The sequence below is a fragment of the Cimex lectularius genome, unplaced genomic scaffold (genome assembly GCF_000648675.2).
Source record: "Cimex lectularius strain Harlan isolate CLEC.00 unplaced genomic scaffold, Clec_2.1 scaffold220, whole genome shotgun sequence".
In the NCBI taxonomy this organism is placed as follows: domain Eukaryota; kingdom Metazoa; phylum Arthropoda; class Insecta; order Hemiptera; family Cimicidae; genus Cimex; species Cimex lectularius.
The window spans coordinates 619,942-764,120 of NW_019392830.1; the positions used below are offsets into that span (position 1 = coordinate 619,942).

At 36.2% G+C, this 144,179-nt stretch overlaps 6 protein-coding genes across 6 annotated transcripts in view; 3 read left to right on the plus strand and 3 right to left on the minus strand.

The window, feature by feature from the left end:
- LOC112127461 overlaps positions 1-881 on the minus strand; it is a 1,113-nt gene extending 232 nt beyond the window's left edge. Inside the window, exon 1 of the mRNA XM_024228502.1 lies at positions 1-881. This exon is cut by the window's left edge and continues 232 nt beyond it. Coding sequence (XP_024084270.1) covers positions 1-467 — 467 coding nt within the window. The 5' untranslated portion in view covers positions 468-881.
- A 1,956-nt stretch (positions 882-2,837) lies between these two features.
- On the minus strand, positions 2,838-3,943 carry LOC106664575. Its single transcript, XM_014390424.2, has 2 exons — positions 3,723-3,943; positions 2,838-3,616 (listed from the first exon to the last, which is right to left on the minus strand). The coding sequence occupies exons 1-2, from the start codon at positions 3,806-3,808 to the stop codon at positions 2,917-2,919; spliced, it is 786 nt and encodes a 261-aa protein (XP_014245910.1). The 5' UTR covers positions 3,809-3,943; the 3' UTR covers positions 2,838-2,916.
- Positions 3,944-7,628: 3,685 nt separating this feature from the next.
- LOC112127462 (kallikrein 1-related peptidase b9-like) lies at positions 7,629-8,489 on the plus strand. Its single transcript, XM_024228503.1, has one exon. The coding sequence runs from the start codon at positions 7,629-7,631 to the stop codon at positions 8,487-8,489; it is 861 nt and encodes a 286-aa protein (XP_024084271.1).
- A 6,585-nt stretch (positions 8,490-15,074) lies between these two features.
- On the plus strand, positions 15,075-16,743 carry LOC112127464 (granzyme M-like). Its single transcript, XM_024228512.1, has one exon. It carries the CDS (start codon positions 15,612-15,614, stop codon positions 16,593-16,595), a length of 984 nt encoding a protein of 327 aa, XP_024084280.1. The 5' UTR covers positions 15,075-15,611; the 3' UTR covers positions 16,596-16,743.
- Positions 16,744-18,503: 1,760 nt separating this feature from the next.
- On the minus strand, positions 18,504-19,553 carry LOC106664429 (serine protease SP24D-like). Its single transcript, XM_014390131.1, has one exon. The coding sequence runs from the start codon at positions 19,444-19,446 to the stop codon at positions 18,517-18,519; it is 930 nt and encodes a 309-aa protein (XP_014245617.1). The 5' UTR covers positions 19,447-19,553; the 3' UTR covers positions 18,504-18,516.
- Positions 19,554-50,010: 30,457 nt separating this feature from the next.
- On the plus strand, positions 50,011-51,019 carry LOC106664445 (tonin-like). Its single transcript, XM_014390147.2, has one exon. The coding sequence runs from the start codon at positions 50,044-50,046 to the stop codon at positions 50,980-50,982; it is 939 nt and encodes a 312-aa protein (XP_014245633.1). The 5' UTR covers positions 50,011-50,043; the 3' UTR covers positions 50,983-51,019.
- Positions 51,020-144,179: the final 93,160 nt, after the last annotated feature.

Genomic DNA, 144,179 nt, shown 5'->3' on the forward strand with positions numbered 1-144,179 from the left:
CAAACCGCCGTATAAGTGTATGCAACGATTTCTTTTCCGTCAAGCGTGTAGTTGTAATAATCTTTAAATAAACCGAAGACCGTTCCTTCGCATATCAAAGGGCTTCCAGAATGACCGAATTGTACGGCATAGCTTTCGGGTTTGCAGCAGATGACGGACTCTTTCACCTCTGTTATGACATTACAACCTTCCTGAGGCAACACGAACAAATTCAGGGCCATCATTCTTTTGATATATTTCTTTGAGAACGTTCCGTAACCCAACGTCACGCATTTATTTTTCGATTCGACCACTTTAAGAAAAGCCTCATGCAAAGATTTAGGAGTGAACGCGCCATACCCCGCGATTTTCACCGTGGAGCTTTCTTCAAAAAAGCCCAGTACCGTTATGATTGCTATGTCGTAGTCACTCACTAAATCGTTGCCTTCACCTTTGTGAGTAAATTTTAAATGCGGTCTGAAGGCCATTGTTCCGATCTCTTGACCCGTGCTATCGTCGAGCTGCACCACGCCCGCGATCGCCCGAACTTTCTTTAACGTGACAACTTCCGAACCGATATAGAAGCAATGGGCAGGCGCTAGTACATCTTCCGCCGTTATCAGTACGCCTGCACAATGTGTTTCTCCGCGGAAATAAACGAAGTGCGGATATTCACCTTTTGCAGCAATTTTCGCGCCGGTTTTCCGTCGACCTTCGCCTTTTCCAATTACGATAGTGACTATGAACGTTATAAGAAGCCATTTAATTCCTCCAATATAAAAAGCCAGCGTTTTTTTAATTGAGATTAACAAAAAAATTTGGAACAAGAATTTGACTGAAATTTATGATAGTAATGATCAGATGTTAGAAAACCAATATCATGTGGAAGCTGAATACCGTAATTTTTATTAGAAATCTGATAAATATACATGAATAATAATGATAGTACTGTTTATTTAGTAACAAATGTATATGGCTGATGACTCGCCAATACTCGGTGTTGATTCCTGGGTTTTGGGACTCACATCAATCAGAGAATGGTCGTTATGTCCTATGTGACTATGTGAGTGCCCAGATGGTCAGGATCCGGCACTCACATAGTCAAGGGGGTTTTATTATATCTCAGTCCTATTTGAAAGTTTGCCCCCTTCCCAAGGGTTGGTATTAAGTACTTTCTTCATGAGCATTCTTTGGCGCTCTGGTTTTCATAAGTCCCTTTCTTCATCTAGGATAACCCGTCGTTAGTTCCTGGTTTCGATAGTCTTTCAACACCAAGGCCATAGTTACCTCTTTGAGGGTTTTCCCTGCTTTCCCACCAACTAGAATCACCGTCCTGGTGAAACATTATGGTAACAAGTCAATTATTGGTTCAGATATTGATTTATATAACCTGAAATCTGCACTTGTAACCTCGAGTACATAGCGCCTATCACTGCTGGCCGGCAATTGTGCACGATTTGATATTTCTCTATAACCCTCTACTAATCAATTTGAGGGTAGATGGAATACTCGATATTTAGCCATCGGCCCTCTCACAGCACGCCAAAAAATCCATTCACTCTCATTCACAATAAAGCAACACTGTTCCTTCTAAAATCGGAAAAGGAAATTGTCAGACTCGCTGCGGTAGTCAAGCTTAATTCTAATATCAGGTTCCAACGCGCTCTCTACATGGAGCAACATTTCTCTACACAGCGGACATACTGTCATTCATCATTTATTTTGAAACGTTTTATTTTACGTTTGAAATCCAGAAACTTCACAAAATCTTGTTTGCGCACATTTTGGTTAGTTTTTCTAATGCTGTGATGAAATGATCGTTCCCAGATTTTTACACAAGATAAAACTTTAGTTTTTGAAAGTCGCTGGTTTTAAAAAACAAATATGTACATCTGAAAAACAAGTAGAATGGTGTTATTAAAAATAACTAAAAAATACACAAAAAAAAGCGTTTACAATTTTTCTACAATAAAAGGAAAAAAGAAATCTCTACTTACGAGGCTTACTAAGTTAAAAAATTCTGCTACGTTAAGAGAAAGTTTAGGGAAAGAGCCACATAGTATGAGTGTACAGGACGTTAAATTATTATGAGATTTTTGTTTTTTTGTACATGTATAGGTTTAGAAACGGCAAGCAATTATAAGAAAATCGAAAATAACAACGAATAAATATGTGCGTTTAAACAGGAGTCATAGGGATTTAAAGCAAAAATGATTTTTTTCTTGAAATAGACGACAATAAATCCAAATATAAATCCTAATATTTTGCTTTTTTCCATAGTAACATACTGTTAGCTGTCAATGTGTTGCCTCATATGTTGGAATTTATTAAATATGAAGGCCGGAAATCTATTTCCGTTTTAAAGTACATGATAACATTACAGTGCAAGAAATTCGGTTCACTAGTTATACATAGCATACAAAGCCAGAAGGTGACGAAATTTCCTTAAAAAATCAATAAAACGAACGTACTACTTTGAAGTTAGCGTTCTAACTTAAGACAGAATTTTAGATATGGTTCTGGTAAAATATAATCTGAAGAATGTATGTTGTTACATTCCTGGTTCTTAATGAAGAAAATGCGATTTTTGTTTCATCAGTTGAAATTTATGTTGGCAACGTGGGAATTAAAATTAATCTGAAGACTTTGTGCCTGTGTTTAGCTACCGGTTGAAACTAGACAATTTGAGTGACAGCATTATAACGGCAGGTGTGCGTCGAAATGTACGAGTAGAATAGTGTTAATAAAACAATGTAAAATCAGTCAAGATTGCTGATTTTTTAAATTTATCATTTCAAGCTGTATCTCGTATGTAATTCGAGTTGATGTTTCGATCCTTCTAAAGACAAAGCAACACATTAGTTTAGGCAATTTTGTATTGCAAGTTCAAAAGCGTGTCTTGAATATTCGAGAAGATAACACTGCAGCATGGCATTTCTACATTAATCTGTTGAAGGTCAAGTTAGTACAGTTCATAAATCCAGCGAAGGCTATGGCAAGTAATTGACAAATAAAAACGGGCGATATCTTCATGGCGCTACTTTCTTTTTGTTGCCTGCGTATTCTCACCTCGAGGTAGTCAAGAAACGGCCAAACCGCCGTATAAGTGTATGCAACGATTTCTTTTCCGTCAAGCGTGTAGTTGTAATAAACTTTAAATAAACCGAAGACCATTCCTCCGCATACCAAAGGGCTTCCAGAATGACCGAATTTTATGGCATTGCTTTCGGGTTTGCAGCAGATGACGGACCCTTTCTCCTCTGTTGGGATTTTACATCCTTCCTGAGGCAACACGATCATATTCAGGACCATCAGTTGCTTGATTCTTTTCCCCGAGGACGTTCCGTAACCGATCGTCACGCATTTATTCGATTTGACCGTCGAAAAAAAATACGACTGCAAAGATTGAATGGTAAACATTACATACGGCACCGTTTTCATCATGGAGCTTTCTTCGAAATAGTATACTAACGTTACGAGTGCTATGTCGTAGTCACTCACTAAACTTTTGCCTTTACCACTGTAAGTAAAATTTATATGCGGTCTGAAGGCCCGTACTCCGACCTGTTGACCCGTGGTATCGTCCATTGTCACCACCCCCACGATCGCCTTAACTCTATTTAACGGGGCGACATACCTATTGACATAGAAACAATGTGCAGATACTAGGATTTCGTTCAACGATACCAGCGCGCCTCCACAACTTATTGCGCCATCGAAAATAACGAAGAACGGATATTCACCTTGTGTAGCCAATCGCCCGCCGGCTATCTTCATACGTGCGCCTTCTCCAGTGGTCGTGCAAACTATGTACGTTATAAGAAGCCATTTAAATAGACCAGTATAAAAAGCCAGCGTTAGTTATTAAGATTAACACTTATATTTTAGAACAAGAATTTGAAGTTAAAAATAATAATTTGCAGGTGTTAAACTAAATACAATCTCATGTGGAAGCGTTATTTTTAAACCTGATAAATACGTGGAATCATAGATACATATGAATAATTAATCTTTATGTAAGGTATTGGTTCAGATAAAAAAGACAGTGTCACTAGCGGTATTGTATAGCAACCAATACCTTACATAAAGAATAATTAGTTGAAAGACGTTATTTAATCACAATCAGACCACGAACTCTAATGTATTTAATAAGTTAAAATGAAGTATACCTTCACTAAAGCTCTCCTTGGCCATTTCATTTGTCGCTGAGAATCAAATAGATTACACGTCATTTGAAAATGGCAAAAAGGAGGGAAAATTCTAAAAGGTGGGGTTGAGATGGGAAGCTAGTGCCCGAGTGGATCGAAGTCAAGATAGCTCAAGTGGTAGAGGAGCGGCGTATCTAGCCGAAGGTCGTGGGTTCGAATCCCGCTCGTGACACTGGCTTTTTTATCTAATATATAACGGCCGGTGTCTGAAATGGCCCTACTCACCCAAAAAGTAAATAATGAACCGTGTAAATGGAAACTAAAAGATAGAAGTATATCTACTTGGCCTGGAAGTAATATCAACAGTGAAGCCTAAATAAGTTTTTTATTTTAGAATAACATACTGATCATAATTAAATCTCTTGATTTTTAATTAAAATATATTTTAGTACAGCCTGTAATTTGCTAAAAAATATTAAGTAAGGGTTAAAAAAAAAGAAAAGATAATTCTGTTTAAGAAATACTCAGCAGGTTACCTAAAAGGACACCACCTTTAAAGACGCACAGTCATACACATACATAGTTGTAATTTAAAACAAACAAAAGTCATTAGATCATTAAATTAGTTAACTGAACTTTCAGGTTTAATTTGTGAACAGCGATAGTTTACCATCTGTACCCCACCTATATTATTTTTGTGGGGTCGCTTTTTGGAAAAGCATCGAGAGAAGTTTTAGTTTTTGCCTAGATTCTCATGAACCAAAACGTTAATATCTAATCCTCCAGGACAACATTTTACGGCCCATTTTTGTGCCCGACATGTAGCGATAGGTTGCCCAAAGTGTCCCACATAATTGAAGTGTGTCCTCCTTTGGCTCCACATGGTGAGCGAGTAGGAATGCCTAAAAAGGATACCACCTTTAAACCCGCACAGTCACACACATGTAAGTGTGTATGTGTCGGTGCGTGGGTGTAATTCAAAACAAACAAAAGCCCTTAAATCATTAAATTCATTGACTGAAATTTCAGGTTTAATTTATGTACAGCGTTAGTTTAACATCTGTACCCCACATATTTTTTTTTGGGTCGCTTTTCAGAAAAGCGCCGAGAGAAGTTTTAGTTTTTGCCTAGTTTCTGAAGAGCCAAAACGTTTATATCTAATTGTCCAGGACAACATTAGATGTCGTCCCCATTTTTATGCCCCGCATGTAGACATAGGTTGCTCAAAATGTCCCACATAATTGAATAGTATCCTCCTTTGGCTCCATATGGGGAGCGAATAGGAATGCCGCCCGATCTAAGAATTAACCCAGCGAATCTTCGGAGTCCCCTATCCCAATTTATGGAGGAAAGTGGGTAATTCTGTATGTATAAATCTTTGTTTATTGCAGGTAATTCTATTGGTTTTAACTGTTGTGTAAAAATGTATATATATGCGCGTGAACGTGTGTGTGTAGTCAAGAGTGTCGATGACTAATATCAAGTACCGTCTATGTTAGTTACCTATATGCCTGATAAAGGGTGATCGAAGAATATCTCTCCAACTCCTTGCATGAAAGGTAAGTAAAAAAGAGGAAATCGAATAAAAGTAAGCGTGTTCAGGTTAAAACTGCTTGAGTTGGAAGCTTAAATGACTTTGTCGTTGTTCGTCACTTGTGCCTAACTCCGATAGTGGTGGCATAAGACAAAGTCCGCCTAAAACATCTAAATGGGTGATTCTCGCGGCTTGTTTGGCTCGGTATGTACAAACATGTCGCATGTATGTATATGCTTGGTATGTCAGTGTATGTACACAAGTCAGAATTGAACCATATATAAAAAAGGAATAAGCTTAACTATTTCAACTGGCAAGATACTACAATACCATTATATTTAGTGGTCCGATTTAGCAAATGCTTTTTTTTAATTAACATTTTTCTGGTTTTGGTTGAAATGAAAAAGTTAGTGTCACGAGCTTCGAACCCACGAACTTCGGCTGACATTAACTTTTTTATTTCAACCAAAACCATACACAAAAGTGTTAATTAATTGAAAGAAGTAATTTGGTCAATCAGACTACTAAATATTATGGATGTAGTAAACAAAACGAAAGTGGCCACTTCACATGTTTCCGAGAATCGAATCATGAATACTCGACATTTGAAAAATGGTAAAAGGAGTGAAAATTCGAAATTTTGTACGTTAAAATGGGTAGTTGGTGTCCGAATCTTGATAGCTCAAGTGGTTACAGCATCGGCGTATTGAGCGTCGTGGGTTCGAATTCCGCTCGTGACAATAACTTTTTTCATTTCAACCGAAACTTTACATAAAAATTTTGATACTACAATACGTTTTACACAATATGATCAATTAAAATGTCACGGCCGGGATTCGAAACCAGAACCGCTATCATGGCAAAAACTAGTCGAATGCCCTAGCAACTCAACCACAGTAGTCCCTTTATTTTAAATATTGATGTTTTTTTGTTTTTGCACTAGTATTTATTTTTTAATGTCAGATCGGATTGTGCGCCAAGGGACAGATGAAGTCGATAATAAAGTTTTACTTATACACAGCGAATAGGAATGCCGCCCGATGTAAGAATTAACCGAGCGAATCTTCGGAGTCCCCTATCCCAATTTCTGGAGGAAAGTGGGTAATTCTGTGTGTATAAATCTTTGTTTATTACAGGTAATTCTATTGGTTTTAACTGTTGTGTGAGAATGTATATATAGGCTTAAATGACGTTGTCGTTGATCGTCACTTGTGCCTAACTTCGATAGTGGTGGCATAGGAGCAAGTTCTGACGTAAAACATCTAATCGGGTGATTCTCGCGGCTTGTTTGGCTCCGTATGTACAAACATGCCGCATGTACATGAACGGTATGTGATGTATGTACACAAGGGCATATATGGTCAGAATTGAACCATATATACAAAAAGAATATGCCTTAACTTTTTCAACTGGCATGATTGAGTTAAGCGTATATTTGGAGTCCCGCTATTTTGGAGAGTCAGATAACTTTTCGCCTCATGAAAAACTAGGCAAAAATAAAAGTTTGTGCTTTGGGTCGTTTGCCGAAAACACCAATAAAAATATATAGGGAGAACAGAAGTTAAACTCACCTTGTATAATTCTTTCATAAAGAGCTGTCCTGTTTTTTTTGTTTACAAAAGACGTTATGCTCCAAATTTTTCCACAGAGTCGGCGTTTAGAGTTTGTGGCATCAGGTGTGCTGGTTTCATATGCTTATTTGCTTAATTAGCACACCGGTTGATATGGAACTTTCTCAGATACTCTTTGAGTCTGGAAGTTGGTATCTAATTAGATTTTTTTTCATTTTGAAAATTTGTTTCTTTGAAGAAATAAAGTGGCAAAATTAGTAGAACGCACTACGCTAATGTATCACATATGAACAATACAAATAAACCATTATCATATGCTTTTTATTTCTGAGTATTGCTAAATTTAGAAAGCTGGAGTTTAAAACGATTTCGTTAACATGGTTGATTTTTTCGGGGATGTTTTGCAGTGGCCTTGTCAAAAGTGCAGAATATGAAAAAAAAATTATAAGGCGGAGAGCTCATCAAGGAGAATTTCCGTACATTGTTTGCATCCGGAGCAAGTACTACAAGTGCGGCGGTGTCCTCGTCAAGTTGAACAATGCGCTGACTGCGGCCAGTTGCTTCCAACTAAAGAATGAGAGGGACAGGAAGACATTGGTAGCGATAGGGGGCACTGTCCACCTTCAGGATAGAACCGGACAAGAGATTGTAATTTCGTCCTTCATTAAGCATGAAAAGTTTCTTTACATAGAGAATAATAATATCGTCGAGACTCATTACGATATCGGACTGGCAACGTTACTATACTCGTTCGAAGAGAACCCCAACTTGCAACCTTATGGGTCTTTTCCGTTTGAGACTGCAGAGGAGATGAAGACCTATTTACTTGATATCGCCAACCAGGGTAGAAGGTGTGTGACTGTGGGTTATGGATTTTTAACGAAAAAATTGGCCGAGGCACCATATTTACACGTTGTCGAGGTAAATATTTTGCTGAACGATAGTTGTAATAAGGTAGAAAACAAAACGGATCCAGTTATATGTACGAAAGCCGTTCGAAAAGAGACGAACACGACTGGCAATTATGCCAATAATGGCAAAGGCAATCCGCTCATTTGCAATGGTAAAATCCTTGGTATCGATCGTGGCTTCTCCATCGAAGAGGATCGTGTTATAATCATATTTACGCCGATTTGGCCGTACCTGAATTACTTTAAATTACCTCTGGCAATTTCGTCCGGAAATGTTTCAGTGCAAAGTGTCGTTCTTCAAGCCTCTCTTTTAACCCTAGCCGTAATTTATGTAGTCAGACAATAAAATATTATTTTCCCATTTTCTTCATTCTTCGTCCTAAAGTTTATGAAAGTGCGCACGTTTAGAGATGTTTCAGACATGACCAACTGCTTGATTCATGATTCACTGCTGTTCACGGAAAACCTAAAGTTCAACTGATCACATTTTTTTAATTTTCAATAAACTTATTTTCTCAAATGGCGTTTTCCGATCTATTCATCAGCTTTGAATCATTTGTTTTAATTTTTAAAACTTTATTATCGACTTCATCTGTCCCTTGGCGCACAATCCGATCTGACATTGGAAAATAAATACTAGTGCAAAAACAAAAAAACATCAATATTTAAAATAAAGGGACTACTGTGGTCGAGTTGCTAGGGCATTCGACTAGTTTTTGCCATGATAGCGGTTCTGGTTTCGAATCCCGGCCGTGACATTTTAATTGATCATATTGTGTAAAACGTATTGCAGTATCAACATTTTTATGTAAAGTTTCGGTTGAAATGAAAAAAGTTATTGTCACGAGCGGAATTCAAACCCACGACGCTCAATACGCCGCTGCTCTATTCACTTGAGCTATCATGACTCGGACACCAACTCCCCATCTCAATCTACAACTTTTCGAATTTTCACTCCTTTTATTATTTTTCAAATGTCGAGTATTCAGGATTCGATTCTCGGCAACATATGAAGTGGCCACGGGGTTAGTGAAGTTATATTTCGTTTTATTTACTAAATCCGTAATATTTAGTAGTCTGATTGACCAAATTACTTCTTCCAATTAATTAACACTTTTGTGTACGGCTTTAGTTGAAATGATAAAGTTAATGTCAGCTGAAGTTCGTGGGTTCGAAGCTCGTGACACTAACTTTTTCATTTCAACCAAAACCAGAAAAATGTTAATTAAAAAAAAAGCAATTTGCTAAATCGGACCACTAAATATAATGGTATTGTAGTATCTTGCCAGTAGAAATAGTTAAGCTTATTACTTTTTATATATGGTTCAATTCTGACTTGTGTACATACACTGACATACCAAGCATATACATACATGCGACATGTTTGTACATACCGAGCCAAACAACCCGCGAGAATCATCCAATTAGATGTTTTAGGCGGACTTTGTCTTATGCCACCACTATCGGAGTTAGGCACAAGTGACGAACAACGACAAAGTCATTTAAGCTTCCAACTCAAGCAGTTTTAACCTGAACACGCTTACTTTTATTCGATTTCCTCTTTTTTACTTACCTTTCATGCAAGGAGTTGGAGAGATATTCTTCGATCACCCTTTATCAGGCATATAGGTAACTAACATAGACGGTACTTGATATTACGTCATCGACACTCTTGACTACACGCACACGTTCACGCGCATATATATACATTCTCACACAACAGTTAAAACCAATAGAATTACCTGCAATAAACAAAGATTTATACATACAGAATTACCCACTTTCCTCCAGAAATTGGGATAGGGGACTCCGAAGATTCGCTGGGTTAATTCTTAGATCGGGCGGCATTCCTATTCGCTCCCCATATGGAGCCAAAGGAGGATACTATTCAATTATGTGGGACACTTTGAGCAACCTATGTCTACATGCGGGGCATAAAAATGGGCCATAAAACGTTGTCCTGGACAATTAGATTTAAACGTTTTGGTTCATGAGAAACTAGGCAAAAAATAAAAATTTACCTCTTTCGGCGGTTTTCCCAAAAGCGCCTGTTTACGCCAGAGAGAATTTTATATATTTAATTTTGTTTATTTTATCTAATTTCTATGGAGACGAAAAACAAAAAATGGTGTAGGGGTCCAGCTATAGCCGCGTGGTTAGCGTGAGAGACTCTCGGCTTGTAGACCCCGCGGACGTGGGTTCGATTCCCGCCGTCGTCTCTGGCCTTTTATTGACGATACCCTTCCCCCCCAAAACGAATACGCATAACATATTGTCTGGCAGTGGCTAATATGCAGAGTACATAAAGCTATTAAAAAAAAAAAATACTGCTACGGCTGTTGTGAGTCGCTGTGTCTGCGATATAATGCTCTGCGAAATTTTTGACTTTCCTGATACCCCCTGAATTTACCCATGTGGAGAAGTGTATCTGAGAATGAATAGCTTTAATGTGGATCTGTGCCGGTCACATAATCTCGGATTCGTCCCTCAAGATGACTGGTCGGGATGGTGTCGACTCGTTCGGCGCTTGCTTGGTCTTTTCTATCCACCCAGGGAGCCATAGCCCACTTAATGTGGGACTATGGTGACAATGCGTGGTACAGTGTGGCCAAAGTGGGGGGGGGGGTGCAACCTGAAAAGGTGAGCCTCCTGTCCTCGGTCACTTCCCTTTCTTAATCCAGGTCCTTCGTACTTCTTTGAGACATCTCCCAACCCTTGGATTCAAGGGGGGTATCCTGGCACAACATTATGTTGTAGTCTTGGGAGCGTGGCAACCTCTCTAAAGCACAAGCTGGATTCGTGCCGGCCTCCGGGTCGGCAGCGGACGGCGGGTGCTTTATTCGAGCCCCACGAGGGTTAAAGTACCAATCCTGTATGCATAGACGGGGAAGGGTGCATAACCATCTGAACTACTGGGTAGCATAAAATGTTCCAAGTCCAGCCCTGCTGCATGGGAATGGACTCGTAGTGGCTTAGTGGCGATGCTCCTGGCGAGAACTTAGTGTGAACCTGTTGCTTGGAGGTACCGTTCGTGGTTTCCTTCCGAGTGCAGTATTCTTCTAGTGGGCGGTTAGAAATTCCATTTTAAACAAAATCGCGGCCGGAGCGGATCCGGAAGTTTCTTATGCTGGAGGAGCCCCAATACTCTGGGAGATAGAGTCGCCTTCTCTATCTAGGGAGCCGGCGGGACGACCCAGCCTGATGCATTTCAGCCATCCGAGGTTACCCTTTGCCGTGCAGCACACGGTCTGGTGCTTAATGCAGGCCCATCCACTCGGAATGAACAAGCGGAGGGTGAGGTCCGTCTTGGCCTTCTACACCAACGCTTGCGGCTGTAACCACCCGGTCGTGAGCTCAGGTGTGTCATCCCTCATCTTGAGAATTAAAACGTCCGGTAGGGCCAAAAAGGCTAGGTACGGACGTTAAAGCTCCTCATGTCCTTTTAAGGGCCCTGAGTAAATACGGGAAGCAATGTCCTGATACAAAGTTCAGGACATGGCTAGAACAGTTTGTGAATGGAATCAAACAAATCACTGAGGTTCTTATGCTCCCGCCGAAAATTTGTTAATATTGCACACTTCCTGGCTAGTTGGACTGAAATGATTCGAAAAAAAATACATAGAACAAATAGCACTTGGATGTTTACAGTTAGATTCGTAAAAAACCCTTATCTTTTTGAAGACAAACTGCAGCAAGCATCCGACATTACTTGAAAACGCAATTATCGAGTTAATGGGGTTTAAATTCAAAAGGATGAGACTCCTGTGAAGCACACACAGCCGTTGAGCCAGTTCCCCCCACGCCTTGTATAATCTCATCTAATCCACCTCTGGAGAGAGATTATCACGGTTTGACGCTTTCACCCGGGCCAATGAGCCAGCCATGGCGACTTCAAAGAAATCGTCGGATGGCGTCTTCGATCGAAACAGAATCACGATTCAGGTCATTTGGATAACTTCAAAGAGTAGTTTTATGATAGGTGAAGGTTCCCTCTTTGAAACTGATGAAATACAATTTCGAAAACAAATGAACAGTGGCACTGAATGGATTAGAAAAGCTGAGAATTGCTGTATTTCATGTTAACCGCTTCTAATATATTCTTCTGAACCTATTGCAACCGCATTAGTCTTTTGAACGTAATAAACGGTACCTGTTTTTAGTTTTTAATTTATAGGTTGAGAAGTTTTTGAAAAACTAACTACGAAGAAGTTACACTACTAAGATAACACATCGCAACATTAACACCCGATAATTATAAAAAAAGAATTAGAAACTATTAAAACTTTAGTAAAAAACAATGGACATCAAGAAATATTTATTGATAGGTTGCTAGATAAAAGAATAAAAAAGTTAACTATAAAAGAAGCAACAATAGGGCTCAACCACCCCACCATAAATGAATCCATTAGTTTTCCGATGTTTGCCATATATTGGTGAATTAAAAAAGTAGCTAAAATTCTTAGACGAGAAGGTTTTAAAATGGCTTTTAGAAGTACGGGTTTTCTTAAAAACACCCTCTCAAAACCTAGAGATAAAGTAGACAACTTGGCAAAAAGCGAGGTTTACAAACTTAATTATAACGATTGCGACATTAAATATATAGGTCAAAGAGGTGGAGAAATAAAAACGAAACTTCAGGAGCCTAAATCGAACAAATTTTCGGAATTTAAGGACCATCTAAAACAAACAAAACACGATTTCAATTTAAATTTAAATACAAGAGTGTTGCATAGTTTCAACAAAGGGAGGGAACTAAATTGGTTGGAGAAATTTGAAATTAAAAAATGTAAAATTGAACATTGAGTTAAATGCATTAATATTAAGGCGGATTTTGATCTACCTCCTATTTTAAATATGTACATAAATAATATTAGACGTACATAAATATAAAAAAATAAAAAATAAAATAAAATAATAAAATAAAAATAAAACAATAATAAAACAAAAATAAATTTTTTTACGAGGGTTCGTAACAGCAGAGGTTATATTAACCATCGGGGTGCCGGTGATTTTGAAAAAAAGCCCATTTGTAAGTACGTCGGGTTCGAATGCAGGGCCGCTGGAATTGAACCCGGGACCTTTACCATGAGCGCCGTGTCAACGCCTAAACCGTTGCGGCCGCCGTTGCACGTGCTTTCTTATTTCACAATGGAATGATCAAAATTTGGTTATACTTTATAGAATTTTTTTTAAAAAATAGGTTATTCAAAACCTCCTTTACTGAGGCTTAAGAATCTATATTTTATGAGGTTTATTGAAAAATTTGAAGAAATGTGGGTTCTTATAAAATTAATAATCGTTTCGGATCTCTTTATTTTGGTAGGGCATTTTCTCTCAATAAACGAAACTGAAAATGCAATAATCGTTTATAATACACTAGAAAGTCAAGTGTCTTAAAGTCAGCGTCTTAAAAATGAACAGTATTGATTCCATCCTATGTATCATAATTTATACTGTCGACTTTCTTTGGGGGACTTGATAGAGCAATTTTGTCTTCCAACCCGATAGGGATAAAAGAGGCGGCCACAAGGCCTACTGCACCTTGACCTAAATAGATCTATTGTGCTCCTCTGTTAATTATAACTCACTGGCCAGCTTCAGGCTATTAACCAGCCTCCACAGCTTTGCCTTGGTGTAGGATCTTGCTTGTGGTTTTTTGTCCTAGTTGCAAGAACCTGCACCTACACATACCTTCACAGAAACATAAATTGTGTTCTGCGGTCCTCTCCTTTTCCTGGCAGAATCTGCACAGTCAGGAGTTATACACCGTTATACACCCGGTCTCACGGGATACGGCGGATGCTATGATTATGCTGAAAAGTCCCTCGAATGCGTGAGTAGAGGCGGATGGGAACGGGTAGTGAATCGGTTGCTCCTACTCGAGTATGCTTTGCACGTAGGTGTATGCGGAGCTCGATTGGAGGCTTTTACCGTAGGCGGTGGTTAGCAATTACACTTTAAACGAAACCGCGGCCGGAGAGGATCCGGTAGTTTCTACGTTAAAGAAGCCCCGATACTCTGGGAGATAGAGTGGCCTTCTCTATCTAGGGAGTGCGCGGGAGACCGAGCTGATGTATTTCGGCTTAGGTAGCCCTTTGCGCGGGCATACGGTCTGATGCTCAATGCAGACCCGACCACTCGGAATGGGCAAGCGGGGAGCGAGGTTGCCTTGGCCCTTCGTGGCTGAGCTGCCTCTACACCAATGCAGTAACACTATTCTGTCGTATGCGGAGGTGCGTCAGCTCTCATCTTGAGAATCGAAACGTCCGATAAGGAATAGGGTAGGTGCGGTTAAAGATCCTCACTGTCCTTTTTACGACGACCGAGTATGCGGGAATGTATTGCCCCGTCAGGAGTCCAACCAGAATTCTAGCCTGAAGAAATCCTTAAGGAGAACAGCCCTCTGTATATGACCTAGATGACCTAGTTATCTACACTTTGAAACCTTCCTCTGAAAGTTATAGTATTTTTGACAATATATAATACCATCCTACACTATACTCTTTTATGGAGGTATTCCGTAGTCTCGTCCCTACAGCTCACTGACCTCCCAACTGCGTCCTTCCTATAGGCCCAGCTGTGTTCAGAACCCTAACCCAATGATTGGATGGGTGCCTGGATGTTATAGACTTATAGAGAATGGCACCTAAGCATTCTTTATGAAATTACCCGGTTTTAATCCATTGCTTATTCCCTGTAATAATATTTAATTCGACTTCAGCAAATACAAGCCACGCCCCACAAAGGAACATTCTTGGTCCCAACCTGTATTTGTTCCTGATTTTTCTACACATTCCAACGCCACAATTAACGATATGACACGCAATACACCGTCTAAGAACATAGTAAACTTATCAAAGAGTGGTGTAATAAGTAGAGGGCAAGAATGAAAGAAGAAAAATACAAACAGTGTACATCTACATTGAAAAAACGTGTTTGCCTTACATGGTACATCAACAAATAGGAACTATCGTCGAGTTAAGTCTTATACTTAGACTAGGTCTTGCATGTCATACCTAGATAACGGGTTGAATCCAAGATTTTTAAGTTCGAAATCTGAGTCGACCTTCAAAACTCCACCAAGTTATCCAGTATCCAGCCCATCGTATTGTCGTGAACTGTCAAAGCTCGTTACCACGTCGTCAGCGTCAGAACTGATCCGTTCCTGATGCCAAAAGTTTCACAGTAGTATTTCGATCCATCCTAACCCTACCGCCTAAGCTCTCTATACTTTTTGCCATCTTGAGAAAATGGTCTCGAAAGACACACTGGTCTCTTAATCCTTCGGGTCGTGCAATGCTCGCCATACCGTCAGTGTTATGACCGAGAGAAACAGATATTATGCAATAGTTGTATTATGTATGAGTATGTACACCCTCAAAATAAAATAGTTTAAAAATTAAGAAAAACACAACTATTCACTTAGCACAGAAATGAACCTATACGGTATAATTATTTAATCCAACACATGAATCCAAGGCACGATATAACAGTTAACATATGCTTTTATCTGAATGTTCCCATGTTTATGAATTCTTTTTCAAGTCAATTATCATGTTCATCAAGAAAACATGCGTTATTATTATGCGCTATTCTTTTTCTGTTGTCGGTTTGCAGTGTGATCGGAGTGAATGAGCTAGAATCCAAGATAATCGGTGGACGCAGAGCTCACCAGGAAGAATTTCCGTATGTAGTATGCGTTCGAGGTCAATTCCTATGCAGCGGTGTACTTGTGGATTTGAAGACGGTGCTGACTGCGACCCGTTGCTTTTATCGTGCGAATAGGTTGGTATCTTTGAGCAAAGTGCAAGTAATCGCCGGTGCAGTCAATCTGGCTGACTCGACTGCACAGACAATCGGCGTATCGACCTTAATCAGACATGAAAAATATCTCTTCATAAGAACCAACAGTTCCTACCGGACCGAGTACGACATAGGCATGGCACGCTTACTGTTTTCCTTCGAAGAGAGTCCGACGCTGAAACCTTATTCCGTATTTCCCTTTCATTCGGCAGAAGAGATGGAAGATTCTTTTCATGAAACTCAAAAAGCGGGCTCTAGATGTTGGATGATAGGTTTCGGATTGATTGGAACCAAGAAATTAGTTTATTCCATGCAAGTTATCGAGATATATATTTTGCCTGATTCGGGTTGTCAAAATATATCCGGGAATGTAAATGAACCTGTCATTTGCGCCCAGTCCGCTGAACCAGAAAAGGTTAGGGCGATCGGTGGCGATTTCGGCAACCCGCTCGTCTGCGGAAGAAGATACTTTGGTGTGGATCGAGACGCCATCACAATAAACAACATATCTACAATTATCTTCACACCGATTTGGCCATACTTGGAGTACTTTAATTTAAACCTGAAATCGTCGGGAACAGTTCCATCGCTTCGTATCTTTTGGTGTTTGACAGGTTTTCTAATCCTTGCCATAATATATCAATTGTAGTTCTAAATAAATATGTATGCATTTTCCACGCGTTAAACTATCACAGTCATCTAAAGTTTCTAATAAATTTTTTTTTAGCGTCCAGGGCTAATCCTTAACTACCAACATATGATACTGTACTTTAAATGTTGGTAAGAACAAAACACAGACAAATTGAGCACTTGATTTCACTGAGGTCGGTGTAAATTATAAATTTGAAAATAATATTTACATCTGGAGTGGGGGGCAAATAATACATGAATTCGTCCAATTGGCCTTTCTGCAATAATTTTTGAAGAATAATCTTATAAAAAATTATACACACGTAATAGTTTTGAGGATTCCCCATAGGATTTGCGGGGTGTTGAGACCCCTCGACTAAGTCAAATGCATAGAAAAAGTGGGAAACAATAGAAAAAGCGAGTGTGTGACGGAGAAATAGAAAGGGAGATAGGGAAAACTGAGGGATTAAGAAAGATAATGATATAGAATTTAAAAGAGAGAGAGAGAGAGAGAGAGAGAGAGAGAGAGAGAGAGAGAGAGAGAGAGAGAAAGAGAGAGAGAGAAAGAGAGAGAAGAGAGAGAAGTAGAGTCCAGAGAGAGAGAGAGAGAGAGAGAGAGAGAGAGAATGAGACAGAAAAGCTGAGTCAGTGTGTGAGAGCGAGGGAAGGAGAGTCAGAGAGGGAGCGAGGGAGTAAGGGAGAGAGAGAGAGAGAAAATGAGAGAGAAAAGCTGAGTGAGTGTGTGAGAGAGATAGAGTGAGAGAATGAGACAGAAAAGCTGAGTCAGTGTGTGAGAGCGAGGGAAGGAGGTCAGAGAGGGAGCGAGGGAGTAAGGGAGAGAGAGAGAGAGAAAATGAGAGAGAAAAGCTGAGTGAGTGTGTGAGAGAGATAGAGTGAGAAGGAGTGTCAGAGAGGTAGAGAGGGAGAGTGAGAGAGAGCGAGAGCGAGAGAGAAAGGGAGAAAGAAGATGGAAATGGAGGGATGAAGAGTGAATTAGAGAAATTGCGTACATTCACGGCGCCAAGTTCATCAGTTTCGCACGAACGGCATGTCGTGATGGTTTAGTCTAATGTCTGAGCCGTGATAGTATTCTCTTCGTTTTTAAACCAAATNAAGAGAGAGAAAGAAGTGAGAGAGTGGGATAGGAGAGATAAAGAAAGAGAGAGGAGTGAGAGAAAGCGAGATAGATAGAGAGAGAGGAGAAAAAAGACTTTTAAAGGTTAAGTGCCATTTTTCTTTGGTATGAAGTACTATGAAATGCAGGCTATGTATAATTTGTCTTTTTGGTTTTAAAAGAAGGAAAATCACACTATAAGAACACTTACAAATAACGGTAATAATAAAAATAAATAAATAAAATAGAGAGAGAGAGAGAGAGAGAGAGAGAGAGAGAGAGAGAGAGAGAGAGAGAGAGAGAGAGAGAGAGAGAGAGAAAGAAAGCGAGAAACCACAAACCCACCGCTGATGATAGCGAGAAAAACCTAAGAGGACCTACACACACACATTCGCACACACACGTACACAAACAAACACACACACTCTTTCTCACTCTCTCTTTGTATTATTCTTTCACTCACTCTCTCAAACTCCCTCTCTTTGTCGCTCTATGTTTTTCTTTCTGTCTACCATTCTCGTCCTCCCTTCTTTACATCTTTTCACCCACAAGAAACGAGTAGGGATGCGGCCAATTAGAATGAAAGACCCTTCGTTGAGCTTCATGTCAGGAGTTGGTTAACCCATGCAATAGGGATTTGATTTCAGAATGATAAAATCGATATCATCACTGATCGAACCAGACCGAACATGACAAATGGACTCCATATGTTTCATTCAGTGCGTTTCAGTATATAATTGATTCATTCACACTTCCAGGGCCAAACCGCGTCTAGGTTCAGAGGTGTTGTTGCTTGTATGAAAAAAAGAGATATAAAGCATTTATGTTAGTGTATTACCCGATTGATTGTAGTGACGAAAATAAATGAAAACAGGACGAGATTAAATGTGTGTTCGTGTAAGTAAGAAGTGGCGACATTTAATTCCAAGCCGAAATAATTGACGTACGGCCAGATCACCGTGACGATGGCACCTTCGTACTCTTTCTGGTCGATCTTGTATTTGGAAGGCCCTTTGTTCAAGCCGAAGAATTTGCCCTGGCATGCAAATGTAGTGCCAGCATCGCCATCAGTTATGCCCTTGTCCGCAGATCTTCTTGTCGCGATGCAAACCTCGTTAGCTTCCATGCCCGGGGCAGTACGACATTCGCGTTGAGGAAGTACTCTCATTTCGACCATTTTCAAGCTTTCTGCACCCCCTGACACTTCATCTGAGACGAAAGCGCCTGTGTTGCCCCAGCCCAATCCGACGCAAGAAGTGTCTTCCTCGATGATAGTGTACAAGGCGTCTTTTAGGCCTTCCGGTTTACTCGAAGCATAGACCGCAGTTTTCACATTTGCGCTTTGAACGAACGCTTTTTCGAGAGCGCCTATCGCTATGTCGTGTCCACTGCCTTTCCCCGTGTATTTTTCGTGCGTTTTGAAACGGGCTAATTTCGACTCCTGATAGCCCGTCTCTTTTGGATCCGCGATGCTCAAAGCACCCGCTATTACCGTTACAGTCGACGCTTCGACTTTTTGATCTCCGTTATAAAAACAACTTGCGGCCGTTATGATCGCATCCAGCTTCACCAGCGTCCCTCCGCATCTCGCATGACTCTTCAGGGCGACGGTGTATGGAAATTCACCTTTGCTCGCATACTGACCCCCTATTATTTTTAAGTCGCCATCCCCTAAGTCTTTTCCAGCGTCATCCTGCGATACGACATTGTCAAACAGAAAAGCCAAACAAAAGATTGTGTTAGCGACAAGCCTCATATTATACAGCAATTTGAGAAAAACTGCTCTAATTTCAATTTCACAACTTAATCCTTCCTACATAAGAAGAATGTGCTCCATTTTTTCTAAATTAACAATCACATGTTAAATTTACCGTATTGGACTAAACTGCAATACGAATGTGTAAACATTTCAAAAAGATACTTTAATATTAGTAATGTTCATTATGATATAATTTTTACATCCATTACAGTTCGTGGTCCGACTGACCAATTAAAATTTTTCAATTAATGTTTATGAAAGGTCTTGGTCGACATAAAAAAGTCAGTGTCACGAGCGGGATTCGACCCCACTCGGATACCAACTTGTCATCTCAACTTCACCTCTCGAATTTTCCATCCTTTTTGCCATTTATTTGACACCAACTTTTTTATCTCGAACAATATCTTTCATAAATATTAATTAATAGAAAAATGTTAATTGGTCAATCGGACCACCAACTGTAATGTATTTAATAATTAAACTGAAGGATATCTTCACGAGAGCAAGAGGCATTTCATTTGTCGCCGAGAATCGAGTAGGTTACACAGCATTTGAAAAATGTCAAAAAGGAGGGAAAATTCAAAAAGTTCGAATCCCGCTCGTGACACTGACTTTTTATCTCGACCAATACCTTTCATAAATATTAATTAATTGAAAAAAATTATGTAATTTATATACAGGGCGTCAACTTACTTGTGTCACCTCTGTATTTCTGAAAAACTGCTTAACCTTTTTTATTTTTTTAATTACCTTTGTTCAAATATATACATTATGTAATGAGAGAGAAATATTCATGATATTCATCTCTATTGTTGCTCTCCTATCCTTCTGAATAGTTATTTATGAACCATTCATAAGGAGCTACTCGTGTCATCTCCGCTTCAATCGCCTTACTGGGTTCTGGAGATGGGTAATATTGTACATAGATCGAGCTAATGTGTCTCGATGTGAGGATAGTTTTTCATGGAATTTGGAAAATTTAGTGAGAATGAATTTATTAACGAAGGGGATTTTGAGGCCGTTGCGAACTTGTGTAGAAGTACAAAGTAGAGAGCGTAGACTAAGATGTGACTATGTGTTTGGAAGGACGCACTTTAGTTTGTTCAGAAGACTCACATACATCACACGGAAAAAACTGCTCAACCTAGAACAAAAAGTCAAAAAACATTAACTATTAAAAAAAATAAAAAAAAAAATTTAAATTAAACGTTCATTACAAACATCTTGAGGAGTAAAACTCATAGGTGTGTAGACCGCAGACAAAACATACAAGTAATTATCTTCTATTACTAATTAGAACGGATATATTTATATAGATCTATGATGATGTTTTATTAGGTCACTGCGTAATGTAGATTGTGGTAGATAAAAAAATGGATAGATGAATATATCGAGAGTGTGCACATATATGGTAAATAGAGTTAGTTCATTCGTTTATGGCCATTCGTAAGAGTTATTTATTGAATCCTAAACAATTTCCTGCAATAAAGTGATAATTATTAATAAATTTTACCAAGATATAGATAAAGAGAAATATTGTTAGATGGCTTATAAAACAAGATAAATAGAAATAAAGAAAGAGTTAAAGAAAATGAGAAAGGTAATGAAAGTGAAAAAAAGAATGAGAGAGAGAGAGAGAGAGGAGAGGGAGAGAGAGGGAGGGAGACAGAGAGAGGGTGAGAGGAGAGGGAGATAAGAGGTAACATAGAAATGGAGGGATAAAGAGTGAAAAGGATAGTGCGGAAATTCACGGCGCGGAGTTCAGCAGGTTCGCAAGACAGGCACGTCGTGATGGTTTAGTCTATTGTCTGAGCCGTGATTGTGTCTTTTCATTTTTAACCGAAATTTTTAAGTAAATGTGTATAAATAGAACGCGAAAGAGGGGGCGAGCGAGAGAGAGAGGGAGAGAGAGAGAGAGAGAGAGAGTGAAAGAGAGAGGGGAAGAGGGAGCTAGAGAGAACATAGAAATAGAGGGATAAAGAGTTAAATATAAAGCGCGGACATTCACGGCGCGAAGTTCATCATGTTCGCACGAACGGCACGTCGTGATGGTTTAGTCTAACGTCTGAGCCGTGAGTGTATCTTAATTTTTAATCCAAATTTTGAAGTAAATGTGTATAAATAGAAGGCGAAAGATAGATAGATTGATAGATAGATAGATAGAGATATCGGGTTGTCCGGAAAATAATGCAGGATTTTAAGTTTTCATTAAAAAAAATCTATATAAAATATTCTGTTTACGTTTACAGGATTACTCATTNAGATTTTTTTGTTTAATACCAAAATCCTGCATTATTTTCCGGACAACCCAATAGATAGATAGATAGATAGATAGATAGATAGATAGATAGATAGATAGATAGATACATAGATAGATAGATAGATAGATAGATAGATAGATAGAGATAGAGATAGAGAGAGAGAGAGAGAAAGAGAGAGAGAGAGAGTGAAAGAGAGAGAGAGTGAGAGAGAGTGAGAGAGAGTGAGAGAAAGAAGAGATTGATTGATTAATTAATCATCGCTTTATTTAACAATCGCTCAAGGTTTGATCTCTAGGACCACTCTTACACCTAAAGTGTAATTCGATTTTATAAACTTTACTCAATCTTCTATACAGAAAAACGTGAACAAATTAATTATCTCTTACAAACGGTATACTTGTTTACAGTGGATTAGCACATTAAAAAAAATTATCTTTAAATTATAACAAACGTATCTTCTGTCAGAAAATAAAACAAACAATAGACATTTGTAAGGGTTTAACATTATAAACGTAAGTGTCCGTTGTAAAGATACATCATCAACATCTTAACATGACAATGTTTGTACTTCATTGAGGAAAAAAAAATTAATATTACAGTTTAATACTTTTGTACGTATTTTGATATAAAATAATTATTTTAGTTTTTTCTAAACATACTTATTTTGTTACAATGCAGAATTTCAATTGGTAATTTTGAATACACTCTTGCACTTTTAATTGCACAAGAATCATTAAATATTGTGATTGTATGTTTTATAATTTGTAATTGCTTCGTTTTATATTTAATGTTTATATTATGTATATCAAATCTTTATTTTATATATTTATACATACGTATGTAGGTTTTTCATTTTTAACAGTTGAGGATGATACAAGCTAACTTAAAATCAATTAAATCATTAATTTTTTAAATATATATCTTACACACATATTTACACATTTAGAGAGAGAGAGAGAGAGAGAGAGAGAGAGAGAGAGAGAGAGAGAGAGAGAGTGTTTGAAATGTTCCAAATGCTTTCTTTTAAAACGAAATATTTTTTTAAATATACAAAGTATAAACCATTTTTTGTGAGTCTTATGTTGAGCTGCAATTATATTTTTAAATGAAGTTTATTTGTCGACCGTTTCGCCCTCGATTCTTTTTAAACATAATATATGACAAACTCGTTCATGTTCATTTTTTCAATGTTTCTTTAATTTACTGACTCCCGTTTAAAGTGTTTTTAAAAAAACATATATATTCATAGTTAAGTCATTCTTTACTTTTTGTCTTAGCCAACTAATGTCTATGCCTAATTTTACCATGAAAACTGAACATATGATATTGCATCGAATTGAATGAAAAATTCTAAAACAATGTACGGTGTTTTTTAAAAATTACTCTCAATTGATTTTTTTTTCTTTTTTTTGGGTTATGAACTATGCCTATTAGCCATGTGACAATTCGTATATGTGTGTTCAAATTTGGGGGGGGGTTATTGTGAAAAAAGGGCCATAGGCGACGGTGGGAATCGAACCCACGACCGCGGCGTGAGAGTCTCTCATGCTAACCACTCGGCTACCGCGGTCCCCCTACTCTCAATTGATGCTGATGAAGAATATCTCTATTTATTAACGTACTAATTGATCTATATTAATTGTGACCTAGGGTAATCTCTTTTTAACATGAATATGCTTTTGGACAGAATATACATTTTTTCATTAGATTAGGAAGGATTAGTGTTTGGTTGGGAAGACGGGGCTATGGAAAGGTTAGGAAAGCCAATGAAGGTTCACGATTTAATGATTACCACTAAAACGGACAAGCCAAGGGAAGGCAAGCGCGAGCTTTTTTAAGCATCAAGGTATGTTATATACTAGACGTATATTTTGTACAATAAGGCGATAAATTTAAAACGTTATACAGATGAATTTTACACTGATATCTTACGGATGTACAAAATTTGATTTGCAAATCAATAAATAAGTGAAAACGTCATTAAATAAATTAGTGATAGTATTTATTGCCGTAACTAAAAGTAATCCTTCCCAAAATATTAGTTTTTTTAGTTCTACAGACAAAACGTAAATGTTATTGTGTATTTAAATTTAAATAAATAGTACGTCGTTGTATGAACTACTGTGGTTAATAGATCTGTTTACATGATCAGAAAAAAATGCATTACTGATGATTTTAACATCAGCTATTGTTAAAAACAATCCCAGCGAGACTTTTGTTTTATTCTTGAAATTTTCGTCGAGCATAAAGCATAATGTTCGGGTTTGGAAAGGGGGAAATTTCTCACTCGAACCGATATCGGTTAAGAATTAGGAAGGGTGCAATTGAAAAGTCAGCGATCCCCCGGCCGAACACCATTTACAACACACGTGTGCCACGAGGATAAAAAACACGTGTCGGCTCCGGTTTTCTCTTTTCCACCAAGATATCTTACACAACAATTCCAACTAATTTACGATCCCTTGAATATTTTACGTTATTGAACCAATCTAATATTAAGATTGTAGGCGCTACTATATTTACTTAATCTATGTGTTTTTAGTTTGCCCTAAATTGTAACCAAAGGGATTATTTAAATTGAATAATAATTTTTATGTAAAGTGTGGTTGAGTTGACAAATTAGTTTTACGTGCGGGACTCGAACCCACGACCTCCCAATCTATACTCCGGTGTAGGGGCGTCGGTGGCCGCAAGGTTTAGTCTTTGACACGGCGCTCATCACTGTAAGGTAAAGGTCCCGGGTTCGAATCCAGCGGCCCTGCATTCGAACCCGACATACTTACAAATGGGCTTTTTTTCAAAAACACCGGTACCCTGAGGGTTTATATGACCTCTGCTGTTGCGAACCCTCGTTAAAAAAAAAAAAAAAAAAAAAAAAAAAAAAAAAAAAAAAAAAATAAATAAATAAATAAATAAATAAATATACTCCGGTGTAGAGAGTTCGTGCGTTCGAGACCCGCTCGTGACACTTTTTTTCGTTTCAGTCACACTTTACCTAAAAATCATAAATCAATTAGTGGCATGTTGGGACAATAGCCTCATTCTAAAGTCAGAATCATGATTTATGAACGAGAGAGAACGACGAACTACAAGAAAGTAGTAGAGCAGCGGCGTATCTAGCCGAAGATGGTGGATTCGAATCCCGCTCGTGCCATTGACTTTTTATCTCAACTAAAAACCTTAATTAATTGTAATTATTTTTAAGGTGGTACTGATCGCCCACCCGGGAGTTCATACGAACCCCTTACTGATGCACCCGTTGCCGGAGGTGTGCGGGTTCAGTAAACCTCTGCCAAAGCAGAGGGGAGAAGGGAAAGAAAAAGGTAAGGATAAGGAAGGGGAAAGAAGGCAGGGAAATTTTACCTCCATCATTGGTTACCCCAGGCACCGAAGCTGACGGTAGTACTTGCCTAGGCCCATAGGGAAGGTTACCTACCCTATGGGATGTGTGGAGTAGTAGACAGTAGGAGAAACAGTATCAGCCTGTGGATTGCGGCTCTACCCTCGGTCTGACGAAGATGTAGTGTTTTCACCACTTCCAGGGCAGTCTCATTTCTCCTGTAATGCTCAAGCACGCTAGTCTCTATCTATCGATCATCGATTAGTACTTGAAGTTCAATTTTTCCAATTGATAAAAATGTATGGCTGGACTTAACTTTGCGAATGGCACATTTCTGGAAAATATCAACTCCCGTGATCATTCTTAAATTATGTTGTACTGATCGACACTGATCACGTGACTGGGTGTTTAACCTACATCAGTCTATATCAGTATTGACTTAATATTCCATTTTCGTTAAGTTCTAATATCCAGAACTTTTAATTTTATTTTACCGTTAGAACTTAGAACAGTAAAAACAGGCCATATAAAATTTTCAAATTTACGTAGCTGTATTTATATCGTTAAATGGATTAATCGGATTGATTTAATAAAACGTAGTTGTTATTTGTTGAAAAGACCAAATTGGTACTCATGTGTAAAGAACTTCGTTAAAACTGTGGTTTTATACACCGTTCCCAGCCGGATTAGGCAGTCGAACAACGGGGCAAATCGCCTGTTACGAGTTTAAATCCATTCGGAAACAGTTCTAATCCGTTTCTAACTCCGAAAACAATAAAAGATACGACGTGAGAGGCAGTTAAAAAGCAAGTCTGGACTACACTAACGCCGGAACATGCAATAAACAAAAAGATAGGAAAGTACCAAGAGTTCTCCGCTTTTTTTGCATAGTTGAACGTCTGTTTGCGAAAGCAATCTCCATTTCGGGTCGTATTCACTGGTTTTTACGGGGAAAACGATGGCCGAACCTACCTGATATATTGTTATTGGGCTTTGAGGAAATAAGGGAAATAACACTGGCATTACAGGGAACTGTTTTGCTTTTCCTGTTATAAAAGAATAATGGTTATTGTCATTATGAATTAATTAAAATCCTTCCAACCAGATAGGGCCAAATTGTCCAACAATGGTTTTATTATTCATTGCATTAAAACTCTTCTGAAAATGGACATAAATTTTCCAACTCCATGAAATAACGTGGAACCAGGAAAACGTCATCTTATAAAACAGGGATTAATTTATCAAATGTTTTAATATTAATTAATAATTATAATCATTATCTTGTTAGATACTATATTTTTTCTTCAAATGGTCTCTCTATCTTCCTCTCTCTCTCTCTCTCTCTCTCTCTCTCTCTCTCTCTCTCGCCCTCTCTCTCTTTCTGCCCTTAACGCCGCTAATCTTTCCATTGCAATATAACTCTTCTGAAAATTGTCATAAAGTTTCCAATTCCATGAAATAACGTGAGGCAGAAAAAACATCTTATAAAACAGGGATTAATTTATCAATTATTACATATTAATTAATAATTTATAATCATTATCTTGTTAGGTAATATATTTTTCTTCAAATGGTCTCCTCTCTCTTCCGCTCATTCTCTCTCTCTCTCTCTCTCTCTCTCTCTTTCTCTTTCTCTTTGTCTCTCTCCCTCTCTCTCTTTCTGCCCCTAACGGCGGTAATCATTCCTTTGCAATATAACTCTTCTGAAAATTGTCATAAAGTTTCCAACTCCATGAAATAACGTGAGGCAGAAAAACAACAAAAAGTGAGATAGAAAAGGAGAATGACAAATAGAGAAATTAAAAAAATAGAAATATGAAGAGAGAAAGAAACTAAGTGTGTGAGAGGGAGAGAGTGAAAGAGAAAGAGGGAAAATAGATACATAAGAAACTAAAGTGAGACAGAAAGGGAAAGTGACTAGTAGGTGAGAGAGAGAGAAAGAGAGAGAGAGAGAGCGAGAGAGAGAGATAGAGTGAGGGGGAGAGAGAGAACCGAAGAGCGAGGAGACCATTTGAAGAAAAACAATATTATCTAACAAGATTATGATTATGAATTATTAATTAATATAAAAAAATTGATAAATTAATCCCTGTGTTATCAGATGATGTTTTTTTTGCCTCACGTTATTTCATGGAGTTGGAAACTTTATGACAATTTTCAGAAGAGTTATATTGCAAAGGAAAGATTACCGCCGTTAGGGACAGAAAGAGAGAGATGGAGTGAGAAAGAGAGAGAAGTTTCCAACTCCATGAAATAACGTGATGCATAAAAACATCATCTTATAAATAGGGATTAATTTATCTATTTTTTTTAAATTAATAATTTATAATAATTAGCTTGCTAGATATTAATACTATATTTTTTTTTCAAATGGTCTCTTTCTCTCTTTTTCTCTCTGCCCCTAATAATTCCTTTTACTTGAAATGATAAAGATGGCGAGTTTATCATTAGATTTTTATTTTTGCACTTTTCAAATTTTCATGAGAATTAGTTTCACATATGAAGTTTTCCCTTCGCAAACATGTTAATTGAGAAAACAAAGCGAGATAAATAATTTATGGTAATAATTTTTTAAAATATTTTTAACTGTACCGCTTATCTCTCTTACTTCTTTACAAACAGACAAAAAAAAAGTCAAGCACCGCTGTTTTTACACTTGATAAAGTAACCCTCGAATATACTGTAAACCGGCGTAAAACAAATGGCGTCATTTAATAAACAATTCCGGTAACGCCCTTCGTTTAAACAGATTTATCTTGAAGATGAGTTGAATGGGCGGCGGTCGAGTTTGCCTGGCACTCGCCAGAGTCCAATTTCCGCGTCCATTGTCCCAAGTGGTCGACAAAACAATGGGGAGGGTTTATATATACGTACATACATATATATAGAGAAGTGAAATGAATTTGCAAATTGAATGTATAATGAGAGGAGTCGTGTTGGTCGGTGATTAGGACGGCCCTGACTGACCGCAGGCCATGCCGAACCTACACTTTCACCTCCAGGACTGCGGGGATGGCCCAGTGGATAACACATTTTGATGTTTTCCCCTATAAAGTGTGCCTTCGTCCGATTAAATTAACCATTTGTCAAAACGCTCTGCGAAAATAGATTTTATCAAAACACACTTTCATCCTAAATATAACTAGATACAATACATCTTTTAATAGGAGAAAAGAAATAATTTATAACTTAGCCTATTTTGTCATTATATTATTTAAAATGTAACAAAACATGGACTTCAGCTCACAATTTGACTCTCTTGACATCATGTTTTAACATTTCTATCTATTTTTGACCGTCCATTCAACAACAGGTAAGTTTATAAACGGCAAGTCCATTGGCCAAATAACCAATGAAAGTTTTTAAACTACAAACATAAACATATTCAGATAACATACCTTTTTATAGGACCCTTTGGAAAAAAATGACCAGCCATCAAAAGAAAACAAGATAAAGAGACCAAAGAAACGAAAGATAGGAAGAGAGAAGAAAGAAAAAGAGACAATAGAGAAATAATAAAATAAAGTGAGAGAAAAGGGGACAATTAGAAACAATTTTCAAAAAAGATAGATAGATGAAAGAGAATAAACTAACTGAAGAGGAGAGACATGAACACAGAAAAATATACAGATGTAATAGAATAGTACACCACAAATAAAGAAAAAGTGTTAAAAGAAACCAATTAAAGAAAGGAAAGAGGCTTTTAGTTGCCTCAGTGAGAGAAAGACAGAGAGAGAGAGAGAGTGAGAGAGAGAAGAAATTGAGAGAGTAAGATAGGAGATAGATAAAGAAAAAAGAGGAAAGAGAAAAGGAGCAAACATAGAAATAATAAAATAATGCGAGAGAGAAAGGTAGTGACAATTAGCGAAAGTATTAAAAAGAGATAAATAGATTAAAAGAGATAAAGAGAGAAAGAACGAGATGGGAGAGAGAGAAAAGAGTGCGAAAAGGGATAGAGAAAGTAAAAAAAAATAGAGAAATGAAGAGAGAAAGAAACTAGGTGTGAGAGAGAGAATGAAAGAGAAAGAGAGAAAATAGATAAATAATAAAATAAATTAAAAAAAAAGAAAGTGACACCTATAGAAAGTTTTAAAAATAGATAGATTGATGAAGAGAGAAAGAAACTAGATGCGAGAGAGAGAAAGAATAAAATAGAAAGAGAATAAAGAAAAAAGAAAGAGAGAAACAAAGACTGAAAAAAAGTGTATATTGTAAAAAGAGATTAATAGACGAAGAAAGATGAAGAGAGAAAGAAACTAGGTGAGGGATGGGGAAAGACAGAAAGAGAGAGAGAGAGAGAGAGAGAGAGAAAGTGAGTGAAGGAGACAGAGAAAAAGATAGAAAGAGAAAGAGAGAGAACGTGAGGAAATAAAGAAATAATAAAATAAAGTGAGAGAGAAAGGGAAAGTGACAACTAGAGAAAGTTTTCAAAATAGATATATAGAGGAAGAGGGATGAAGAGAGAAAGAAGCTAGAACTAGATGAGAGAGAGAGAGAGAGAGAGTGAGAGAGAGAAACAAAGATAAAAGAGATCGATTAAAAAAGGAAGTGTGCGTCTCTGTGAGAGAGGACCAGAGAAAGTACGAGAGTGAAATAGGAGAGAAATAACAAAAGTGAGAAGAGAAAGTGATGGGGGAGGAGAGAGAAAGGAGAGAGTGAGAGAGAGAGAGAGAGAGAGCAGATTGAGATAATTGTAAGAGGTGTGTAATTGATCATTAACTTATTGGATCAGAAACTTATTACGTTAACCAAAAATGTTTCCTTTTCGGATATCAACATTCTTTCTGACTGAACGCTATTAAGTGCTAATTTCTAGTTCTAAATAATGCGCAGTTATGATTTTCATCCATTTTATCCTTGAATCAACTGTATAGGAACCATGTAGTATCTCGCTATTAAGATTTTATCTCATTTTTGGTGCATCTTCGTAAATCATACTTTTTAAATGATAGTCGTAAATTTCTACTCTAATTGTCGGGGCGTAAGTTCATTCACCAGCCTACTGGACTTTTATCACTTTCTTCTTGTCATGTAGGGCGACAATGAACAATCTTCGGCAAATTACCTTGTCCTTAGTCTTTATTCCTTTCCAGGGGAAGACATTTTTTACCACCTCTTTAGACATCAATGCCAAACGATGCGCTAATTAAAGGCAAATACCTATTCAGCTTTAATAATTTCCAGTACTTCTTGATCCGCTGTAAATTTTTTAATGAAGTCTTTAATAAGACGGATTCAATTTGTTATTTAATATGTCGCAACAGAAAGCCAATTGTTTATAAATGGTCATGAATTTTTAGTTTCGGTTCCATCGAAAGTATGGCTCTGAGTTCTTCGGGCAGGAATCGTTACCGGGAGTCATTAAGCTTCACCTCCTGAAATTCCACCTTTTCACTCCCGGGCGAGAAGTAAGTCGGCAACAAAATTAATTTCCCTTTTAATTGCATTTCCAAGGATCGTGCGAATTTTCACGTCGTGCTCTCGGAGCCGTGAGTTAATTTTTTCGTCTCGAAGTGAAGAAAAAAACAGCTTTTATCAATTTTTTCCCTTCCAAGAGTCATGACCGTGAAAATGGCGATGTTGAAACAAAACCACTCTAATTTATCGCATTGATTTTAAGGAAGGAGGTGGGCAGGCGCATTAGTTTTCCAGAGTTCATAAACTTGTTAGCTAATAACTGGCCCGAGAGATGAGGCTGTGGTGTTCGGCCAGGTAGACAAAAAGCAATTACAATAATTTTCAATTAACTTAACGTTCTTCTTTACTCCCTTGTTAGACGTAATTTCAATCCACAATCATTCTTCAATAAAATATGCAAGGGATGGAAAATAAAAATTTTAAATATAAAAAAATTAGTGATAGAAGGAATCCTACTGAAATACTAACTGAGAGAATTTCCCACTCTAGACATTTTTTAATTTGGTTTACGCAACCTTGGGCAATAAAATGTACTAAGTTATGCTTAATTTAAAGACCTCTCGTATTTTAAAAACTAACAGACTTTCAATCCGTCTCTGTTAAGGTATTCTCTGACTTTATACTTAAAGTCTAATATCCTATACAACGAATAGTTTTCATCTTCATTGAGACTTTTCATAAACTTACTTTTGTAGGGTGTCTGCTGTGTTTTTATTTATACTACCTTCCTAGAGGGGAAAACATTGTTCAGCTCGTAGATTAGAGAACGATGAAGCCAGTTTCTTTGACTAATTGCTTTATATTTAAATATTTGGCTAGCTGTTTGCAGTTATTTCGTTTAAAATTTCAAGCCGTTGTTATTTAGGGAGGCATTTCCTCCGAGGAAAAAATCGCGTAACAGCTCTCAACCGTTCAAAAAACACGTACAAAAATGAAAGGTATAAGGAGAAAAAGTTTTAAACAGGCCAATTTCCTGTGCGTGGATGCCTTGTTCGGGAGGGGCCGAGTGACGTAAAGTGGCCCATAAACCGGCAAAACGTTTACTTTGTCCCTCTTTCATTCCTTTACCGTATAATTGAGTTCAACCTGACTTCTCCAGTGGTGGAGATTTTCCACCTTGGGAGGATGAAATTCCCAAATATAAATCCCAAAATAAGCTATAAAAACGCAAAAAGCATTAACATTTCTTTTTTTGGCGTATTTGTACTTGTTTCTTATAAATTTCGACACTACAGAGTTGTTTGGCGCAAGAAATAAATTCCAACCACCACCACCGACACAAAATGGCAACGATAAAAAACATCAAGTCAAACTCTAAATATATATACTAACCTATCTGACAGATTTAAAGACAGGCGAAGAGAGAAAGATAGAAAGACAAAGAGTGTGTGTGTGTGAGAGCGAGAGAGAGATACAAAAAGACCAAATATACCTATGGAAAGGAAACGATTAAGTAGTAAGTTAAGGTAAGAGTAAGAGTTAAAAGAGAGAGAGAGAAAAAAAGAGAAATTTTTAAAAAGAGATTTACAGTCGAAGAAAGACGAAGAGAGAAAGAAACTAGGTGAGAGAAAGTGAAAGAAAATGAGAAAAAGAAAGAGAGAGAGAGAGAGAGAAAGAGAGAGAGAGAGAGAGAGAGAGAGAGAGAGAGAGAGAGAGAGAGAGAGAGAGAGAGAGATTGTGTGTATATTCACGGCGCGAAGTTCAGCAAGTTCGCGAAAACGGCATGTCGTGATGGTTTAGTCTAATGTTTGAGCCGTGAAAAACCACAAAATACATAATTTATATACCTTTTTATACAAAGTTTGGACAAAAAGAACGAGTGGCCATCATAAGAAAACAAGATCAAGAGACCGAAGAAATAAAAGAGTGATAGAGAGAGAGAGAGTGTGTGAGAGAGAGAGAGGGTTTGAGGAGAAGGAGATAAGAGAGAACATAGAAATGGAGGGATAAAGAGTGAAAAAGAGTGCGGAGATTCACGGCGCGGAGTTCAGCAGGTTCGCAAGACCGGTACGTCGTGGTGGTTTAGTCTATTGTCTGAGCCGTGATTGTGTGTGTGTGGGTCTTCTTCATTTTTAACCGAAATTTTTAAGTAAATGTGTATAAATAGAAGGCGAAAGGGGGGGGCGAGAGAGAGAGAGAGAGAGAGAGAGAGAGAGAGAGAGAGAGAGAGAGAGAGAGAGAGAGAGAGCGAGAGAGAGAGAGAGAGAGAGTGTTTGAAATGTTCCAAATGCTTTCTTTTTTTCCTTTTCCCCTAAACTTGCATCCCATTTGAATTGGTTTAGTGGTCATGGTCCGCCGGTATGGGGTCTCCCTTAGGTACGGCGGGGAGGTGGATGGAAAAAAAAAGATAGATAGGTAGATAGAGAGAGAAAGAAAGCGAGGGAGAGAGAGAGAGAGAGAGAGAGAGAGAGAGAGAGAGAGAGAGCGAGAAAGAGAGAGAGAGAGAGAGAGGAGAGGGAGATAAGAGAGAACAGAAATGGAGGGATAAAGAGTGAAAAAGAGAGTGCGGAGATTCACGGCGCGGAGTTCAGCAGGTTCGCACGAACGGCACGTCGTGATGGTTTAGTCTAACGTCTGAGCCGTGATTGTATCTTAATTTTGAATCCAAATTTTGAGGTAAATGTGTATAAATAAAAGGCGAAAGATATATATATANTATATAGAGAGAGAGAGATTTATGAAATATACCTAGCTTTAATCAGTTTTAGTACATTTATCATGTAGTGTGTAATACACAATATAACGGACCTAACTTAATTGTATTATATACAATGCAAGATTTCAACTTATATTTTATAAACACAAAATCAGAAGTAGATAAATAAAAGAAAAAAAACTTAAAACGTGAAATATATATAGTTATATATTAATCATATAACCAATAAATTAGTGAACGTATATATCAAGGAATATTTGGTATAAATAAAAAAAAAAACAATTATTAAAATTAAATTAGAAGCCACAACCAACATAGCACATAATAAAACTAAGATTTTTGTAAATATAACGTAAAATTTATATGCATACATTATATAAAACTTACATGTAGATTGATAAACACAGGAGATGATTATACATATTTTGAAATTAGTATTTTAATATATTTATTTTCAAATACTTTTTCATGGCATATTGTTCATGATCATAATGGTTTTTAGTAAGAGAGAGCTGCTAAGTGTTTTATTTTGTGTTGTGGAATTAACAACTGATTTGAAAATTTGTGCCGTTTTACATTTAAACATTTTACAATTTTTAACAAATTAAGGTATAATTGCTAAAGTTAGTAGTACAGAGAGAGAGAGAGAGTGTGTGAGAGAGAGAGAGTGTGTGAGAGAGAGAAAGAAAGAAAGAAAGAAAGAAAGAAAGAGAGAGAGAGAGAGAGAGAGAGAGAGAGAGAGAGATCGGTACAACGACCACAGGCAGATTCTTTATTCTTCAGATTTTTTATTTAATTAAAATTGTACAACCATACAATTAGATAAATGGATACGAAACATGAAGAGCGAAATTTAGGAATCCAGGTAAGTGATAATTCTATGTGTAGTCTGCCATTCCTATTTTGGCTGGCAGTCGTTTTTTATATTTATACCATAAATATAACTTTCATATAATCCTGCTGGTTATAAACAGGCCTAAGGCTGACCAAGAAGTTAATAACACACAAAAGCAATACACCACAACAGGAGACCTTAAATAGAACACACGTACGTAGACATTTAGAAACTAATTAATCTATTTTACAAATCAGGCATAAAAATAACGCCAAAAAACCATGAATACAATAGTGAAGTCTCTAAGAAAACTGAAAAAAAATTGACAGAACAAACCCATTTGTCAAAAATTGCATTTGCAGGACTAAAAGTCCAACAGGCGAAAAAAATGGAATGACCTTCAGTAATATACAAACGTAACACATTCAGCACTAAAAATCTCATAAAAAATGTTAGATGTTTTACAGTATAAAAAGAACTATTTGAATTTGATTAATTCGGAATTTAGTTTGTTCCGGCTCAAATCTGGAGTCGAGTAGCCCGTGGAAAATTACGAAAGAAGGGAAAAGACGGTCAGCCGCCTTTTAGTTATTATTCCACACATGATGGTGCCCTGAGTCCCTCGTATATCCAATTTAACTCTGGCTTTATTGGGTTGACGTGGGCTCACAATAATTCAATTAAAATGTGTCCCACCTGGTAGCAAATAAACTTCCGACTACGCCGCCCAAGCACGGACTTTTCATTCGATCGAGACCCTAACTGTTTTATCTATTTTTGAGGCACTCACTGGCATATTGGATTAAAATTTCCGATGGTGAACACGGTGGTGCAAAGGAAAAACAATTTGGGCCGTTGGTTAACCTACCTTTGATGTCAAAATCAAAAAGTTAGACAATTCTTTTAAGGTAAACCATTTATATCCTATCTGTAAATTTCCATATGGAACTTTGATTTATAACATTTTTCTATAGTTTCGTGATTTCCGTATTTTGGCTTGCTTATCTGCTTTGGTCGGTGAGATGCGTTTTATGCTAACTTTGCTATCCTTAGTTGAGGATTTTGTATAAGAAGATAGGAAAAATTAATCATTAAATTAAATGAAAAAAATAATCCAAAAAAGCATGACTGATCAATAGTGACAATAAAACTCTCCTAATGACAAATGACAATGACAAAAAATGGAAACGTGACTTTAAACGGAAAAGTTATTGAATGAGTAGACAAACCAACTTAGCACAAATGATCAACTTTGAGAATAGAATAGAAGAGGAAATAAAGAAAATAGAAGCACTCGCTTGGAAGAAGTACTTGGGTTGAAAGACAAAGTAAAGAAAAAAATAAGTGATTAACACAATAAATAAACCCCTGATTAACGTGGTTCAGAAACATGGTCGCTAAAAATAAGTGGCAATCAAATTTTAAAAACTTCTCAACACGCAATGGAGAGAAAGCCATTAAAAAATAATAATAAAATAAAAGACGAAGAAACGCTGCGTGCGCGAAAGCTTATTGTTTGCGCCCAAGACAGTTTCCTGGTTGATCCTGTCAATGATGATATCCATGTCTCAAAGCTTAAGCCATATAAGTTTCAGTTCAGACTGACTGTGTTTCTACTATTTTTACTGAAATGTTAGAGGCTGTGATAAAATTTAAGATTTTTCGCTATTCTTAGGGAGAAGGACGCCTGGATGTTTAAGAAGAAACTACCTTGGGTGATGGTGACTGCGGAATGGTGTTTGTTGAACTCTTTATTGTCTCTGATCGCCAGCTGAAGGTGTCAAGGGATGATCCACGAATTCTTGATGTCACAGGCGGCGGTCTGCCATCTCAAGAACTTTAGCAATTTGATATAGACAAATATACTAGAGGTGCCTTTCCTTAGGAGATGGTGAATCCTCCCTTTCAGGAATTAAAGTCTTGCACGGAACGACTTGGTCATCGCCTTTCCCTTGTTTGTCCTCCGTTGCCACGTCTGGAAATAAAACAATATGAAAAATTACAGAGCTTTGTAATTGTAAGTGGAATATATAGTAAAGAAAAAGAAATGGAATGGAGTTGGATATTTAGGCGGAAGAAGTGACATCAGATGAGTCAATAAACCACAAAAGGGATATAAATTTAATAGGATGGAGAAGAAACGTTAAATTAGCGTTAAACAGAAAGTCGAAGGTTGGCGTAATATTAAATATCAGTGGCTGATTAATGTATGCCCAATTCTAAGCCCCACGGATCACCACTATTTTTTTCTTGATGACCTAGTAATTGGTACCTTGCGACGATTTTGATGCTCATATCAAACAAGAAATAAAAGAGATGTAGAAACACGAGTGGATTACATTACTAGGTCAAGAGCGTCAAAATTGTCGTAAGGTACCTCATTTATTACCATCTTCTATATTTCGGGATATCTAGCAAATGTCTTGCTATCGACATGAAAGTCACTTGTACATATTTATATGATGGATTCAATTTACAGATATGTAAAGCCGATGTTGAATCAGTAGAAAGGACAAATTTTACACCAGAGAAAAACCATTTTCCCTACTGCTTACTCTACTTTCTTATCTCCAACTGGACTCTTAGCTAATGGGTAAAACCAAGACGGCAGTTTTCATTTTTGAAAATTCTTGCTAGAAAATATGCAAAGAGGTATTTTATTTTCAAAAGTTAGTGGTGTTTCTCAGGGTGGCGTTCTGACTCCCACACTTTATCAGGTTGACACAACTGATATTTCACTTTAATCTTAGCGATTCTCTCAAGCAAATTCACACATTCCACTTGAAATCTTCAACAAAATCTCACACTATTGGAGGTCTTGGTGTGAAAAGAAGATAATAAAATTCAAATAGTAAAACTCCACCAACATAACTTTATCCATCCCTTAGCCCTATTGCGGGCAAGGTGTGGTACCTAGGAATGATTCTTCATCGACAAACCTCTGACTTTTGTCAGCAATTTCACGATTTATTGACACAAACTCTCTAACTTACTAGTAAATAAAGGTCTTATGAGACCATAGTGCAACCGATATGATCTTGCGGACTGGAAGTGTAGGGTTTAGCTAAATATTCCAATAGCCTCGTATCCAAACAGCCCAATTCATAATATTCTGAAAAATCCTTGGTGCTCCATTTTTTGTGCCCAACGAAACTACCCATACAGACCTAAATATTCCTTTTGTCCAAGAAAAAGATAATCCTATTACCGAAAATATCCAAAAATCTCCCAACCACCGGAAATCCTCAAATCTAAAAATTTGCATTGAGAGGAAATCGTCTTCGCCAACTGAAGAGCCGATGACCGCGATATTTTCTATTCAGAGACGGTGATAGTGACACAGGTCATCATAAAATGGAGTACATAGTAGTCTCATTGGAATACTCTGCCAATGGGTAGAATTCAAGTAGATTTAGTTGGATGTTAAACATGTTTGTAAAGAATTACTTTACTTGTTAGTACTTGTACTGAAATGAGGAAAAAATTGGGAGGCAGTAAAGTCCTAGATGAGAGATACGGGACACAGAATTCCTGTATAATCGGGATACTAATTTTAGAAGAACGTAAAGGTACGAAACTCTAAAAATGTTTTTTGCCTTTTTTATGAGTTAAAGAACCATTGGAAAAAATATATTCCTTGGGAAAAAGTTCTCTAAGTGGGAGTTTTCAGAAAGGATTTCCCTGCTTCTTCAATTAATCTAACAGGTAAACTGGATCAAAAGGCATTAGTAGCTACGCATGTGACATTATTTATTTTTTGAATGGCCCTGTTTTTTTTTTCATATTAGAAGGAGTATATTATAAATTAAAAATATTTTAGTGTAGGGGAAGAGACAGAAATTTCATGGGAGCCGGTGAGAATCGAACCCACGCCCTCTGGGCACTTAACCACTTGGTTATTGCAATTGCCAAGTTTATCTTGTTATCGGTTAATTGTGCAAAAATCATATAATGTAAATTCATTGAACGAAAAATACGTACCAAAACTTTTAATGTATTATCATCCATCTTGGAAAACAAGGATCTTCGATGAGGACCCAACAGAACGACAATTCTTTAAGTTTTTGCCTAGCTTTTGACGATCATATCGTCATCATCAGAGCTATAACTGGATGAGTATAGGAATATATCCTGAGAACAAGAAACTGCATTTATGATGAGATTATTTAAAATTAGGTGAAGCTCAGTATCTCGGTTAAAATATAACTCAACAAATATAATGTTTATTTAACTAAACTGAATAATATCCATTTGAATGTATTTTCCATCATAAATAGGATTGGAAAGTGGTGGATATTGGCGTTGAAACTGCTTAAACCTAGACGGTTGACCTTATGAACTATAATGTTAATCAATACGAAAGGATATCCAGGTGCCGAAGTTCACCCCTTTAAACCGAGGGTCGATTTGCAATTTCTAATTCCAAACTTTCCAATTTCACAGGCTTATCTCATTTTTATGCTTCTTTTATATGATCAAAGTAGAATACGCAGTATTGAAAGGGCGGAAAAGAAAAAAAATTTAGATTTAGTCCGTTCACAAAGAACGGTAATTTTTTTATTGATTAACTCAGCTTATCAATTTTTTTAAAAATAATGAAAATAATAGATTATGAATATTCAAAGGAAACTATGTCACGCTTTTTGGGCTTCAGGCACTTCGTTGGCAGGTAGAAAGTCATGCATGTAAGTCGCCGGCGGGAAATTCGTATTTACGTAATCAAAATCACAAAGGAAATGCGTCGACCATTGTTTCATACAAAATACAGATTAAAACGTTTTCAACCCTCCGAGAGTTCGTTACGCTGTTATGCACCCCGATGGAACATTTCTCAGAAGTTTCCGAGAAGATTTCTCCGTTTGATGAGAAAAGATCGTTTCAGTTTTACCTTCAGCCGGCGTTGTACATACTGATATTGTAGTCTGACATAGTAGCATAGCTGATTTCCCTCTTTTAAGGTTCCTCGTTTCAAGTATAACAGATCTCTTCAACTTCTTTCAATTATTCCAGGTTATTTGAATCTTTTAAAAATAAATTACAGTCTTAAAGGGTTAACAAATCATAATCCCATCATCATAAATCCTTTATATACATTTTTTTTTACTTTTACCATTGAGAATAAAAATCGAATATCGTACAAATCTACTACGCGTATCGAACTAGCGCGTTTCATCAAAAGTAGAACAATTTCTGCCTCCTCAACAAAATATTTGGAATTTTGGCTAATTCAATTAATTAACGTTTTTAGTTGAGATAAAAAAGTCAGTGTCACGAGCGGGATTCGAACCCACGATCTTCGGCTCAATACGCCGCTGCTCTACCACTTGAGCTATCATGACCTCGATCCACTCGGGCACCCAATTCCCTTTTCCAGTTTAACTTTTTTATCTCAACTAAAAACCTTAATTAATTGAAAGATATTAATTGGTCAAGCGGACCACGAAAACTAGTGAATTTAATAAGTTAAAATGAAGTATACTTTACTAAAGCTCTCCGTGGCCGTTTCATTTGTCGCCGAAAATCAAATAAATTACACGACATTTGAAAAATGGCAAAAAAGAGGGAAAATTCGAGAGGTGAGGTTGAGATGGGAAGTTGGTGCCCGAGTGGATCGAGGTCCGCCATAGCTCAAGTGGTAGAGTGGCAGCGTATCAAGCCGTTGGTCGCGGGTTCCAATCCCACTCGTGACACTGACTTTTTTATCTCAACGAAAAACCTCAATTAATTGAAAGATATTAATTGGTCAAGCGGACCACGAAACCTAGTGAATTTTTGTTAATAGAAGCCTTTCTCTTGGAAGTTGCGTTCAATTTGGCATCATTTGGATAAATATTTGATTGCATTTACCTTGCATTTAATCATGAAGCTGTTTATAAGCAGGGAATGTTGTTTGGCTGGCGAATTAATTAAATAAATATCGAACTCGCCTTTCAAACTAACAGGGCGAGGATAGACAGGCCAAAATGATCGGTGACAATTAAATTAAAACGTTAACGTTGATGTGTTGTTTACATCTTTTGATATTTTTACAGGTTTATCGAAAACAAACATAATTATGTAGTATCATAAAAAATAAATTTATAAAAAAGGAAAAACAATTATAAGGGAGAAAACATGCAAAAAAGCATTAAAATTTTAAGGGAAAGAAGGACTTGGTTCAGCCCTGCTGAAAATGGGAAGGCCATGAAATTTTAACAATCTCTAAATATGAAGGGGTAGTGTTTTATTTAACTCGAACCTTCTTTTCTTTTCCTGTAGCGCCTTTCACTTTTCCAGGAACGCGTATAGAAAAGAAATAATACGATCGCAAATTGCGAATCTCATAATGGAAAATTCCTTTTTCTCTCAGATCTCCCGAAGAGTGAGCGGCGATGGGGGAGGACGAGGGAAAAGCAGCAAGTTCGGAGGTTTCAGGAGATGAATTCGACAGGTAGTGGGGAAGCAATTAAGGGCATCAATCACTGGGGGGAACCTTTCCAAAAATAAAAAGCTACGAAATTCACCCGCTTGATTATCCAAGCAGGGAGTTTGTCCGCCTTTGAGGTGGATATTCATTAGGAATCTCCTTTCATCCCGAAGCCCATTACAGAACTTCAAATTGGAATCATAATATTTTCAATTAACGACTGCGTATTAAAACAAGAAATAAAACGATATTTACTTTACATTCAATCACAGTTTAAACGTGTAATTTTTGGTTTACTGGGCGTGGCATGATCAATTAAGGATATCCTGGCACGTCTATCATTAATGTTTTATACTAATAAATAACTAATAATGCTAACAACAACTAATAACTAATAATGCTTCATTCTTTGCTTTTAGGCTTCTTTTCGGAAAGAGAGAGAGAGAGAGAGAGAGAGAGAGAGAGAGAGAGAGAGAGAGAGAGAGAGAGAGCGAGTGAGGTACTTGGTATAAAGATTACAGCCATTTAGATTTTCTTATCGGTTTACTTAATTAATAAAACCATACAATTAGATATATGAATACAAAAACATGTAGAGCGAAATGAAGAAAAATAAATGTGTGTGATATGAAAAATAAACCTGTAATCTGCCTATTCTATCTGTTTTGTTTGTCAGACAACCAGGTCGAAGCTGACCAAACTCCAGTAGGCTAAATACCACAACGCTTCTGACAGACCAAACGAGAATAGGCAGAAAATGGTTGGTAACAACCAAATTTAAGAGAAACATTTTCATTCCAAATGAAAACACGTTTTCTCATTGACAAAAGTCTAACTTTTTGTTTTTAGTTTATTTTTACTGAAATTAAAATTAAGTCTTATCTAATTTTCTTTGACCGGTCTTGAACACAGTCTGATTTTGATTCAAAGACTTTAACGTCTTTGGAAATAGTTACCCCACTGCAAAGCCCTCTTACTTCTTTGTTTATATTCCCTGAATCATGGCGAAGCTTAATCCACAGGTCTAAATAATTCTTTAGACTAAAATTAAATTAAATAGGCCTATTCATTTGAGCCGGTTTGCGTCATAATTAAGGAAAAGTAATTTGATTAATGAACCGGCTTTAACAGAATTATGTGGACGTTCTCTGCCAAATTATCAACGCAGAACAATGCTCACGCGTCATCCATCAGCACTAACAATTTTATAACGATCAAATATTTTTTTTCTACCGTGTTAAACCTTTCCTGTCTGTCGACTCGACTGTAAAAAATTAGCATCCTCGTGACTTTAGAATTATTATGGTGGTTAAACTATGGAAACTATTTTCATTCGAAAATTCAAAGTGTAAAATCATAGATAACGTACATACTATTGATAAAGTAAAAATATTTATAAAAATAGAAAAAATAAATATTTTTATTTGGTATAGAGCGTAAATGTTTTGTTTATATGAAGGAAATTCGGCATGGTAAGAATAGAATTGAAATTGGACAATTTAAGTTGATTAAATAATAGATGATGCATTTTTTCTACACATTATATTATTTTGCTTTCTCTCTCTCTCTCTCTCTCTTTCTTTATCTCTGTTCCTTCCTTTCTGAATTATCCACACCCTCCTTTTTTACTCGATCTTTGTGTTACGGTTTATCTATCTGCCCTTGTGCTTTATCCCAAATTTTCTCTTTACTTTTCTGTCACACTCTTTCTCTATATCTTTGTTTATTGTTACCTGTTCTGTCTATCTCTATATGTTTCTGTCTTATCTTCCCTCACATAGGTACATTCTCTATTTCTCTCTCTCTCTCTCTCTCTCTCTCTCTCTCTCTCTCTCTCTCTCTCCAACTTTTCTCCCTATAACTGACTGTCTGTCTCGTTATATATTTTATCTATTTTTATCTATCTCTATTTTTGTTTATGTGTTTATAACTCGTTTTATCCCTACTTTACTGCTACACTATTTCTTGCTATATATTTATCTCTCCCACTCTCTCCCCCCTCACTCTCTCTCTGTCCAACTCCTTTCACTATCACTGAATATCTGTCTCGTTATCTATCTTATCTCTTTTTAAATTTCTCTCTCTCTCTCTCTCTCTCTCTCTCTCTCTTTAATTTAATGGATTACAATCTATCATGTAAGTTTTTAAAATTCTATAAGTTCAAAAACCAAAATGTGTATATGTAAAATTTAAATACATGTCTCAGATCCATGATAGATATACTGGGTTTGTAACCTACCGTCTGCGAGTCTTTAAGCACAAAACTAAAACATTTAATAGGTCATTCACAGTAAAAGGTGCAATAATATTTTCGAGAAACCTTACACACATAAAACGATGTAAAAATATCAAAGATTTCCAGAATAGTCTTAAAAATCATCTGTTATCATGATTGATGTATTAAATTTAACTTCTTTTGTTGTTTCGTCTTGTTTTAGTTTTTTATATTACTATTTGGTGAGTAGAAGTTTTATTTCTAGATTTATATTGGTAAATTATAATTTGTGATTTGTACTGAATTGTATTGAAAAGTATTTTTGTTCACTTATTTTATTTTATTATCAATTTGCTTTTTAATTGCTCAATTATTATGTAAGTTAGAATATTTATTTCAATAAGCAATTTTAAGTAAAGTTCAATGTAAAACGAATAGATGGAACATATTGACCACAAAAATAAGGTTATTTGATGCAATAATAGTTTAATAAATTAGAAGTAGGTTAAACGTAGTAACCATTGTATTTCACATTAGATGTAAGATGGTCCTTGAGACCAAATCTTGTGTGATTGATAAATAAAGCGTTCATCATCATCATCAGCATCTTCATCATTATCATCTCTCTTTCTCTCTCTCACTCTCTTTTTTCTCTTTCTGTTTCCATATCTTATTTAAGCACACTTTCTTCCTTTCTTTTACACTATTTTTGTTTATCGGTTTATTAGGTTAACACTCGTTTTATCCCTATGTTACTGATACTCTATTTCTTGCTATCTATTTATTTTTGTACCTTGGTCTATGTCTTTCTCCTTCACATAGTGTATCTCTCCCACTCTCTTTCCTTCTTCATATCTCTATCTTTTTATCTATCCATCTTTGTATCTATGCAGGGTGTCCCAGTTCCTTCTGACGAAACTCAGGGAATCGATTCTACTCTTCGTTTGGAGCAAAAAATGCTCAGGAGAAAATTTTCGGAAAGTTCTCTATTTTGAAGATATTCGTCAATTTAGGTTTTTTCAACTTTTTACTACCTTACCATATATAAACGCTTACAACTTCCAAAATGTTGAGACTACAATAAATCCAATTACACCATTTGAAAGAATTCTAAATTTTCTGTAAGATACTTCTCTTTGCAATAATCTGAATGACATAAAATGTTAGCCAATATCAGTAGGAACATGTCAAAATTACAAAATTTAAAATTTTGGTCATGATTGCACGTTCTACTGAGGTTATAAAAAATACCTACAACTTGTAACATTTCACAAAAACTTCTTAATCTAAAATGCTTTACGTTGATATATCCAGGTTTTTAAATAACGTTCTAGTAGAGTTGAAAAATCAACGTCAAAAATCAATTTAGCGTTCTTTCAAATGGTGTAATTGGATTTATTGTAGTCTCAACATTTTGGAAGTTGTAAGCGTTTTTATGTGGTAAGGTAGTGAAAATTTGAAAAAAAACCTAAATTTCAGAATATCTTCAAAATAGAGAACTTTCCGAAAATTTTCTCCTGAGCATTTTGCTCCAAACGAAGAGTAGAATCGATTCCCTGAGTTTCGTCAGAAGGAACTCGGACACCCTGTATATTCTTTTAAATAATTCTCCAGATATTTGATCAATTATTGTGTAAATTTTTTTAAAACAGGCTGTTCTTTTCATGGTAGAAAAAAACACGAAAAATGTGAAGAAATTAATTCTCCTTTTCTTTTTCAATGTTCCAAGATGAAAAACCTCCTTCCGAAACAATTTATAAAGAAAGTTTTAAAGAACTTCTAAATGACTTCGCTACAGCTAATCATACTAGTAAAGGCTAAGTGCATATAAATGCTTGAATTATGTCGGACGCCGTCGGCGTGGGTGGTGGGAATTAATCATAAGTGGCACGGCAGGCCGTCATTTTCGCGAAACTGTCAAATCTTTGACGATGTTAAGTAGTCGTGGGCGGGAGAAAAAAGCTACCTTAATCGTCCACTTAGTGAGCTTTGAGCTAAAACGATGGTTATTAAATAGGTGGGCCATTATAGGTATTAAATTATCAAGCGCCCTTTGTGGATTCGGGAGGAGATTAATGTTCCCTGTCGGGGCGAACTTCTCCCCGTAACAAATGGCCGCCGTTTCTTGTTTACCCAATTCTTTGTAATGTTTTCGAGCCAGGGGATTAAATTATTATTAGATGCTTTTGATAGAAGTATAATGAAAAATTTCAAAACAATTTGACTTGACATTTGTCCATTTACCAAGGGACACACATGGGCTGTAAACTCACCGCACAACAAGGTTAAAATTGGAGATAACAGTAAATTATAACAATTTTATCAAAATGTATAACTGTCTGGCTCTCATTTCATTGATTTGTTTTTATGTGTATAATTATTTGTTTTCGGGTCACTCTGCGTATTTCTTTCCTTCCCTGTCTCTTCTTCTTCGTTCTCTCGCTTTTTTACTCTCTCTCTCTCTCTCTCTCTCTCTCTCTCTCTCTCTCTCAATTCTCCACTTTTTTCAATAAAACCCGCGCAAACACACACACACATTTACTCTCTCTTTATTTCTCTCATCCACCATCCACTTTCTTTCTCCTCTTCCACTTTTTAAATATTTTTCTTTCGCTCTTCATTTTCTTTCTTATTTTTCATTGCCTCAATTTGAAATCTGTTTTCATTCTATAATGATATGTAATAAAATCGTTATTATCCATTGACCCATGAATTTCCGGGCAGGACCAAATTCACGTTCATTTGTATGTTTTTCCCTTTCACTCTTTTCTTGTTTCTTTCTTACCCCGTCTTAGCTTCTGTTTCTCTCACTTTTCCCTTTTTCTTTCTTAATACCCGCGGAAAAAAATTCTTTATTTATTTCTCTCATCCACCATCCACTTACTTTCCCGTCTTTCACTTTTTTAAATGTTTTTCTTTCGCTCTTCACTTTCTTTCTTATTATGATTATTATCCATTGACCAATGGATTTCCGGGCAGGCCCAAATTCAGGTTCATTCTGTTTCTTTTTCTCTTTCACTCTTTTTCTTGCTTTCTTTCTTATGCTGTCTTCGCTTCTCCTTTCCTCACCTCTCCCTTTTTTTTTATAATACCCGTGCAAATACACACACTGTCTCTCTTTCTTTATTTCTGTCATCTACTTTCTTACCTCTCTTTGTCCTTATCTATGTATATGTATATCTATATGTATCTTCCTTTTTTCTTTGTCTCAATTTATAATCTCTCTTCATTTTATAATGGTACATAATGTAATAACTATTGACCCATGGAATTCCTGGCTGGCCCAAATTCACATTCATTCTGTCTTTCTCTTTCACACGTTTTTCTGTTTTCCCTACCCTGTCTTCTACTCTCTCTCTCATTTCTTTCTCTCCCTAATTCTCTTTCTTTTGCTGTGCTTGTTTCTCTTTTATTTTATTTTACCATGTCGAGTTTCTTTCCCTTTTTGCCTCTTCTGTCTCTCGCCTCTCTCTTTCTTTCTCTTTCAGTTTCTCTCTACTTCAATCTCTTCTTCTCTATCGTTTTGTTTGTTATCTGATCTCTCTCTCTCACTCTCTCTCCCTCTCGCTCTTACTTTCTTACTTCTATAGCTTTTTATATTTTCCTGACTCTCTTCCTTTTTCTCTGCCTTTCCTTTTATCTCTGTCTCTGTCTGTCTGTTTCTGTTTCTCACTCTTTCTTTTTTCTTGCATTTCTTTCTCTGTGAGTGTACGCATGTATCTCTCTATCTCGCACTTTCTCTCTCTCTATCTCTCTCTCTCTCTCCTCTCCCCCTCCCCCTCTCTCGCTCTCCCTCTCGCTCTTACTTCTATAGCTTTTTATATTTTCCTGACTCTCTTCCCTTTTCTCTGCCTTTCCGTTTATCTCTGTCTCTGTCTGTCTGTTTCTGTTTCCAACTCTTTCTTTTTTTTTACATTTCTTTCTCTGTGAGTGTACGCATGTATCTCTCTATCTCGCACTTTCTCTCTCTCTCCCCTCTCTCCCCCTCCCCCTCTCAGGCTCACTCTCTCTCTCTCTCTCTCTCTCTCTTCCCCCTCCCCTCACCACCAAACTCTCTCTCTCACTCCCTCTCCCTCTCTCTCTCTCAATAATAAAATGGTTCGTGAAATTTTCTATCCTTTCTATTTCATATAAAATTTACAACAGTAATATAATAAGCGACAGGGCTAGTGAACTACAAAGATGACAGGTTATAACACAGATGAAATAACCAAAATTACTCGACCTCCGCCAACCAGTATAAATGAAAAGTAGTTTTATGAATATATGATCGCACGAGATAGCAAGTTCACTTAACCTCTTTTACAAACATACGAGCTCATATTTCTGTAAGATGACTTTGGTTTTGATTAAATTGAGCTTTAATAAGATGGAAACAATGTGGATTTTCTCAGACTAGAGAGGTGGAGTATTCGTTTCGTTTACCTCAATTTTAAAGCGGCATGCTGTTTCATGCCTCTAAGCTTTGAAATTTAAGTCTTGCAGGGAGAAAGCGTCAATATTGGCCCTTAACCCAATTACCGTGCTCTTTTCTACCTTCCGCTGTAACAATTTCCAACGATAGACCGAGGCTTCTCGTAGACGGCGGGTATTTCGAATCCGGGAGCCAGTGATGATGATATTAGATCGGGGAGAAAAGCTTTTACCAAGTGGGCCGAAGGACTGATCGGCGGTCTAACAAGATTGCAGAGGTTGGCAAGAAACCGACGGCTGGGGGTGGGCTAATATTATGTTCCTAAGTGCTCCCTACACGGGCTTTTAGTGCCCGCCTGTCTTCCCTAATCAAACGGTAAACTCTCTCCGATATTCACTTAGTCACTGCCTCTTCAAGGGGGTAACGTTGTTTCGCCGCTCATGGGCTCTAACTTGATCAAGCCCTCTCCACGACACTTTCTACATACAAGCATACGGTTCTTTATGTGATAATTAGAGACAATTCCAAGGTTAATTAAACGTTATAGACGTCAAGCAATATCGCAACAAAGGAATGGAAAACAAGCGTCTTTAAACAGGAGTTGATAATCATTAGTATCACTGTTATATTCAGCATGATGACCTCCAAACTAGAAAAACGATATGAATATAAATTAACACGATTAATAAATTTTGGGCGAATCCTCTCGGACGACTGTGCGCTTTTAGGCTTTTTTATGAGAAAAAAGGGAGAAGGGAGAAAAAGATAGAGAGAGAAGAGAGAGAGAAGAGAAAGAGAAAAGAGAAGTGAGAGAAGAGAGAGAGAAAGAGAGAGAGAGAGAGTGAGAGGGGTTGAGAGAGAGAAGAGAGAGGGGGACTCAAAGAAAGAAAAACTTTAATTGAACAGGTTCCCTTAAGGACAAATACAAAAATATAAAATAGCTCCCTGAGCTATAGAACAATAATTCAAAATGGAATGGTAGAACAATGTATTACTTAGAATGCGATTATNTGAGTGATTTGCTTGTATGTATATATATATTACTATTATAAATAATATTTTTTACACATATATGGGCGTCGCTGGCCGCAACGGTTTAGGCGGCGTTGACAAGGCGCTCATCAATGTAAGGTAAAGATCCCGGGTTCGAATCCAGCGGCATACTTACAAATGGGAATTTAAAAAAAACAAAAAAAACACCGGCACCGTGAGGGTTACATGACCTCTGCTGTTGCGAACCCTCATAAAAATTCATAAACCCCAACTACAGCGACGACGGGTGGTATAATGTGGTTAAGGCTCGGGGCCCTGAAAAGGAGCACCTCGTGTCCTCATCCACGTCCCTCTCTCAATCCAGGTTCCTTCACTCTTTCCTGTGACCTCTCCCAACCCCTGGTTACAAGGGGGTTGTCTGGGCGCAAAATAATGGTGCAGCCCTGAGGGCGTGGCAACCTCTCCAAAGAACAAGCTGTACTCGTGACGGCCTCGGGTCGGCATGGGCGGCGGGTGCCTTATCGAAGGCACACGAGGGTTAGGGTACCAGTTCCTGTCTGCATAGACGGAGGAGGGTGTATAACCATCTGTACTATGGGGTAACAGTTCCAAATCTAGCCTCTATTACAATGGGAATGGATTCGTAGTGGTACGTGGTGACGCCCCTGGCGGGAACTTAGAAAAGAGGCTGTCTTCTACCTGTGACCTTCGCACAAAGCTTGCGTATGACCACGGTTATACACCCGGCCTCACGGGAAACGGCGGATCGGACGGCATCATATAGGCGTTGAGGACGAGATGATTATGCTGGATAGTCCCTCGAATACGTGAGTACTGGCGGATGGGAATGGGTAGTGAATCGGTTGCTCCTACTCAAGTATGCTTTGCCTAATATATTAAGGTCATTAACAGAGCAAAACAATTTTAAATATATCTACCAATTGACATATCTAAGTTTTTTTTTACAAGCAATCTCAAATTTCCTTGAAGACTGATCCTGTATATCACTTACACTCCCGTTAACGATATGACACCGCAATTCTGTCTTTTTACCCGAATTCTTTCCAAGCTACCTACATCGTCCAAGAAACCTTGAACTTGTCAAAAACTGGTGCCAAAAGTTCAAGACAAGAGTGAATGAAAAAAAGTCACACGGTGAACATTAAATTATGGTTAAAAATGGTCTTGCCCTACATTGTACACCAATAACTAGGAACTAACGACGTCGATTTAAGTCGTATACTTAAGACTATGCCTTGCCTCATACCTACATAAGAGACATTGTATCCAAGATTTTTAGGATAGACATATGATTCGACTGTCAAAACTCAACTACTTTATACTGCGGCGATTTTGGACATGACATTGTAAGGCACCGCCGTGCAATCCAATATCCAGCCCATTGCATCCTTACAATCAAAAGCACTCAGACAAATTGTCAAAGCTCCTTACCATGTTGCCACCCTCACTATCCACGATTTCCATATTCCTTCTCTCAACGAACTGTTCCGTACCCGATTCCAAAAGTTTCACACTAGTCACTCGATCTATCCTAACCCTACCACCTAAGCTGTCTATACACATTGCCATCCTGAGAACCCTGCACGAGGTATTCGATGATGGTCTCGAGAGAAACACAGGTCACTTCATCCTTCAAGTCGTGCAAGATATTTTATTTTTTTTTTTTTTTACGAGGGTTCGCAACAGCAGAGGTTATATCAACCGTCGGGGGTGCCAGTGTGTTTGAAAAAAAGCCCATTTCTACGTATGTCGGGTTTGAAAGCTGGGCCGCTGGATTCGAACCCGGGACCTTTACCTTACAGCGATGAGCGCCGTGACAACACCTAAACCGTTGCGGCCACACAGCCTCAATAGTTGTATTATGTATGAGTATGTACCGCCTCAAAATAAAATAGTTTAAAAATTAAGAAAAATACACTCATTCACTTAGCACCGAAATGAACCAATACGGTATAATCATTTAATCCAACACATGGATAAAAAGCATGATATAATAGTAAACATATGTTTATAATGTTTATTTCCAAATGTTCTCATGTTTACGAATTTTTTTCCACGTCAATTATCATGTTCATCAAGAAAACTTGCGGTTTTCTTTAGACTGTGCTCGTGGATTCTTTTTCTGTTGTTGGTTTGCAGTGTGATCGGAGAGAAAAAGCAAGAATCCAAGATAATCGGTGGACGCAGAGCTCAGGAGGGAGAATTTCCGTATGTGGTATGCATACGAGGTCAGTTCCTATGCGGCGGTGTACTTTTGGATTTGAAGTCGGTGCTGACTGCGACCCGTTGCTTTTATCGTGCGAATGCGGTGGTGACTTTGAGCAAAGTGCAAGTAGTCGCCGGTACCATCAATCTACGTGATTCGATTGCACAGACAATCGGAGTGTCGTCCTTCTTTCCACATGTTAATTTTACGGCAGAAAAAACCAACACTTCCTACCACACCGTGCACGACATCGGTATTGCACGGTTACTGTATTCGTTCGAAGAGAATCCGAATCTGAAACCTTATTCGATATTTCCCTTTCATTCGGCAGAAGAGATGGAAGCTTCGTTTCGTGAAACTCAAAAAGCCGGCTCAAGATGTTGGACGATGGGCTTCGGATTGAAAGGAACCAGGAAATTAGCATATTTCTTGCAAGTTATCGAGATAACTATGTTGCCTGATGAGGAGTGTGAAGGTTTTTCCACGAATTCAAGTGATTCTGTGATTTGCGCCAAGTCCGCTGAACCAGGCAAAGCTAGGCCGGCCGGTGGTGATTTCGGCAATCCGCTCGTATGCGGGAGAAGATACTTCGGTGTCACTCGAGAAGTTGTCTTAGTAACCGACACAACTACAATTGTCTTCACGCCGATTTGGCCATACCTGAGTTTTTTTAATTTAAACCTGATATCGTCGGGAACGGTACCATCCCTTACTGTCTTTTGGTGTTTGACAGGTTTTCTAATCTTAGACATAATTTCTCAACTATAGGTACATAAATTAAATAAAGAAATATGTATGATTTTTCCACTGGTTAATCTATCACAGTCATGTAAAGTTTTTAATAAAACATTTTCTTGCGTCTAAGGTCCCCTTAGTTTTCTTGTAGGTAAGTACAAAGCACAATCGTATGATTTCATGCCAAATTAAAAATGATTGTGGGTAGTTTAAATTTAAACTTGAAATATGAAAATAATATTTAAATTTGCGGTTGTAATCAGTTGGCCTTTCTGCAATCATTCCTTGTTTTTAAAAATGTTCTTTCATGGAGTAATAATACAATTTATAAATATTATACAAACATAATTGTTGTGAGAATTCCTCATTGGAACTGCGGGGTGTCGACCTCTCAACTAATTTAGTCAAGTACGTAGAAAAAGTAGGACAGAAACGAATGCAAAAAAGAGTGTGAGAGTATGGGCGAGAAAGAGAGGATGAAAGAGAGAGAGAGAGAGAGAGAGAGAGAGAGAGAGAGAGAGAGAGAGAGAGAGAGAGAGAGAGAGAGAGAGAGAGAGAGAGAGAGAGAGAGAGAGATAGAGAGAGAGAAAGAGATAGAGAGAGATAGATAGAAAGAGTGACATACAATGAAAAATATACCGATGGAAAGGAATCGATTACCAGAAATAAAGAGAAAGAGTTAAAAAAGATCGATTAAAAATGGAGAGTGGCGCGTTAAAGAGAGAGGGAGAGAGAGAGAGAGAAAGGGAGAAAGAGGGGAGAGTGACGTACAAAGACAAATATACCGATGGATACATTGATAGATGAAAACAAAGTTGGAGAGAAAAAGACATCGATTTACATAAAAAAAGGACACAACACCCTTCATGTTTGACTATACAAAATCATCATCCGCCACGTCCAGACCATAACGGAGAGGGTACATGAGGTACCATTGATAGCAGCATGATTAGATGTGAAATTACCTCCAATGCTCTGCGGGATGATTAACTTACATTCTTATATACCCTCGCTGATTTTGTCATGTCACGCGTTTCGAGAATCACCACTTCTACACTGAAGATGCCGAAGCGCGACTGACAGACAAAATCAGCAGACCATAATTATAATCGAATGTATAGTATGAGTAGTATAAGCCAAAAAGGAAAGCTAAATTAATTTTTAAAACTAACTTTTTACTAAAAACAAGAGCCGAATTTAGCATGTATTTATAACCATTGTTGTATGACTGTACTAGTTAGGCAGATTCTCCTTGTAATGTACTTTATAATAAAAATAGCAGTAATGATAAGAAGAAGAACGTCTGCAAGTAGGACTTATGCTGAATTCTGTTATAGTTCTATGTAGGTTTAGTAGTTTTTGAGAAAACCAGGGGTAACTAGGAATTCGACACTCTGTATTACTAACTGTTGTGTAGTTATTGACTTTCAAACGATTTGTCACAAAACGAGGATATTTCTTCATACCGGCGGTGGGAAAAAATGACAATCGGGTCGAAACCGTTGCTTCTCCGGTTGCTGCTCCAATCGAAATTCCCGTCCATAGTCGATAGACATTCCTCGGATATCGCAAAGCCGTTCGGCAGAAATGGAAGAACAGTTGATATAGGCGACGGGTTTATATCGCTGTGCGAAGAAGGCATTGCTCACTGAGTGAAAGGGTACAGATCTCCTCTTACGCCCCGATTCCCAAATTTGATAACGGACCCATTCCACCGAAACACTCCTACACTGAATATCGTATCGTATATCACCTTAGATTACCCCCCCTCGGTTTGTCCTGGCGAAATCCAATTTAATCGCGACACCCGTGCACTGTAATTCATCCCTACGTGCCGACTGCGCGTTATGAAATCGTAAATTCTTCTGAGTGGATATTCAGACTAACCCGGACAGTCTTGTTTCGCTGTGCTCATTGACTCCACATTCAATTGTGTTAGTGCTTTCCCGGTCGATATTCCACCGGGCTGTTTCCTTCCTCTGCGAGGAAACTGGATTTCCCGCTAGGAAAAACCAATTTAAACCTTGGCTTGAAAGTCATGTACAGCTTTTTCCACATTTAATCGGGACACGATTGGACACTAATTGATTCCTCGGAGTGGAATTTATACGGGACGTAACCAGTCGCTAACACAGTTTAGAGAAAGAACTACGATAAATTATCTCGGTGTTACATTTCCGATTCCGTTCAGTTGAGTTTGAGTTACAACGAATTACGATTGAATTATTTCCACTGTTTGAATTTACTGGAAAAATTTACAGGTCTTTTGGGTGATCATACCTGATTTATAGCCTAATAAATTTATAAAGAAATACACTTTTTTAACTTCTGTCCAAATTTAAAAGTTTACTTGTTTTTACTAATCGATTTGATTATAAAATAATCAAATACTTTCCGTCAAGAGACAATAGTAAGCCTGTAATTCTAATTAATTTTAACCTGCATTCAATTAAGTATAAAGCTAGTTATTCAGAAATCGTGAGATGCGGTCGGGTGTGATGTAGGTTTCAGAAAAACATTTTTTTATCGTGCCAACGTTTCGATCTTTTATTGAGATCATCTTCAGGGCTCAAAGTGTTTGTCTTCTGTCTAATTGTGCTATCCTTGCGTGTCGTGTTGAGAGTGCCCTTTTTTGTGTTAATGACTTGCTGTTTTTGATGCTCGTGGTGATTTCTATGTTTAAAATGTTTCGTTTGAAATTTACTGTGGCTTTATATATGTCGTTAATTCTGGTGTTTGACTGTGTTAATGTGGCATTTGTGAAGTTGAAATTGTTCTTGATGTGAATAGGAAATACCTTGTATTGTCTGCATTTCAGGAAAAAAGTTCTCTGATTGATGACCGATGCGAGTTTCTTCTCATTGTTGGCGATGTCCTTCAGAATACTTTTAGCTGAGTGTCCGTATGTAGTTGAAATTTGTTCATAGAATCCCATATTCTTCGTTCTTCTCGTGGAGAAATGTGTAGACATTAGTGACCGTTAATCGATAGTTATTCAAATATCGTGAGATGCGGTCGGGTGTGATGTAGGTTTCAGAAAAAGTATTAAGTATAAAGCACTGAAAAATCGATCTAAATGGGCAACTAAAATCAATTTAGAATTAGTTCCATTACAGTTCGTGGTCCGATTGACCAATTAAAATTTTTCATTTAATTAATATTTATGAAAGGTATTTAGGCCGACACTGAAAAATGGCAAAAAAGAGGGAAAAGGTTGAAATGGGAAGTTAGTGTCGGAGCGGATCGAAGTCACGATAACTCTAAGTGATAGAGTAGCGGCGTATTTAGGCGAAGGTCGTGGGTTCGAATCCCGCTCGTCACACTGACTTTTTTATCATAACCAATACCTTTCATAAATATTAATTAATTGAAAAATTTAGAATTAGTATTCATTTCGATATAAATATGTAAGCGCGTCTCTTCTGGGCCCAACCCTGAATTCGGAAAACCGAAAACAAGGTCCCAGAGGTTTTTTTTATGATCGGACCTGACGACATAAATTTAATTTAATGATCAGGTACCTTTTTTTGATGTATGAAATTCCAATATTCAATTCAAACCAAAATAAATACGAGACCAAAATATTAATTAAATTTAAATCTTTTATTACAATTTATTTCCAAATAAGATTACAATTTCTTTTATTAATTATTATTTTTAATTTAAAGGATCTTTTATTCTATAATAAAACCCATTTCAGAATCTACAAACATTAATTTAAAATCGAATTTAATTCTCGTTTTTAAAGAAAATTAAAAGTAAAGAAAATTATTATTAACTTTTGACCACAATTAGAAAATACAATTAATATTTTAACATAACTTACACTTAACAAACTTTTAAAATCAAATGTTATCTCTTTTAGTTTTATTTATAAAATATATTTTTTGTGACAACCCTTTTTTAAATTAAAATACAATTATTATTTTTAGATTTTTGACGTCAAAATATAAAATTTATTCACTTGAATTGTGTGCATGGAGGACAGAAAGGGAATTGTTTTTTTTGACGACAAAAGAAAATATTCCTTTCCTAGCCCCTACTCCTTTCACTGTCAGATGTGTGTGGAGGGGCATGGCGGTTCATTCGAATCGAAACGTGACAAATATAAAGCAAACCTATATAAAATCTAAAATAAACATAATCTGAGGTATTAATAGCCAAAATCGCCAATATATTGATTAATTTCGAATCGATGTACCAGGTGTATATTTTTATGCAAACTAACAACTTTCATTATAATTAAAGCAATCCATCAAAAACGTTAAATTTAAACATAACTTTATATTTTTTCTGGGTCTTTTATGAAAACGGGATTTTCTAGAAACTGTAAAACTCTTTTTTTAATTATAAATTTTTATTTTTTGACCGATGTCAGGGGCTTTCGTTATTCAGTATTTTTTAATGTGTGGTGTTTAGTGGCCGTTACTTGATGATTATTTGGAGGTCGTGAGATGCGATCTGGCGTGACGTAGGTTTTAGAAAAAACATTTACTTCAACGTGCCAACGTTTCGATCTTTATTGAGGTCATCTTCAGGCTCAAAGTGTTAGTTTTCCGTGTAGATGTATCATTCTTGTCTGTCGTATTGAGACTGCCTATCACACGACAGGTTCATTTATGTTCTACTCGAAGGATCTCTGAAATCCGAGCCATGCAGAAAAAGACTACGTAATTTGTCAGAGGATAGGTGACAAGGCGTAAAAACGTAATGTCCAGACGCTTCCTTCCGCTCGTCGATGAATGAAAAGTAAGAATAAAAAAAGATCTGAACTTCTCTTGCTCGGGCTATTATTGTATCGATTCATTGTTCAAAGGAAAAAAGTCAATCACGCTGCATGTATTTTGTAAACTTACCATGAAATGATATCAGGGTGCTGTCGATTGGCTTAGAGATGGCTAGAAGAATAACAAGTTTTAAAAAAAGTACATAATTCCAGTCATACAAGAAGTCTTAACGTCAACTACCTGTTGGGTGTTCGGGGTGTTTTCATTCAATACATTTTTACACTATTATAAATTAAAAAATCATGAGCTCTGCCTAGATTCGAACCCAGGACCGCAACCATAGCAAATACGAGTCGGACGCCCTTACAACTCGGCCACCGCAGTTACACGTACACCTGCGGTAGAAAAAAAGTACAAAAAAAAATAAAATACATACCTTTCTCTAAGGGGGATTACAATTTCACTTTGTTTGCTATCTTGCTTTGTTGAAAATGAAAAAGTTAAAGTGTAAATATTTTTTCAACAAGAAATCTGTTTATCCGTTGTTTTAAAAAATAGACACTCTAACGAAAAGAACGAAAAGGTGATTTTTCATTCAACCACGCTATCTCTTAGTTGATTATAAAGAAATTAAATTTTCCACGTGTTATCTTGCTTTCCTCCCCAGGAAACGTTTTGTAAGCTGATGGACGTACTTTATCTAATTAACAGTAAAGCATGCGCTGACCGGCGGCTTGTGAAACTTTTCCGAGGGTGCCCACCAAGATAGAGATGATAAATGGAGGCTGGTAATTAATGCGGAACGGGAGTGTCAGCTAAAGTCAGCTAAACAATTCTTAGCATTTACATTTGTGGAACAAGGAAACGTGGAAAGGATGAGCGAACGGCAAACAGATAACGATCGGTCAGCATAAATCGACAAGCATTAGGGTGAAACTTGTACCCTTTGAAAACGTCAATCTGAAATTCGTTCGACTCAGTTCCTACATAACTTCATTTTGCGGCTCAAATGGTCATAGTTCAACGGGCGATCCACGGAAATTTGAACTAGTAAATTTTATATAACATCCTGGCGATAATTTATACAGGGTTACTAGGGATATGTATCGAAAATTTCAGGAGGTGTTTCTACTCACTGTATGCAACAAAAAACTTCGTATGTTGTCCCCCCCTGTCCAAATCTCAACGGTAAAGAAGTAATTTTTTTTTTAATTTTTCAACTAAGGTCCACTAAATTGCTTATAAACTTAAGAATTACTGACTATTGAAAAATCTGGTTTATGCCACCTGAAAGATCGTTAAATTTTCTGTAAGAAAACCTATTTATATTACAGAATTGATGAAAAAATTCTGCACGAAAACTTCAGAAAAAATGCTGAAATTTGGAATTTATTAAAAATGCTGGATTGGTAACTACACGCTCCTGGAGCTTTGCAAATTCTCTCAAAAGTTCTCCATTCAATTCATTTCCAGCGGCATACCCACGCTTTTGAACTGCGCTTCTGGAAGGCCCGAATATTTCTCATTTTGTTGGAAAAAAAAACTGGTGTCGATGCAAACAGATCGCACCTTCCAACGACTCCATCAGAGGATGAGGGTAACTGGTTCATTTACTCGAAGAACGAGGGAAGACAATCAGCGAATTGATGGAGCAAGACGGATTTTCTGGGAAAATTGAGCGTGTTCCCCTTCATCGACACCAGTTTTTCGTCAATCGTTTCTGAATTCCGCGCAAACCGAATTTGATTTACGATTTGGCTCTTTCGTAAAAAGTTTGTCGGTCCCTGTTTCAATCCATAATCTCTCCTCACGAATCCTCACAAGCGAATGAGGTGCCGCTGTACCCGTGATCATTCGTAGGGATGACTTCAACCACCTAGGATGAGGTCCTTCTCATGAAACGATTATATGCGCATGTACATATCTTATACATACATTATACATCTTGTATGTCTTAAATATCTCGATATATGTTATAATTTAATTACTGGGTGTCAGAAATATATCACAGCCTTTTTTTTTTTCAAAATCAAGAATAGCCAGAACACAATTTTAAATGGTAGCCTTAGATTTTCTTGATTTAACATCCGTAAAAAAAATTTGAAAAATTAAAACACATTTGAAAAATGGCCAAAAGGAGGGAAAATTCAAAAAGGTGCGTTTGAGATGGGAAGTTGGTGTCCGAGTGGATCGAGGTCACGATATCTCAAGTGGTAGAGCAGCGGCGTATCTAGCCGAAGATCGTGGGTTCGAATCCCGCTCGTGCCATTGACTTTTTTATCTCAACTAAAAACCTTAATTAATTGTAATATATTAATTGATCAAGCGGACCACGAAATTAGTGAACGTAAAAAAATGTTGCTCTGGCACCCCATGGATAAAACTTTGACCAGAAAATTCTCCCAAAGTAGGTACATAAGTTTTCAGAAAATACATAACTTTTTAATATCTTGTGATAGAGTAAATCCAATGTTTATAAGTTTAGATATCAAGAATAGCCAGAACGCAATTTTAACAGGTAGCCTTAGATTTGGGCAAGAAAATCAACCCAACTCTTGAATGGCTTTGCATAATTTTTTGTTTATTTTATGGATCGACAATTGTTTCTAAAAAAATTAAACAAACATCAAGAAGTTTGGTTAAAAAATATAATAGTCAGGAAAAATCGATTATAAATCACACTAGTTTAATTTTTTTAAATTTGAATTATTTATTTACTCGCATTTTATTTTAACCTGTTATTAATTGACTTCACAAAAGCTACTTTATGAGAATCCTGATGGTACGAAAGCACCAGATGGTGTAGAAACATCTTTAAAATTGTTCAGGTGGTGCAGAAATGAAATTGTAGAAAGTAATATTTTTATGTAAAATTTTAAAATACTATAAAAATAAATTAAAAATGATTAAATTATTACAATTATATCTTGTATGTCTTATATATCTTGATATATATTCTTATTTATTTACAGGGCGTAATAAACATATCACACCATTTTTTTCAAAATCAAGAATTGCCAGAACAATATTTTAAATTTTAGCCTTATATTTTGGCAAAAAAATCAACCCAACTCTTGAATGGAATTCCATAATTTTTATTTTATTTTATTGTTCAACATTTGTTTCTAAGAAAATTAAACAAAAATCAAAAAGTTTGCTTAAAAAATATAATCGTTAGGAAAATCGATTATAAATCAGATTAATTTAATTTTTATAAATTGAAATTATTTATGTACCCGCATTTTATTTTAACCTGTTATTATTTGACTTCACGAAAGCAACTTTCTGAGAATCCTGTTGGTACGAAAGCACCAGATGGTGCAGAAACATCTTTAAAATTGGTCAGGTAGTGCAGAAATGAAATTTTAGAAACATATTTTTATTTAAAATTTTAAAATACTATAAAAAGAAATTAAAAATTATTAAATTATTAAGTATGTAAATATTTAATTAAATTTACAATAATTGTTTATTACAATAAATTCAAGCATAATTGATTTCAGCTCAAATTCCTGTTTAATATGTAAAAAAAATTTAAATAGAAAAATTGAGTTCATATGTGGTTGTAAAGGTTGTTTGCATATAGCTTATGTATCTAGGCGAAACTTGCGTTATGTGTCTTACCGCTGGAGGGAAACTTCAATTCGTTCGGGTTAAGCTAAAGCTCTGAGGATTTGAAAACTTTCCGAATCCCACATCGTGTCCGCGAGTTTAATCTTCATTTTTGTTCGTTAATTACCAACTTGCCATGGGCTTTTGTTGAGGTTGAAACTGCTTTTGATTTAGTATTCGCCAACTTTGGCCACAGTCCGCCGACGCTTTTCGGCCTCGTGATCAACAAACGAGGGCTATTATTTAAACAATTTTTTACCTCTCTTGACACTGGTACGATGCTTTGAAATTCCATTAAAAAAAAAGCAGAAAAAACAACAAAAAAACAGGTAAATTGACGGAGGAGAGAGTGGCCGAAAGGACAAAGGAACGCTATCGTCCAGGCACAGGTCACACCGCCTGCCTGGAACAGATTACTATTGGAACTCCTCTCCCTTTGTAAACCACTCTCTATCTCACAAAATGGCCAACCTATACAGTGAAACATGCTCGTCCATGTCAGGCCTTTATATTTTATTCATCACATTGCTGCTAAAAATTGTTAAAGTAGGATAGGTGGTTTGGTTGGAGCAATGTTTTTTTTGTTAATATTATTAGAAAGACGTGGAAATGAAGATTTAGATACAACTTTTTTTGATGGCATGAGGCCCAAATTTTAGATAAGTGCTAGAAGGTACTTGTCAATGGGCCGTAGAAGTTCATTACTATATTCCACTATTGGGTTGGTACAATATTAATGCATGTAATTCCCTAATTTCGTGGTCCTCTTGACAATTAATTAAGGTTTTTGAAAAATGGCCAAAGGAGGGAAAACTCATAAGGTGGGGTTGAGATGGGGAGTTGATGTCCGAGTGGATCGAGGTCACGATAGCTCAAGTGGTAGAGCAGCCGCGTATCTAGCCGAAGATCGTGGGTTCGAATCCCTCTCGTGCCATTAACTTTTTTTCATCTCGACTAAAAACCTTAATTAATTGTAAATTAATGCATGTTTTGAAAATTTATTTTATTTTCGCTAAATCGTAAAATCTAATTTATGGATTATAATAAATACTTTTAATTGTTATCTTTTATACAAAACATTTTAGTTTGTAAATCGATTTACGTTTTCGTGTCAATTGACCAAGTTACTTTTTTCAATCAATTAATTATTCTTTCTAAGGTCTTGTTTGAAATAAAAAGTCAGTGTCACGAGCGGGATTCGAACCCACGACCTTCGGCTAAATACGGCGCTACTCTACCACTTGATCTCTTTACTACCGCTCGTGACCTTTTATCTCAACCAAGATTTTAGAATGAATGATTAATTGATTGAAAAACGTAACTTGGTCAATTGATCACTAAAATGTAAATGGATTTAAAAAATTAAAACAAGTATCACTTCACGAAACAGCTCCCTGTGGCCACTTCATAAGTCAACCAATCCTGATTACACGACATTTGAAAATGGCAAAAAAGAAGGAAGGTCCCCACTGACTTTTTATCTCAACCAAGACCTTAGAAAGAATAATTAATTGATTGAAAAAATTTTTACTTTGTACTGAATTTTATAAGTGTGAGGACCTGCAAAATTAAATAGGTACAAACTAGATTTTTGTCAAACTTACACTGATAGGCAAAAAGTCCACCCAATATACAAAAACCGGACACTAGTATTTTTGTTGTTTATTTCAAACTATATTTACGTATTTTCATCGTTATATTAATTGCTTCATACTTATTTTAATGTAAACCATTTTATACGAGATCAGAAATTCATGACTTTGAATAAAAATTATTTAATTATGATGGTTTGAAAGAAAATTCATAAAAACACCGGAAAATCTTTTAGAGATAAAACTCGCACCCCGATGAATTCCGTCGAACCCTCTTCTCTGGCAGAAGAGAAAAAATTATTGGTTAAGTGATATTGACACAACAATTAACTAAACAGACCGATTTCACTATCATCGGAGTGGAGGATAAAAAAACATCGACGATCTCCATCGATTAAACATCGGAACCTCACCATCAATGGTGGTACAACCATCGACTCTATAGTCTACACATCGATGGTTTTTTGAGTACTCAAACCACAAATTATTTTCATATGCATACATTATTTTTATGTGCCACTTTAGAAACATAGGCTAATATTTCAACATTCGCCATTTCTGAACTTGATTAATAAATTATGTTTTTTTAATAACATTTATTAGGAATTATTTTTGCTTTTGGTTTATTTATAGTTGCATAGAGATTTCTCGGTCCCTTTCAAATAAAGTTAAAGTATTTTGTGCCTGTTAATTTTATTCAAAATACTTCGCTCTTTTTTTTCGATACTTTGGAAAACGTCCATAATCCACCCAAGCCCAATTCTTTTCCCTTGGTCAAAAAAAGGTAAAGTTTTACCATGTGGTAAATAAAATCAACCATATCCTTAATTTATTAGAATTAATGTATCTAAATTTTACAGTGAAACAGTACCACATCTTCTCCGGAACGCAATTAAAAAAACGTAGCTTTAAAGCCAATTTATCCTCTAAGCGATTTCTGGTTTTGAAAATAATCTGTCCAGCTTTGGAAAATAATCGTTCAGAGGGAAGAGATGTGCCATTAAGACGACAAATTGAACAATTCCTGACAGGTTCTAATAGGTCACTTTATCAGAAGAATATGGGGCATTTCCTATTCACAAAAGAGAAAATTAGGAAAAACTGAAAAAGTTTATAAAACATCGACAACCCACCATAGATGGTCAAAAAACATCGACATAGTAACAACGATGTTGAAAACATCGAACATCGGTCGCCTACCATCGATGTTTTCTAAATATCGATCATCCATGCTCATCCCTACATCGGAGTACTACCAATGTGTATTTTCTCCTATATATTTTATATATTTCCTGCCTCATTGTTAAATACTACCGGATTAAAAGTAGTTTTAATGTAAAACAAAAAAGCCGTCATAAAATCATAAAGCTTTTTATTCATTGGATGTTCTCGTAGAGTGCTTTTTGAACCTTGTTATTTTCCAGGGAAATTGCGACCGAGTTCTGATGGAGTGGTGTCAGCAGTTTATCGTTCCTAACGGATGGGGTGTGCGTTACACACATCTGGCTGAGGCGGAGCATGGTGTAAATTACGCATTCGTAGTCTTTTGTTGGGTTTTACAATTTTGAACGTGTCATCGTTTATTTTCACCTTGTCTAGAGAAACCATTTAAAACAGTTCCAATTGAAACCGTGGCTCCGTTTAATTGAAATACGTGATTAGACACTAATTGAACTCTGAAAAAAGAATTTATCGAGTTAGCAACAAACGAGGCAACAGGAAAGACTATTTTGCATGCCCCGCTTCAAAAATAAACACAGGATAAAATGATCGAGCTTTTTTTTCTGGGTTGAGCAACAATACATAATCTCCGCTTTAACAATCCAAACCGGTTAAACAAAAACAATGGTTATGTTAATGACATTTTGTGCACTGAAAATTATGCACATTTTTTACATTAAAATGTACATTAACTGTCTATTCTGCTCATTATTTAGGCAAATCATGGAAGAATGTAGAAAAGCAGATGCAATCTGACATCAGACACTCAACCAATAATTTGCTTATAGTCGACTATCGCTTAGTAGTAAATTTGAGGCCATGTTCTTTAATCTTTGGAATTCTATTCACATTTAATTAAACGTTAATTTCTATTGTCTCCATTGAAATGATAAACTAGTATAAGGTAGATGCTTTATGGTGGATCAAGTCCATGAAATTAAATATGACCTGATTATAGATGACCGTTCAAAATGGCAGTCTCATATTGATTTTCTATAAAGAAGGTGTCAACATTGATTGAAGAAAAAATTATTAGTGCAATATTTTTTTTAAAAATACACATACGAGCACTCCCTGCCAATGTCTCTCAAATACCAAATTTTACCTGTAACGCTCCTTTAACTTTTCAAGGGAGTTTTTTTAGCAGAAATTATACCAACAAATATAGCTGCTTGAGAGTAAGGTACGGAGAGTTCTCGAAAATCAGACCGATACAAGACGGCGTCACACAAGGGAGCGTTCTTGGTCTCATCCTTTTTAAATCATCTGTTCCTCTGACCTACCTATACACCCAATACCATCAACATACGCGGACGTTACCGCAATTCTGTTTTCTAACTCGAATCCTATGCAAGCTACCTCCATTATCCAAGAACACCTTAAGCTTATCGAAGACTGGTACAAAAAGTGAAGTACAAGACTGAAAGAAGAAAAATGCACTCGGTGTGTCAAATACCTAGACTGCTGAATTACAAGGAATACCCACACAACGCTTAAAATATTTAATCAAACACTTGGACAACAGCGAAGAATTTTAGGATCGAAATCCCTCTTGACCGTCAACACTAAACCTTAAGCCCGGAACACTTACCCGATGCAACGCTCAAAGTCCAATTTTCCATAAGATTGTATTACCCCCGTGCACATCTGCCTGATGCTATGCAACGCTACCCTATTCTACGCTATGCGATCCCCACTGTTCAGATTTTCGTCCAGTAGCATCGAGTAGAATCAAAGACAAAAGAACCGGACACTCATATTTTTATTCAAACTACATGTATTATTGTCGTTATATTAGTTACAACATACTTATTTTAATATAGACCAAATTAACCGAGATCAAAAATTCATTCGTTTTTTAAAATTATTTTAATAGTTCGGTAGAAAAACTTGAACAAAAGGATCTTCAGTGAGGTCACAACAGAAACGACAAACTCTTTAAGTCTTTGCCGAGCTTAGGCTTAGAACGAGTCCGTAGATCACTTATAACGGAAAAGCCACCTGAGCCTCATGTGCTGGAAGTTAGCACTTGTAATTTTGAATTAACTATATTTAGTACAATTTAGAAAAATATAATCTAATCTTAACTGTGATATTCCAATGTACCTGAGGGAAAAAAAGTAATTTTATTACTTATTTTAAGAAAAAGAAAGGCGAATTTATAGTGATGTATAACCGAGGTAACCTATGGGACCACGTTTGTGGTTTTAAATAATTTTTAAATTTTTATTTTATATTATATTGTTTTATTGTTTTTAATTAACTCCACACTGTTCATTGTTTTAGATACTGAGCTTCACCTAATTTTAATTATTATTTTTATATATAATACATTTAATTAAGGTTTTTTGGTTGAGATAAAAAAGTCAATGGAACGAGCGGGATTCGAACCCACGATCTTCAGCTAGATACGCCGCTGCTCTACCACTTGAACTATCGTGACCTCGATCCACTCGGACACTAACTTCCCATCTCAACCCTACCTTTTGAATTTTCCGTCCTTTTTGCCATTTTTCAAATGTCGTGTAATCGGATTGGGTTCTCGACGATAAATGAAATGGCCACGGAGAGCTTTAGTGAAGTATACTTCATTTTAAATCATTAAATTCACTAATTCGTGGTCCGCTTGACCAATTAATAATTTTGAAAAATGGCAAAAAGGAGGGAAAATTCAAAAGGTGGGGTTGAGATGGGAAGTTAGTGTCCGAGTGGATCGAGGTCACGATAGATCAAGTGGTAGAGCAGCGGCGTATCTAGCCGAAGATCGTGGGTTCGAATCCCGCTCGTGCCATTGACTTTTTTATCTCAACTAAAAACCTTAATTAATTGTACTATATTAATTGGTCAAGCGGACCACGAAATTAGTGAATTTAATTATTACATATGTAGATTCTTATTCTCCAGATATATTTAAACACCCATCTAGTTAAAGTACGATAAATATTGTTTTTTGTAATTCTGTTTTAAAATTATATAACATGTTTCTAACTGTGATATTTTGCTAAAATAAATAGGCCCTGATAATGACGATATAATCGTCGAAATCTCGGCAAAGACTTAAAGAGTTTGTCGTTTCTGTTGTGACCTCACTGAAGACCCTTTTGTTCGAGTTGATCAACAAGCAGGTCGATAGCAGTCGATTCGGTAGAAAATTGATCAAAACGGGAATACCATTTTTTGATATAATGATTTTAACTAATAATTTATTTCATGATTTTGTTCATAAAATTACACCATTTTCGTCAAGTAGCTTCAGAACTATTTTTTGTAGTTTATTTCAAATTAAGTACATGTAATTTTGTCGTTATATTAATTACAACATGCTTATTTTATTGTAAACCAAATTAAACGAGATCAAAAATTCATGAGTTTTTATAAGAATTATTTAATTATGATGGTTAGGCAGAAAATTTATCGAAACACCGGAATAACTTTATTTAAAACAATTAAATTTAATTAACAATGTATGTGTTCGTTGTGTTAGGTTGTGTTCGTAAAATTTAACTAACAATTTTTTACAAGGTTTTGCTCAAAATAATGCTTTAAGAGAAAAAGAGGCGTTGCGATTGTGATACTGATTATTGCGATACACGCTGTGTGTCTGTAGGTGGCGCGCGCTTGACGTCGCATAGATGTGCACACCCTACCAAAACGTGACAAGGCGTCGGGTATCATCGGGTGTGTGTTCCGCTTTGTGCAAGACATTGCTGCAACCACTTTGGACATGCGGAGTGTACTGCCAAGCCATCCAACATCGAAAGAATGCAATCTCTTCAATCCAAAGTGCTCCGTCTCATCGTCAACGCTCCCTTTAATGTCACTAACCAAACCGTCCGCAAATACCTAGACATCCAATTCGTGACGGACATGATCCAAACTTCCATTTCATGCTCTCCTTCCTCACCAATCCACTAGCTTCAACTTCCCTTCCTGACTTAACACAGCATTGGCCGGCTTTTCCCCATCCTGCCAAATATTTTACTGATCGCTTGTAAACATTTTTGCATTGAAAACAATAAAAAACAAAAATTAAGCTAAAGTAAAAACAGAAATATCGTATTTGTTTTTGAGTTTTTATTTGCTTCGTAAGATCGTAGTTGTGTTGTTATTTCTTTATTTTTCGTATTGTTTGTTATATTTATATCTTTTTTATTATTATTCTAATTTTAATTAATTAATCTGTATTTAAGATATTGATTGAGATAAAAAAGTCATTATCATTGTCACAAGCGGGATTCGATCCCACGACCTTCAGCTAAATACGACGCTGCTCTACCACTGGAGCTATCGTGACTTCGACCCACGCGGATACCAACTCTACATCGCAAACCCACCTTTTGAATTTTCCCTCGTTTTTGTAATTTTTCAAATGCGTATTTAGCCGTCGTGGGTTCGAATCCCGTTTGTGACACTGACTTTTTATCTCAACCAATACCTTAAATGAAGATAAATTAATTGAAAGATATCATTTGGTCAAGCGAACCACGAAAACTAGTGAATTTAGTATTCTAATTTTAACTGAATACACCGTAAAATATATGTGATATGTTAATGCCTTATGTAATCATCTTTTTATTATGCTAGTTTTTTTTATAGTACGTTCCATTGTATATGGTTTAATTAAGTTTTAACGTCATATTTAAATGAAATTGATATGTCTGATCATTCAAACAGTATATCTCGGATTTTATACCATCAGTTAATTTTAGACACCTATGTAATAATGTTGAAAACACTATACGGAATTTTTTTAGAGGTTTTTATCTACGTAAAATATAAATGAAAGTCAAGAAAGTTTTTCATGAAAATAGCCCTTTTAAAAGCGCCCCTGGAGGTTTATAAACCCAATATTTGCTTGTCATGTCTCGTAAAACAAAGGCCGCTTTGTTTTCCAAGATCATTTATACTACGGGACACTTCAAGTTTGCCGGTTATGCCTTTCATCTCTCCACCTTTTCCCTTTCGGAGAATTTCCACTTAACCGGCTCATTTTTCTTGCGAATCAGTAGTTTTCAACACAAAATTTTAATGTTTAAAATCCATTTATTTTCCACCAACTTTATTAGGCCGAAACAAACTACAGAAAAAAGAGATAAAATTGGTAGAAAATTTACATACATATAAGTGTTGTCTTGAAATTAAAAAGCTTAATTTCAAGATAAAAACGGTTAATTTGAAATTAAAGATATTTAATTTTAACGCGAAAAAGTTGTAATTTCAAATAAAAATGAATAATTTGACAGGACATTAAAATCCAATATGGAACTTCATTGCAATAATATTAAAATTGAAAAAATTCAATATACAAATAAAGTTTTTTTTTCACAACAACAGATGTCAAATAAACCTTCAGGGTACCGGTGTTCGGTGTTTTTGACGAAGAATCACTTATATTTATACATTTTTTTCAATTTTAATTGTAACGAATTATCATATTCTTACCAGAGCCAAATTATCTTCTATTTAAACAAAATTCGCTAATATACAGTAATTTGACATGACATGTTTGTATTTCATACAAGTTCCTAACCATTTTTTCATGATTTAAAGTACAGGTTAATTTGAAGTTCAAAAGGGTTCGTTTATTTCTGTGATATGTGTTATTTATCGGCACAAATGTATTTATTAGCGTGAATTGGACAGGCTTACTCCAATTACACTGAGTAATATTAACTACACTGGGGTAGAGAGAATTAAATTTATTAGCGCGAATGGAGGGGGCTCATCCTCAATTCCTCGAGAAATCTTCGAGTATTCTTAGGTAGTATTCATAATCTCCTACGTTTTTTAACACTTTAAAGAAATGGTTAATTTGAAATTCAAAAGGGTTAATTTGAATAAAAAATATTAATTTGATGTTAAAATAGGATCATTTGACAGAAAAAAAGTTATATAGATTTTTGTACCTTTATGAATATCATGTGTGTTATTTATTACAATGAATGTATTTATTACCGTGAATGGAGGGGCTCACCCTTAATTACCGCGAGAAATCTTCGAGTATTCTTAGGTAGTATTCATACTCTCTCCTACATTTTTTAACACTTTAAAGAAATGGTTAATTTGAATAAAAAATATTAATTTGATGTTAAACTAGGATCATTTGACTGAAAAAAGTTATATAAATATTTGTACCTTTATGAATATCATGTGTGTTATTTATCACAATGAATATATTTATTAACGTAAATGGAGGGGCTCATCCTCAAGTACCGCGAGAAATCTTAAAATAGGATCATTTGACAGAAAAAAGTTATATAAATTTTTGTACCTTTATGAATATCATGTGTGTTAATTATCACAATGAATGTATTTATTATCGTGAATGGAAGGGCTCACCCTCAATTACCTCGAGAAATCTTCGAGTATTCTTAGGTAGTATTCATACTCTCTCCTACGTTTTTTAACACTTTAAAGAAATGTTAATTTGAAATTCAAAAGGCTTAATTTGAATAAAAAATATTAATTTGAAGTTAAAACAGGATCATTTGACAGAAAAAAAGCTAGATAGATTCCTGGACCATTATGTATATCATGTGTGTTATTNTAAAGCTCAACAACTACGCAATATATTTTATAAAATGACAAAAGTCATTGGGTTTTTTGTTCAGGCTTTAAACATTATTCATGATTAATCTTTATGTAAGGTATTGAAAAATGGCAAAAAGGAGGGAAAATTCGAAAGGTGGGTTAAGATGGGAAGTTAGTGTCCGAGTGGATCGAAGTCAGGATAGCTCAAGTGGTAGAGCAGCGGCGTATTTAGCCGAAGGTCGTGGGTTCGAATCCCGCTCGTGACACTGACTTCATCTCGACCAATACCTTACACAACGATTAATTAATTGAAAGAAGTTATTTGGTCAATGGGACCACGAACTCTAATGGATTATTCATGATAGTGCAATATTACTTGAATATGCTGTATTTGTTGATAAAAAAGATTATTACTGCCTACAGGCTGTTGAAAATTCAAGTTTCAGAACGGAACTCATACAATCGTGCTTGTCTTTTAGGGAATGTAATACCTGATGTAAAACTAACCCTCAGCTTTGATTTTAGGGACAAAACTAGAAATATTACCAAAATGCATACTCCACGTACAGTTTGGATCCACCAGTATTATGTGGATGCACCTCAAATAATTGATAGGAATAGAATAGAATAGAATATTTTATTGTATTTTAGCATTATATATATGCATACATAAGGATGCACATTTTGTTTTCTCACATATTTTACATAATTACAATACTTTATCTATGTCAAAAATAACTACAGTAGAATACCATAAGTACAGTGCAACACAATTAACAATATACATAATTTTTAATTTAAAAATAATTAATTATTATTATTTATTATAATTATACAATTATATATTGATATAGATACTTAAAATTAACATAGAACATATTATGGACATATAAAAAATCTTTGGCAGACTGCATCATTGTCTGCAGGCAGACACAAAGGCTCTCAACTTCAATGTACCCAATATAAAATAAAATAAATAATTTATTTTTTCTTTATCCCAGCTCCCATTTAGTAACCATATTAATTTTTCGTCACTATTGTGCAGTTGTGGTGCATTCTTTAAACAATTCTGTAAATATTTTTTTTTCTTAACGACGAATATATTGGGCACTCCCATATTATGTGTGCCAACGTTTCGTTGACCTTGAAATTGCAGATTGTGCATAATTGTGTGCAGTCAATGGAGTATGTAATGCCATTATAAAACTGTCTAATTGCTGCGGTACCCGATAGCTTTAGTTGCACTATAATTCTCTGCTTGGCCATGGAAACATTTTGAAGTAAATAATTTTCGCATAAATAATTGATAGGCAAGAAACTGTGATTAACTTATATAATTTACTGAACGATCTAACAAAAATCGACAAGTAAGGATTACTTAGTATCGTTTAACAAATAAGATTTTTTAAATTTTTTTTTTAACGAGGGTTCGAAACAGCAGAGGTTATATCAACCCTCGAGGTGCAGGTGTTTTTGAAAAAAAGCCTATTTTTAAGTAATCCAGCGGCTCTGCATTCGAACCCGGGACCTTTACCTTACAGTGATGAGCGCCGTGTCAACGCCTAAACCGTTGCGGCCACCGGCGCCCCCAACAAATAAGATTAACGGACACCTTCAAATTAGTACAAATTGAGAGCAAACTGCTCACATAATCAGATGGAAAAATTGACCATTTCTAAATTTATGGACCTTCATGCTAGTAGTTCTTTAAGAAATAAATATACCGCTTATTCTAGCAGTCCTGTATCCTGCGAAATCTCCCATACGAGGCCGTCCTATTTTTAACCGCAATATATAACGCAATCCTACGAACCACTCAATTCCCCTTGTACGGAAATATCATTATCCTCATCCCTAAAACTTACAAACTCCGTTACCAGATCTCTTCGTACAGACCTACTAGCCCGCTTCCCGCAATGTCCAAAATCCTAGAACGATTCCTTTTAAAACGATTAATACCAATCCTTGACATCTATAAAATCATTCCCTTTCACCAATTCGGTTTCCGTCCTCAACATTTCACTATCCAACGATGTTTCAGAGTTGTCGACACCACCTCACGGCCCTAGAAAAAAAGGAGTATTGCCTGGGCGCGTTCTTAGACGTAGCACAGGCTTTCGACAGGATCTGGCATCTAGGCATACTTTTTATTACTCATTATTACCTTTTATTGAAATCGTACCAAACTGGTCGCTGTTTCACAGTGAGGTGCGCTAATGAATTCTCGGAAGTCAAACAGATACAGGTACCGCAAGGTAGTATCCTTGATCCTATTCTCCATATCATTTATACTGCTGATCTACCAATACATCCTACTATTATCACTACCTACGGACGTCACCGCAATCCTATCCTCTAACTCGATTCCTGTCCAAGCTACCTCCAACATCCAGGAACACATTGAGCTTATCGAAGACTGCTGAAAAAATAGAGGACAAGGCTAAACGAAGAAAAATGTACTTAATGTACCTTTACGCTGAAAAAGGAGTCTTGCCCTCTATTATACATCAACAACAAAGAGATACCAGCTTCTACCCAAGTCAAATACCTGGGACTTTATCTCGACAGCAGAATGACGTGGAATCCCGACACAAGACTTAAAAAACAACAACTTAATACCAGAGAGAAAAAAAAGAACTTAATACAAGACTTCGACTACTACAAAGACTTCAAAGACCGAAACCGACTTTGACAATTAAGGCAAAGCTAACACGTCCAAGACAGGATGGAAATGTGGGGTTCTGCCAAACCTTCCGAAATCCCGAGCATCCAGACCTTCCAATCCAAACTCCTTAGACAAATCGTCATAGCACCTTATTATACCACTAACCTCACTATCCACAAAGACCTCAACTTTCCCTTTGTCAACGAATTCGGTACAGATTCCAAACCTTCCACACCAACCTTTGGAACCATCCTAACCATACTGCTCGAGTACTCTACACTCATTCCCCCCATCCTGCCAACCCACCACGACGCGACGCCTCAACCGACGGTGGCTCGGGACCTCCTTGACCCCTAATCATACACTGAGTGCCAGCAATGGCTGTCTCCTCAAAGCATGTGTTCTACCGGTGCAGTGCTAGTGTTGTGCTGTGTGATATATTAATCATGTGTACATATTTGTATAATATACTATCATGTATAGGTAACAAATCAATTTAAACATATAGCAATATTTGGCCTGAAAACAAGGTAGCACGGCATCGTTAAGAAACTGCATTAACAAAACGTTTATATCCAACCTGCATGAATGCATCCAAAATCTTCAAACCAGGAAAAACACAAACTGATAATCTGTTAGAACCAGGAAATAAAAGAGTTACCTCTAATAAAAAAACACATAAAACCTGGCCAGTGGAGGATCTGCAAGACTATTTACAGCCCAGAATAACTGGGATAATAAGATCAAACACAGACTCCTCCATTCAGAATGGATCTAAACAAAAGAAAAGGAGAAGTGGGTAAACTCTAAAGGTGCTAGACCCAGTAAGCATATGGTAAAACAACGCTCATCAAGACTGGCAAATAGCTGCTAAAGTTAGACTGGGCTGAACTCAGAGGATTGATATGATTATATTCCGGTCACCGGCCTCTGAGAAAACATCTACATAACATGTGCATATTTAATGATAGATTCAAAGAAATAGCGATCCATACCATCTTCTAATATGAAGGAACCGCTCGATGATGACATAACCTAGGATATAAAGAAAACCAAGGAAAAGGAAGTGTAGCAAAGAAGTCAATGACCTAGTACTTCTTAAGACAAGGATCAATCGAACTGAACTAAGGAACTAGGAAAAGAACAATAAGCCAGAAGGCTGCAGTGCCTGGGGAATACAAAATCCTTTCTAGCATTCCCTTATCATCGTCATCCGTCTCTTTTCATTTACCCCTTGGGACTTCGAGGAGGGCGGGAGACTTTCTGAGTTTGACCTTTCTTATGATGTTGCATCCGTTTCTGCAACCTTTCTTTTTGCAATCTCATCAACAATCATGCATTGAACAATTTAATATATCTGCGGATTTTGATGAATAAATGCCGGGAAAGTTTTCATTGATTTCATTTTCCATGTTAACTATTGCATTTTCAAATATTTATATTCGTTTTCTGTACACAGGGTGTCGCGTGAAAAGGCGTCAACACTCAAAGAGGATGCTTCATCTCAAATTGGATTAAAAAACACTTTATTGTCCAACTCATTATATCTTTCGGTAAACAATTGAGACAGTGGAGAAAAGAGAAAAGGAATTTCATAGTTATGTTTTTCTTAGAAATACATCACCTTTGTCATGAAAAAATTGCATAAACAATTAGAGACGATATTCTACGGAAAGGGAATCATCATTTTTATGTGTTGGCATGTCGGTGGTTGGTATCGCTTGAATGCACCACTTTGAATTTTATTAAACGGACGTGGATAGGATTTCACCTTAAGGGTCTTGGTGAATCCAACAAAGAATTACGAGAAAATAAACCTTACGCTAAATGGGCCCTTTGCTCCCATGAATAGAAAGGAGCACGCAATTAAAAGGAATCCAAAGAAGACAGACGTCCCATTGATCCTGTTCGCGCTCCTGGAATGGAACAGATAGAATAGGGTGAAAAAGTGGGGCTGGAGGAAAAAAATGTAAAACCAACGACCCTCCTGACTCGTACAATCTTTTAGACTTATCAGTGCCCATTATTGTGAGAAAAAGGGACGTTTAATTTTTAATAGTCCTGCGGGGGGGAGCCAAGTAAATGTGCCATTCGGTGGAAAAGGTCCGAATACTTTTGAAAACGGCTTCAATTTTAAAATATATGCACAAAAAACATTACTTTTATTTAAATATTAAACCAACTGTCAAAAAATATTCAATAATATAATAATTTCTATATTATTAAACAACTAAAAGAAATGGTACTGTCATTATTTGGTAAAAAACTGCATTTTTGACGTTATTCTGCAAAGTTCTCATATGATTTTTTATTAAGCACTTACTTAATTCTAAAATATAACCATAGATAATTTTCGAATTGCTAAAAAACCCAAAAAAAAACGGTCACCAGGAGAATAATATTCCAATCAAACAAGGATTTTATTGCGTCGCTGTGAATTCTGGCATGTGCCCCCACTGTAGGAATTAATTGCGATTGGCCCCGTGTATAAACGGCTGGACGTTTTTCTTTTTCCAGTTTTTTTTACATTTCAGAATTGCCAGTTTACATGCTGTTCTACAGATGTTACTGAATTAAAAAAAAGGAATTATTTCGTACGTTGTCTGAATAAAATACACCTTGACTGCTGCTATCCTTTCGCCCTAATTATTAAATAATGTTTGAATATTGGCAAAAAAGAGGTAAAGGTAGTAAGTAGAGAAGAATAGTTGGTGTCACGAGGAAGTCACTAGGTTTGTACAATTTTAAAACAAACAATCTCATTCGAAAAAAAAATGGATACAGATAAATTATCGCAGGATAAATCAAGAGATCGCAGAGACTATGTGGTTAGGTCGTCCCTCTCTTATCTGCCACGCTAGTAGTCTTGAATTCGAATCCCGGCATGATTTTTATGACTATGATTTTTAATTAATTATAATTTGCAAAAAGTATAGTAAATTGTTTGTCCCACTTCGTCCAGACTCCCAACGAGTATTGGACGTTAAGCCCTTCAAGAATTTATTTATTTATAAATAGATAAAATGGAAGCAGATAAATTATTAGAGGATAAATTCAAAAATAATAGTAAATTCATTTTCAAAAATTTCTTTGCTTCACCGGGTGATAAATATTTTACACAAAGAAAAGTGAGTTGGTCATTTTTGGTAAAATTTGATGTAGTTGTCCCCAGTTCATGCCCTTTTGGTCTTTCAGGCGCGCTTAGACCTTTTGCGATGTACATTAACACGTGGTTAGCCAAGACTAGCTATACTAAAATAAGGGTATAATATATTGCACACCCACTAGGAAAGTGACACAAGTCCAGATCACAAAAACCGGATTATTTAATTTTTTTTGTGTGTTATATTTCAGTATTCGGGTGTGTGATACTGCAGGAAAAATGTCACAACTGTAGGTGGACTCAGCACTATGTGTCACTTTGGATTTGGCTCGGGCTCTGGGTCGTGCTTTAAAGCATCGGAGTGAGTATTTATCAGGACAAGTGGCACATTTCGAGTACGTCAGTTTTTTTCTTGTTTAGCGAAGGATTTAATGCTGTAGCCAGATTTTCACATTATGAAAAATTTTTTATAAAAGGTATTGGTTGAGAAAAAAAGTCAACGTCACGACCGTGATTCGAACCCACGACCTTCGGCTAAATACACCGCTGCTCAACCACTTGAGCAATCGTCACTTCGATCCACTCGAACACAAACTTCCCATCTCAACCTCCCAAATTTTCCCTCCTTTTTGCCATTTTTAATTTATTTATCTCAACCACTGTCTTACATAAAGATTAATTAATTGAAAGATGTTATTTGGTCAATCGGACCACGAAATCTAATGGATTTATTATGAAGAAAATTGTTCAATCAATTGTATAAATATGTTTCTCTTATTGTGAAATTAATAGGACCTGATGATGGACCTTTGGTTTGTTTTTTCTTCAAGACCATACCTTGATATAGCTGAGTGTTCGTGAATTATTTTAGTTTCATCTCTTTTATTTTCATAACATTCTTAATTCTAATATTGTTTTTTCTTAATTTTTTATCAATGCTGTCTTTTAATTTTTATATTATTTTAAAATTAATTAAGGTTTTCAGTTGAGATAAAAAAGCCAATGGCACGAGCGGGATTCGAACCCACGATCTTCGGTTTGATCCTCCGTTGCTATACCACTTGAGCTATCGTGACCTCGATCCACTCGGACACCAACTTCCCACCTCAACCACACCTTTTGAATTTTCCCTCCTTTTTGCCATTTTTCAAGGCATATCAAGCCGAAGATCGTGGTTCGAATCTCGGTCGTGCCATTGACTTTTTTATCTCAACTGAAAACCTTAATTAATTATAAGATGTTAATTGGTCAAGCGGACCACGAAATTAGTGAATTGAATTATTTTAATGTTTCAACGAGTTTTTTAATGTATTATTACAATAGTTTTAATATTCAATAAAGCCTATATTTAAATAATTAATTTTCTATTATAATTAACTAATTAGCGATGACTCCAGAAGAATAGCACATTTGGATCAAAAATAATCTTCATAAAACTTACTACATTGATATTTATACTCGTTTGTTAAGTTTGTATGTTGTAAAAAAAATTAATATACTTTCATTTATTCATTGACCTCCATTATCGTTAAAGCCAACAAACCAAGTTAACTTAGTTGCAATAATGGAACGAAAGTGTCATGACTCAAAAAGGGGTAGTTTTTTAGGGGTAGTACAGATGGATTTTTAAAGTTTTGTGTTTTCCCTTAAGTCTTGAAGAAAAGATAGTCAATTTTGATGGATGACACTGCCAGCAACCGTACTGGTGTGTACCTAATACATAGGTAAACAAAAAGTAAACTTCCATTTGTCTCTCATGTAAAATTTTCTTTTGTGTGTGTCGCTTTTCTTGTGGGTGTGCGATCTGGGTCCTTAAATGAAAAGTTTCTGAGTGGACGAAAGCTGGAGAGGAACATCGTTGTGATTCTGTTGATCTTTCGGTCATGGCCGTGAGTGCTGCCAATCATAAAATTGTACACTAGCGTCCCGGAAGATGACAGAAAGTGTCAGCCTGTAAACAATTTTAACAATTTTTTGCCTTTCTTCGATTTTCGTGGTTATCTCAATGTGGGCGGAACGCACGACCGATCTTCTTTGTACCCAGAATACAAGCATCATTTAGAGCTTCCAAAAGACACCTATTTGCAAGCTATAGTGCTCTTTACCATGTCACATCGCGATGCCTTTTGTTTTGCGCATCTTTACTATCTTATCATCAACCTTCCCTCATAAATAAAGGGTACATCAGCAATTGATGGGACAACCAAAAACTGGTATCCCAGACAGTTTTACAACTGTTTTTCCACTTTAAGATTTTACTAGCTTCTTATACATCCTTGCTTCTAATGTATTCCGACTTATGATGTACCGTTGCTTCCGCCGTTGTCCATTTTCCCATACCTCCTCGCTTCCAACGTTTTCTAGCTTCCGCTGTATCCTTGTACTTTCAATGTTGCTAACTTCTTAAGCAGCCTCGCTTCATATTTTCTACGGTTTACTATGCACCTTTGCTTACAAACTTTTTAGGTTTTCTGTGTACCCTCGCTTCCAACGTTTTACGGCTTTCTATGTACTCTTGCTTCAATGCTTCTAGCTTCCTGATTACTTGTTTGAATTTTTATTTGTTCTTATTCTTCCTTTTGATTGCAACTATGATTCTTCTCATCCCCACTTTCAATATTGCTATCTTCTTATTTAACCTCGCTTCCAACGTTTTACGGCTTTCTATGTACTCTTGCTTCAATGCTTCTAGCTTCCTGATTACTTGTTTGAATTTTTATTTGTTCTTATTCTTCCTTTTGATTGCAACTATGATTCTTCTCAATCCCCACTTTCAATATTGCTAACTTCTTATATAACCTCGCTTCCAATGTTTTACGGTTTTCTATATTCCCTTGCTTTCAATGGTTCTAGTTTTACGGATTACTAGTTTGAATTTTGATTTGTTCTTGTGCTGGCTTTTGTTTGTGCCTATGAATCTTCTCATCCTCACTTTTAATGCTGCTAATTTCTTGTATAGACTCGCTTTCAATATTTTACCGCTTTCTGTGTACCTTGCTTAATTGTTGTACAGCTTTCTATGTACCATCGCTTTCAATTGTTCTAGTTTTCCTGTTTATTTGTTTAAATTTTTATTTGCTATTGTGCTTCCTTTTGATTCTTTTTGTTTGCGCCTACGATTATTCTTATCCTCACTTTCAACGTTGAGAACTTCTTATGTAGATCCATTTTTACGGCTTTCTATATATCCTCGCTTCCAATTCTTGTAGTTTCCTGTTTACTTGTTTCCGTTTTTATTTGCTACTGGGACTCCTTTCGATTCCTTTTGTTTGCGCATATGTTTCTTGTCATTAATCCACACATCTCATAGGTCCCTTCCTATTCGGTATTTTTACCTTCAATTTTTGCTCGCTTCTTAATGTGATATTTTTTTCTAGGTGCAGAAAAATTGTTACAATTTCGGTGGGCGGTACGTTTGCGCCCAAGTGCAAAGATTTTGACATTTTATTTTCTGTCTCAAAAACATTAAAAATCTTCATCCAGATAATCTTCTCCGTTCATCACTATCACTATACCAACCAGCGCCTCTACACAATTGTTTGTCTGGGAAATAAGCAGGTTGAGCCACTAAACGATATTGACAATCCGAAGCAAGTCTGGCAGACAGCAGAAATCTAAATGATCGGAAACTATGAAACTTCAGTTTCATCATCCGCAGACCTATATCAATTATGTCATCCATTGCTATTATTATTTTTTACGAGGGTTCGCAATAGCAGAGGTCATATAAACTCTCAGGGTGCCGGTGTTTTTTTGAAAAAAAACAAACATTTGTATGCATGTCGGGTTTGAAAGCAGGGCCGCTGGATTCGAACCCCGGACCTTCACCTACAGTGATGAGCGCCGTGTCAGGGCCTAAACCATTGCGGCCACCGACGCCCCAATTATCCATTATTGAATGTTTATAAGGTAATATATTTAAAACGGTCATCAAATCTACTTGATTTTCATTTGCAAAAGAAATACCGTTACGAAACAAAATCAAGACGGCCAGCATAGTTTTATTATAATGTATACTGTTGTGAAATACAATAGATTAATACAAATCCCGTTTACCCGGCTCAGAGGCCTGTCATATGAATCTGTAATAAAATAGTCGTAAACAACACGGTTGAAAAGGCCTCGCAACCTGCGGTTGAAATTACCGGCAGTAAAACTTTATTTTCCGACGCACCAGCTTCCCGGCTTCGCTTTTTAACTACAGCGATGGGATGCGAAAGGATCGGTTCGATCTGAAATACGGAAATGAAAATAAGAGATGGCTCCGCGTAGATATAATAGGAACGTAGGATAAAACGGCTTTCGCAACATTTCTTTTTTTTTGTAAAGAAAGAGCATGATCGAGAGAGGTAGATCGTCTTGAATGTTCGACTGAAATCAGGGTCATTTTAACTTGTCAGTTAGACACGAAGCCAACGGATAAACGAAAAAACCTCCTCTATCTATTTCGTTTTCATCCTTCTCATCTTCCCATCTCTCTAACTTTTTATGTCTCTTTTATGTCTCTAAATCAATAAAGTCTTGCTGCATTTTTTTCCACGATATTTTCATTGCATACATAAATTACTTTTTTTTTGACTGGGGCTTCCGACATCTAGGCCATTTCAGCTCCCAACTAAGTCTGTATTCTATTTACCCTTTCAAACACTACATTCATACAAATAAATACATTCGTACACATAAATACATCCATAAAGTACACTCATTCCGTTTGGTCGGTGGAGTACTTGATATTCCTCCACCGACCTATATTCAAACTAGTCTAGATTAGGGTCGATGGAGTACTTTTATAAATATTCCGCCATCGACCCCGATCACACACTCATACGCTCTCAAAGTTCGAGGGGCGATGATGACGTTATATTTCATCCTCACCCATCGCCATTCACGCTAATAAATACATGCACTCAGACAAAACATCAGTATACTGTTATATAAGTATACTGAGCGAAATGCGGTTCCTCTGAAGATGTTTTTCCAGCAAGATCAGTCTAAAAAATAGTTTTTAGCTCTGTTCATTCAATGCTCTTAATTAATTAAGCTCATATTGTACATTCTGTGATGTTAATTGAGCGCCCTATTCTGGTGAAGCATGTCTAAAAAGCTGGAAAACATTGAAGCGAGGAAGCATTGGAAGCTAACATTGGAAACGAGGACGAACGTCCAAGGAAGTGAAAAAACTATGCACACAGGTAGCGAACCGGAAGCAAACAGGACCAAATAACAAAAGGACAGTAGGGCCGAAAGAGATGACAAAGAAACATTGTCAACTTCGGGACTTCGAAACGAACTCACCGCCTGCCAAAACTAGAACGATTTCTCTACACTTAGAAAATAATATTTAGCAGAAGCTTTCATTGAAAGCAGGTATAATTTGGAATCTAGGAAAATTGAAAACGAGGTACATAGGAAGATTAAAAAATTTAGAAGCGAGGATAACATTGGAAGCTAGACACATTAAAAGCGAGAATACGTAAGAAACTGAAAAATAGCGGAAGCACGGGTATATAGGAGGATAGCAAATTGAAAGCAAGCATGCATAAGGAATTAGAAAACATCTGAAACAGAGGTCCATAAGGAGATAGCAAGATTGAAAGACTGAACACATAAGAAACTGGAAATCAATGCAATTGAAAGCGAGCTTACATAGGAATCTGAAAAACATTAGATGCAAGGATGCATAGAAAGCTAATAACATTGGAAACGAGTCGAAAGCGAAAAACAAATGTCAACAAGACGAGAACCGAAAGCGAACTGGATAAAAAAAGAACTGTAGGGGCGAGAACGGTAATCAAAGAGGAATATCTGTATGCAGGAACATGCATTAATGCGTTTTCGGAGAAAAATAAAAACTTTAAATTTTACCTCTTGAGCGCATTATTCTAATTTTGGTACACTAGGAAACAAGTAAAACCTGAAAGCAAAAGAATACAAAATAGAATCCTTTTTAAAAAGATAGTTCCTACTCACAGTAAGTTGTTTTGCAACGATCATNGCTAAATGGCTCGAAATCCGGATCGTTGCAAAACAACTTACTCTGAGTATGAACTAACTTTTTAAAAAGGATTGAACACCACACTCACTCCATCATTTATCATTTCTACAAAATAGAAAGAAAATAGCGCACAGGATATAATAAAAAATGAAAGGAAGTAAATAGGAACCTAGAAACATTGGATGCGAGGATACGTCGGATAATGGAAAATATTGGAAACGGGGATACATTTAAATTTTGTGCTTAAGATTATCCTCAATAAGCACAATGGCACTAGCCTTGTGAGAGGACGAGAGTTTGGCCTGATGTGCGCACCAAGACTAGGAATGATGTAAGGTTTTTAGTTGGATTGGTCTATTCAGTTAATTTGGAGAATCTCCATCTGGTTGACACTCTTGACGATCTTAGGTTTTCGCAAAACACATTCGCTAAATATTTTACTTTATCATCTGCTTTTATTAGTTTTCTTCTACTTTGATAGGAATAGTTTCAATATTCCCTTTGTGAGGAGTCTTTGCTATTTATGGGGGGATATTTTAAATTTCAACTTCATTTACTGTGACAATTTTTGCTTATTACAGTTTCGCAATATTCTTCTAGCTGTTTTTGGTATCGGCTTGTATAAATTTTACAAAGTAGACTATAAAATGAATCCCTTATTTCTCTCGTGTTTTTAGGATATTGTTGCATATTGCAAAATAGTGGGTCTAACACTAGTCTCCTGGGAGGTAGAAGTGTACCTTTTGACTATGTAAGCCCATTTCTCCTCGAAATAGCTTGAGAAAGATGTTTTCTGAGCATCCGCTTTTTTTGTACAGCTTATTCAGTAGAAAATTTCTTTTTATGTAGTCAGATTCCCTTTGAACAACAGAAATCTTATTGGACCCTAAGCATTGATTAAACATTATACCCAACACAATATTTTTTTAATGTGAGTTTCGACATATTTTAGGCTTGAATGTGTTCTAAGTGCAATAAATCCTAAAAGACAAGGTTTTACACCAAGAAATACGGACATCAATTACAATTCCAAAATCGGCCGAACTTAAGGTTTAATTCGAGATTTTTGTTTCCGAGGGACAGATTTATAAGAAAGACTTGGCGTTGAAACAATGAATCATCTCGGCGGCCAATTTGGGTTGAAAAGGATCTCGAGACATTACAATTAGGGAGTAATTTGTTCTAGGGCGAAGGAAGGAATAAGGCTGCTATCCGCCTCGGCGCCCTTTGAAAATCACTACGGAAATATCCCTTTGTACCGGTACTGGGCATTTCGCGCACAATTCCTCTGGATATTTGATATAAACTATTTACATCAAATTGAGAATCGTATTGGCCAACTATTTGTAGAAGCCGAAAATGAATAAAACAAAACTGTCATATTTTAGTTCCTATTTATAAAAAATGAAAAATGCATCGAAGAAAATGAAAGCAAAATAAAAAAAGAATATGTGAGGTCTTGAAAACCAGAACTAATGCTTTGAAAAATGCTAATTACAGAAGCACCACTGATTTAATCTGGTTTGGAAAAATCGTTTAAAACTTGATTTTTTTTTGTTTGTTTTTGTGTGTGTGTTAGAGACAAAGAGAAAGAGATTGAGAGTGAGAGAGAGAGAGAGAGAGAGATTTGATAAACGGTCGATTTTTTTACAAACATTACAAATCTCGCAGAGTTAGGCCATTTTGTCTTTTCTACAGTCAATGAGAAACGAACTTTTACAATTTGAACTTGCTTTACTTCTAGATGATCATGTGTATATACCAATAAGAAAAAATTAAGCTGAATATGGAACAATAATAATAACCAAATAAAACACACATCCACTTAAATCAATAAAGAAAGAAATTATATAAATAAAAAAATTTACTAACAATGTAATAGATTACATAAATATAAAATTAAATTTTCATCACCTCATTAAAAACTGTAATAAATCTATTAAGAAAAAATCCGTAGTGCCAGTGTTTTCATAAGAAGAAAAAACAGCATATGTTACGCACATATTTCTAGTACGTACAAATGTTCAAATATGTAGAGAGATAGATAGATAAATAGATAGATAGATAGATAGATAGATAGATAGATAGATAGATAGAGAGAGAGAGAGAGAGAGAGAGAGAGAAAGAGCGAGAGAGGGAAGAGAGAGAGTGTGAGAGAGAGGGTATAGGAAGAGTACAAGTTCAGCAGGATTGCAAGAACGGCATGTCATGATGGTTTAGCATATCGTTTGAGCCGAAATAGTATTCTTTTAGTTTTTACCCATATTTTGAGGTAAACGAATATACTTTAGGAGACGAGCCTTGATAGTATTCTATTTGTTGTTAAACCGAATTTTGAAGTAAATGGATATTCATAGAGAGCGAGATAGTGAGAGTGAGAGAGAGAGAGTGAGAGTGAGAGTGAGAGAGAGTGAGAGAGAGAGAGAGAGAAAGAGAGAGTTAAGATGATAGTAACACCTATTCTGCGCTTTCGTTATTCTACAATTACAATAGTGTTGGTACTGATTCAACAATATTAAATTTTTACAGGTTTTAGTTGCTAAATTATCATGACCATTGTGATAAACATGGTAGGGATTTCACTCAATTACAGTTGATTAAATTATCCAATTACGCACAGCTTCTAGTTGCTTTGATGTCACCTCTACTATCACGATATTGTGATAAGATCAGGCTTTAATAACGCGTTCGTTTCTATTTCAACTTGTCTCGATCTCTCTCTCAATACCACGACGGTATTATTATCCAAGTAAGATGATCTCGACAAATGTGTTATTCATGGTTCAGTTATCAAACGGCCTTAAATGAAATGGTCAGTGTGTGCAAATTGTGGCCCATTCGTTTGCATTTAAAATTATCGCCTAGGGGAGAGAAAGGCCGAAGTATTTTTTTTTATGTTAGGAAAAGGACCGTGTCACGCAAGCCTGGAGCATGTGACATTTCCTCCGCCTCCTAGCACAAAGGGGAAATTTGTTCTCTCAATGTGTAACTACTTTTCGCCCACCCCTCACTGGTGTTGGGTGCAGATTTAAATTGGGCCGCCACTTCTCCTGAATTTACAGCCTTTCCTTCAATTGTTCGATAAACCTATCGAAAAAAAGCAGCTCGACCTTTGTCTCAAGTTAAGCTTAACGATCATCCTTTTTATTTATTTATCTTTGCTATATCATTACCACTTAAATTTTTTGTACCTAAATCTGTTAGATGTATTCAAATTAATATTTGTGACAAATATTATCAAAGTTGTTTAATATAGAATTTTGGTCTAAATTAAAATATTTTTATCTTACAATTGTGGTTTTAGTAAATCAAAATTTATTTCTTAAAACATTACTATTAAAATAGAAGTGGGCTCCAAGGGGTGTCGACAGTTACATTATTTCAGCCCCAGTGTACTTTTTACAGCTAGACTCACACTTTCACTCAATTGTAAATACATCCTTTCTACCTGCATTGTTTCCATTTTAATAAAGTGAGTTAAGTGAAGCTAGACGATGATTCAGATATAGAGCTGGGGATTATTGGCTGCGAGGCAGTAGTTCTTACCTACTGCGTCAATTGATTCGGAAGCGACTTATAATGTTTGTTAAATAAACTATGTACAGTAAAACGTCGTTATAAAGCTCTTAGCTCTTCCGAGTTCCACGGCAAAACAGCTTTATAACCGAGAAAGCACCATCACTGGGAAATCATAAACATACAGCATGAAATGAACAAAATACATTTAAAAACATAGAATGTATAAAAATGGGTCTGCGATATGTATATATTCATAAACTAAAACACAAAATGTACTTATTCAATTACATATTAGACGTGCATGTAATTAAAAATTACCACTTCACCCGAAAAATATCAGAATTTCGGAAAAAGGGTAAAATTTTACGGACTATCCGTATATCTTCTGTAATTATGCCATTCTTGCGTGTCGTGTTGAGAGTGCCCACGCAAGAATGGCNGAGAGAGAGAGAGAGAGAGAGAGAGAGAGAGAGAGAGTGATTAGGATGTTATAATGTTGTAATGCAAAGGTAGAACTATAAACTATAAACTTTTTTATAAACTATAAAAAAACAATATTAAAATATATAGAAAAGATAAATCGAAAGAGAGAGGGTGTGTGTGAGAGAGGGAGAGTGAGAGAAAGAGAGAGAGATTAAGACTGAGAATGTTGTAATGTAATAGTAGAAGATGAATATAACACCAACAATAAGAATATCAATATTTATGTACAATATATTCTATATTATCAATATTATCTAGAAGATAATTCTAAAATTTTTTGGATCAATACTTTGGAAAATATAAAATTACTACAAACAAATAAATGTTTATACGCTTTTACAGTAAGAGGAACTTGACTAGTTGATATATTTGTTTTACTCTTCTTTCCCTCCATGGTTGTTCTTATATAAGACTTTTTATGGGTTTATTCTGGAGGAGGACATAATATCATTTTATCTATATGGATTTCTGGGAAGAGGAGGAACCGAGTAAACTTTGTTCCTGAATAAACCCACTAAAAAAGGACTGACATTGTACCCTCGGCCATTTTTTCATTTATCACCAAGATAATTTATTAAATGGAAATTTTACGTAATTATTGAAACCTAATTTGCTTTGACATATAACTTCTACCATGTTTTAAAGAGGAAAAATTAATTTCGATGTGCAGACAAAACACACAATTCTGTGGTATCCATGTTTTTTCTTCCAAACTTACGAAACTATCAAAAAATTAATTTAGGTAATGTAGCTCAGTTAAATAAGATTTAAATATTTTCTTATTATGCAAAGTTTTGTAGCGTAATCAAATGTAATTATCTTTGTTTTATTTGTCTTCCTCACCAAGTGAATATTTATGAAAGACCCTTCTTGCCATCCTTCATTATTTCGACAAACCCTTTCTCTAAATTGTAATAATTGTTTCTAGAAATTCATTTTATGGTTCATCGAATGAATGTTAGCCACAGTGGAACAGACGTGCCACGTAATAAAATAAATCTGATACTCGGCCCACTCACTCTCTAAATTGAATTGGCCTGTTTACGAGCGGCTCCGAGTCTTAACTACAAATCCTGCAATCCTTCCTAGGTGCCCCCCCCCCGACTCCCGAGGGTTTTCCTAACCCCGGCTATTAGCAAATCACAGCCGTTTGATCGCCTAATCTTTGGTGAATCCTCGATAATTGTCTATTGATTTGGGAGGACAGGATTGCGTTAATTGCGTTTCCTTCGGCTAATCCAGTTTCGCAAGCTTAGCCTAGTTTTGAAACTCGCAACTAGACCGACAATACAATTTTTAAAACAAAAACACTATATAAATATTTAATTTTTAATATAGTTCAAAACTCAAAATACATTTTAAATTAACGATAAACCTTCATCGTTGAATTAAAATGAACCGAAAATAGAAAATGATTTATTAAAACTTGTTGCTGGAAAAAAAGACGTAGTTTTAATAAAGAGAGCTCGCTCCTATTGTACAGTAAAGGCTAAGGCCATTACAAAAAGCATGAGATTTTCAAGTACTTTTAACGGGTTTTAACAGGACTTTACTTGGTATATTTTACTCCAGCCTGCATAAATTTATGTGCTCAATTCTTATTTTTATTGTTATAATTTTTAATATAACAATTTTTTTACTTTTGCTGTTGTTTTGTTGCTCTTGTTGAAATTTCAATTTAAACTTGAAATAATTTCAATGTTGTTTTTAATAAACTAATTTTTTGAATATTAAAGTATCAGGGATGAAAGTACTTAGAATGAAAATTTAACTGACGCTAAAAATAGAAGTTTTCGCTATGAAGACATCTGTCGATAGGTGGCCTTCGGACGATCTGACTTGTAGAAGAATGGTCAACCTCACCCAAAGGATAGGCCATGTGAGGTCGACACACGGACATTTACTTTTGGGCCAGTACCCGCAATATGTGGAGAAAGGTTGCTCAATCCGTCTCACATAATTGTAAAGTGTCATACATAGAGAGGTTGTAGGGATGCCGACGTTCTCTTAATGAGAGAGAGAGAGAAAGAGAGAGGGAGAGAGAGAGAATGAAAGCGAGAGAGATAGATAGATAGATAGATAGATAGATAGAGAGAGAGAGAGAGAGTGAGAGAGAGTGAGAGAGAGAGTGAGAGAGAGAGGAAGAGAGTAAAAGAGGGAGAAAGATAGTAAATGATCAAGTCAAAAATGAAAAAATCATAAATACAAGATAGTCCGTTAATAAATCGTAGCCAAATAAAAAGATGAATGCAAAACAAATTCATAAAAGACGATGAAGAAAAACAAANTTCTTCCTTGGGTCTTCTCTTTCAGGGCAAGGTCGAAGGAAGACTTTAAGCACAATAAGATCCCCTAAACTTGCATCCCATTTGAATTGGTTTAGTGGTCATGGTCCGCCGTTATGGGGTCTCCCTTAGGTACGGCGGGGAGGTGGATGGAAAAAAAAAGATAGATAGGTAGATAGAGAGAGAAAGAAAGCGAGGGGGAGAGAGGGAGAGAGAGAGTGAGAGGAAGAGAGTAAAGGAGGGAGAAAGATAGTAAATGATCCAGTCAAAAAGGAAAAAATCATAAATACAGAGCTAAAGATAGTCCGTTAATAAATCGCAGCCATATAAAAAGATGGATGCAAAACAAATACATAAAATAATGATGAATTAAAACAAAACGGTTTTTCGTTTAGATCTGCCTATGAGGAAGACTAGGAGCCGGCGCAGAGAGAGATAGAGATAGAGAGAGAAAGAGAGAAAGAAAGAGAGAGAGAGAAAGAGAGAGAGAGAGAGAGAGAAAGAGAGAGAGAGAGAGAGAGATATTTTCTACATTTTTAGCATCTTATATATTACTAAACCTGGCGTTGATATCATCCTTATTTTTCTCACAAAAACAGGCATAAAATGGAAAAAAATGCTAGCATCGTCTAAAAAAGTAGATATTCCAACGGTTGTAAAATCTTAGTGTCACGAGCGGGATTCGAACCCACGACCTTCGGCTCAATAGCCGCTCCTCTAACCACTTGAACTATCCTGACTTCTTTTTCATTTCAAGAAAAACCTTACATAAAAAGGTTAATTAATTGAAAGAAATAATTGGCCAATCAGACCACAAAATATAATGGTTGTAAAAACGTCGGATTTGGATAAAATCTATATGAGTTACGATTTTGTACATGTATAAAAAAGTTGGCTTCGGGCAGAAAATGGTTATTTTTTATTGCGATGAATATTCGTAATATAATTAAAATAATTTTTTCTTGCCTAGTTTACCCAAAACGTCTTTTGATTTTACCATTTTTAAAGTATGATATCATTTGATACCATCTCGTATATCATTTTTTGTATTCACCAATCTATTCATATTAATTATCCAGAAATACATATACAACTAAAGCACAAAAATATATTTTAAAAAATGTACTTAAATTGACTAAAATATTCTTTTCATGTTTCGACTTAGTATCACAAAAAAAGTGTTCCATTAAATTCGGTGTTCCCATTTCAGTAGCATCACTTTGTTAGTTGTGTTCGTTACAGTCCAATTGATCCTAAATGAGATGAGCAGGCGTCCTGCCTCTCCCTGCTTATAACCCTGACATCGCGCTACCTATCTGAATATTAATTTTCCTATTAGTAGAAACTAATTTGAAAAGAAGGCACGTTTAAATTTATATTACAACTGATAATGTAACTTTTTAATGTTTTTGACTGGAAACCGAATTGTTAACGCTAAAAAAATCTCTTTATAAAGTATCAAAACTCGATGGAACAACAGGTAAATAGTTTTTCATTAAAACTGTCCTTATGCATACGAGTAATTTTTGTAACAACCAAAAAATCTATTGAAGTGCTTTTGGATATCAAAAATAAAACATGTCCTTTACGTTATTAAAAAAAAACTGTTTATGTAAACAATCAGACAAAATCAATTATTTAAAGACTAACATTAATTGCTTTTAAAAATGAACATACGTATTTATAATTGAAAAAGTTATATGAAATTCTAAATAAAACATGGTCTTGTTAAAATACTGCAAGAATTAATTACCTTTTGTCTGGTGGAAAATTCAGTATATTCGTACTTTTACAAACATTTGTTATCCAGTATCAATGTTAATAAATACAGTTGTATAACAATGCCTTGTAAATCGGAATTCTCCGTATTGTCCGAAGACAGGAATCTGAATCAGTCAAAGCCCGAAAGGCATATCTAATTAATCTTATCCTCCGACCAGGGTAAGCACCGATCATAATTAATAGCGGCCTGGTTATTAATACCGTTTCGATCCGTTTTCAATTCCCGTTAACGTCAATTTTCTTAATTGTTATTTCATATGGAGACGAGCCGAGGGTATTACATTATAAACAATTAAAATTTAACGTACCTATATTTAATATTTTAGTGTGTGCGCCAACTGTATTTGATTTATGGAAATTTCCGTTTGGTGGATTAAACAACATTTGTTCAAGTTTAATTCATTCGTCTCTGACAGTAGAAATCAAGCAAGTACAAAAATAATCTACCACCGTACCTTTCTTTACTCTCTGCACCATAAGGGCTTTCGTTGATTTTCATCAGTGGCTCATTGTCCTTGGATTCGACTTGATTACTAGTTAGAGTTAAAGTTAAAGTCTATCTGCTAGCTGGCAGTACTAACGATCCTGACCACTCTCAACTATTGGCCAGAAAATGGTAACTGATATCCTCGTTCACCAAACCACCGAAGGATATAATGGATTTAAAAATCGTCACGATGGGACACGACTTAACGTTTCTATTCGAGCAAGTTTGTGATTTGGTATCACGTCGTCGTCAACGTCGATTTTCCGATCGTCCAAGCACGGCCGACCCGCTTCCGATGGTCACAAGTGTCGCATCGGGCAAGATGAAATCGTCCGTGTTTAATCCAGCGGTAATCCGAAACTGGTGGCCCCCAAGGTAATAATTTTCCGCTCCCTTTGTTCTACAATCCTCTTAGCATCTTCCATTACAAAAGCAATGTACATGCTAATTGACTTGGCCTCTGCATCTGTCATGTCCATTATCCTCCCGCGCCAGTGACGAAGTTGATGGGTCGAGGGGTGGCGAAAGCGTTTTTCAAAAACGAAGATTTTCTAAAATAGCTTTTAAAACAGAATGGAAGTTTTATTGTATAAATTAGAATTTCTCTGAACTGGTGTATATAATATCAATAACAAAAACGGCCAAGTTCGAGACCCCTTCCAAAAAATAGCCAATCAATATAATGGTATCTCCCTTGACTTGCAATATAAGCCCTACCTTTCTACGAAATTTTACGGTTCTAGATAGGAACTGTCTTATATTATAATTTTTATGATAAGATTAAACACTCCCCTCTAAAATAATACTAATTTTGAGAAAACGGCAATTTTCACATTCTTACCTTTTTACAATATGAGGCCTACCTTTGTATCGCGGCCCTTGGATGCAAGGAGGGTTTTCAGGCACAAAATGGTGTAGCCTTGAGAGTTTGCCGAACTTTCTAAAGCACAAGCTGTATTCGCATGTCCCTGTGCGCATTATTACTGTAAGTACTCGTACGGTTCTATCACTCCGCATACATGTAGAATGATCGGACAAAGAAAGAGTAAAGCATGTGAAGATTACGCCTACAGACTCCCTCGAATGAATACACAGTCAGCAGCAGACGGCGGGAATTTGATCAGTAGAACAGAGAGGTTAGCGTTCCTGGGGGAGGGTGCGAAACCAACGGAACTACAGGGTAGCGCAAGAGTGTTCCAAGTTCCATGCCCGGTAATGTGCTGCGAGGGAATGGAATCGTAGTTGCCAAAGGTGAGGCCCCTGGCAGAGAAGAGCCCGTTGTTCGGTGGAACCTTTACCGAAGGCAGGTTCTTTTAAGGGGTGATTAGAAATTTCGGCAGTTCCATTTGGCCCCTACACTCTGGGAGAAAGAGTTACCTTCTCTATCTAGATAAGCACGGTTCATAAGCTGATGAATTTCAACACCGAGTGATCGGTTTTCCACTAGCTATGCAGCACACGGTCGGGTACATAAATGTTGGACCCACCCCACTCGGAAGGGGCAAGCGGGAGAAGCCACTATAGTCTATGGATAAGTGGTTTTTATATCAAACCTCACAGGATTAACACCAGTTGTGAGTGGAGGTGTGTCGTTCCTATCTTGAGAATCTAACCGTGAATAAGGCCATGTGCCAGGTGTGCACGTTAAAGGACTTTTATCTAACGAGGGTTCCCAACAGCAGAGGTTATATCAAACCTCGGGGTGCCGCTGTTTTTGAAAAACAATTCGAATGCGCTGGATTCGAAACCGGGACCTTTACTTACAGTGATGAATGCTGTGTCAACGCCTAAACCGTTACGGCTACCGACGTCCCTGGTCATTGTCCTTCTAATTACATTGCGACCCTAAATGGGAAACGTCTGCACCCTCTTTGAGAAACACGCCTGATTGGACAAAACAGAATTGATAAATAAAATAAAATGCGCAGCAACATTAATGTCTTGGTGCTGTTTGGCAAACTTACTTCCTTCCACTTATTTACTGTTAATTTACTGTATTTTCTACAACGTATTGTTTACTTCTGCAATAAATTTTCCAGGTAACTTACTAAGAAGTATCTCTTTTCAACCCCCGGTGCTTGTGTTCCCACGGCTCTTTCGAATTTTTCGAGCCGACCCGTTTCAAATCCGGCCCTTTTCCTCGTTCCTGCGTCTTTAAGAGGATTCCTGGCCGGGCCGAAACTAGTTTTAAGTCTTCGCTAGCCTATGACGCCAGGCCGGATGACGGCATCTCCTTTAAGCCCTAACGTAATAAGCCCTTTGTAAGTTCACGGTCGGCTTCACCCTTTTTTAGGTGCAGGTGGGATCGGCTGAAAGGGAGCCAATATCTGAATGTAGCTTTAACACATCACTTCTTCGTAAACATTATATTCCCGGGCTAAAATAACCTTTCTATTTTCTGTTTGTTGATCAAATATTCGGAAAAGAGAAGTCAGACGGTCCTGGCCAATTTAAATCCACCCTTTTCCCTCTTCTGTCTGAGAGATGAAAGTGCATGAAAAAGGCATTTGGCGGATCTCTTGAACTAAAAAAAAAACTTCTTCACTTCGGACAAACAATTCAAAAGTACAAAATATTATTATATTCAATGTTGCAATTTATGTTCAATTTATAGGGATTTCCCCAATTAAATTATCGTTAACATTTCCTTAGATACACACATGGTATTAATTAAAATGTTTTATTTATCGGATTATAAGTCAAATTATTTTTCTTTTCTTTGAGAGTCTCCAAAATTTTGACCAATTAGCATAAATAATTTGGTCGTTACGGATCAATTTCTTCTGCCTATTTTTGCTCCATTGGTCTGTCAGTAAAAATGATAGGTTCATCACACAGAGATATCTCATAATTTAAAATAAGGTTGTTTTTTTCAAGTATACTGCATTAGATTTAATTGGACTATAGAGAATCTCCGGAAAAAATAATTTATATAGTAAATCTGTGCATGGTTGAATTAAATTCAAGTCTTGAAAAATACCAACACTGTAGTCTGTTGAAACACGAATTCCTCACTAAATCTCGACGCGAAGGAGTTTTGAACTGAACTAACAGCCCATTACGAGTGAAGATGAGCTCTCGGCCCTTTTCAAGGGGAATTTTCCATTTCCAGGCCATTTAAAAAACATCCTCCTACTGTGAATCAACTGTATTTCCAGCTCTCATTATTATGCGACTCTCGGCGGGCTTGGTTTATGAAAATGAAATTCCAACAGAGGTTAAACATTGACAGATGAAATAAATTCAGCGTTTTTAAATAATTTTTCAAGTAATAAAAACTAGTATTAAAAATATTATCTAATAAAGTCTAGTGGTATCTATTTACTTTAATAAAGCACTAAATGTGTCTGAGAAGCAGCGAAAGCATTAAAATTTACTTCTCTTCTTACCAAATATTGTACAACAATTAATAGTACTAAAATGATAAACTTATTTTTCAAATAAATTAACCAAATAAGCTAGTATTTTTTCTGTCTAATATCCTTTAAGTTTACTAATGAATAAAAGAAAAATTCAAATATAGGAGGGAAGGTAGACTAAATGTAGTGAATGTTTTAATTATGTAGTGCGTAATGAATAGAAATATTGTTGATAAAGATTAAATGATTTGCTACAACAGCTGACGCAATCAAAACCGATGAAAAATGAATTTCAATTTTTTATTTCATAGCTCTTTAATTTAATTTAGAAACAAATTTATAATTAAGTCACGATTTTCAGTTTTAATTACGAATTGGCTTTATCGCATGGTTGCTCTCTTCATGGTTGACAGGTGGCGTAAACAGAAGTTGAAGAACGAAACACAATTTATATAATATATAATAAATATGTACAGGCTGCAGGCTGGGCCAGGTGACTGGGGAGGGCTACGCTACAGTCTAAACCAGGTCAGTGTGACCGATTAAGACTCTAAAGCCTAAAAGAGGTCAGTGTGGAGGAATTAGACTGCCTAAACCAGGTAGGTGTGGAGGATTAAGACGCTACAGCTTAAAACAGGTCAGTGTGGAGGATTAAGACGCGACAGCCTAACCAGGTCATTATGATGGATTAAAAGCTACTGCCTAAACCAGGTCAGTGTGGAGTATTTAGACGCTAAAGCGTAAACATGTCAGTGTGGAGGATTAAGACGCGACAGCCTAAACCAGGTAGGTGTGGAGGATTAAGACGCGACAGCTTTAAACAGGTCAGTGTGGAGGATTAGGACGCTACAGCCTAAAACATGACAGTGTGGAGGATTAAGGCGCTACTGCCTAAACCAAGTCAGTGTGGAGTATTTAGTCGCTAAAGCGTAAACCAAGTCAGTCTGGCGGATTAAGACGCTATAGGCAGCCCAGTCAGTATGGTGCACACAAATCCCTGCAGGTTAAGCCAATCTAGCTACTACCTAGCGCTGGCAGGACAACCCTAGCGATCTGCGGTTGAACAAATTCGACCTATCGGGCCTAAACGGGATACAAATTCCATTTTTCCAAATCAGTACCTAATAAATTAATATACAGAGCCAAGATTACCTGGGAGCGTGCAGAAGGTTTGTTTCAACCCGAAAATGAACCAATGGCTACACACCGTCGTAGAACGATGTTATCACATGGGCGAGGAATGTAGCCGACCGAAATCATGCAGGCCAAGTCAGTCCAACTACTAACTGGTTCCTGGAATGATAAAGACAATTGCAATTTGTTAACCTTTTCTATCCATTGCAGTTTTGGAAGTACTACTTAATATAGTCATTCAACGAGTTGCGTGCTCATTGCTACGTCAACTGGTCACAACCATTGACAAGCTTGGACCTTGTAATACCTTCTGTAGAAAGGCTAAAGAGAGATGAGGGACAAGATTATGCCGTTCATAATCCTCAGGTATGCTAATTGATGTTACAACTCCCAAATTCAACTTTAACGACGACAAATTACACCTGAACGAGAAGGGAGGACCGAAGAAATACCCTTTGGGGTCAATTCTTTTCTGTACGGGATCAAAGACCAGATAGTGCTATTTGTTTTTTATGACTTTGGACAAATTGCGCAGTGACGAATAAAAGAGAAAAAAAAGACTATTGGAATGCATTTCACATCATCATTTACTTCAACGGTGAATAAATGTTCCTATTTCCTAGGTTCCTTTCTTTTCCAGTCCATCGACACTTGTCGTCCTCCTCATCACCCAATCTCTCCAATTGTACTCCTCACATCACACTCGCAACACCCGTTCATCCCCAGTTGACCTCATCCTTCCGCAACATACAATCCATACCTTCGAAAGAACCTTTCTGATCAGTGATCTATCTATTCGTCACGCCGTCTCCTTTTCCTCATTCAAATCCTACTTGTATAATCACCTCCTTTCAAACAGAGACGTCACGTGAATATTTGATAATTTTATTTAATAATCTTGTTAATTTTTCTTATGCTTGCCTTACTTGTAAACATTGTGCCAAGATTTTTATTTCATTTTATTTTTAATCTCATAGAAGGAACTTCGTTTATTTATTTCATATATGTTGATCTTAGGGGAAACCAGATCCAGAATAAAGTTATTTTTCTTCTTCTTCCTCTTCTTCTTAAATGCTAAGATTATACCTAAAGACTAAGTTAACTATAAACCTAGGTATATTCGCTAAGATTTTTAATTCTGAAATCATAGTAATTGAACACTAGGCCTAAAAATTAAATAGGCTTAAAATCCAATAAGAAAGCCCACACGTTTTCGCAGTCAGAAGTTTTAACCTTATGCGAGGGGAAATCAAAATGAGCCTGAAGTAGTATCGCTGACTATAATATTTTGATTCTTACCTGGGTTGCCAAGGTAAAGAACATACCGGCATACTTGCCAGGAGTGCCACAAGCATAAATACTTCTGGCGCTGACACCTACTGAGACCTAGCAATTTGTTACAAAAAGAAATACATTAAAAAATATCCTTAATGTGTTTAAATCTTGTTGGGTCAACACCTTAGAGATGAGAGATGCAGATTTATAGAACGTCCACAGGGAAACCGCACAGAAGAATTTCTAGAGTTCAGCATAATTCCAGTGAATCTTTTGATCGGAAACTATCGCAAGGACTATTGGCAGAAGAAGTATTGTGAAGTTTTTAACAAGAAGAGGATGAGACCTGGGACATATTCGGTATTACTGAGGAGGTCAGACACAAAGAATCCCTCATAAGACAATAGAGCTAAGAAGGAATCATAAAGCTGACTAGTGTGCCCTAACAAACGTAAAGACGAATAATAGGCCTTTCATGCCTATTATGATGAGGTGCAGAAGCTTTGATCACCTCTTTTAACCATGTCCCTATCCATTATTCCTTTCCCATTAATTTATTATTCATACCATTTCTATAAACGCAAAATTCTACTACGATTTCTCTTTGACAATAGTGAAAATGCATAATTTTTAAAAAATGACCCGTCATGTGAATAGTACATTTATCTTTTTCATTCATCGAGAAAACTCCAATGTTTGTTGGTCTATTTATCTGTTATGGTAGATATAAAAAGCTATCAATGTTAATTTTTGAATATGAGAGATCGATCAAAGGTGAAATATGAAACGGTATTTAGCCCACAGTTCAATCTTCACAGGCCACAACTCACATAATTGACAATGATTTAGACGATTTTGGACTAACCAAGGGAGAATCAGTCGTTGATTCGATAATGGCATAAATCAGCAATTATTGGAGCAATAAGCTTGAAACCTAAACGGAGATTGCTTCTTGGAATTGTCCGGCAGTACGTCAATTGTCCTGGCCGCAAATGGTCTTAATTGTAGCACTAACAGGTTCCGATACTGGAGCATTACTGTATTTTCGTTATGTTCCATGGTCCACGTTGGTTTTTCAATGATTTATCCAAAAGAAGTCGGCGTATAAAATAAGTATGGCCAAGGTAAATAAGATTACTTTATCAATAATCCTGACACTTGCGATAAAACTGTTGTTTGTTATGATGTTCAGTGGTATTCTGATACGTGTCCAAAACTAACAGTACAATATTTCATGTAAAAAAGGGTGTCACAAGAGGGATTCGAACCCACGACCTTTGGCTAAATACGCCGCTTCTCTACCACTTGAGCTATCGTGACTTCGATCCACTCGGACACTAACTTCCCATTTCAACCCCACCTTTTGAATTTTCCCTCCTTCCTTTAAAAGGTAGGGTTGAGAAGGGAACTGTCCGAGTGGATCGAAGTCACGATAGCTCAAGTGGTCGAGCAGCGGCGTATTAAGCCCAAGGTCGTGGGTTCGAATCCCACTTTTGACACTCACGTTTTTATCTCAACGAAAACCTTAATTAATTGAAAAGAATTTATTTGGTCAAGCGGACCACGAAACCTAATAAATTTCTTGTAAACTTAAAGTTCTTAATTATTATGAAAAATTGCATCGCTATGGCCGAGTAGTCAGGACACTCTACGGATAGTTAGACGTGAAGACCTCCTCCATAACAATAATTATTTTATTGTGAAATTAGAATGAAGAGAGTTTAACAAAATCAATACTTTTTGTTAATTATTTTAATTATTTCTTAACTATTTGAACATTGCATATAAACTGCTCAAAAATAAATAGGGATATTTGTAATTTATTTTTGTTCTATTAATTTTAATTAAATTAACCGATATATTCTTTGCTAGTTAAATTTAAAAAAATAGAAAATACAAACCAAAAACAAACAAATGCTAATCTCATCTTTAATGTCGGATTTACTTAAGACTTTTCTCCATTTTGGTCGAGTTGCAGTTTGTTTAACCACGGAAAGACATCATTTTGAGCCAGAAGTTCGCAAAATTATCGTGAGAATGAGTTATCGAGGTCACCGGCAAGTTGATCGCAGAGGGAGTGTCCGAGTGGAACGAAGTCACGATAGCTCAAGTGGGAGAGTAGCGGCGTATCTATACGAAGGTCGTGGGTTCGAATCCCGCTCGTGACACTAACTTTTTTATCTCAACTAAAGACCTTAATTATTTGAAAGTAATTTATTAGAATGAAAGGAAGGGTCTATCTATTTAACCTCATCACGAGGAATATCGAGTACTGTGGGGTAGAGTGAATAAATGCGCGAATGTAATTTATTAGCGTGAATGAACTGACTTATCATCAATTACCCCAAGGAATATCGAGTACTCTGCAGTAGTGTGAATGTAATTTATTAGCGTGAATGGAAGGGCATATCATCAATTACCGCGAGGATCGAGAACTCTTGGATAGTTGTGACTGCTAACCAGCTTACCATGTTTTTGTCTTGTTTCTGTGTTTCTGTATATTTATGTTGTTTTATCCACGAATGATGAGACCTTGAGTACAGAGAGATTAGCAATAGGACAAAGACAATAGAGAGTTGTATTTTGAAATATCGTAACATATCTGGAGTAACAGAAAAATGAATTAGAAATTAAAACGTGAGAAAGATGAGAAAATAAATTTAAACCTACGCAAGAAAAGGAGTTGACCAATATAGTTGCCGGCCCTAAAACTAAAAAAAAGTACGGAAAAATTAAAATCCTCATCTGAATTCTTTAAGTGACATGGGGGAAAATAATTTCATCGAGATAAGATCGAAAGTACATAAGCACTTATAATCCATGACTGAAAAGGTCTTTGTAAAGAAAATTACTCTTTTCTCGTTGATCACTTCGAAGTTAATCTCTTCATGCCTTAATAATTAACTAAAATATACGACAAATCAAATAACGTCCTAGGGCGGGATAATTAATTAAAACGGCTTTTTACACATCACTCCCCGAGGGATTAAATTTATAATCTTAATTATTACCAATCCGTTGGGTATTTAGGTCAAGATTAAAACGCCGTTATGTAGTTATCGATTAATCCATAAAGGAAATTGGGTTCGCCAGACCGAACGTAAATTTATATAAAACATAAATCAACATACTAACAACGCCGGCCTGTTAAGGGTGTCCAGGTCAGGAATCAAAATTCTCATGAGGATATCATCATTTTGGGGTCTAATTATCTAAGGGGGGCCATGATGATACCCTCATACTGTGGATTGTTTTACGCGTGTTTCCCTCATTAAAGGAACCCCAGTTTCTACATAATTAATTTGCGTTTCAGCAACTCTTCCATTCTTGGTCGATACTCCTCGAGAAGGGAAAGAAGAATATTCCTGAATAAATTTTTGAATAAATGAGAGAGAGAGAGAGAGAGAGAGAGAGAGAGAGAGAGAGAGAGAGAGAGAGAGTTGAATTTTTTATAAAGTAAATCTATTTTAAAACATTTGCATACATAATTTTTTTAGCACTTAGTTTAAGTGTTTCATGCTGGCCATGTGGGCGTTTTTTAGCAATAAAAGTCTAGAATGTAAATACATATATCTTTTTATCGTAACAGCAAGTCATTTTATTCGCTCTTAACTCAATATTTTTTAGAAAATTCAAAATTCTATAATATTATATATAATTAAATAAAAAAATAAAGGATTCTTCTTTGAAATTGAGAAATTTTTAAAAATGTTGTATAATATGGGTCTTATTTAAAGTAGCACTTGAAAATTTGTTGATTTTTGCTTTATTTCAAGAGTTTTTAAAAAGATAAAATGGGTTCTTATCTATAATACAGATGAAAATAATTAAAATTAGAAGTTATATGAAAAGTAAATTTAAAAAACAAATGATGCTTCTATTAGTTTGAAATGTTTATTTGGAAGTTCGTAAGGGTAAATTTGAAATTATAAAGGGTAATTTCAAAATTCAAAATCAAACATTTTGAGAAAAAATCATAAAAATTTAAATTTTATCCATTTTGTATGGATCCTATAAACCACTAGAAACCAGGGCTACTGTAAGTATATTAGTATCAGTGAAACAAAATGGAACGTTTGAATGTTTTATGCTGAGTTCATCTTTTATTTCTCACATGCAGAGAGAAAAAGTTTAGACTCTTTTGACACAGCCTGATGGTAGAACTATCTGGTTTTCCAACGGTTGTCATAACTTCACTAGTTTTCGTGGTCCGCGTGACCAATTAATATTTTTCAATTAATTAAGGGTTTTAGTTGAGATAAAAAAGTCAGTGTCACGAGCGGGATTCGAACCCACGACTTTCGGCTAGATACGCCGCTGCTCTACCACGTGAGCTACCGTGACTTCGATCCTCTCGGACACTTCCCATCTCAACCTCTCCTTTTAAATTTGAAATGAATAAATCCCGCTAGTGATGCTGACTTTTTATCTCAACCAGAACCTTAATTAATTGAAAAGAATTCATTTGGTCAAGCGGACCACGAAACCTAATAAAATGTTATAAGAAAAATGAAGTATACTTCACTAAAGCTCTCGGTGGCCATTTCATTTGTCGCCGAGAATCAAATAGATTGCACGACATTTGAAAAATGGCAAAAAGGAGGGAAAATTCAAAAGGTGGGGTTCAGAAAGGAAGTTAGTGTACGAGTCACGATAGCTCAAGTGGTAGAGTAGCGGCGTATCAAGTCAAAGGTCGTGGGTTCGAATCCCGCTCGTGACACTGACTTTTTTATTTCAACGAAAAACCTTAATTAATTGAAAAGGTTGTCATAAATTAGAATTGATTTTTTGACGAGGGTTCGCAACAGCAAATGTCATATAAACCCTCGGGGTGCCGATGTTTTTGAAAGAAAAGCCCATTTGTAAGTATCCAGTGTCCCTGCGTTCGAACCCGGGACCTTTACCTTACAGTGATGAGCGCCGTGTCAACGCCTGACATGAATTGGTGCCATCGCCACCGACACTTCCAACTTTGAATTGAGATGCAGCTCAAAAAATGTCTGTTTTTTTGGCTACCATAAAAATTATTATTTAAGGGCTTTAAAAGGTGCTTCGGAAGAAATCAGAATTGGTCTCAAAATTTTTTGTCATCTTTTTGATTTTGTTACTTTTCATATATCTATTTTAGTTAAGTTGGTTTCATGTATTACCCCCATGCAGATGGAGAGCACAAATATATATAAACAAATTTCAACAAGATTGTTCGTGAAGTACACTAAATTTGAAGTTGGTAGATATTTATCAGTTATCTTATTTCCATTGCTGGGTCTGTCCATTGTACCATTGTCGTGGAAAAGAAGCATTTCCCGGCTATTAACCGTCTCGAAGACGTTTCCCGGCCCCCTGGCAATGAAATATTAGTTTCAACTTCCTCCATTTGTCCGTCTGTCTGTCGCAACGGGGATAAATACCAGTCCCTCGCCGGCGGCCCTTTAATTTCCGCTCCGACGAACCTCCAGATTCCCCGGTTTGATACTCGGCTCCCGACCGGCCCACTTTTATTTTCACCTACCAAAAGACTCCTCCTGGATTGGCTTTTATCTGTATCAAAAGGATAACAAAACATTTTCCAATTGGGAGTTTGGTCAATTGTTTCCATCATGTGAGAACTATGTGTAAAAATTAACTTCATGATGGATGTTCAATTTTTTAAATATTGTCGTTAAATACATTTCACCTACTAACAGTTATTGAATATAATAATAAAATATTTAATGTTTCAATATTTTATCATTTAACAACTTTTACAAACTCCGACATAACGGATATGAAGAATTGATATACAAAAAACAAAGCTTTTTTAGTATGTGGATGGAAAAAGGTTGTTTTACTTTTACAAACCATTTTTTGAAAAACAATTTATTTGGAAGTTTTCGACACCGCACCTGTCTCATTCTCAGCAAATTTTCTGGGTGCAATAGGAAACTTGTTCCAAGAATAAATTATTGTTTTAAAAAAGGGCTATTAAAAGTTCAACAAGTTTACTTCCTAAATAAAAAGACAACCAAGAAGAAAAACATAATAAACAAGTAAAAAAAATTATAAAGGTTTTTCTTTTTCAAAATAGAATTGTTATAAATAGTATATTGTTTTGAATAAAAGAACAGCCAAATTATTAGAGAAAATGATAAATTAATAATGACAATTCCGTAAGTTCATTATTTAAAAAAATATTTTATTGGTCCAAAATATGTATACACCTATCATATAGTGTGCCCTTTTTAGATGACCCGGCTGAATTTCTCTTGTACCAATTTGCCAGCCAAAAAAAAAAGTAATTTTTTAGTCTAGTTTCAAATTTTTACCTTTCTTTAGAGAAAAATTATAAAGGGTGCGTCAGGCCCAGTTCAACCTCAAAATTGCAACTAGGACCCACTACATCCTGACACATTATTTCAAAAGATTTTTTATGCTGAAAACCATGGTGCAGTAGGATTTTAAATTGGTCAAAAGATGACAAAGTTAGTGCAAAAAGTTTGAAAAAAACGCATATCGTTTGTTTCGTTGTTAATTCCAATAATTTGTTTCTTCACTTAAGTAAATATTATGTAATTGCCTTTATTGTTTACATTCTTTCATTGTTTGTGAAACTCACATTATGAGAGCAAATCTTAATTCCTGGAAGTAAATTTTTACAACTAAATTACAGTAATTTTTTTTTAAACAATTTATTCGGAAGTTCTACCTGTCTCGTTATCAGCAAATTTTCTGGGTGCTATTGGAAACTTTTTCCAAGAATAAATTATTGTGTAAAAAATGGTTGTTAAAAGTTCAACAAGTTTACTTCCTATGCTAAATAAAAAATACAACCAAGAAGAAGAAAACATAATAAACAAGTAATGAAAATTATAAAGCTTTTTTCCTTTTGCATGATAGAATTGTTGTAAATAATATCCTGGTTTAAATGGTAAAAACTAATACTACTTAACAATAATAAGAAACAGAAACACAATAACACTTCTTTATCTTTATTTTTATTTCTTTGTTTTTTCTGAGGGGATTATCTTTCTTATTTAAATCGCGATTTTGGGCATTGCAGTTTATTACCCAGCAAATTGTATATTCTTATATTGCATTTTTCCGCTCGGGCAAAGTGTGACAGTCGACCAAAATATGTTTTACTGTCAGAATGATACGTTCTCCACTTCGCATAAATCGAGGACAAGTTGAAAGGTTGTTGCCTATTAAAAGCCTATTATGGATTAGCCTAATGTGACCTATTCGCAATCTACAGAGAATCGCAAGTTCTTTTCTCTCAAGTTCCTCAGTTGGCTATTTATGCACAATTGGCTTAATTTCTTTGATACTATCTCTACCGACATTCCATCTTGCCGCCCACTTTCGTTTGATAATGTTTTTAACATAAAGGACTATATCATCTGGGCGGAGAGGAAATTGATCTGTTCATTATGGATGGTTCGCAGCGTTCCTTGCCTGCTGATCAGCTTTATCATTTCCAGAAATGCCTACATGACGAGGAACCCAAACGAATACCACATGTTTGTTAAGTGCTTTGATTTCATAGAGATATTTGTGAATTTCTAACATGTATGTATTATTATTATTATTTCGATTGTATTTTGTGGTTGGGAGAATGATTTTGGACTGTCACATGTCTTTCGCCATCTTCAGTGGTTATTTGAATATTATTTAATTAAATACATTATATTTAGTGGTCTATTGACCAAATTACTTCTTTCAAATACTTAATCTTTTTATGTAAGGTTTTGGCTGAAATAAAAAAGTTAGTGTCACGAGCGGGATTCGAACCTTCGCCGCTCCTCTACCACTTGAGCTATCTTGACTTCGATCATTTCATTTCAACCATTCGAATTTTCTTTCTCTTTGCCATTTTGCAATGGTGTCCGAGTGGATCGATGTCACGATCGCTCAGACCCAGCAATGGAAATAAGATAACTGATAAATATCTACCAACTTCAAATTTAATGTATTTCACGAACAATCTTGTTGAAATTTGTATATATATATATATTTGTGCTCTCCATCTGCGTGGGGGTAATACATGAAACCAACTTAACTAAAATAGATATATGAAAAGTAACAAAATCAAAAAGATGTTTCGAATAAATAGGACAAAAAAATTGTTGAGACCAATTCTGATTTCTTCTGAAGCACCTTTTAAAGCCCTTAAATAAGAATTTTTATGGTAGCCAAAAAATAGACATTTTTTGAGCTGCATCTCAATTCAAAGTTGGAGGTGTCGGTGGCGATGCGCAAATTCAACGGTTTAGGCGTTGACACGCGCTCATCACTGTAAGGTAAAGGTCCCGGGTTCGAATGCAGGGCCGCCGGATACTTACAAATGGGCTTTTTTTCAAAAACACCGGCACCCCGAGGGTTTATATGACATTTGCTGTTGCGAACCCTCGTAAAAAAATCAATTCAAAGTTTTGACAACCTATCAATTAATTAAGGCTTTTAGTTGAAATAAAAAAGTCAGTGTCACGAGCGTGATTCGAACCCACGATCTTCGGCTAAATACTCCGCTGCTCTACCACTTGAGCTATCTTGACTTCGATCATTTCATTTCAACCATTGAATTTTCTTTCTTTTTGCCATTTTTCAATAGTGTCCGAGTGGATCGATGTCACGATAGCTCAAGTGGTAGAGCAGCGGCGTATTTAGCCGAAGGTCGTGGGTTCGAATCCCGCTCGTAACACTAACATTTTCATTTTCAACCAATACCTTACATAAAGATTAATTATTATTATTATTTTCCTTATTTTGTCTCTAAAGATTTTTTTATTTGGTGGAGATATTGAAGAACTTATTTAATTGTTGTGCACCTGATGAATTCATTTAGTATGCTCTCAGTTCTTTCTTCTCTTGTTAACTCTCAAATTAAGTACAAGAACAGCGAACTTTAGTGTTTTTTAAACCTCTATATTACCAGGCTACCAGCCCTATCTCATCCGCTTATATTAGCATCTTTATCTTTCTGTTATTAATCTCCCTTCTTTACAGTTTATCATCCTCAGTTGATTAGAAAAATTGAGAATAGTACTGGACTAAAAAGTTTAATATCACTTTAAAGGCAAACTCTGTCAATTCTCCTCTTCTCTAAATTTTATTAGGTTAAAAAAACCTTAAAACGCTTTAAAGCTTAAAGTTTAATGCTTTTGGTTGAAATCTTGAAAGTATACAATTTGTAAAACAGTGCATTTTGATCTGTGCTATCTATAAATCGTGCTAAAAATGTAGTCAGTGATTAATTTTGTAAACAAGGAATACCGCTAACACAAATAATTGTTGCTGAGTAAAAAATAGGGTTGGGGTAAAGAAAAGGATTGGTTCAATAAGTGTTTAAAGTCAGGGTTAAAGCTTAAAAAACATTTAGTGGCAGAGATTTATGGTTATACCAGTGGTGAATAAACTTTAGACTTGTTGATGGCGATAAAACACTGAAAGTTCGTCGATAAAACCGTTTGGTTTTGTTCTTCAATTCGTCCTAGCAGTCCATTTAACGAAAAAACGATACTAAATTCATTACTAAAACCCAATAAAAACAACACGTTTTATAAATAGAAAATTAAATGGTTTTTCGGAAGAAATTTTTCTGTTAGATTTTATTGACGAGAAGAATGAGTCTTTCTGAAGTGGTCGTAATGAACGAAGTGAATAGGATGTAGCCGGTAATATCGATCCTTTACCTGGGAATGCCTCCATTTTAATCACCCGAGCTAAACACTCCAGGACTCCTGAAAGCGCAGATTTCTCCCAAAATAATCATCCAGGAGGATCCGGACCGTTGCCCACGCCCTCGCGAAACAAGCCCAGAATGTAAAACCGATAATTAAATTCATGGCAATCCCGTTTTGCGACCCCCGCTCGTCGCCCTCAACCACCCGGCTATACTGTAATCCTGACCTGAGAACTTCTGGAAACCGGGTCAGACAACAATAAAGACAAGCAAATTAAGACGCGCTAGTCCGACAAGTCACTCGTGAGGGAAAATACTAAACGGTTTACTATTGTTGGAAACTGGTTTCCGGCAAACTCTGACTGCAGTTTCTTATGCTTAAGCAATCGAAAGATTATGCAGTTTATTTCTCGCAGACTAACTCATACACTCTCTTTCTTACTATTTTTCTATCTCTCTTATTTTTTATCTTTCTCTCTCCCTTTCTTTTACTTTTCGTCTCTCTATCACACTCACTCTCCCTCTCTCTCTAATATTTGATATCTTTTATGTCTTTTCTCTCTATCTCTCTCCCTCTATTTCTTTTACTTTTCGTCTCTCTTTCGCGCCCTTACACATTTTAACTTTATCCCCTCTTTCTTTCTTTTACTCTTCGGTCATCTCACTCTCTCTTACTTTTCCTCTCTCTCTCTCTCTCACTTTATCTATCTAGCTCTCTCTTTTTACAAAGTTTTCTTTTCTGCTCTCATCATCATCACCTTTTTGTACCTAACGCTCTCTCTTCATCACTCCCTCTCTTTTCTCTCTTCCTATCTATCTGTCTATCTCTCTGTTAACGTTAGGTGGTAGAAAGTTTAACGGACTAACTTTGCTAAAATAACAGATTTCATCGTGTCTTTTGTACTTTCCTTCTGACAATCTGTCCTTACTTTCCTTTTCTCTCTCGCTTACTCTTTCTCTCTTTCGCTGAAAATGTCTTCACTGCATAGTAATAAAACAAATAAAAATATTATATCTCAACAATGCGAAAGTGTCAAGAAATTTTGTCATTTTAATTCTAGAGAAGGTTTGAAGTTATTAGTTTATTCGAAATTTTCAAAAATGAAAATATAGACTGAATAAAATTTCATGTAAAATATTGATGTACGCAAAGGGGGTGATGAATAACCCAGTAGATTAAGTATAACTACTTGGAATATAATAATATGCAGCATTTATTATTAAAAAATTATTATTTAAAACAAAACACTAAAAACTCTTAATAATTATTCGGACATCGTGGGATGGTTTTAGAAAAACATTTTCTTTATCGTGCCAACGTTTCAAACTTTATTGAGGCCATCTTCAGGGCCTTGGATTTACAAACATTGTTTAAATTTATATTTGTTATATTTGACATTTGTTTATTTAACAAATACATGTATCACGTTCAGATTTAAATGAACCTCCATGCCCCTCCACACACTCAAACAGTGAAAGGAGTAGGGGCCATTTTTTCAAGAAGGGCCATGAAAGGGCTATTTTTTTTCAAGTCCTAGAACATATCCCTTTCTGGCTTGTGTGGGTAAACAGCTATTTTTTTATTACTTTGACGTCAAAATAAAAAAATAATAATTGTAATTTAGTTTTAAAAGGGTATATATTTTTATAAAGAAAAATAAAAGAAATAATATTTCATTTTAAAAGTTGAGTTAATATTTTAATTGTATTTTCTAATTTGGTGGTCAAAATTTTAATAATAATAATTTCTTTACCTTTCTTTGTGGAACTATAAAACGAGAATCAAATTCCATCTTAAAATTAAGGTTTGTAGATTTGAGATAGGTTTGTTATAGGATAAAAGGATTCTTTAAATTAAAAATAATAATTAATAAAATATATTGTCATTTTATGTGAAAATAAATTGTAATTAAAGATTAAAATTTAACCAACATTTGGTGTCGTATTTACTTTGGTTTAAATGAAATATAAAAGGTGCCTGATGGATAAATGAAAAAATTGTAGTCAGGTCCGAGCGTAAAAAACCTCTGGGACCTTGTTTTCGATTTTCCGAATTCAGGGTTGGGCCCAACAAAAAAGAAGAAGCGACACGCTATATCACACATGTAAGATGTTAAAAAAAGTGAATTTATACAATTCAAAATTTTTTTTATATTCAATCAATGTATTTCTAAGTAATAATCATCGACTAACGGTCACTAATCACCACACACTCTTAATAATCTTAATGACTTGCGTATATATTATTTAATTACTTCTTCGACCATCGATCAATTGTTGAGAAACCAAATTTATAACAGTTATAATAATTTTTAAAGATATTTTCCATGAAAAGACACACAAGTTCAAAAAATTCACCCTGCGGATGATATTTTAGGAGAGCTTATGTAAAGAAATATATTTTGACAATTCCGCACAATGCCAATACACGTTCAAGCCCCGGGGGCGGTTTCCTTATTACCAGTCTCAACATAATATTTACGATGGATCCCTAACACTGATTGGTGTACAACATACATCCAATTTTGTGTGGATAAGTCTGATGCATATTCTAGAAATACGTTTTTCCTTATACATTTATAAAAGTTTAAGTTGTATGATATATAAGTTTAATGATTGTTGTAAAGTTTCCTCCAGTTATATCAGGGGAGAAGTTTATAAGAATTATTAAGAAAATATGTTTTGAAGTGGTTCATTTTATCGTCACGAACACTATGGATCAAGGTATGATCTTGAAGAAGAATCTCTTCAACATCTGGGCAAACCATCTTAAATATTTCCTTGAAGGCCGACTCAGTCCCACCATCGCCAGTGAGTCACTGTTACAGTCCTTAGCAATGCTGGGCTTGAATCGATTGTCAAGGAAACTCGAGATCACCTACAAAATACTTAAATACGTCAATCTATAGACAAATAAGATTGTTTCTTAACTTCTCTTGTATTCTTAACTCTTGTTTCTTCTGTAAGACCTAAAAAATAGATCAAAAGCTTGGCATTAAACAACTGAATTTGCTTTTTTCTTTAAGACCANTTTCTTCTATCGGCGAAAATGCGACAAAGAGGAGTAGAGAGAGATAGGGAGAGAGAAAGAGAGAGAAAGAGAGAGAGAAAGAGAGAGAGAAAGAGAGAGAGAGAGAGAGAAAGAAAGAGAGAAAAAAATAAAGAAATTTACAAAGAGAAGGGTATCTCTTTGTAAATTTCTTTTTTTTTTCTCTTTGGTTGGTTATGATGTGTAACTATAGGCAAGAAATTGCAATTTGTCAAAATGACGAAAGTTTGAGAATTGCTAATGTTTAACTGGAAATGTATGTATGTGTAGGTATTGCCATAAAAACAATTCACGTTTAAAAGATTTATTTTGTATCATTATCTCGTTTGATCTAAACTTTTTAAAAATGAATAAGGATATTGCAAATTTTGTAGTATTTACTTTTCGTACCATTTTTATTTTATGCTTATTATAAATAGCAATAAAATTTATTAGAAACTGTTGTTTTTTATTGAAGGAAAAGAAAGGAAAAAAAGGTTTTAATTCCATAAATTTGTTTATTGGACACAACATTTTTTTAAAACAATTAATACCGTGAAAAATGTCCTCTGTTACCAAAAACCTCTGTGCAACTGGTCAGCATACTATTAATAAAGTTGTCACTATTTTCGTAAGGAATTTCACTACATAAATGTTGCAACGCTGCACGCAGTTCTTGCAGGTCAACTTGCAGCAGCTGGTGATCGAAAAGCCTGCTCTGCAACGCATCCCACATGTGCTGAATCGGACTACAGTCTGGAGACAATGGAGGAAGTTGCAGAGGGGAAGATCCCAGGTTTTCTAAATATTAATGAACAAATCTGCCTCTGCCAGGTCTGGCATTGTCATCCAGAAATCGAAAATCCCTGCCAATGAGATTTGAGGGATGTATTCATCAATAATTTCTTGGACATAACGAAATGCGGTGAGGTTGCCTTCAACGATATGGAGTCCAGTGTAAATCCCATCCCAGAGCATTACACCGCCTCCTCCATACTACACTGAAAAGCGCGACTTGGTTTCAACCCGATTTCTGGATTAGCCAGGTAATGAGGGGACATGGAAACTTTCATTTTTATCTTTATCGATTCCACAAAAACAACAATCCACTATCTACAAACTGTGCGACTTATCGTAACGCAAAACACAGACTGTTGCATTGTCCTCTCTATAACAGGCATAGAAAACCGCTCAAAACGACCTCCAAAAATAATTGGCCTCCTTACACAAATTAGTTTGCGATAAAGAAAATTTCAAATGATTTAAAAACAAGTCGAAAAACTATCTTATTTATATATTGTAAATATTGCATACTCGCAATTTATTACTTATTTATTGATTACTTTTCGCATATTTATCGCTTCCCTTATATATAATATTTATCCAATTTATTTATTTTATTTGTTATTCGTCTTCCTAGTCTCAATATATGTATATACTCAAATAGGTGGTAAATTTTTGCTGTTTACTTCTATTGAACAATTTGTAAAATTTATCATATGTCAATATCATTGAACCAAAGTGTAAAGAATTAAACAGCAAAGGGAATTCCTTTTTTTAATAGATAATTTAAAAAAAAACCTTTCCTTCCCCTGGTCTCACCTTCCTCCAAGATAAGGCTAAGAGAAGACTTAAAAGTAAATTTAAACTTCCTTAATTCATTAATTATTTAATAGCTTTCATGGTCGTGGCCCGCCAGTATGGCGTTTCCCTGTAGTACGGCGGGGTGGTAGGATGGGATTTAAAAAAAAAAACTAACAAGTATATATCGAATAATTTAATTAAAATTAATAGAATAAGAGTAAAGTACAAACATCTTTATTAATTTTTTATCAGTTTATTTGTACGAATAACTACAACAGTTTAACTCGTTCGTTTTTATTAATATCCATGTTCTACAATATTTATAAAACTATTCAACACATTTTTCTCTAATTTTTATTGCGAAGCTGACGAAATTGTACTGTGGACGTGATCGTACATGAAATGCATATACTGTAGGAATGATAAATGATGGAGTGAGTGTGGCATTCAATCCTTTTTAAAAAGATAGTTCCTACTCACATCAAATTGTTTTGCAACAAATTTTGGATTTCGAGCACTTTAGCTCATCATCAGGTTGAAGGACTTCTACAAACGTCTCTCGACATGAATTGCAAAAGTAAACCCGCTGATACCTCCACCAACGCTACGTTCCAATTAACAGCTGCTTTTTTGATGGCGCTCAATTTGAACTTGCGAAAAGCGGGAATTATAACACAAATAACTAATATAATAGTCAATAATGTAAGAAATTAATTATAAATTAGTAATTAAAGATAAAAGATAGAAAATTAGAATGATACCTTAATATTATTAAATTATTATAAAAATAATTACAATTAAAATAATTAATTTAATTATTTGGACGTTGAATGTTATTTATGTACATAATTAAAATGGGAGGTAGATAAAAACGTGTTGTATTATTAATGCATTTATCACCACGTTCAATTTTACATTTTTTAATTTCAACTTTCTCAAACCAATCTACTTCTCTCCCTTTGTTGAAACTATGTAACATTGTTGTATTTAAATTTGAATTGAAATTATGTTTTGTTTCTTTTAGATGGTCCTTAAATTCCAAAAATTTGCTCGATTTAGGCAAGAGTTTTTTTACTCTCGTTTTTATTTCTCTACCGCTTTGTCCTTCCTATATATTTAGTATCACAATCATTACAATTGAGTTGGTAAACCCCGCTTTTTGCCAAGTTGCCTACTTTATCTTTAGGTTTTTAAAGGATGTTTTTAAGTGAACCCGTACTGCTAAAAGCTATTCTAAAACCTTCTTGTTTAATAATTTTACTAACTTTTTCCGATAATTCACCAATGTATGGCAAACAACGGAAACCTAATAATTCATTTGTAGTGGATTAGCTGAGTCCTTAATGCATTAATAATATAACAGATTTTGATCTACCACCCATTTTAAATAGGAATCCCTAACCATCCCTAACCATTTTAAATAGGTATATAAATAATATTAAACGTCCAAATAATTAAATTAATTATTTTAATTGGTATTATTTTTATAAGGTATCATTCTAATTTTCTATCTTTTACATTTAATGACTAATTTATAATTAATTTCTTACAGTATTTACTATTATAATATTTATTTGTTCCTGCTTTTCGCACGTTCAAATTGAGCGCCATTAAAAAACCAGCTGCTAATTGGAACGTCGCGTTCGCGGAGGTAACGGCGGGTTCACTTTTGCAATTCATGTCGAGAGACGTGGTTGTAGAAGTCCTTCAACCTGATGATGAGCTAAAGTGCTCGAAATCTGGGTCGTTGCAAAAGAACTTACTTTGAGTAGGAACTATCTTTTTATAAAGGATTGCATACACTGTGTTCACACAGATGAACGCGAACGCCTATGTGTGTTTTTAATGAATTATGGAAGCAAGCTTCTTTTTCTTTTAGGTTAAGTGGTTTTTATTACATCATAAAAAACCAACAGGTGGAAGACGTCCGGCTAAGGGTTTTGTGCGATTAAGGGTATTCATTCTGGACTTAGGTAACTACCTCTCGTATTGAAAATGTACTATTTTCTCAGAAAAGTACAGAAAAGTTGCCATCTGATATTCTGACCGAGCATTTATTTCCCGATATCTTTGAAATTGCTTTGACTCGGCCCAAATTAAACCTAGACGCCCGGAATAACGACTCCCCCTCGGGAATCGGAGTAATGATCTATTTTCAAACCAGTAATCAGTTCGAAAACAGAAATGGAAAAACTCCATTTTTTCGAGAGTCCAGCGGGCGACGCAGAACGTTCAGGCGAAATAAAAATTTACAGCGCAATTAAACGGGGAGAGGCGTTGAAAAAGGGAAAAATATTACAACCCGAGGATTTCCCAGCGGAAACGTCGATTGCATGCCGCCCTCCATAAACCTCGCTTCCGTGCCTCCATCACAGATTCCCAGCCCCTTTTGCAGATTTATGATTTCTTTTGCATCCCTTTTAAGAATTCGGCTGCTTAAATATTAACGTTATTATTTATCATAGATGTTTGAGGGAGTTCTATTTTGGAAGTTTCATTGTAGTCGCATTGCTTTAACTTTCAATTAATAAGTCATTGAACCGTGTAGAAAACCAATTAGAACGTCCTTTCTGCCCGTATCGCGACAGGATGCCCGCTTCCTCTGGACAAACAAACTCCAGAGTTTCACAAAAGTTTTCTGAACAACTTGGGGAAAGTTTTGGAAACTCTTCCATCAAAAATAAAAATTCTCACTGAATTACCGAAATGTGTTTATTTGATCAATGGTTCGATTCTAAAATTTTGTTTCCCCTGTTTTTTATGTTTCCTAGGGTACAAAAGTGAGAGAAAGACGGAATCCAAATTGAATAATTGAACGCGCACCAAGAACAAAATACAAACTGCCCATTTCGACTGGCCCTCAAGTGTGAATTTGTATATAATTCAATAGAAAAATACAAAAGCGTAGCGATTTGCGTTCTAGACACGGAGGAACATCAAATATGCATTTAGCAGGCTGGACGGATGAGAGAGGTACGAAAATATGAGCGTATGTGCGGATAACAGGGCGGAATGAATTAGTAAGAAAGGGGTTAGTAACATATGGGGGCAGAGAAGTGACTGGTTGAGTCCTATCCCCCTCGGAACTTTTTCACCCGAGATATTCAATCATGGACTCCCTTTCACAGCAAACCCTTCATTCGTTCCCGTCTTAACTTCATAAAAGTTCAATAAGAGCGTCCGTGATTTCTAGAGTCAAGTGATCATTTTTACCCTTCGGGATCGCGATTCGATTCCCGCGATATAATTTATCAGACAGATGTTAGCTCACGGATGTAACAGAAGAATACAAATGCGTAAAATTCCAGTACAGCTGATAATGGTCAATTCTATAAATTGACGTTTCTTTCTTGCTAGATATCAAAACTGAACATACATGTGAAATATTTTTTTAACTAACCAACAAAATTGTAACATTATCTATAGGTAAGAGATTATTCGGAGATCGTGAGATGCGGTCTGGTGTGACGTAGGTCTTAGAAAACCATTTTCTTTATCGTGCCAACGTTTCGATCTTTATTGAGATCATCTTCAGGGCCTAGGATTTATAAACAAACATTGTTTGAATTTTACCAATACATGTAGGTTGTGGAAATAATTATGAATGTATACAATGCTGGAAAATTTTAGATTAAAAAATATAAATGTATATATACAATGCTAGAAAATGTTAGATGAAAAAAAATATTTATAAAATTATTTCTTTAAATCTAAAATTTTCTAGCATTGTATAAAGTCATTCTTTCTTTTTTTAGTCTAAAATTTTCTAGCATTCTATATATTTTTAAAAATCTAAAATTTTCTATAATTGTATAACTTCTTAATTTTTTCCATAGCCTACATGTATTTGTAAAATTCAAACAATGTTTGCTTCTAAATCCCATACCCTGAAGATGATCTCAATAAAGATGGAAACGTTGGCACGATAAAGAAAATGTTTTTCTAAAATTAATTAAGGTTTTTAGTTGAGATAAAAAAAGTCAAGGCACGAGCGGGATTCGAACCCACGAGCACTTGATCTATCGTGACCTCGATCCACTCGGACTGTAACTTCCCATCTCAACCCAACCCTTTGAATTTTCCCTCCTTTTTCTAAAACTTACGTCACACCGTACCGCATCGACCTCCGAATACACTGAATATCGGTCACTAAACACCACACATTTCTATATCGGTAAGAGGTTGCAAGAGTAGTTGTTGATGGATTCATTGGTTACATAGTTTACATTTAGTATTTTTGTATTCATTTAGGATTAGGATATTTGGATTTCATGTTGTAAAGCTTGGCACAACCCGGACGTTCTAGTCCATTAATTCAGATAGATTTTAGGATGCTTTTATATGTTAATCGTTTGTTTGTCCATAATAGTTAGTCCTTTGTTACCAGTCTTGAAAGGGTTTTGTCATTCAATTATTGTCTTTTAAGTCGTGTAGATTCTACGTTAGTCCCTTCTCTATGTACAATACATCCCCAGGAATCCCATCGTTTTCAGATTTGAGAAGAATTTTTTGGGTAATCAATTTGACAAGATGATATGATTTGTCTGTGATTAGTATAATTCTCTTAGCTCTGCGCCATTGCTCTATTGAATAAATATTTAACTGAAGTTTTTCGGAAAACATTGGATATGTGTGAGAAGAGAGGATAGTTGTGGACCTCCGATCTCATACTTGAATCAACTTTGCAGACGATACAACGATCCTCTCAAATATCTTCGATCTGGTCATTTGCACTCGAAACCTTCAACACCTTGCCCTTGTCTTGTTGTGAAAAGAAGAAAATAAAATTTGTTTCGTAGACGCCGGCGGGAGTGAGTATTGGATATCTACCTTCCAAGTCCGGCGTTACCAGGGATAGTTGCCGGCTGTTGCGTAAAGGACTTAAGGTTAAAAAAAATAATTCGTTTGATGATTAAATTTAATAATTGACAATTTATGATAAAAATACGGAAACTAAAATCTGGCCAGAAACAAAACAAAGTTAACCAATATATAGAAATATAGATATATAGAGAGTTGGTTATGAGAAAGTTAATACAAAAATGGCAATGCTGAATTAAAAGAATAAGGACGTTCGTACGTCTTGTCGACTCACGACAGTGAAGATCAAACGATTTGGCGCTTATCTTGGAGCTTGAGATTGGAGTCTGGGAGCCACTCGCCGGACGACGTCAAAAGTGCGTTCGTTCCTACCCTTCGGAAGCCAGAGAGCGACAGACTGGAGACCACTGATGTAAGTTCGTGCGCACATGTCGAAGACCAGGCAGTGACTCACTGAAGACCGCTGATGTACGTTCGTGCGTACGGGTTGAATCCTCGGGAGAGACTGACAACGCTGAAGACAGTTGTACTTCGTGCGAACAGTTCGAAAACCAGGCAGTGACTCACTGTTTTTACGGCGTCTTGCTGAAAACTGACCTGTTTCTCCCTCCAACGTCTTGATCCTTACAAATTTTCCGTTTTCACAATTCTTCAAAATGATAAATTTAAAATAACAAATGACAAGATTTCCCAACCAACCATTAATAAATAAAAATGTTTACATTGGCGTAAACAAAATTCAACCCAAAACAATCCATCTACATAACCTTAAAAACCTTTAAATAAAACTAGCTCTAGTATTGGGATAGGGGATAGGGATAAGAGAGGCGGCTACAAGGCCTACTGCACCTCGACCTAAATAGATCTATCGTGCTCCTCTGTTAATTATTACTCACTGGCCAGCTCCAGGCTATTAACCAGCTTCCACAGCTTTGCCAGCGGTGTAGGATCTTGCTCGTGGTTTTTCTTGTGCTAGTTGCAAGAACCTGCACCTACATAGACCTTTGCAGAAACATAAAATGTGTTCGGCAGTCTCCTCCTCTTCCTGGCAGTAACTGCTCAGTGTTTCTTCTGTCTGTTCTCCTATCCGGTGCATTGCTTTCTTAAGTGGCAGTGCTCCGTCAGGAGTCTAACCAGAATCCTGGTTCGGTTGCGGTTGCCCTCCAGTACTTGTTTTGCAAGTTTTGCGGATGGTCCTATGAATTTCTTCGCGTGCCTCATACCTGTGGTATTGTTCCACCAGGTTTTGGTATCATTAAGGATCAATTTTAAGATGTATCCTCCTTTGTGGCGGCTGCTAGGCCGCATTAGAGTTCTGGGCTTATAGAGTCCATGTTGGCTCCCTTTTTGGCCAGGCTTTTCGTTGCCGCTATGCGCCGAATGTCTAAGGACCCATGCCTGGGTCAGGTCATTAGTGTCGCTGACTTCCATGCATTTCCAAAAACTTTTTGCCTTCGCCTAGCATGAGGCTAAGGCCCTGAGAGCTGCCTGGCTGTCAGAGAAAATGTCTATCTTCCGGGAATGTATTCCTAGCCTTTTTATTTCTCTGGGACATTGTTCAATCGCTATGATTTCAGACTGGAAAACTGTGGCATACTTGCCTAGGTTTACCGTCAGTTCGGTCTTGGGATTCATCCAAAGACCCCAGTTCCCGTACCCTTGTCGGTTTTCGAGCCGTCATTAGCTCTAGTATATTTCAATAATTTCAATAATATCCCTCTCCCACTTGTGGACAAGGTGCGGTATTAGGGCATACGCATAGACAAACGCACGACACGGAGCACTTTCAGGACTTATAAATAAACCCTCAACTTACGACCTTTTACTACAAACAAAACGACGTTTTACAATACGCTAGTTAAGCCGATATGGATTTATGGATTGGGAGTGGGTTCAGCCAAACATTCTAATATCCGTCGCACCCAAACTGCCGCCCATTCCATAATCCTCAGAAATATCCTTGATGCTCCATTTGTATGTTCAACGAAACACCCCCCCCTCGTTTGTCCGGTGTAATAAGGTCCCGTTACAGCAAATTTCGTAAAACCTTCCCAATAACCATAAATCCTCAAATTCCAAAAACAGTCGTCTCGACGAATTCCCTCAAACCACTCTCGCCGACTGAAGATGCGATGGCAACGAGATCTACTATCCAGTAATATTGACATTGATTGTGTTGAATTGTAAATTACAAAAGGGATATTATATTTTTTTAACATACTGCTGACATATCTTAGACTGAATATGTTTATAAGAATTCAAGAATAAGTCTGAATAAACATTGGTTGTCAAGAAAGCTAATATAATCTTGAAAGTTCTTCACGAGGCTAAAGAACTTTTTGATAAAGAAGTTTTGATGTTTTCCACTTCTCTACACCTCCCAAATCCCCATTCTTAACTTGCACAGCGCTTTATACAACATGAAATAGAGTTTAACAGCCTGATTTTACGTATTTATATGTTATATTTAAACTGAAGTTGCACGTTGTTAGTTTTGCTTTAAAATGTTTCACAAGTGACAACTGTAGCGTGAGCGTGTCTGGATGTTTATATTCATTGACAACTTCAACATTATCCCCAGCATGTTGAACCCTCAAAGGGTCACTGTGTCTGTCTCCACTCGCTTGTTTTTTGAGTTATTCAACCGCGTTTCGACATTGCGTATTTTCTGTGAGGAATTCTTTCTAGTTTCTCACTGAAGACTCCGCACATAAAACCCAGTAGAGATAGACCCAGTAAGTGACTCTGTTACAGTTCAACATGAGTTCACCGTCTCGCAGACCAAAAGCTCTCTTTTTTTACCAGGAACTAGAGGAGTTCCCTCCTGAGCACTACAGCTGTAAGGCTTATTGTACTTTATCCCTGGCTCCATTTTTTGGGGGGCTCCAATACAAGTGTGAATTTCCATCGAAGAAATTCATTTTTGAAGGGGGGTGGGACCAAATTCAGGGTCACGAGATCTGATCCCGCTCCTTCCATTGATGAGTAGCGTGTCAATTTTTTTCTATTGCGACCACCATTCTTAGGCATTAGAAAAAGTCCAGAGGCGACGGTGGGGATCGAACCCACGACTGCGGGATCTACTAGCCGAGAGTTTGACGCCTTAATCACTCGGCTATTATGGCCACCAAAACCCATAATCAATTATCTCCAGCATACAAAGAACATTTGCCTCTGACTTTTTTTCTCCCTTCCTGAATGAAACTATTTTGAATTTAGACAAGCCAACAACTAAATTGTTACACAATATTTAACCTCTTTAGCTTATTTTGTAGCGTTTTTGAACCACTTGCTTGGGTGATTACATATCTGTTAAATGATGAGGGCTAAGACGCTACCTTGTGAGACTTCGACTTTAAATGAACGCGACAAAAGAGCAATCTCCCTGCTCACACGGCAATACCGGTCTGCAAGTAGCATAGGATCACATAATAGGCAGATGGTACTTTTGGGGTGCCACCACCGAAGTTCTGTCCTACATCGAGGAATGCAGCAAAGCAGTACTACTTCAGTTCGAGGAAGGAAAAGGTAACACCGTTGTGTCGTGGAATGTTAGCCGCGATTTCAAACTGATGATGTACTGGGCAAGTTGGATAGGGATAAATTTAACTTACAAAATTCTCGGCATCGTGGGCCCAGAGGGAAGACATTGGGTCATGTGTCAGGCCTAGTTTCAGAAAAAAAATTTAAATCAGTGATCCGACTTCTCAATGGTAGTTGTCAGCTACATATATACGGTCTGTATATAAACCTGTAAACCTTATATTCCCTTCTATGTATAAATTTATCGATAAGCATTTTTGGGTGCCATGTTATAAAAATAAAGCTCATCGGCGATTTTTTAAATTGATATATCAATAATTTTATAGTATGATTTTTAGGTTAAATTATAATTTTAACTGATACCTTAGTATAATTTTTGTCGCTTCTACAAGCTTATCGAGATTTATTAGAATTGAGGATTAAGGTATTCCTGCTCAATATCTCGAGAGTTCTCTTAGAAAATGCATTTTCACGGAGATAATAATAAAAAAAGTGAAAGCCTTTGTGTACAAAAGCTGTCCTCATTGAACGGGACTTATCAATTCAATCAGGGCCAAGGCTTATAGCGAAAATCGCTGTTTGAAGCCTGGAAGGGCCCGGATAAGCACCTACTTACCTTCAATTTCAAGTACATTATCCCTGAATGCGACCGGGCGGCCTTGAAATCCTTGGTACACAATAAAAATAGAAAAAGAAGGAAAGAAAAACGGGAAAGGGTGAAGCGAGATGGAGAGGGGATTTGCGTATTCGCCGTTTTTACGTTCTCTTTGGTCCAGACCTGTGATTGTACAAAGGAAAGTGATTCCGGACCACTTTTTCCTCGGGCTCAGATCGATCTGATCGGCCTAAGAAAAGGGTCCGGGCTACATCCACTACACGGATATCCTTATATTGCATTCCGATCCTTTGCGACCATTCTGAGGAAAAATTGCTTCGAAGTTTCCCGAGTGGAAAAAGCACTGCCTTAACAATCGCTAAGTACACTACGAAGTTTTACGGCAGTAGCGCCAAATGGGGAATAAGTAATTCCTTACTTGATGGCACTTTCAAACTCTTATAAGCTGACAACGAAAGCACAGCCTAGTTGAGATATGTAGCCCTATTGAATGGAAAACTCGTGGAATGCAAGAAAGACAGGGCTAATAAATGGTCTAGATGTTACATATTTCAAAATTTGTTCTGCAAACACTTTTTTCATTGGAATTTTTATAACAAATAATGTGTTTTTAAGCGACCCTGTTTTTTAATAATTTGTTGGAGTAGTGAGGAACGGTCAAGAATGAAGTAGTTTAGAAAAATATCTTTTTTCATTTATTTGCACATGTTTCGACTTTTATTCCGTTTATCTTCAGAGCATAAAGTATGGTGCTAGTCTTGTAGTATCATATTGGTTTTGTGTTAAATTGTTGATAACAATTGTTCGCAACAATTTCACACAAAAGCAATATGACAGCACAAGAATAGTACCACACTTTATGCCCCGAAGATGACCAGAATAAAGGTCGAAACGTCGGCAAAAAAAGAAAAATGTGTTTTTGTTAACTATCTTATTCTTCACAGTTCCTCACGACTCCGAAAAATTATTATAAATAATATATAATGGGGCTTTCAGGACAAGGTCTGTTCAAGAACAATAAGTTTCTTCATCGCAAGACCTGGGTTTTCTAAATACCAGTAGAATCACGAAAACCAGTCTCTAAGATTTTTGAAAATCCAACGGTTTTCGTTGTATATTCAGTTAGCTGGGACTTATCTTGATAGCAATTAAAAATATTAATAAAAAAGTTGAGATAGCTCAAGTGGTTATATCAGGATTGAACCGAAGGTCGTGGGTTCGAATCCCGCTTGTAACACTAACTTTTTCATTTCAACCAATACCTTTCATATAGATTAATTAATTGAAAGAAGTTATTTATGTATAACAGAAATCTTTGGGCGAAGGTAGCCTGTTACGAGGGCATTTCAACTACGAGGTTATATGACCCCATGGGGGCCGCTGGATTCGAACTCAGGATCATTACCTTACAGTGATAAGCGCCGTGCCAACTAAACCGTTGCGGCCACCGAAGGCCCTGAAATAAAGGATGACATCCTAGTAAAATTTTTTGAACTGGTTACAACTTTCGTCCCAAACTGAGTTTTATGTAATCCACCTTTGTGTTCATAGGTTGATAAGGGAGGAAAAAAGGGTGACGATTCTAAATACTTTTGGCCAGCCAGGCGGCTATGAAAGCATATCTGTTTAGCTCTAAACTAGTCCGAAAGAGCCTAGGGTTGACTAACCTAGAGAACACAACAAGCTTACCTTTGGGTAGATTCCGGACATGACAGTTTAGAAAAACGAACGGGCTGGCCAACTTGCCGAAGAAAGGGCAACCCTCCCTACAACGAGACCGGGACATCTTGGCACACCAGAAAGTGTGAGCTAGAAAAATGACTTGAGAAAGAAAAACTCGGCACTGGATGAAAGAAGGAGACTTGATTATAACCATGATGTGGATAGAACCCAAGCATGACATGATTAAAAATAATTGTAAAGAGGACTATGATTATTATATTTTGAAAATTACCAAGGCCGATTTCTCGATAGTTAATCAGTTTGCAAATTTCTCCTGGGCAAGAGAGTTGACTCGCAGTACATTAAGTTAGACAATTTAATTTGACGCATAAATCAATGGTTTAATGTTTATTAGCTGATTTAATTTTATCAAAGCTTATATTTTTGCGTAAATATACTTGAGAACTCCAGCGTATTACATTTATTGTTAGTTTATTGCTTATTTTTTTTTAGTAAAGGTATTTATCCCAAACTAGCAGCTTATAATAAATTTTGAAAATGGCCCAGCAGTATACGAACTTTTAACTTTTGATTATGAACTTTCAAAACTAGGAATGTACAAATTGTAAATGAGGTCTCTCCTGATTTTTGAAATTATTGATCTAATTTATATTTTTCCGACAACATTTGGTCAATCGGACCACGAAATAAAATGGATTAATTAATTAAAAGGTGGAATTTTGGCCTCCACCTGCTATAAATGGCCGGTTACTTAAAATGCCAGGACAGGTTAATTTAAAATAATTATTACACATATAATGATTTCTTATTGAATAAGAAAAGCTATGATATAAAGTTACTATTTTCATTCTTATTATTTTTATTTCGGCAAGTGTACTGGAGACGAATCTATCCAGTTCCAGAGTCGACTACCGAGTTTCGGCCTGAGCCCAAAGGTATTTTATATTGAATTCCAAATCACGAACTTTATCTGGTCAGATTTAGAGCGGATTTTGGGCTTCAACAGGGTTTTAGGCCACAAAGGGGTTGTCTGTAACGGGCATGTGCTTGTAGCCCTGCGTAGAGGTAAATTCTAATTCAATTTCAACCACTTTTTATTATTTTTACTTATACCTTTTTTCATCCGTAATTTTCTTGCTAGCGACCGACCAGTGGCCCTAACAAAATTATTGGTCCTCCGGGATCATTTCAGAACATTGAATTTCAAACGAAGCTTCCAGTCGAAGCGGCCATATTTGCCTCCTGAACACAATTTTATCCTCTACTCAGTTTTCATATCTCCCACTTTTTCATAGCGTAACGGCCCGATATTAATTTTTTCACTATAACCTATGAAAAGCCTTCTGGAGAATACCACCAAGCTATAATTAAATTTTCAATCACTTTTAATGCAGTGCATTTTTTTCAGAATTTTATAACGTTACGATACAACAGTCTTTCCAATATTTCTTCCAGTAAGGCAAACGTCACAGGTAATTAATTTCAAGGGGCACGGCGAGACAAAGAAGGTAGACGGGAACAATATCTCATGTAAATTTAGCTCTCAATAGGGAAGGAAAATGATTTAAAGGGGGTGAAACCACGGGACTAAAACACGTAGGTCGGAAGGTTAGGAGCTGGTGGAAAACTGATTTTACCCGCGGTCGAGTGGAGAAAAACGAAATTCTATTATGACGCTTATGGATATTAGGAGAGGCCCCCCTTTTTGCCTCTGGTTTACTTAGCTTTTGGTTGCTCGTACCATCACTGCAAACCCCCAAAACAAAAGCTGAGCTTCTAGGACATAAAACGACAAAACCCACTCCATGAACTATGTATTCACGATCTTCGTGTTAACACTGTTAACTCTGTTAAGACCTGTTAGATTACCTGTTCCTACGCTACGTGCAGACCGGTATTGCCGTGTAGCAAGGGGATTGCTCTTTTGTCATGTTCTTTTAAAGTCGAAGTCTCACAAGGTAGCGTCTTAGCCCCCATCATTTAACAAATATGTAATCACCCAAGCAAGTGGCACAAAAATGCTACAAAATAAGCTAAATATTGTGTGACAATTTAGTTATTAGCTTGTCTAAATTCAAAATAGTTTCATTCAGGAAGGGAGGAAAAAAGTCAGAGGCAAATATTCTTTGTATGCTGAAGATAATTGATTATGGGTTTTGCTCTGCTAGTCGGTGAACCCATGTTGAACTGTAACAGTGTAACAGAGTCACTTACTGGATCTGTCTCCATTGGGTTTCTTGAGTTATTCAAACGCGTATCGGCATTGCTGAGTATTCAGTGAGGAACTGGAAGGAATTCCTCACTGAAGATGACGCAATATATGCAATTTGCTAGTTAACATTGCTCGATGTAACACTGTTAGATGTTAGGTCGAAAATGTAGTCACATTGCTGTCCGTTAGGGCGTAGGTAACCAACATGGCAGCCATGAATTTAACAGGGGTTTTTTGTTTACACGTATTTTTATTCTTAAATACGCATTAATTAAATCAGACCAATACATTTCTTTTGTTAATTTCTGACCTGTCCTTATACTCTCATTCATAATAGATACATCCCATATCTTATAAAGTTGTAGGCTGTTAGATCTTAGAATACGAATTAGGTATGTCAGCACGAATTGAAGCGTGTCATTTATTAGTACTTTTCGAGTGCATAGATAGCATTTTAAATGAAAGAGTTGATAATTTTTTAAAAATTAACTTCTGACATCTCACAATTTAACACAAAAGAAAGCCAAAACAAATCTTCATCCTTGAACAGTCCTTTGTTATAGCTTTATTTTTGGTCCTGACAATCGCCATGCGCAGCATTACGGAAAAATAAACGTTTAACATGCTAAGAAAAGAAGAGGGCATTCACGATCTTACTGGACATTTCTCTATTCGAGTTAACACGAGTTAACATACGTGGAGTTTCAATCTTCATAGTGGTCATAAGACAGGTGAAGAAAGAAGAATTGTTGGGTTCATCAAGCTTTCATCAACTTATAGTGTCATCATCCCTCTCAATAATGTTAATCCTGTGTACATAGTCTTTATAAATAGCTATAATTTTTGTCAAAATACTCTGTGATAATAAATGTTACCTATAAGAAATTGCTGGTCAGAAAAAAATTGTTCAATCTTAGCCAAATGGATTTTTATTGGCTATGGTACTGTTAAATTTTATTAGAAATTATAGTTTTTGTTAATTCGAATAGTGTATATTAATAATTATTTACATACAAAAAGTAGCTACCCAAACATTAGGCAGCATACAAAGACTAGCAAACCTATGTATTACAGGGGCAATGAGAACAACCCCTACAAACGCATTAGAAACCTTGCTAAACCTACCTCCACTGGAAATATTCATTCAAGCAGAGGCTAGGGAAAGCTCACTTAGGCTCCAGAAACAATTAAATTGTAAAGGAACTAAACAATACGGGCATACAACCATAATCAACAAAACCAGACACCCCTTTTATGATCCTGAAAACAATCTTCACAACTTCCTTTAAAGTCTCAATAGACTATAAAGGAGAGGAAGAACACAGGAGAGCATCAGTTACAATGATATGGTACACAGATGGCTAGAAAACAAACAAAGGAACAGAATCAGGCGTTTTCTGTACAAGCCCAAAACATGAGCAATCAAACTCATTAGGGAAGTACATCTCGGTCTTTCAAGCGGAAATACATGCCATCAATGCTTGTGCCCTGGAAAATCTTAAAAGAGGTTACACTGACAAAAAAATCCCCATAAGATCAGATAGCCAAGCAGCCATTAAAGAATTAGCATGTAAAAGAATCACATCAAAATTAGTCAGAGAATGCATCTAAAATCTTCAAAACTTGGGGAAACACAACAACCTGATGATATCTTGGGTGCCAGGGCACAGGGGAATTTTGGGTTTCGAGGAAGCAGACAAACTGGCCAGAGGAGGATCTGCAAGACCATACACAGGCCCCGAACCTATTCTTGGGATAACAAAAACAAATATAGAATTCTCCATCGCAGAATGGATCCAAGCAAAACAAAAGGAGAAGTGGATAAACTCTAGCGGTGCTAGACAAAGTAAACGTATGATGAAACAACCCTCACCGAGACTGGCAAAAGAACTGCTGTAATTGGAGAGAGCCAAACTCAGAGGAGTGGTAGGACTACTAACCGGTCACAGGTATCTGAGAAAACGATGATCCCATTTGCAGATTATGTAATGAAGAGGAGGAAACAGCCACTCATATCATCTTCGAATGCGAAGCAACAGCTCAATGGAGGTTTAACCTAACGTATGGAAAAAACTCAATCAAATTGGAGCAGCGACAGCCAATGACCTGATACTTCTAAGAAGGATTGAGTCTATTGACTGAACTAAAGAACTAGGAAGGTTCAATAAGCCAGAAGGCTGCAGTGCCTGAGGAATACAAACGCCGCTTCCTAGTATCCTTTTCTACCATACCATACCAATAATTATTTACAATTTTATATAGATGACTATTTTCACCATGTTAAATGTAGTATGCTGGCCATGTGCTTCATAACCTTAAACCCAAGACGTTTTTACAATAGTTTTACCATGTTAATCGTTTTCTGCACTTTTTGGAAAGTATGTACATTATTTTATTTTGTTAATTGTTCATTATATATATATTTTTGTAAATATATTTTTTAATTTTTAATAAATAGGCCCTGATGATGGCACTATAAGTTTCCGAAAGCTTGGTAAACCCTACAATTAGTCTTCTTCTCTCTTCACCTGTCTAATGACCTCCATGAAGATTGAAACTCCACAAAGATTATCTGCAGGTCGATCAACAAATATCATACGAGTTGACCTGTTACAAACATCATGAATACCCATAATGTTCCAGATTAGCAAATGCGTAGTTTAGTGAGGAGAAAGTCGAGTACTTACTAAACGAGCAAGCTTTTTAACTTAATTATTGTTACTTTATTTATGATTTAAAGATGCTTCGAACTTGTAGGAATCTACAGGCTATTCTTAAATCAACAGCTCAATTTCTTCGTGTTCTATCGTTTCATCTGAAATCTTTCGAAGAAAAATCCGCTCAAAATAAACTCAAACAAATTGCCCACAGTTATGAACCTTCTTGGACAAGATACGCGCTATATTGTTTTAACCAAATTAAATGCTCATTAATGAAACAACAGGGTTTAGGACACAGCAAAGTTAGTAGGCGGAGAAACGTAATAGGATTTCTGGCCTTGTGCATAGTGTGAGGCCGAAATAATGCAATAAAATATTCACCAGCTTAAGTATCCAACACAGAACTGCTATTTAAGTTAGTTTCTGAACATTAAATTTGAAACAAATTTTCAATAGTCAATGAATTACATTATAAAATGATCCTTTTACGATATAAAAAAAAAAAAAAAAAAAAAAAAAAAAAACTGGAACTTTTTGTATATTGTGGACATGTTACAAGAAATGGTTCGCTTGTAATTTCCACTCAGATAATTTTAGGTTTAGAAGTAAACGGAACTGTTACGAGTGTACGGTTAATTGCATAATCACATAGAACATACCCATAATAGAAATCGTCCTTTGAAATAGTCCATCGTCCTAGAAGGGCCGGATCCTCTGAGCACGGGTTATTTACAAAGGGTATCTTTCACGTTTATCCTTCCTCCCACTAGCAGTAACAAGATCAATAAATAACCAACAATACCGCCGGATGGGCGATGGGGGCCATTAAGCTAACAACTTCCGACTAATTCTATAACCACTTTTAAGTAATTTGTCACCAACTCCAAAGTGGGCAGAAAACGAGAAACTGGGTCTCGGTGATAAATGTAATTAATAATTATTTATCTCGCAAATATAGCACAATATTGTTTGTTGGTACTGATTATGCTTATGTAAAATAAATACTGATTATAACGATGTTACTTGAATACTGAATGACAATATTGAAAAAAGAAAATAAATAAGTGTACTTTACAAAAAGCATAACAAAAAGGCTATACAATAATACATATAGAGATACATACATAAGAATAATCGCAATTACTGTAAGAAAAGATGTGCTATTTCTCGGAGACACCCACGATATTTCAAATATGCAACAGGACTGATTCCCATCTAGTTGTATATATTCAGACGGTTATACATTTCTCCTGGAAACGTTCGAAGATATTAAATCCGAGATGTTGATCCATTTATTTCTATTGTTCTCTTTTCAATGATTCAATAGGGAAAAATTTCTGTCACACAATTTCCTTCACTCACACTCTCACTAATTCCGTTTTATGTTATTGTCACTATGTCATTATTCCTATGTTGTCAGTAGATTGAAAAAAATGTAAATCCACTTGTTACATTTTGATTACATAATTTATTGTATATGTTGAAACTTCCACGATTTTACTTGTACGTTAAAAATGAAGTACAACTACAAATGGTATATATGGTGTATAGTATATACCTTTATAATATCTATAATTCTTTTCTGTTTTTATTTTCAATATATGTACAATTATTTGATTAAAAAAAAAATGTTTTCTTCTGAAAAATGGCAAAAAGGAGGAAAAATTCAAAAGGTGCGGTTGACATGGGAAGTTAGTGTCCGAGTGGATCAAAGTCACGATAGCTCAAGTGGTAGTGTAGTGGCGTATTTAGTCGGAGGCCTCGGGTTCGAATCCCGCACGTGACACTGACTTTTTTATCTCAGCTAAAAACCTTAATTAATTAAATTCACTAATTTCGTGGTCCGCTTGACCAATTAATATATTACAATTAATTAAGGTTTTTAGTTGAGATGAAAAATGGCAAAAAGGAGGAAAAATTGAAAAGGTGGGGTTGAGATGGGAAATTAGTGTCCGAGTTGATCGAAGTCATGATAGCTCAAGTGGTAGAGCAGCGGCGTATTTAGCCGAAGGTCGTGGGTTCGAATCCCGCTCGTGCCATTACCTTTTTTTCATCTCAACTAAAAACCTTAATTGTAATTAATTAATTAGTCTCAATGGTGTGGAGAAATAGCGGGCTTTATGAAATCAATGTTATAATATATATAATACACACACATATACACACACATTTACCTCAAAATTCGGGTTAAAAACTAAGAGAATACTACCACGGCTTAGACAATAGACTAAACCATCACGACATGCCGTTCTTGCGGACCTGCTGAACTTCGCGCCGTGAATGTATGCACAACCCTTCTCTTGATCAATTTCTCTCTCACGCTCTCTATTTCACTCTTTCTTTCTCGTTTTGTCGTCTGCTATCTGCCCTATAAATCTCTACTTCGCTCTCGCACACATTTCTAATCTCATTCTTTCATTGCTCACGTTGACGTTTATCTCAACCTTTATATTATCCACAAATCAACTGTTCCACTAACTTTCTTTTTTTTCTAACTATCCTTTTCTCTTTCTGATATGTTTTCTTTATTTTCTCTCAAATAGTTTATTTACTTTTCCTATCTCACTGCCCGTAGTATTTATTACTTCCTCTTTTTCTTCTCTTCTTCTTTCTTTCTCATATTCACCCTTTCTACAATCTACGCTTTCTCTTGTTTTGTATTTACTTTTTGTTTGTGAAGGTAGGTACTTCCATTTCAATTGATTTCTACAGTCCAATATGTTAGCTATATGAACACAAAAGAAATATCACGATTGACTTGTTATATTTATGGGGGTTTGCAACATCATAGGTCGTATCAAATCCGCAATTTCGGTGTTTCTGAAAAAAAAAAAAAAACCGACCGTTGCAACCACCGACACGGCCTTTCCTGATTTACTTATCATATGTGTGACTTACAAGTTTATTATACATATATTTTTTAAATTTATTAGTTACCTACACATGATAGTATACTATACAAATAAGTACACATCCTTAATATATCACACAGCACAACACTAGCACTGCACGGATAGAACACATGCTTTGACGAACCAGACATTGCTGGCAGTCAGTGTATGATTAGGGGTCAATGAGGTCCCGAAGCCACCGTCGGTTGAGGCGTCGTGGTGGGTTGTCAGAATGGGAATGAATGGAGAGCGCTCGAGCAGTATGGTTAGGTTGGTTGGAAAGGTTGATGTGGAAGGTTTGGAATCGTTACCGGATTCGCTGACAAAAGTAATGTTGAGGTCTTTATGGATAGTGAGGTTAGTGGCATAATAAGGTGTTATGACAATTTGTCTAAGGAGTTTCGATTGGAAGGACTCGATGCGCTGGATATTGGAAGGTTTGGCAGTACCCCACAGTTCCATCCAGTCTTGGACAGTGTTAGCTTTGTCTTAATTGTCAAAATCGATTTCGGTTTTAGAAGTCTTTGTAGTAGTCCAAGTCTTGTATTAAGTTTTTTTTAAGTCTTGTCTCGGGATTCCACGTCAGTCTGCTGTCGCGATATAGTCCCAGGTATTTGACTTGAGTGGAAACTGGTATTGTTGTTGATGTACCATGGAGGGCAAGACTGCTTTTTCAGCGTAAAAGTACAATGAGTGCCTTTTTTTTGGCTGGGGCTTCGACATCTAGGTCATTTCAGCCCGCAACTAAGTCTACATTCTATACCCGTTCAAACACTACATTCATACAAATAAATACATCCATACACTTAAATACATCCATACAGTACACTCATTCCGTTTGGTCGGTGGAGTACTTGATATTCCTCCAACGAAATATACTTAAATTAAACTAGATTGGGGTCGATGGAGAACTTTGATAAATATTCCGCCATCGACCCAGAACACACACTCATACGCTCTCAAAGTTCTAGAGTCAACGATGACGTTATATTTCACCCTCACCCCTTACCATTCACGCTAATAAATACATGCACTCAGACAAAACATATAGACACAACACATAAAAGATACTATATACAATAAAAAAACCCAATTTCCTCTAAAAAGCGGAACAGGGACTGAAACTCGCTACCGTGCTCGAGAACCCTTCTTATGTCCGGTGGCATGCCTACACGCTCTCTGTATGGAGCAAGGCATGACACGCCTCTATTATGTGGGACACATCGAGCAACCTTTCTCTGCATAAGGGGCACCTGCGCGGGCTTTGGCAAAAAAGCAGGTGCTCATGTGTCAACCGCGTATGGCCAATCCTCAGTCGGGTGAGGACTATCCTCGTATCCTGCTCAGGTTTTCTGAGGGCCATCTACCGTCGTGCTCTTTACTCGCAAGAGACTCTCCAACCACCCTGCGGGATTTTTTAGGAAGCATATTTGCCGTAGAAGGGGGTCAGCGTATACTAATGGATTTATGGATGTATAGTTAAAAGATGAGTCCTTTGACAAAAGGAATTTGGAGGTCGGTGTGTAGGGTAAGGTTAGAGGCATAAAAAGTACCATTGCTGATCTGTCATATATCGTTTGTTAAGTTTCCGTCTTGATAAGTTTCTCTCTAGAGAAAACTAAATTCAAAACTTGAACTATTTTTTGTAGTTAGAACATATTTGAACATAAGTACACACATATTTGTACTTTCACTCAATATAAGGCATAATCAAACTGTTTTATTAACTTATTTATGCACATTTGAACAATTATTTAAAACGTAAATAATAAAGGCTAATAATAATTAAAAGGAAGCACTGGCTTTTAAATACATACCTCATTATGGAAGAAAAGAGTTCAGTAAATTAATGGTTATCTTGTGTTTTTTGGCTTTTAACACGTTCTTTTTGTAAAATTTTGTCGTTAATTTTTATTACACTGTAAATACACATTAAATTATTACAATTTAACAACATTTGACATATTACGGGATCCACCTCAATCTATCGTTGTCATCTATCAATTCCCTAATTAAATACATTAATTTAATACATTCTGTTATATACAGCGTGTAATTTATCATATATAACAAGGTACCATCCCCTTTCCAAGAATAGGTTCGATCTCCGAACACTGGAGAGCACATATGCATAATATTGCGAAACATGCAAATAGCCACACTGATACGAATATTTATATAAATATAATTTGCCAGTATTGTCCATAAAACAACGAGATCACATGTTTAAAAAAAATGTGTTCAATTCATCATCCCCCTTGACTCGATCTTCAATTGTTGTGTGTTGGTCATTATGACCAACCTGTCACGGACAATACATGTTCTATTGTATTGAATTCCATCTACAAAGCCCATTGAAAACTCCGTCGACCAATGACAGGAGTGAAAAAAAATTGAAAAAGTAACTTCGGCATTGCTATTGTGATAAAAAAATGTAACGTCGTTTAAGGCTAAAAATTATTAATGATCTCGATGTCCTAACTTATTTGTATTGGTATGAAATATAACAAATATTAGGATTTTTATTACTGTAGTTTTTATTTTCCGAATTAAATATACTTGTTATGTAGTAACTTAGTAATGTTTTAAAAAAGAGTCTCACTTCTCCCCTTTTTATCTCACTATACGAAATATTTGAAAAGTTAACAAGATCCAACTTTCTGTGGCTAAATCAAGATATATAGTTTTCTCTCTTTCTTTCTTCTTCGCTCTTGTCTCCCTATATACGTTTTTTCTCTTTCCTCTCTTTTTCTCATTTTCTTCACTTTATTTTTTCTCTTTCTTTCTCTCTTTCTTACGATAATTAAAGAAATATAGAGAGGCAAATATAAGAGGTTTGTAGAAATTACCGGTTGTATAATAGTTTAGGCTAAAAACTGCGACGTGATTGCATTCTCGACGACAAATGATATGGCCACGGAGATCTTTAGTGAAGTTCACTTCATTTTAAATCATTAAATTCACTAATTTCGTTTATCTCAACTAAAAACGTTAAATAATTGTAATGTATTAATTGGTCAAGCGGACCACGAAATTAGTGAATTTAATGATCTCCGTGGCCATTTCATTTGTCGTCGAGAATCCAATCCGATTACACGACATTTGAAAAATGGCAAAAAAGAGGGAAACATCAAAAGGTGAGGATGAGATGGGAAGTTAGTGTCCTCGAGTGGATCGAGGTCACGATAGCTCAGGTGGTAGAGCAGCGGCGTATCTAGCAGAAGATCGTGGGTTCGAATCCCGCTCGTGCCATTGACTTTTTTATGTCAACTAAAAACCTTAATTAATTGTAATGTATTAATTGGTCAAGCGGACCACGAAATTAGTGAATTTAATTATAAATAGAGCTGTGATTTATATGCAATATAAAGTGAGAAATATGCGCATATATATGTAAATATATTTGGTAAAAAATGCAATTTAAAACTGAAAATATGCGAAAAACTACCATGATAAAAAATAAGGAAACCTCAAATTAAAGGACATAATTGTATTGAAAAGAGAAACAGTGACAAGAGAAACGTCACATTGTTAATATTAAAAAAGAAAAACGCATAAAAAAAGTTAAATTTAAAAAATCCGTCGTCTCATCCATCGAGACACAGATCGGTCCATTTTCGATGAAGTCTCTGATTTTATGGAGTGTTTCATTGTATATAAGATCCAGAGGAGATTTCCTGAGGGTACTTTCGTGGGGAATGGTTTTCCCAAAAAAATCCTTGAATTCAGGGTGGCTTAGTTTATGGATGGGTATGTAAGCTCTAACTAAAGCCCGACATAAATCGGTATCGAAACCGGACTTTTCAGACCCAGCTCTTGTGGCTGCTTGTGTCACCAAGGTTTGTTGAAACTTAGACTTCCTACCTTTGTGTTCCTTGTGTTTTGCTGCCTTTATGTGCTGTGTTACCAAAAAACGTGTAGCTGTTGATACAGGTTTATCACAACAAACACAGTATAAAACATCCGCATCGCCCTTAAAAGTATCACTTGAAAACTCACGCACATTCGGGGACTTTCGTCATTTTAGGAGTAGTCAGTTCACAACTCAAAAATAACGTTTCACGATGGAAAACGAATGAGAGACTGGGGAAAACTGAGAAGTATGGCAGGGAAAGAAGAGAACTGACGTTGTAATATTTCCATGAATCCAATTAAACTATTCCAAGAGAACATTGACAGTGGAACAAACATTATTTCTTTCTCTATGTATTCCAAGAGAAGCAAAGGCGACCGAAAGTTCGCGGAAAGCGGCGGAGCAGCAAGTGAACATCACAAACTGGTTCAGTATGTGGTAAAGGAAGAGTGGGTTGGTTAAAGATTTCTATATCGGAGATTTTTTTTTCCTCCTCAGAAAAATGAAAATTTGACGTGCCAAATACCGATATGCCGGATATGTAAAAAAATATGCAATTATAACCCATTTATGCAAACATATGCAAAATGCACATACTTTAAATTGATTCCAAATGCTTCAAAACATAGAGTTTGTAAAAACTGGATGTTTTAGTTAACCAGGAAAAATATGCAAATGCTTAGCTCTAATTATAAATATAAATATATGTATAGGTATACATACATAGATTTAACTACTAATTTTTGGGGGCGGAGAGGCTGCAAAGGTTTAGACGTTGACACGGCGCTCATCACTGTAAGGTAAAGGTCCCGGGTTCGAATCCACAGGCCCTGCATTCGAACTCGACATACTTACAAATGGGGCTTTTTTCAAAAACGCCGACACCCTGATGGTTATTATGACCTCTGCTGTTGCACACCCTTGTAAAAAAAAAGTAATCACATTTTTATGACACATTTAGATATATTTGTTGTTATCTTTCCCTCTGTATCTCTATCTCTCCTTACCTCCTCTTTTTTCTTATTTTTCTGAAAGTGAGAGAGAGAAAAGTAAAATTTTAAAAAAGGGAAAGAATGTAAAACAGATGGTCGGAGATAAAAAAGAGAGATAGGGCAAGATAAAAAGAAAACGTAGAAGAAAGAAAGAGAGGGAGAAAACAAAATGGATGAAAAAATAAACATAGCAGATTCTGGCTGAATGTTAGATTTATTATTTTCCGGTTTAGTATGTAGAACCTTTTTTATTCTTCTTCTGGATAATCGAGAATCTTTGTAAATTATTTCGACGTTATAAAAGTCAAATTTATGACCATTTATATTCTGATAGTCCAGTACCATTTCTGAATCTATTGTTACAATAAAAAACATGAGAGTAAATTTTATTTTTTATTCTCTGTCTTGTTTGGCCATTGTATTTGATTTTAATATTTCGTTTAGAATTTACAAAATTTAACAAAACTCAAATACATGTTTTTCTGTATTATCATCTGACGCAAAGGCGATCTTTATAAACGCAGAACGTACCAAATGAACGAAATAAAATATCAAAATATTGCGTCTTATTCCGATCTGACGTCAGATTATGTCGGTTCGCAGATTTTTCCATGAAAGTCGTGGGCGAACATAAAATCAATCCAGTGTAATCCATATCTGTCGGAAAATCCTAACAAAATACGTCGACTCAACGATTTTGTCAATCAGTAATTTAAAGGATAACAAAGTTCAAACGTTGGAAATGACTGATCATGAATAAATGATTAAAGTGACTGTGATGTTTAAATATTCATATTTTCGAGAGACACTCAATGAATAACAGATAGCCCGTATTCACAATTATTTTCGTCATATTTAAAATATTAATTTTCCATTTCCAATATTGCATTAATTTTAAACGTTTGAATAAATCCTTTCATAAATAGGCGTTAAAAGTTTCTGAATAAAATCCTAATTAGGTTTAGATGAGAGTGTGTGATCTGGATTCACCGGATTGGAAAAAAGGGGAGAAACACGTCTCAAGGAACTTTGAATATCGGTGATTAGTGAGTTTGCCGTGCTGGGTGGGATGAGGCGGCCGTTGTGCTGAGAAATCCGGCTCGTCGATAACAAAGTTAACCCGGTTCCCTAAACACGTTTATCCACATGTAATGTTATCATCTCAGTTTCAATCCTTGCGAGATCCCGTCCGGCTCATACAGCTTGACACAGGCTCAACATCGGCTTCCGAGGATTATACATACATCGGCTAACTCTTTTAAAGACTAATCGGGGGATTAACACTTCTAGCAAAAACCCTTTTCGACGTTACTAAAATATACAATGTTGCATTATAAAAATAAAGCACACCTGTTTATTTAAGCTCTCTCTCTCTCATTCTCTCTTTCTCCTTCTCTCTCTCTTTCTTTCTCTCGCTCCCTCAGTTTCAGAAAATAACAAAGAAGAGAGACAAGGTTGTTATGTATGTCGTAAAATGTATGCATTTACCGATGTATATATCCATATATTTTTAATATCGTTATCACGACTCAATTATTAGACTAAACTTGCAACCGGCAATTTCTACAAACTTCTTATATTTGCCTCTCCATCTATCTTATTTGTCGTAAGAAAGACAGAGAAACAGAGAAGGGGGAAGAAGGAGATGTTGATTGATATGATTTGAGAAAAAGGGGATGTGTGTGTGTGTGTGTGTGTGTGAGAGAGAGAGAGAGAGAGAGAGAGATATTATTTATTCTGGACAAATAATGAAAAGTGATCTATATACCCGTCCAACTTTTTAGATCTGTCTCTCTTGAAGCACAAATAATACACTGGGATACCACTTAGTACGATTAAAATACCTATAAATTCTGTAGTGGTTCCTCAATAGCATGAACAATCGCTAGGAAAATGCAGCAGGCGAGGAAAATAATCGGAAGATTAACTTTTATAGTCCTAGGAAGATCAGGCTGCGTTTTACGCAGAAGTAAGAGAGTTTAGAAATAAAAGGGTAAAGATTGAAGTGCGTACATTCACGGCGCTATGTTCAGCATGTTCTCATGGACGGCATGTCGTGACGGTTTACATGTCTGAGCCGTGATAGAATTCTTTTCGATTTCAACCCAAATTTTGAAGTAAATGTACAAACATAGAGGACGAGAGAGAGAAAAAAGAAAGGGTGAAAGGGAGAGAGAGAGAGAGAGAGAGAGAGAGAGAGAAAGAGAGAGAGAGAGAGAGAGCGAGAGAGAGTGAGAGAGAGTGAGAGAGAGAGAGAGCGAGAGAGAGAGAGAGCGAGAGAGAGAGAGGAAATCGTTGATAAGATTTATTTAGCCAGATAAAGTTGGGTCTCGTGGCCTTTCTGCTCTCTGAGATGATGATGAACGCTTTATTTATCAATCATACAAAATTTGGTCTCAAGGACCATTCTTACAGATGGGAAATACAATGATTTCTATGTTTAACCTACTTCCAACTTATTAAACATTAATTACATCGAATAACCATACTAGTGTGGTCAATATGTTCCATCTATTCTTTTCACATTGAACTTTACTTAAAATTTACATAATAATTGAGCAGTTAAAAAGCAAATTACTAATTAAATAAAATCAGTGAATAAAAATACTTTTCAATGCAATGCAATACAAATAATGAATTATAAATCACCAATATAAATCTACACGTTACTCACTAAACAGTAATATAAAAAACTAAAACAAGACAAAACAACCAAAAAAGTTACATTTAATACATCAATAATAACTAGATAAGAGGTGACTTTTAAGACGATTCTGGAAATTTTTGATATTTTTACATCGTTTTATGTGTGGAGGGATTCTCGAAAATGTTATTGCACCTTTTACTGAGAATGACCTATTAAAAGTTTTGGTTTTGTACTTAACGACCCGCAGACGGTAGTTTGCAAATCTAGTATCTGAGAAAGAGAGGAGGCGGAGGAGGAGGAGGAGGAGGAGGAGGAGGAGGAGNCCCGATAGGATAAAAAAGAAATAAAAAAGATTTATAAAATCATTATTTAAACTATTAACTTTAGCAATTCCTACTGTTTTAATATTAGGACGTATATGTAATTTAGGAAGGCCCAAACTTTAAGTTATTTTTCAACAAACAGTAAAATGGCTAATTTCAGTTCATTACAGTTTTTCAATATAGTTTTTCGTCTGTTTTTTATCTGTCAAAGAAATTTATTGCAGCCAAAGGTGAATTATTTACCAATTTAAAGCCAACGGACAAGTTAGATTTTTCGTTTGTTTATAATTCATCATGCTGGGATGGCTGAAATATAGTCTGATTATACAATAATACGGAAAGGCTGTACGTGAGGAAAACACACCCTATATATCCAATAAATTATTCCAATTGGTTTAAACAACAAAGACGTACTGTCAAAAATTGAATACAGGTCAATATTTTTACGAAAATTTGGCACAGCCAATGAAAACTGCGCATTATAAATAATTCCCAGCTTTTTTTGCACTTAAATTACGTTGTCTTGTTTCATGTAAAATAAAAATAAATATGTATATTTTATAAAAATCAAAATTATCTTAAGTGATAATAAATATTTGAACAAAGGTATGGATATTAATTCAATTTTATTTTTTCAGTCCCTTCCTTTGCATAAAAAAGAGAAGGAAAGAATAATATTTAAAAAGAACGCAAATAACCCTTTGTGGTTGGAAAAAAGTGCTCTCTTCTTACCCAACGGCAATATGATTATTTACGTGCCGGTGGGTGCAAAAAGAGGGCAATGTGTAGGGGGTGTCACCCTATAGATTTATTGACAATGTTGGAGGATCTCTTCTTCCCAGCGGATACGCCATATCTCGCCTGTTGCCGCCTTATCTAATAGAACAAGGGCTAATCGCGTAGGCCCGAAGGTGTCATGTAATCTGTTTATTTATAAAAGAAAAATATATTTAAGGTGATATTGTAATGGTTAAAAAACAGTACGAAAGGAATATGAAAGGAAGTGTAAGAGTAAGAGAGAAAAACAAGAGGTAAGCCTTAACTGACACAGAGAGGGAGAGAGAAAAATGAAAACAACAGAAGAAAGAGAAAAAACCAAGAGGAAGAAAAATTCTAAAAGTTTATAGTACAAGAGTGAGAAAGTAGAGAAAAGCAAAAAACGAGAACGAATGCGAAAAATGTAAGTAAAACAAAGAGAGAGAGAGAGAGAGAGAGAGAGAGAGAGAGAGAGAGAAGAGAGAGGGAGAGAGAAATAAAGAAAAGTTGAAGAAAGAGAGAGAATGAAAGGAAAAATAAGAGCGATAAGAAATTAAGAAAGTAAGAGGGAAAGGAATAAAGTATAAAATGATAGAGTGAGAAAGATAAAACTAGATAGATAGGTGGGTAGGTAGATAGATAGATAGATAGAGTGAGAGAGAGAGAAAGAGAAAGAGAGAGAGAACACGAAGAATCGACGTATGTACCGTGAAAATATATAAAACAATTTTATTAGAAAAAATGCAAATTAGCAAAGCTATTTATCAGACATTACCCTCCGAACAAAAAAATCAGAAAAATTTTAGGGGCCAGAGAATCAATAAATTTAAATTAAAATGAAAATTCCTACTTACTGATCTTTAGAAGTGCTAAAACAAAATTTCAAATTAGTTTCAAGAAAAACAAATGACCTAGTGTACTTGAAAAATATTTGGTTTTTATCAATTTTGCTGGTTACTGATAAACTTTGATAGCTTTTGCTATAATTGCATAATTTTATATGCAATCTACATAAAAAATATTGAAATAAGATTTATTCACACAGTTGATTTGAGTAAGGACAAGGGCGAAATAAAAATATTACAAAACGGACAATTTCAACTTAAATTTTTTTGCGAAGCCAGGACGTATCTATAAGAAGTGGCGGTTACGTGCCCGATATTTTGGAATGTAGAATTACCTACAAAAGTTTGGTCCAAATCCGTGACCAACCAACCTGGTCGAACTTCTAAGTCCTGCGGGACTTGTTCAGCCCCCAATATTGTTTGGTTCCTTACAATTTTCAAAAATTATCTTTCAAATATAACGCAACGCAATAAAAAATACTGCGTTGCTTTCAAATCTTCGAACTTGGAAAGGGATTTTTCTCCTAGGACTGTTTTTACGACCTCTCGGGTTGTTTTGTCTAATCGAATCCCACGATAAATGAATCATCCGGTTTGGCCAGGAAGGCAATAACGTCGTCCCAACTGGTCTGTTCATAATGCAAAGTTTTTGAATTATGTACTCTAGTTTCCAGAATTATCGGTTCAGGAAGTTCATCTTCATTTCCTGGTCGTCCCTCGCAGGGCGGACCCCTAATTACAATAAGTTACATTTCTATCAAACCGTTTTCAACTCGCATGTTGGCTATAAACGGAGTGAGTTTACACTGGCAAAATTGGTTAAAATTTTGATATAAAATCTTGCCAATCAACTTTCATCCGCCTATTAAAATTATTAACACTTAGCTTAGTTTCAATTAAATAATCTTTATGTAAGGTATTGGTTGAGATAAAAGTCAGTGTCACGAGAGGATTCGAACAAATGACCACCAACGTCGAATCCCGCTCGTGACACTGACTTTTTTATTTCAACCAATAGGTTACATAAAGATTAATTAATTGAAAAAAAGTTATTTGGTCAATCGTACCACGAACTCTAATGAATATAGTAAGTAAAATGAAGTACATCTTCACTAAAGCTCTCCGCGGCCATTTCTTTTGTCGCCGAGGATCGAATAGATTACACGACGTTTGAAAAATGGCAAAAAGGAAGGAAAATTCAAAAGGTGAGGTTGAGATGGGAAGTTGGTGTCCGAGAGGATCGAAGTCACGATAGCTCAAGTGGTAGAGCAGCGGCGTATTTAGCCAAAGGTCGTGGGTTCGAGTCCCGCTCGTCACACTGACTTTTTATTTCAACCAATACCCTACAAAAAGATTAATTAATTGAAAAAAAGTTATTTGGTCAATCGGACCACGAATTCTAATGGACATAGCTTAACGATGAGCTGGGTTATCGACTTGCTGAAAACATGAAGTTTTTCGGAGGATCTACGGAAGAGGTCAACACAGAGAAAAAACTTCTTTTCATATTTCGCCGAGCTTTCGACAGTTTTTATACTGTCATCTTCAGGGCTTTAACCTTAATAGGGAAATAAAAAGGAACATGGTGTCGTGGGCACCGAAGTACATAACGTTTTTTGGTGCTTAGCATCTCGTAAAAGTCTAAAAAACTAGTAAACCTCCTTTTTTATATATATATATAAAATTAACTTTTCTTACATTTAAAATATTCTACATTAAGATCACAGATTAAAAACAAACCCTCTTCGACGAAAGGACAAGGGCTCCGGAAAACGCCCCTGACAAAATGATGAAGCTCGGCGAAAACTGAAAGGAAGTTTTTTCTCTGTGTTGACCTCGTCCGGAAATAGCTTAGTTTTGATGATGGGTTATACTTATCTTAGTATCAAAGTTACGGTTTTTGTTTGTTAATACTCTCTTCACAAAATGGCGCCAAACAAACCACCTTAAACTGTTTACCTCCTCCTTTTCTTTACTCATTGCTGGATGGTTTTATGTTTTAAGCAATATGGTATAACGCCAAATGCTTCAGGACTTATAAACGTCATGACTTAATATTATTGGCCTTTTCTGGTTGCTTCTAACACACAAACGATGGTGATTTTGTTGTTTTTCGCAATGTCTGACCTGAATGCAATCCGAAACGGCTCTTTACTACTGATGAGACGGTAGCCTTACTATCAAAGAATAAGTCTAGCTTTTAAATTTCCCAAGCACAATGGTTAATAACTGAATTATATTAATAAATGTTTAAACAGGCTTTAGAAAGATCAGCATTTATTTTAACGTGATTACACTTTGGGATAGTTAAAAGTCTACAATAGTTCATAAAAAGGGCTTTTCCGCAACTAATCAATAAAGAAAACAAAGTCATTAATGAGATTTATTCGAATAACAGCTGTCCAGCCGGGAAATTATAACTAGGGATTATTACAAGGTGTTTTTTTAAGAGGGTAGTCGGTGTGTTCTCGAGAGGCAGTGGGTGGAAAGCTTAGTGGAGAGAGAACCAATTGAAATTAAAATTAAGCTAGGATAAAACTCTCAATGGGAAAGAGGGAAGAACTGGGTTTCCTCCGCCTCGTTTTATTCACCCTCAAACACCAGACCTGCCCGATTTAACAACGGATATCCACGATGGCCCACTCTTTATTAAAATGGAAATGGACATTCAATTTGTGCTTAAATCGGCATAGATGATAAATTTTGTGAAGTTTTAATAACCGGCGAGGTAGGGGTTTCAAAGGGACGGCAAAAAAAAAGTAACGCAGAATTATTCAATTCGTTTTATTCCCTGTCGAAATTTCGAGATTAGGATCTTTTTGTGTTCGTTTTATTTTGGCACATATCTGAACACAAACATTTCATTGAAACTGGCAGTACACCAGTTTTACGTATTTACGATATTCAATTAGTGCTTAAGAAAAATGTCAATTTCGTACACATTTAACAATGAGAGGGTGTTATTAAATGGGCTCGTCGTTTTGCATGAACGGATTTGTGAGAAAACTAACTCTATTAACTAGTTAAGGTTTTGAGTTGAGATAAAAAAAGTCATTGGCACGAGCGGGATTCGAACCCACGATCTTCGGCTAGATACGCCGCTGCTCTACCACGTGCGCTATCGTGACCTCGATCCACTCGGACACCAACTTCCCATCTCAACCGCACCTTTTGAATTTTCCCTTCTTTTTGCCATTTTTCAAATGTCGTGTAATCGGATTGGATTCTCGACGACAAATGAAATGGCCACGGAGAGCTTTAGTGATGTGTGGGGGGATGTGTACAATGCCCCAGTTCGTACTCGCTTCAGTGCAACTGAGGAGGCGATGTCTGGGCTGGGATTTACACTTGAGGACGGTCTAGACTCCATATTGTTCAAGGCAACCTCACTGCAGTCTGTTATGGCTAAGAAATTATCTAGGAATACATATCCACGGATCTTCATTTGCAGGGGTTTTTGATTTCTGATTGACAATGCCAGACCTCATAGAGGCAGAGTTTTTCAGAAAACTTGAGAATTTCCCATCTGCCCAATCCCTCATTGAATCCGGGCCTCAATCCAATTGAGCACTGTGGGATGCGTTTATCACCATCTGTAACTAGTTGACCTGTAACAATTAATTGCAGCGTTGCAACATCTATGGAGTGAAATTCATTATGAAATTAGTGGCAATCGTATAAACAGTATGATTAACAAATAAGTACACCGGGGATTTAGCTAACAGAGAAGATTATACACGGTATTAATTTTTTAAAAAATATTGTGCAATAAACAAAATAATGGAATTAAAACCTTATATTTTGTTATTTTTCAAAATTCCTTAATTAATTTTTCCTTTCAGTAAAAATGCAATAAAAAAAATTTCTGATCAATTGTAGTGCAATGTATTATAAAAATATTTTTTTTCCGCCAAATTCGGAAAAGAGACAGAAAAAATATTAGCAGTTGCGACAGAGTAGAGTAACAAAACATTAAGATTACATAAATGGAAGGAGTATATGAAAGATAGTCAGAGAAAGAGAGAGAGAGAGAGAGAAATAGAGAGAGAGAGAGTGTGAGAGAGAGAGGGGGAGAGAGAGAGAATGAGAGGAAGGAAGAGGGAGAGAGAGAAAGTGAGAGAGGGGGTGAAAGTGGGAGAGGAAGAGGGAGAGAGAGAGAAAGGGGAGAGAGGGATAAAGAGGGAGGGAGAGAGATGAGAGAGAGAGGGAGAGAGAGAGAGGGAGAGGAAGAAGGAGAGACAGACAGACAGAGACAGAGAAATAGTAACTGAATGAAAATGCAAAAAATTAATATACAATATTACAAATTATGAGAAAAGGAAAGTAATATAATGAGGGCGGAAGAGAAAAAGAAACAAAATGAGAAAAAGAGAAAGCAAGAAAGGAGCAGACAGAAAGCGGAGTCAGGGAATGAGAAAGTGTATGAGAGAAGGTGGAAAGGCGAGAGAAACACACAAAAACATACAATATAAGACAAAACAAAACATTGATTATTGTCAACAAGTAATATTTAATAAGAGATAAGTTAATAGTTTAGAGTTAAGTTAATAAGAGTGTACATTTCATTAAAATAAATGGACGAAAAATATTACATACATTCAAAATAGCCGAATATAAAATAATACCATAAAATAGAAAATCCCAAATTTTGAAATCTTTCAAATTTTCTTTTTAAAATAAAATTTTATGTGAAGTAACCTAACAGTACTTTTTTCTATTATTACCTTATGGTTATGATTTAAGGTGTAAAAATTAACGTCATAAACCAGGTTTACAATAATGAGCCAATTTTATTATTGGAGAATGTCAAAATTAGATGTCAAGTCAATTGGTGTAAACTGAAAATTATTAGTGATTTTTTTTCGTGAAGTGACAAAAACATGATTGTCACGCGGTTTCAACGAGACCAACTTAAACCGACTTAAGTGGATAAGTTTGCTCATGTCTCATGCGTACAACCGCATTGGACAAACTTAAATGAAGTCGAGTCTAAGCCTCGAATGAAGATCCACCAGCTCATGTCCCGACTTTTGAAATTATGTTCAAAATGACTCGTTCGCTCAACTTTAATATTTTTCACTCCGCCTTCTATCAAAGTTGGGCCGCAATCGGCTGTCAGGGAAACCTGATAGGAAGATTTTCCGAAAACCTCGCCTCGACGTCGTCTCATCGAAGAGAGAAAATTCGACGTGCATCGATTTTGAAGTAAATCCAGATTTGGAGAAAAATAAGAAACGGCTTTTCCTATTTTTTTATCTCTTGTCTCGTTCGAAGAAAATGCTTTTCAGTAATGCGGCTTATTTCATATAAATATTCTCTGTCGGCCATACTGACAAGACTACGCATAGGTCATGCAAGAATAAATCGCGTGCACCTGTCCGTTGTACTAGGACAAAATAACGGTTGTGCACTTTTTCAATTGAAGAAGACTTGTCGTTTATAAGCAATATTTTGATATATGGTCGGACTTTATTTATGTTAATTTATTGGAGTGAATGTAATTTTTAGCGTGAAAGTATTATTTAAACCCACCCTGAGGAGGATTGCATACACTGAAGCGAATGTATGACATCTGGGGATTAAAGTTAATTAGCAAGAGTAAAGTGGGTTCAACCTCGTCCCGAGAAATATCGTGTATTCTGGAGGACTAAATGTGAATAAACTTTCTAGTCGTACCACTACACTGAGTCTAGCCCTCGAACTGCAGCAGTGATTTTGCCAGTTTTGGTGAGGGTTGACCTTGAGGTGAGGTCATTGTAAGTTTACTGTGTCTAGCGCTGCGAGAGTTTATCCACTTCTCCTTTTGTTTTGTTTGGATCCATTCTGCGATGGAGGATTCTATATTTGTTTTTGTTATGCCAAGTATAGATTCAGGCCTATGTGTTGTCTTGCAGATCCTCCTCTGGCCATTGTGTCTGCTTTCTCGTCATCCAAAATTCCTCTGTGCCCGGGCACCCAATATAACATCAGGTTGTTGTGTTTCCCCAGGTTTTGGAGGGTTTGGATGCATTCAATGAATAATTTTGATGCGATTTTTTGACATAATGTTTTAATGGCTGCTTGGCTATCAGATCTTACTAGGATTTTTTGCCAGTGTACCTTTTTTAAGATTTTCCTTTGTAACCGCTTTTGAGATTTTCTGCAGTTAGTCCGATCATAAAACTGCAGTACTCGTTATTCCTCCATTAGCCTTTACTTATACGCTAATTATTCAAACTGAGGAGGCATTCACGCTAAAATAAATCCATTCTCACGAAATACAATTATTAACACAGAATACTTCTATCGCCAAATTTCTACTTACAATATTAAGATTAACTTCTTTCAATTAATTAATCTTTTTATGTAAGGTATTGGTTGAAAAGAAAAAGTTAGTCGCGGGATTCGAACCCACAACCTTCTGCTCAATACGCCGCTGCTTTAACCACTTGATCACTATAGTTCAAGTGGTTACAGCAGTGGCGTATTGAGCAGAAAGTTGTGGGTTCGAATCCCGCTCGTGACACTAACGTTTTCATTTCAACCAATATCTCACATAAAAAGATTAATTAACTAAAAGAAGTTATTTGGTCAATCGGACCTCGAAATAGATTAACATTAACTACAAAAAATATTATTAATTCATAACCACCTTTAAAACCCCAAAAATAACTGCCGCAGTCAAGGACAATTATCACATCGTGTACCATTCCTCCTAGATACATTAACATCTCTTCCCTGCATACCGGACATACGAAGGCTTTTGACCAAAAGTATCCGTCTGTCAGGTATGGCCGATTCTGAGGTGGGTTAGGTGAGATAATCCTTTTTCTGCGATTTACCTTCTCTGGAGGCCACCTATCGACCGAGCTCTAGTAGACACGTAAGAGTTTACAATGTGTTTATTCACCCGCTATCGTGTAAAAAGTATCGGCTTGATTGCATTATATTGTAAGATGATTTCTCACCTAAGTACTTATGTAATATTGTTACTTAAGATACAATAGTGACATCACTTTTGCAAACAAAAACAAGTGAAAAGGTAGGTCGAACTTTTACAAATAAAACCTCTTGGGGGAACGAAGGTTTTTTCCTTCGTCAGTTTCTGCTACTCTTCTTCTATAAAGCAAAAATTGGCTGTGTTATTCCTTATTCGAATAACTGAGTAGAGAAACTACACATCTAAGACAACACGTTTCCTTATATTTTAGATTACTCTCATTTCCTTGTTACGGTCGAAACTTCGGCTGACAACGGTTGGTCCCGTCGCTCAGTGGAGAAGGGGGTGGGCGAAGGAGAGAGGTAGGGAATTGTTGAGCGTCACGGTTTTTTGGGAAGGGTAAATACCGAAACCCTAAGAGAAGAA

Coding starts and splice junctions, on each gene's coding strand:
- LOC106664575 (XM_014390424.2), bottom strand. CDS start 3,808: ATGGCTTCTTATAACGTACATAGTTTGCACGACCACTGGAGAAGGCGC. Junction 3,617..3,722: donor CGGGCGATTGGCTACACAAG/GTGAATATCCGT, acceptor CTATGTCAATAG/GTATGTCGCCCCGTTAAATA.
- LOC112127462 (XM_024228503.1), top strand. CDS start 7,629: ATGTTTTGCAGTGGCCTTGTCAAAAGTGCAGAATATGAAAAAAAAATT.
- LOC112127464 (XM_024228512.1), top strand. CDS start 15,612: ATGAATCCAAGGCACGATATAACAGTTAACATATGCTTTTATCTGAAT.
- LOC106664429 (XM_014390131.1), bottom strand. CDS start 19,446: ATGAGGCTTGTCGCTAACACAATCTTTTGTTTGGCTTTTCTGTTTGAC.
- LOC106664445 (XM_014390147.2), top strand. CDS start 50,044: ATGTTTACGAATTTTTTTCCACGTCAATTATCATGTTCATCAAGAAAA.